General features: G+C 37.2%; 4 protein-coding genes across 5 annotated transcripts; all 4 read left to right on the top strand.

Annotated features, from left to right (window-relative positions):
• The first annotated feature begins 1,999 nt into the window (after positions 1–1,999).
• Positions 2,000–12,081, top strand: LOC306860547 (la-related protein 4-like). Its single transcript, XM_079402288.1, has 16 exons — positions 2,000–2,215; positions 4,541–4,667; positions 5,816–5,959; positions 6,119–6,206; positions 6,327–6,463; positions 6,545–6,648; positions 6,732–6,842; positions 6,924–6,977; positions 7,063–7,278; positions 7,376–7,479; positions 9,001–9,210; positions 9,570–9,621; positions 9,714–9,872; positions 9,954–10,078; positions 10,158–10,353; positions 11,604–12,081. Exons 1-16 carry the CDS (start codon positions 2,102–2,104, stop codon positions 11,991–11,993), a joined length of 2,331 nt encoding a protein of 776 aa, XP_079258414.1. The 5' UTR covers positions 2,000–2,101; the 3' UTR covers positions 11,994–12,081.
• Positions 12,082–15,925: 3,844 nt separating this feature from the next.
• LOC306860569 (ankyrin repeat and SOCS box protein 8-like) lies at positions 15,926–20,314 on the top strand. Its single transcript, XM_079402321.1, has 4 exons — positions 15,926–16,079; positions 17,121–17,305; positions 17,380–17,484; positions 18,577–20,314. Exons 2-4 carry the CDS (start codon positions 17,177–17,179, stop codon positions 19,210–19,212), a joined length of 870 nt encoding a protein of 289 aa, XP_079258447.1. The 5' UTR covers positions 15,926–16,079; positions 17,121–17,176; the 3' UTR covers positions 19,213–20,314.
• A 1,463-nt stretch (positions 20,315–21,777) lies between these two features.
• On the top strand, positions 21,778–54,533 carry LOC306860553 (cyclic AMP-dependent transcription factor ATF-7-like; the record flags this gene model as incomplete). 2 transcript variants are annotated; one of them, XM_079402298.1, is made up of 12 exons in its annotated part: positions 21,778–21,831; positions 31,359–31,430; positions 39,699–39,795; positions 40,715–40,845; positions 41,054–41,218; positions 46,494–46,651; positions 46,928–47,021; positions 47,958–48,077; positions 48,816–48,965; positions 49,747–49,935; positions 51,033–51,138; positions 51,212–54,533. In XM_079402298.1, the coding sequence occupies 11 exons, from the start codon at positions 31,383–31,385 to the stop codon at positions 51,445–51,447; spliced, it is 1,494 nt and encodes a 497-aa protein (XP_079258424.1). In that variant the 3' UTR covers positions 51,448–54,533. The 2 variants fall into 2 exon arrangements, with proteins under 2 accessions (XP_079258424.1, XP_079258423.1); XM_079402297.1 differs by lacking the exon at positions 21,778–21,831 and having other exon boundaries at positions 31,335–31,430.
• Positions 54,534–58,672: 4,139 nt separating this feature from the next.
• Positions 58,673–111,108, top strand: LOC306860542 (disco-interacting protein 2 homolog B-A-like). Its single transcript, XM_079402279.1, has 38 exons — positions 58,673–58,952; positions 91,966–92,037; positions 93,429–93,566; positions 95,730–95,855; positions 96,302–96,541; positions 96,837–96,974; positions 97,990–98,109; positions 98,484–98,681; positions 98,844–98,935; positions 99,024–99,134; positions 99,220–99,343; positions 99,451–99,560; positions 99,640–99,742; positions 100,419–100,483; positions 100,593–100,686; positions 100,838–100,957; positions 101,044–101,158; positions 101,245–101,384; positions 101,825–101,961; positions 102,060–102,140; positions 102,262–102,389; positions 102,481–102,595; positions 102,780–102,981; positions 103,326–103,438; positions 104,479–104,559; positions 104,643–104,766; positions 105,174–105,295; positions 105,376–105,487; positions 105,573–105,682; positions 105,790–105,920; positions 106,091–106,259; positions 107,237–107,407; positions 107,490–107,551; positions 107,638–107,695; positions 107,788–107,862; positions 108,005–108,179; positions 109,108–109,231; positions 109,375–111,108. Exons 1-38 carry the CDS (start codon positions 58,868–58,870, stop codon positions 109,625–109,627), a joined length of 4,734 nt encoding a protein of 1,577 aa, XP_079258405.1. The 5' UTR covers positions 58,673–58,867; the 3' UTR covers positions 109,628–111,108.
• Positions 111,109–127,009: the final 15,901 nt, after the last annotated feature.

Genomic DNA, 127,009 nt, shown 5'->3' with positions numbered 1-127,009 from the left:
CCATTATAAGATTTATAACAAAGTCAAGTCACTTATTGATTTTTTATCTGTTGGTGTTTGATAGAATCCATGATGTCATGTGTCTAAACAAGATGTCCAGGACCTCCAGCATAAATATAGGCCCACAACATCATAAATACAGCAGTATATTTCATTGTACACATGGGGTACTTTTAATCCCTGTGTTCACCAAAACCATCTTGAGTGTTTGCTGCTAAAAAGCTAATTTTTTTATTTCATCTGACCATAGAAGCCAGTCCCATATGAAGTTCCAGTCGTGTCTGATAACTGAATATGCTGGAGTTTGTTTTTGGATGAGCTAGGATCATTTTTCTTGAAACCCTCCCAAACAACATGTGGTGATGTAGGTGTTGTTTGACCATTTAAAAAAATATATAAATAATTTCTGTTAAACAGGAAGCCATGGCTGGATCATTTCGTGTTCATAATCACCCTGGAGTGCTCAAAATTATGAATATGAATGGGAATATACTCCAGAGATATTTTACTCATAAGAATTTCTTGGGGTGCCAATAATTGTGTCCAGCGTGTATTAGAGAGAAACATTTATTTCGTAATGAGATTTCCCCCCATTTTAAATTCTTATTATCCAATGAAAGGTTAGATTTTTGTGAATTTTTTTTAAATAAAAGATCAAAAGGATTAACGATGCAGATTAATTTTCACAGCATTCTTTGATCATAATTACCAAGGGTGCCGATATTTTTAGCCATGACTGTAGCTGAACATGGACGCACGTGCGGTTGCCGTGCTGTATAAAGCCTGCGTTCGTTGATTTAAGACATAATAACACATAATACACTCTTTTTCGCCACCTGCTGGCGTATTTATGTAATATGAAGAAATGGTCACTGAACGAATCATTTTGGTGAACAAACTGAAAATCAACGAATCTCTTGAAAGAATCAAAATTTCCATCACTAATTAATATCCTCTGCGTCTCGTTCGGGCTCAAATTGATAAGCAATATCCACCTTTGTCTTCAACGCTTAGACTTCCGTTTCATAAGCCGTAATAGATAATTAACGAGAATAACAACGTGCAGTAAACGGTAAAACTGTTTGCACTACAAACCAATGTGTTCATAATTAAGATAATACATTAAAATAATATCGTAAGACACACAAATTGTCAATATCAAGCAGCAAAACAAACTGTTTTGTACAGCTAAAAATAGCTGGATGCGATGAGACCGGAAGCTAGACCCTTAGAATTTACAAATGCACCCATTTTTATTATTTTATTTTATTAATGCCAAGGTACCAAAAGAAAAAAATCAACATTATGTACAAAGAGGTGACATTAAATAATTTTTTTAATAAAAGATCAAAAGGATTAACAATGCAGATTAATTTAAAATGATTAATAATATTTGTGTTCCACAGAAGAAAGTAATGAGTTTATTGCCAAGTATGTTTAGACACACACACACACACACACACACACACACACAGAGAGAGAGAGAAGAGAACAGAAGAAGAAGAGCAAGCATAGAAGGAGTACATTTAAATATTTATTAGGATAAAGACTTTTATTTTGGCAGGCAGTTTGTTGTCAGCCATTGCTCAAACCGGAAGCTCAGCAGATCAACTTCAGAGGGTATCAAGAGGTCGCTAAGGAGTGTGGGACGGTGGCGGACTGTGTTAATGTCTGCCTACTCTTTGGTAAGGTGCGTGTCCCCTGTGTCCGCTTCGGTCGCACGTTTAGGAATGCACCCTATGGCACTGGTGCTTGTGTAAATCGCGAGGAAGGTGCATTAGGGACGAATTCGCTATTTTCGGCGCTTGCGCTGTCATTTTCACCCGTTAGTTGACAAACGTCGGAGCCTGCGCCGTATTTATCGATGCATTGATAGCTAGCCAGCTAGTTAGCAGGAGAACTAGCCATTCGGTGGCTAGCCAGCCAGCTCGCATTCTGAGCTTTCGTTACCGAGCGCCCAATAAGTTCAGGTTCTTCAACCGCACCGCCTACTGTGCGCATAACGTTACTGGTGTATTAGCTAACCACTCAATCAGCAAAAAGGGTGACTCGAGGGGGGCAGGGAGAGAACGACGGAGGCGCGGTGAGCCAGGAGCGGCCGATGAGTTCAGACCAGGGCGGAGAGCCGCAGCTGCAGGAGGAGGCTGAGCCGGGACCCAAACCCCGTGGGGAGGACGAGATCACACCCGGGACCGGGGGGGACTCAGGCGTCATGGTGAGTCGGGGCCTCTTCACCCCTCCCCAACAGGACGATCGGTCTCTGGCCGTTGCCCTTCTTAAAAATAGGGTCATAGGAAGTATGATCGCTTGCTATATAAGGCCATCGGTCGGTTCACACACAGCTCGCAAGCTCTGACATCACCTAAATTGCAAGCTGGCCATGTTGTCGAAGACGCTTCTGGTTGGCAATTGACAGGATGATTCATTAATCTTAGTTGGCCCGCTTGCAAAAGCCATTTCTAATCTGCGGCTGAACTTTGCAGCATGTTTTTGTGGTTTTAAGATTGCTTTCTCTCACACAGTCGATAGCTCACCCCAAGAATGTAATTTCCTCAAGATCATGTCGTTCAAAACACTTATGAACAGAAACGAGGGGAGTCCCTATTGACTTCCACTGGAAAACGATGCATTAAAAATGAATGGAGACTGAGGCTGTCAGTCTGACGTCCTACCTGATATCTCCTTTTGAGTTATAAAATACCTAGTTTTCTGAGATGGACACATAAAAATGTTACAATTTTTATCACATAGACATTTACAGTGTCTTTATATAGAGTTATATTACAGTGTTTTATATATAGAGAGCTGTGGATATGCAAAATAATGCAAATCAAAATTATATTTAAAATGTTTATTTGTTGTTAAACCTGTACGAATCTCCTGTGAAGCTGATATGGTAATAAACACAAATACAACCAACCTTTTTTGTACTGAATAAAGAAAACTTGACAAGACATGACAAAATGTACAATTTTGGGAGAACTGGCCCTTTAAGGCTGTCGAACATGACAAGAGTGAACCGGCTAAATTAGCCCATATGCTAGCGAAGATACACACATTAGTATTTTGCTTGTTTGTAATATATTAATTCATACTTTGGCCTAGAGATACTGATTTTAAACGGCAAATTCAGCAGCAAACCCCGCTGTAATTAGCCAGCATTCATTCAGCGGCCTGCTTTCATAAGCTTACTCACGCAGTCAAATGACACACGTGAGCTCCAGTGAAGCTAAAATCGAATAAACACATGAACTCCAAATAATGTTTATTACGCCGACTTTAGATGTTGATATGGTTTTCTGAGTAATAATTAGCAAATATTTGTTTCAGCTTGTCTAGCTGTAAGCTGACGTTCTTCTCTTTTAATATATCAAACATTTCCTGCACTGTATCTGGGCAGGACCCGTAGCAGCCGAGCAGAGAGTGAATGACAATATGTCTGCTTTCGGCTTAAATCTTCAGGCTGATATCTTCTAGAAACACATTATCCTAGAGGGTATTTTAGTGTTGTTTGTGTTACAGGCTCAAAGCTTAACAGCTGTTTTTGATAGTTTATGTGGAGGATGAGGGTTAGGAAGCAGGTGGCTGTTCCCATTGGCGCCCCCGTGGCCATGTGAAATGAGCAGGTACAATTTGTTTTCAAAATATTAAACATGTAATAAATGTACACATGGCGGATCTGGAGCTGAATCACTCTACCTCACTCACATATGCTGTTCCAGACCTGAAACTACATGCTTTGTACTATTTAAAAAAAAACATTTGGTTGGTGGACAAGAAACGTGCTAAAATGGCCAGTTTTTCTGAAATGTTGCTCAAAATGAATTATTTATTGAACTGTTGTATAAAAGCGAAATCACACTTGCCATAGTGCTGTTGCAGGAACTTCTGTCATGAAAAAAGATTGAACCTCTGCTATAGAGACGGCTGCTATCTTCAATGAGAGGCCTTGTGACCAATAATAAAATGGTAGTTTTGGCTGTTCATGTGTTGTAAACATGAGCCCATGTGACTCTGCTCACCTCGTGCTGCCTTTGTGTGTTCGTATTACTGAGAATTTATTTAGTTCATTCTCTCACCAATGCATTCTGTTTTAACACATTTTTGTTTAATTTCTTATAAGTTAATCACTCTTGATTAGTTGCAAACAAAAAATCCTAGCACAGTATTCATATCTGTGAGAAACAACCCATTTTCTGTATTACACTGTTAATGTTTTCAAATTAGGCTAATTATCATTAACTGAAGTACTATCTTTCATGTCTGGTTAAGCACTTAGCTTTCTCCGTGGGCATTTTGGGTTGCTTTTGTGGGGAGGTGAAGTGGGCTCATCTGTCATTGCTCTCTGTGTCAATCAAGACATGTAAACAAACCTTGGTGTCCTGGGAACGACACAGGAAGGGTTTTGTATGTCATGCCTATAAAGAGAGACCAAAAAAAAAAAATGAGAATGAGGAATGTCAAGATAACCATGCTTATACTATAAAATGCCTTTTGAAGACTTAAGGTTTATTGAACTAATTTACTTCTATTGTTCCAGGTCACTGCTAAAGGAGCTGGTCTGAACCCTAATGCCAAGGTGTGGCAGGAGATCCCTGCATCACAAACTGAAGCTCCTGTGGATGGCACTGTGGCCTCCCCCTGGTCCCAGAACAATACGGCTGAAGGTAAAGGAAATTGCCATGCATTCTAAATCTCAATTCCATGCAACTGATTTGTTAGTGTTTTTCTAGAATGCATATACCCTACTGTTCACACATTTGGGTGGATAAGATATTTTGTAAACATTTTAAAGTCCCTTGTGCTCGCCAAAGCTATGTTTATGTAATGAAAAATACATTAAAACAGTTGAAATATTACAATTTAAAACGCATGTTTTCTATTTTAAAATGTAATTTATTTATGATACAGCTGAATTTTCAGCTTCCATTACTCCAGTCTTCAGTGTCACATGGTCCTTCAGAAATCCTTGTAATATGCTGATTTGGTGTTCAAGAAACATTAAGTTTTATGAAAATTGTTGAAATAGAACATTTTTTAACATTATAAATGTCTTTAGTGTCAGTTGACCAATCTAATGCATCCTTGCTAAGTAAAAGTATTATAGTACTATAGTATTATAGTAATTTATTTTTTTAAATCTGACTGAACCAAAACTTTACCAGTAGGTGCAAAGCATTTGTTTTGATGGTCTATGTACATGTGCAGACGGCTGTTGCATTATGTCTCACTTTTTCCCCAATGTTGTGCCATACACACAGCCAGTTTAGACACTGTCAAGTCAAAGGTAACTTAAAAAAAAATGCATCTAGCTGATTTTGAACACATGTATAATCAGTATCCTATGGAAAAGCCTCCTAAGAAATGCATTGGGTTATATTTACACTGATCCTCCTTAAAGGGATAGTTCACCCAAAAATTAAAATTGTCATTAGTTACTCACTGCCATTCCAAACACTCAAGGCCTTCGTTCATCTTCGGAAGACAGATCAAGAGATCTTTTATGAAATGCGAGAGCTTTCTGACCCTCCATATACAGCGAGGGTCCGACCATGTTTAAGGCCCAGAAATGTACCAAGAACATTGACAAAATAGTCTGTGACATCAGTGGTTCAACCGTAAATTTATGAAGCTACGAGAATACATTTTGTGTGCAAAAAAAACAAAAGTAATGATTTTATTCAACAATTCCTCTCCCCCGAGTCACCCTCTGCCTCCAATATGGAGAGCACCACGACACGCATAAAATACAAAAAAATCTAATTTAATGCATTTATGATTTGTTTATCTGTTACTTGTTTCTTTGTTCACATAGATAACTCTGTAGGTAAACAATACACGTCTGACTTCTCCACTCCTGAGGACAACAGCACCACTGATACTGTAGTAGGTGTGGTGAACGGTATGGACCCCCCTGACCAAAGCTTCCCGGTTTCTGAGCACACTACAGCAACTAATGGTATGTGATGTTCATAATTTTGAAATATGATCTGGTTCATGTGTACATGTTAATAAGATAAATCTCCTAAATCCATTACTGCTAACTGTTGTTGGTCTTTGCAATCAGCAGGCATTTGCCACACACTTACCTTTGTTTATGCACTTTGTTTACGCGCAGTGGAGTCCAAGCTCCCCGAGGAGCAGCCTGTCTCTGAAGAGGCTTTGCGTGAGTCTCTCAAAAAAGAATTGGAGTTCTGTTTCTCAAGGTAAGTGCAGCCGTGTAATACGATGTAAGCTTTCAATTTAATGCAACTAAGTAAACAGCACTTTACGGCCATTCTCCTCCTGTCAGCCACGTTTACTGATGCTCCTCTTTCATCCCACAGGGAGAACTTATCTAAGGATCTTTACTTAATATCTCAAATGGACAGTGACCAGTTTGTCCCTATTTGGACTATTGCCAGCATGGAAGGAATCAAGGTCCTCACAACTGACACAGACCTCATCCTGGATGTCCTCCGATGTACGTGCCTGCATTTTACATCTATGATCCAGTTTTTTTTATTCACAGTACAAAAATTAATATTACTCTGACCGCCTACAGCATCTCCGATGGTCCAAGTTGATGAAAAAGGGGAAAAGGTGCGGCCAAATCACAAGAGATGCATCATCATTCTGCGAGAAGTCCCTGAAACAACACCTGTTGAGGTGAGAAATATTATCAAGAAGTAGAAGCTGCGGCTATCTTAGGATACTCTTATATTTATGTGCGTGTTTGTTGTTCTCATCAGGAAGTGGAAGCCTTGTTTAAGAATGAAAACTGTCCCAAGGTAATAAGTGTGGAGTTTGCACACAACAACAACTGGTACATTACATTCCAATCGGATACAGACGCTCAACAGGTATGAATTTCTGTTGTTTATTAGAGAATAAACAAATTTCTAACCCTTGGATTTTAAACTAATTGGGTTTCCTCCATTCAGGCATATAAATATTTAAGGGAAGAAGTGAAGACATTTCAGGGAAAACCAATCATGGTAAGTTCTTTACAAAAATGTGCAGCGTTAAATTAGTTTCTACGTGTCAGATGGGTTCTTACCTTTTTGCGTTTCCTGTTCTCAGGCCAGAATAAAAGCCATCAACACGTTCTTTGCGAAGAATGGTTACCGCAGCCTGGACTGCAGTGTGTATCCTCAGCAATCTCACACTCAGCAGTCTCAGTACAGCTCCCCTCTCTTCATGCAGCCTGTTTACAGCCCCCAGCAGCATTACCCACTCTACGGCATAGTACCTCCTACCTGGACGCCGTCTCCGACTCCATACTTTGAGACACCCCTCGTAAGTCTTTCTAGTTTGACTAGGGATGCACCTGACAATCATTTTTGTTGTAATGAATTTTTTATTTCATAATTTTAACTGATGCTGTTTTCCACAGGCACCTTTTCCCAACAGTGGTTTTGTCAATGGATTTAGCTCACCTGGACACTACAAAACTGGCTCAACTTCTCTCAACCTTAGCCGTCCCTTTAGCAGGAACCGGTAGGTCAAGTTGGGCTCTTAATTATACCACCAGTTTATTTTGAATTGATTAATTGTATAGTTCTAACCTCACCATAGAGTGCAACAGGGTTCTGGCAGTAAATTAATTTTCTCTGTAAGGGAATTGATGGTAACTTATCAACTGTTGAAAGACAGCATTACTGTGAGCTGTGAAGTTATAATCAGTTGTATATGCTTTTGTTGAAGCTATCAGCCTGCATAATTTGATCTTTCTTTGATTTTAAATAATTGTTTAGCAGTGGAATTCCTGGTGGAAAAACTACATTACCCATGATTCTGCAAAAACACCAATCCACCAATCGTAGAATCGAAAGAACACTCTAGGGCCCACCCACTCTCATGAAGCACTGTGAATGATGTGATAGTCTCCCTACACTCTCAAACTACTTGTATTAAATCAAAAATTAAATCAGTTTTAATGTCATTCACAATGTTTCTTGGGATTGTAGTTCTTTGCCTCCTTAAAGCTGTTATTTACAGTTTTGTACCTTTGTCTGTTAGAACTCTTTAAGAAAGACTTAAATACTTTTGAGAACACTTTCAGAACCAAGGCTGTTGAAAAATGGTGTGGGCGCTGTTGTACTCTATTATAAAGGATGAAATCTGCATTCCCATTTTTGTATTTGATACAAGAAGTTAGAAAGTTTCATTCATGTACAAGCTTCTTTTGTGTAGCGCAAGAATGTAGGCAGTTGCAGTAGATCACTTGGATATTTTTTACTGTTCCCACAGTGTTCCACTCTATTCAAGAAAGAATGTAATAAATGCCTTCAGGTACAGCTTCAAAAACTTCAAATATCAACAATCATCAATCCATTCTTACTATCCTCTTCAGACAGCTAAAATACCAGCTCTGGTGTTTAGCTCTCTAGCTCAAAATTCTGGTTTACTAACAAATGAGTGGGGGAGGGAGAAAATAATTACTGCAATAATTATCACTTTAATATTTCGGTTAACTAATTATTTTGTGTCTTTATTATATTGGCAGTCAAATCATTACACTAACAGCTTTTTATGTTGAATGATCTTCTGTAGCAGTGGTTAAACATTTCTGTATGTTTTATTCATTTAAAGAAACATTTAGATTAAGGGCTGTCAGAATTAATGTGAAATAAAATTTTAGTGCCCACAATTTTGCCTTGAATTGCAAAAAATTTGTTAATCTATAAAAAAAAATATTTTACTCAATTTACAGCCCTAATTTAAATGCCTGAAGTGAGTTTACGGCAGACAATAAACCAGAATATATATATATATTACATTTGTATACATGTCAGTGTAAGCTCACTAGCAGGAAATTACTGGTTTTAATGCCAGAAAATGCCTGTTTGTCTCCATTTTTATTTTGGAGCAATTGCATGCTGCCAGTTACTTGAAGTTACTACATCATCTACATCCATACTTGTACAATTATTAGCAAAAAAAACTAAGTATGAATGGACAGAAGGCACTGTTACTTAAAGCAAATCTCATGTTTTTCTGTTTCTGCTTTTTGAGTAGGAACCATGTGAAGCCTCAGACGAGGGCTAATGATGGTCTGTCTTCCACTGTGTCTCCGGTGGTTCTTGTGGATGGGCTGTCTGGCCTGCACAATCCCCAGCCTCCCTCCAGCGCCGGGCCTGTGCTGTCATCCACTGAGCTCAACTCATCCTTTCCACACCTAGTTTCCAATGATCCAACTGATGATGGCACCATGGCGGGACGTGGAAGGTTTGTCAGGTTTTCCTTTCTTAATACTGAATGTAATTTCTTGTAACAATGTAAATGTCTTTACTGTCACTTTTGATCAATTTAAAAGGTTCTTGCTGAATAAAAGTATTAATTTCTTTTTTTTTTTTTAAGTACTGACCCCAAACTTTTAAATGGTAGTGTATAAATGATCAAAATAGTCATTAGTTGCTGCCCTCTTTTCCGGGTCCCATGTGCCTTACAAAATGTAATCCTTTTATTTTAGTTTAGCCTTGTGAACTAGTACAATTATGGAGTGTTTCACCTCTTTAGAATATCGTTTTAATTCAATTTCAGTCAGATTGCACATTTTGTAAATTTGTATTAATCTTTTGTTTCAGGAGAACGACATACAGAGGCACTCGAAGGCGGCGAGAGGATGATCGCACAACAGTAATGCATTTCTTTTTTTTGTGTTGCTGGTTATAGTTGAACCTCTTATTTATGCCTTCTGAATTGTTTTTTTGTCTTGTTTGTTTCCACAGAGACCAGTTCCTCTGTCTCAAGTGAAGGTACCGCCCCCCAAGTTTGACCTGGCTGCCTCCAACTTCCCTCCACTGCCTGGCTGCTCTGCCAGTCCGCAGGGGGAGCCTGTGCTGGAGAACCGCCTTTCTGATGTTGTACGGGGACTGAATAGGGAAAAGGTATGTTAAAATACAATAAGTTTTAACACCAATCTGATTGTTTTTGTTTTGCTCATTACTTGTTGTTTCATTTCTCTCCAGCAGCAAGATTCGAACAAAGAGTCCGTTGCGAGTCCTGCAGTCCCAGCCTCAGAGGAGACCGTCTTCAGGCCCACCCAGCCTGTAGCCAAGATGACTGCTCACGTCCCTGATCCCGTGACCTCCAGGTAAATGATTGTTACAAATGACTGGCATTCTGAATCTTGGTTTTATTAGTGTCTGAGTTTTGCTACTTGTGTTTTGTAGCTCCAACCACCTGGAGAAGAAACCAGAGAAGGTGGAGCCTCCGGTTTATAAAGAGACGTCTGTTACCTCTGCCCCTGTCGCAGCCGTGCCACCCACCCCTGCCCCAACAGCACCTGGTTCAAAGCCTCAGGCCAGCTCAGCCACACCTGCATCCACCCCCCAATCTAACACTGCCCCCTCCAGTACTCCTGCGCTGGTGAGTTATTGCTTCTCTCAGGCTGACGGTTATATTCAGAAGGTCCAAGTAGTCTGTGATGTGAGTGTCTCTGGTCTTCCTGAAGAACTATAGACTCTGTGTTCAATGGGATGTAGGTTCAAGGCCCCATTTTTTTCTCATTTTCTCTCTTCGCTTGTCCATTATTTCTAGTATGTCCTACAAACGAAACAGTCCTATTCTAGATTTAAGATTTTTTGTTTGGTTGTTTTTTGACCTGGATGATTAATGTTCCCTTACTCCCTGCCCTTACTTGCAAATTTCTTACACTTATTTTTTGTATGTACATTGTACAAAATATGAATATATTCCATCATATTATAGTAAGTTTTATTGGACATTTCTTTTTTTTATTTTTTTATTTAATTTTTTGTAATATGTAAATATTGCAGCTTACCACCATGTAACTTATTTGTTTTTGAAACCTGGTTACAACATATAATAGTATCTATTTATTTTATTTATTTACAGGGATGTCATTTTTTTTCTCTTCCTTTTTTTTATACATATTTCTATATTTTCTTACCTGTGAAGTATGACCCATGTGAATTGTTAAAATCTGAATTCTTTATCACAAAGCGCTGGGTAACATGTTTTTACAGTTGAAATATTTGCCTTTTTAACTAATCAAAACTATTATCAATATTTGTTTTATATTTTTTACAGAAGTGATTTATGATCACCAAGACTGCATATATATTTTTTTTTTTATATTTTAGTTTTTTATTTCAATATATTTTAAGATATAAGTGTATTAATCTATGAAATAAAACCTGGCAAAAAAACAAAAACCTTAAAATAAATATTTTCTGTGGTAACCGCTATGGTTGAATGTTTGAAATCAAAGAAATTAAGACAGTTCTAAATATTAGTATTGTAATTTTACTGTTGTTGGGTAAAATAAATTACCATTATCATTAATAAAACCCTTTTTTTATTTTACAATACAATATTATTTTGCAATAGTAATGTCTTTAAATTTTTTCTTAGCTGATCACTTGCCATTTATTTATTTACATATGGTTTGCATGGGTTAATATATTAACACCCTCCATCTAACTCAAGCCTAAAACCAACAGAGTCAATTAAGTCTCCCAGACATTTCCATATACCACAGCTATTTAAAGCTCTGCAACCTATCTTTGAATATGTAGTTGAGATGCGTCTTCCAGTACTTAAAAGCTTGTGCAAATTGAGAAAGCTTTTTCTAATTTGTCCCCTCTTCTCCTCAGGAACCTCGCAAGCTCAGTTACGCTGAAGTATGTCAACGACCACCTAAGGATCCCCCTCCTCCAGCATCCACTTCCAGCCCCAACAATGCAAGCACGCAGCCTCTGAGAGAGCTGCGTGTCAACAAGGCGGAGGAGCAGCAGCCCTCCAGCCCTGCAAACAAGCAGGAGCGGCCTCAGGAAATGGGGGGAAACTGCAAGGCCAGGGAGGGCCGACCGGCCCGTGACTCCCAGGGCTTTTCTCGCAGCAACGGACCCCCCAGAACCAGTGCAGGGGGGTTCAAGCTACGGGAGCAGCAGAGACGCCCTCCTTTCGGCCATCGCGGTTCCCCCCAGGGAGGTTCCAGACACACTGGAAAAGAGCAGAACATCCCCCCCATATCGCCAAAGTAAAGACTCTAAACAGAAATCCTTAATGTATGAATATTTACACACGCATATATATATAAGATATATATGTAAATATATATATAAAAAAAAAAAAAAAAAAAAATATATATATATATATATATATATATATATATATATATATATATATATATATATATATATATATATATATATATATATATATATATATATATATATAAGAGATGAAATATGATATAAAATTTCAAATGGTATTCACCTCTCCTGCCTGGAGCACTTCCAGAGGAAAAGTCTCATGAAGTGACAATGCACAGACTGGGGTATCCAGGCAAAACGGGCATCAGTAATTGGAAGCAGTTGTTGCTTGCTGAAGGACGCCATCGAATAGGAAACACACAAAAAAAAACACATTTTATGCTTCTAACTTGACAATGTCCCTTCAGAACGTCTATCCATGTGAGTTTTTTTTATTTTTTATTTTTTTTTCTCTTCTTGAAAGGAGGGTGGCCTCTCTTAACTTGGGAGAGGGGAAAATGGGTGGTCTGATGGCCCTGATGGGTGTCTGCAAAGAGGATATGCACTAAGAAAAGGAACATGCATAAATGATGTCATGTACCTATACAAAGATATCACTTTGACATGCAATGATTCATCTTTTTCTTTTCTTTTGTTTTCGGTTGCTTCATTCGCAGTCACGGGACACTGGGCGCTCGACCCCCCCCGGGGTGGTTTGAGGGATGTGGTTTGCTTTAGAGTCGATTCATCTGGGATTTAGATCCCGTGTAGAATATGTCACGCGTGCTTGAATGAATAATTTTGCAAGTATCTTTAGGTCCGACAGTGCGATTTGGTCTGGAGTTTTGCGTTAGTTTGCGTGACATACTGTAGCTCGTGATTAATTCTGGAACGGGCGTTCGGATTTACTTACGATCAACTTTGGAGCCTTGTTAATGATTCAAATATATAGCCTACTGTCACTTCATGAAGTCAAAGCCTGCCAATTATGATGCTGTTATGTCACTGATTTGCTGATGGGTGATTCATTTCTTTTTAATTTTATGTGTGATTTGTCATTGTTTTTGTAGCTAGTTTGAGTAACCAACAGCCTGTGAATGATAACTCTAACAGTCAGGTACATAGGCACTCATGAACTTTGTGTCATCTCAGATTTGTCCTTTTTGTTTTTGTGCATTCTCCTTCCTGGACTGCTCAAATGTCTGCTCAAATATCCTGATAATCAGTCAGGCTCTTGACTATGTTTACAACAAGGTGGTGGTAGATTGAAATAATGCAAGGCAGAGTCAGAATCATGTTCGTTATGTGGATTGGTTCTTATATTCATAATCAATACATTCAGAGTTGGTTGATTGTATGGAGCAGTTGGTCATCATGATATGATATAGGTCAAGCTGGTCTGAAGTTTAGTTTCTATCCATTACTGTTGAAATGATAAAATATGGTTTCCACTGTTATATCAAAATTAAGGCACATTCAGCTCATCTTTTTGTTTCAGTAGAAGTCCTGAATTTTTCAGCTTTTGGTCATTTGGAAACCAAAGTCAACAGTGCTGGTCTCTTTCAAAGTAATTTTTATGATGATTTATGTGCAAATCTAATGCCCAGAGTGGGTTATCTGGCTCAGGGTGACGTTTCATCTCATTCCTGTTATTTACAGCACCAATACTTTTTTGAACTTTTTTTTTTTTTGAGCATTTTTACGAATTTCCAATTCGGCAAAGCTTAAAAGGCATGCTCATTTCATGCAGTTTTATTGTTTGAAGGAGATTAGATTGAAAGGAGAATTGAATGTTAAATGCTCGGTATCCCCTGAATGTGTCCTCCATGAATTGTAATACAAACCCCTTATTTAAACTAATACATTTCTTCCTCCCAAAATTGAGCATTGTTGGATAAAGGGCAATATCTGTGCAAAATCCTCTCGTTATGATTGCTGCAAAGTTTCATATAGCTTTGCCATGGTAATGTGAATGTCGTCATTGCTATGCCAATGCCAGCGTGTTTTTTTTTGTTTTTGTTTTGATAGGGTGGCATGTTTGGGTAATTAGAAATTGACAGTTGCTTTGGTAGATGGTACCTGATAGTGACTGTGGGGAACATGAATAGCAGGGATGCATTCACTACAAAAAAAGTTGCTGTGGTGAATTGGTGCTGTTATTTGAACGTTTAATCAGGAGGATACAGTATTGCTGTTCAATTCATTGTAAAGTATTGCTTTTAAAAAAAATGTTTTTAATTTATTTTAATTCTGCTGTCCATACCCATGCAACCCCCTGTCCCTTGTAAGTTTGTTATCATGACTATGTAAAAGACATTGGGAGAAAATCACAGATTTAACACATTTGAATTTTTTTTTTTTTTTTTTGAGATTTCAGCAGAGAAAATACTTGATGCATTTACTAGAGGCTTAGTAATGCGGTAAATAACAAATCACTGGGGCTTTTTTCCTTGTTTTCATTAATGAATATGAGCAGCTAGTGGTTTAGGATAATGAAATGCACTAACTTGTTAAAAAAAAATCTTATTGTTATGTAATGTGAAATTATACTAGGAGCATAAGGTATTGATGTTGACAGGCTTGCAGAAATCTACAGAAAATAGCAAATGTCTCTTTAATTTTTGGGTTATTACTATTAATTGATTTAGGGGTTGGTGTGGCAAAGGGAAGAATTATATAACAATGGATTGAAGTGAGACACTAAATTCTAGCTGTCTGCATAAAATGTCACAAAGAAAATAAATTATTTTGTTTTGGCCTTACCCTCGACTGGTTAAGTTGCTGTATTTTTTTCTAATTTGTTGTCAAACTGTTTTGTGTTGCCTTTGTCTGATTAAGAAGAAATTTATTTGAAGTCAAAACAAAAACATTTATGGACCATTAATCATTTATTTTACCTAGGAAGGGACGTTTAGTTAGTACTGTTAAATTCAAATTCAACTTATTTCAAATGTAGTAAATTAAAGAGTAAGTTTGTAGTGTTTTCCTGACGTTTACTGATGTACACTACTATTCAAAATGTTTGTTAGGATTCTTCTTAGGATTTTTTGAAAGTCTCTTATGCTCACCAAGGCTGCATTTATTTTATTAAAAGTACAGTAATATTGCTGCTTATTACAAGTTAAAATAACTGTTTTCCATTTTAATATATTGTAAAATGCAATTTATTTCTGTGATGGCGAAGCTGTCACGCCAGTCCTCTGTCTCATGATCCTTTATAAAATCATTCTAATTTGCTGTTTAAGAAGCATTTTTCTTATCAATGTTAAAAACAGTTATGCTGCTTAATATTTTTGTGGAAACCATTTTTTTTTTTTTTTTTTCAGGATTTTTAGAATAAAAAGTTCAATTAGCATTTATTTGAAATGTAAGTCTGGCACATTTGATGCATCCTTGCTGAATAAAAATACTGTTTTTTTTTTTTTATATTTAATGACCCCAGTGAATTTGTAATGGAAGTGTTTATGTAAGGCATATTGTACATCTGTTATCGGACACAAAAATGTGTATATAATATAATTACAAAATCATACAAGTATAATAATTCTCAAACTAATTTATCTGCTATTCAGAAGGGTAAATTCTTAATAAGAACATGGCTCTAAGGCAAATGTCAAATAAAGTTCACTGTCTCAAAAACCGTTAAAAATACAACTTGCAGTAGTAACTCGTCACAGTAAACTGTGAATTTATAACGCTGTATCATTTGATGTTTCTTTAAAAAATTGTACTGTAACAGGAAAACAATCACTAGTGTGAGGGTAACGTTACTGAGCGTCATTCACTCAGGGGCCCCTCAGCACCGGGCCCTTCGTGTCTATATTTGGCAGGAACAGCACGGTATGTGAAGAATGGCCTCATAACTATAATTTTAGCCGCATTTCCACGCTACAAATGTGTTTCTCCAATGAAAACAAAAACTGTTTGTCACTTCCTCTCGTGACGTCACAGTGTTTGTGTTGAGCAGATTAGCTACAAACCTGCAGCTGTTTTCATTTCCTGCAGGCACCGTTTGAACACCTAATCGTCTTCGATTACATACTCTGCGTTTTGCTTTTGTTTTACTCGAGCACTTGCGTCTAAGAAGATCCAGAGGTAAGAAGATCTGTAATTTCACCTCCTGGGTGTCGAAACTAGCTCCAAACGGCTAGTTCACTCCGGTAGGACACATACCGAGAGGAGTAATAAACATAAACAGAACCCTGCCTTTTTCAAAAAAACATTTCATTTAGATGGAGCCAGACATATTTGTCGAATGGTACTATAAAGCTGTCATGTTTTCGACTTTATTTGCTTGTTAATGCTTGTGTTTCTTCGCTAGCTGATCTGTCACACGACCTTATGTTGACAGCATGACAACAAGACCAGACGAGCAGAAACAGCCCCTTTGCTTTATTTCTTTATAAGACAGGTCGAGTGTGTCAGGCACCTGCTACACAAAGAATAACTATATTTTGTTAGTATAAAGTCTACAGCTTGATATATAACCCACTAGAGTATTACCTAGACCTAGATGGAAGAGCGAAATTTGTCAAATTAAATATTAATGAATGAAGACATGTTTCGAAAAGATACATTATTAACCCTCATTACCATATGGACAAATAAATTATAAAAATTAATGTATGAAAAAAAGATTTTGGAAATAAAGACGTGAAAAATTAAATAAAAGCAAAAATCTATAAACGACACAAGTAAAACTATTGTAAAACATTACATTTTATGTACTTTATTTGTTTTATATTCATTTATAGGCAAATTGATGTAAAAAATAAATGACAAATTGATGAAAAATGTATTTATAATTTATTGTTTGTTTTAATATTTTTAATATTTGCCAGGTTATAAAATATAATAAAGAAACTATTATATTACATAAATATATATTTGTATTATTATTTAAACATTTATAATTTGTTTAATATGTATTTATTGGCATTTATTCTATTTATTTTGATGATTGTTTGATTATTATTATTAAATAAATTGTAAATGTGGTGGTAAGCATATCCCCTATTAACATAAACCAGTAAAGCGTTTGAATGATTGTATGAATCCTAATGTAAAAATATTACTTGTTCTGTCAACTTTATTCTCTTGTTAATCAATTTTGTCTTATTTTTCTCGCTTTCACAGCCATCTCATTTTGGTGCGGTGTCACCCGGTCTGGGTGAAATGTCCTTTAGTTCCACATGAGCTCTACTATGTGGTACATCATGCAGAGTATTCAGAGCAAATACTCATTGTCGGAAAGGCTCATTCGAACCATAGCTGCCATTCGCTCCTTCCCACATGATAATGTGGAAGATCTTATACGCAGGGTGAGTTGTGTTACCAAAGCTTCAGAAAGCGTTTCATATATTGCGTTCTGACTGAAAATATGCTGCTTTCACAGGGAGCAGATGTGAACCGGATGCATGGCACGCTGAAGCCCCTGCACTGTGCCTGTATGGTGGCTGATGCTGATTGTGTGGAGCTTTTGCTGGAGAAAGGTGCCGAGGTACAGCGTAACAAGAATCATTCTTTATGAGTTTGCAAACTAAAGTCAGTTCCCTAAATTCAGTGTTTTGACAGTTTAAATTAAAGCGTGCAATTTTGGTGCCACTAGTGGTGGAGAAATGACACATTTTATTGTTAGGTTGTTAATGGGTCTGTGACAAGTAAGTGATTAAAGGTCTTTTTACAGTCTATGATTAAAACGCATGTCAAGTTATGTTTTACATTTTGAATACTTCTGATATAAGAATACACATCTTAATCTTTATTTTACAAAAAGTTATGTAATATATTTTTCAAGGTAAAAGTTCATTTAAAGTATTGTTGTATGTTTTGGGGGAGTTGTGGGGGAGCACCACATGATATTTTTAAACCCTAAACTAACCTTGACTTAAAAAATATAGGCTATTATTGACTTTATATAAGTATCTGCAAGGGTCCTCTATGACATAATTTCCTTTTTTGTTTTTTTCCCGTATAAGTTTGCTTGTTGATTTGGCAGACAAAATTTTAATTTGTCTAAATAATTAAAATAAAAATGTAATATTAATGAGAAATGAAAAAGTTTTATTAAAAAATATGTACATTACCATTTCAAACTTTCAGCAAGGATGCATTAAATTTACATTAATAATGTTGCAAAAGAAATGCTGTTGATGTAAACTTTCTATTCATCTAAGAATCCTGAAAAACATTTAGCATGTTTTTCACAAAAATATTAAGCCCATCTGTTTTCAACACTGATAATAAGAAATGTTTTTGAACACCACATTTTCTGAAGGATCATGTGACACTGAAGTAATGGCTGTTGAAAATTTACATTTTGCCATCACAGAAATAAATTACATTTAAATATCTGTTCAAATAGAAAACAATTGTTTTAAATTGTAATAATTCTAATATTTAAATAGCAAAATTTAAATATTTAAGTACTGTCTTTACTGTATTTTTGATCAAATAATATATATATATATAATATAATTTATTTATTTTTTTCGTGTGGGTTTTTCTTCATTATAGTAGTAGGAAAGATGCTTCAACCCAACAGTTTTTACTTAATTTTTTACGATGTTAACCAACTATCTCTCTCACTCAGGTAAACGCCTTGGATGGCTACAACCGCACTGCCCTGCATTACGCAGCGGAGAAGGACGAGGGTTGTGTGGAGCTGCTTCTAGAATACGGGGCCCAGCCGAATGCTCTGGACGGCAACAAGGATACCCCACTGCACTGGGCCGCCTTCAAAGATAACCCTGAGTGTGTACGGGCCCTGTTAGAGAGCGGCGCATGCCCGAATGTCCGCGATTACAATAACGACACACCCCTCAGTTGGGCGGCCATGAAGGGCAACCTGGAGAGCGTCCGTGTGCTGTTGGAGTACGGCGCTCAAGTCCACGTCACCAACCTAAAGGGCCAGACGCCCATCTCGCGGCTGGTGGCGCTGCTGGCTCGGGGCCTGGGCACAGAACAGGAGGAAGAGTGCCTGGAGCTGCTTTGCCGCGCTGCGGGGAGGTTTGAAATCCGCAGGGCCGACGGCTCTTTACCACGTGAGCTCAGTAAAGATCCTCATTTACTGGCTCGACTCACTAGCCTCGTAGCCCAGCCGCCCTCGTTGAGAGCCTTGGCGCGCTGCACCGTTCGTAACAGCCTGGGAGTTCAGTTCCTCCCATCTGCGGTGAAACAGCTCCTGCTACCAGAGTCAGTGAAAGAATATGTGCTCCTCAGAGACTGAGCGAGAAGACTGTGCTTAATGTCAGACGTGGAGGAGGTAGATGTCTTCTGTGTACGTGAACGTGATTGTAATCAGACTGCAATCTGAAGTGTCTGTCCATATACAGTGGGTGAAGAAGTGAGGAAGTTTTATGTTTCTTTTGTTGCTATTATGCCATCAAACAAACTCAGACTTGGGTTGCAGTGCGATTGTCTGCTTTGGTGCGGATAAATGTTGATCTGGTAGGAGAGAGATGTCGAAAATGCACTTATGAACCTATAATGTTAAAATATCAGTAGATAATAATGTGTGAAACACTCTAAAATTGCAAAAACAAGAAATAATTAAAAAATATTATTTACCAGTAAATCTTATCTACACACAAACAACACTTAAACAGCACTCATAAGTTATAATTATATATTAAATGTATTTCTTTCTATTTGAAGTTAAAGTTTTTATTTATGCAGTAATCGTTTTTTAAAGACAACTAAAACCTTTACATTTTAAAGTCAAATAAATATTAACATGTTTGTTTAATCATTTTATGAGGCCAGTCATCAAAAATTATCCTGGAAATATGGGTGCATTTTTTCAAAAATATAGTAAATTTGCCTCAAAGTAACCTTGTTTTACATTTGTTTACTGTTCTGAAACAGAACGATGTAAGAACACTTCATTGGATTTCAAAACAATATCTATTTCTGTTCATCTGTCACATTCATAATCATGAATATTTCTCTTGAAAACTACCTGGTTTAGAGTCTTGGATTGTATTACTTATTTTGGTGCTGATGATTGCAGAAAATGAGCTGTATTTAAGTTTGAGATGAAAACATAGCAAACCTTAACAAGAATATTCTGTGTCAGTAATGGGAATGTTCATTTTTTTTAGCTTCACAGTGTCTTCTAAGCATGATCTTTCCAAACACTGGCAGACTATGAATGGGATGTCTTAAATGAATTCATGTCAACACTAGTGTCACATCTTGTGAACCCCCTCTGATTTTGTGCAGCTCTGTTTTCATTTCTCTGTTGTTATATTGCTTGATTAAGAAGAATGTAGTGCTCACATCTAGTTTTATGCATGCAGAATAACCAGTAAAAGCCTCCATGCATTGTTCAAGTGTTTTACTGCAGTTTTTTCTTCAAAACAAGTGAAATGTGAACGTGATGATGAACACATCATTTGCCTTCTCAATGACATGAATCTTTAGATGAGCTCTCTGTGTATAATTTTAACCAGTAGAGGGTGCTGGAATACCACAGGATATAAAACAGTCAGCTAAAGCTTGTAAAATAATCAAAATCATGTTCTAATTTTTCATGACAGAAAAAGACTGTCAAATATCAGATCTTCAGGAAAAGGTAAAACCTATATTTACTTATAATAGCTAAATAAACAGAAGTCATGGATCCATTGCTTACTATTTTATATTAATTAGCAAATATGTATTAATGTTTTCTGTAAGTTATACTAAGACTTTAAAAACGCTCTCCATCAAAGCCCTGGTTTGGTTTTCTTAAGAAATTTAATAGCAAGAAAAAAGCATACTTTGTGTACATTTTGCTTTTTTAACTTAAGTGAGTTTGTGTTTTGCATCATGCTTTATTTAAACTCCTAAGCACAGGATGTCCTCTTTAAGAGAATGTAAATCGGTCAGGAAGGAAACTACAGTAGGACTGAATAAAGGCCCTCTGCAGCTCACCTTCCTCTGCTTTCAAAGCCGTCACCTTCAGTTTACAAGTTTTCATCTTCATCGTGGCTTTAGTTAATGCACAGAAAAATCAGTATGATACACTCAATAGCAGAATGAATCACTGACCACTTGTGAAGAGAGTTAGTAAGGCTGGGATGGGAACAAAATATTGTTCATGACAATCTAAGGGTATGGATAATTAAAAATATTGCTTCCTTTTTTTTTGACATTTTGTAATACAAGGAATGAGGAAACACTATTATAAGTGCACAGAAATTGACTGTACAATCAATTTTAATAAGATTTTTTAAACTATTTTCCAACTTTCTTCACTAACACTGGGAGTAACAGAAACCAATATATTAAATGAATTAAACATGATACATTCTGTGATTCCTGAAGTTTCAAAAACTATATGTCCTTCAATATAAATAGTTACTGAGAGGGTACAAATGAAATATTTCGGTTTACAGCTTTATATATTTTTAATACATTTTTGTATTTTAATTTACATTACAATTTGATTGTTTTAATATATTAATATTAATGATCTTGAGAACCACTATTCTAAAAGAAGACAGTGTAGCACCCTACAAAGATTGTATTATTTATTATTATTTAGGAGGATTTAAAAAAAGATTAAAAAGTCTAATAATCTATTTTAGAGTGATTTACATTCACATTCATAGCAACATTCAAAGTTTGTGCCAGAATGTTATACCCTAATAACATGATTATAGTCAGTAAATAAACAAGCTATATAGTTTCTTGATCACCTTCACAGAAAAAAACAAGCATCAACAACGTGATCGTAAACGTCCCATCCCAGGTGAGCGCTGAGGGATTGGGGTTGTGTGACGCTAAAATCTCGCGAGACTTCACAGGGAGGGGCGTGTCAGATTCCAAGAGAGGAGAGAGAGATAGAGAGAGGGGCGCTGTGGTAAGTTTGTAAACATTCTTCTTTTGTCAAAAATGTGGAATCGATGATTGTCTTGATTTGAAACAACGCCCAGTTGTTATTTATATCCGTTAACAAGGTTTGTCTGTGATCAAGAGTAAGTTTTATGTGGAGACTGAGCGGCTGTCAGTGGGTTACAGCGGACACCTCAGCTCGATCAGAGCTCTTGACAAGCGAGAGAAGAAAATCTTAGGAACCCAAAAGTGCCCCTAGCGTCATTTATTATCTTGTATATGTGTATACCATATTACTACATACTATAGCGGTTTAGTTTTCTTTCAATATATACGTTTTTTGCTTATATAAAATTACAAATTTGATGCCACGGTCAGTTTGTTTGCTTCAAAGTACTGTTTGCATACTTTTGTTTCTAGCGGGGGGAGTATGAGCGGCCTGTACGTTCTAAGTACGTGAATTCCATTTTTGAGTGGGATTTCCGTGCGCCAATGAGACGCAGCTAATAATCGTGATTGACGTTTATTGTAGCCAAACAGCAATTCGATATTTTTGATTGACGCGCCTGTGACCAATCACAACAAGGGTAGGGCGGGCACATGCGGGAAAAGGCTGGCTTTAAAGTTGGCATGTTCGGAAGACATCAAGCTAGCATAGATTTGCTAAATAGTTAGCTACGTTAATTTTCGGCGAAGGCACTAGAAATGAACGTTATTTTTTTATGTATTGCAGCAATCCAACATAGAAGGTAGACATTGCACATTATAGTGTCATAAAACTTTGTATAAAACAAAACAAGGCAACAGTGCCTTGAGTTTTTAGGACATTTCCATAAAAGTTCTATTTTTGTTGTTTACAGAGACAGTCATGATTTGAAGTACGATAAATTACTTTTCATATTTTACTTTTTACTTTTTTTCCAACTAAAATCTTTTCTAAAAGCTTTGCAGTAATTACTGTTAGTTTAAAAGGTAGATGTTTTTTGGGTTTTTTTTTTTTTGAATGTCATGAATAAATAAAAAGAGGGTCAACCCCACACAAATGTGAGAATTATAAATCACAAAATTGCTGGCAATTTAAACAAACTAAATTAGTTTTTCTTGATTGTTAGCTGTATGAACATGTGACCCTGGACCACAAAACCAGTCTTAAGTGTAAATATTTCGAAATTTAGATTTATTTATCTAAATAATTATTATATAAATAAGCTTCATTGATGTATGGTTTGTTATGATATGACAATATTTGGCCGAGATACAGCTATTATACAGATATTATTTGAAAATCTGGAATCTGAGGGTGCAAAAAAATCTAAATATTGAGAAAATCGCCTTTAAAGTTGTCCAAATGAAGTTCTTAGCAATGCATATTACAAATCAAAAATTAAGTTTTGATATATTTACGGTTAGAAATTTACTAAATATCTTCATGGAACATGATCTTTACTTAAAATCCTAATGATTTTTGGCATAAAAGAAAAATCGATAATTTTGACCCATGCAATGAATTTTTGGCTATTGTTACAATTATACCCCGGCGACTTAAGACTGGTTTTGTGGTCCAGGGTCACATATTATATAAAACAAGCACCTGCTGTTGATCAGTTTGCTATTCCATGAAATTGTTGTGGGTATTTGTCTCCAGATAAGATAAAGACATCTTTGCTCATAATGCATCCAGTGTGAAAAGATGCCTCCTAAAACAGCTGAAAATAATCAACTTGATTTCTTCTGAGCGTGTGAATGTCCCATCTTAGACCTGTAAACACCATCTGTATGTCTGAGGACCTGCAATTGTAGATATAGGTCATCTTCACTTGGCACTTGTTGAATTCCAATTATGTTACTCTTTGGAATGACTGTACGTCTCCATATAATACATCATCCTCTCAGTAGATGTATTTGCTTGTGCACTAGTGAGCGTTTTTGCAGCTGTTACAGTAATTGCCTCATAGCGGCTTGGTTAATAAGAGCTCAGAGCCTTACTTGTTACTTTCACCTCTGCTATAAGGCATGTGCAGCGGTTTACAATGTGTTAAGTGAAGACGTTTTACAGGAAGGAACTTCATATGCCAGTTTGACGTCTTTCATATGATGAAATCGGCACTGTTTGTGACTACCAGGTCATTTGTTGAACCACACTAACCATTAAAAGTCAGAACTGTGAATGAAGGATTATGTTATGATTATGTAAGTTGTCCTGGCAACAGTTGTATACAGGATAATATAATTGACTGCAGATAGGCAATGATAGTTGCCCGGATGCATCAATAGAATAATAGAGCAGACCAAATAACACTGTTTCAAATATCCAGCAGACTGTTCAAATCAAACAGACAATAAGGATAAACTTCCAGCCGTGCTTGAGTTGATTCTGGGCATCTGTGCTCTTCTAAAGTTATGTAATATTTGGCCTGCTCTAAAAGGTGTGCCAGGCTCATGAAGTACTGTGAGAGAGCTCGCAAAAATTGAGGGAGATACTGCATAGTAGAAATAATGAATGGACAATGTGGGTGGCTGGAAACAGTTTTCATCCGGTTTTTGGCAAGCACACCAGGGTTGATGGATAGCGCTGATTTAGGAATCATTAAAATATGATATTCACATGCCATCATGGTGCTGTAATGTTTAGAGAAACAGTAGAATATGCCAAAATTGAATTGGTATGTCCATTATAACGTAATTAGCCACTCTTTCAGAACATTGCCATACTGACAGCAATATATCTTGATATTTTGTCCAGCCTTTTAATATAATCTTGATGTTTATTTGCTCTGAAATTGCATAAAATGTTTTTGCAGTCAAATCATAGGAACCGTCATTTTGACCAGATGCTGTGGTTTAACACAAGAAGTAAAATATGGTGAATATACAATCTAGATAATAAAAATGGTAAGATGTTTTACATCAAAGGAACACATTTATTTTAATTGTTCAAAAGTTTGGGGTCTGCAAAAATTCTTTAATGTTTTTGAAAGAATGTTCTACATATACTGTATTTGATCAAAAATACAGTGAAATCTGTAATACTGTAAATATTACAGTTAAAAATAACATTTTAAATAAATTAAAAAATGTAACTTATTCCTGTGATGGCAAAGCTTAATCTTCAGCAGCTGTTACTCCAGTCTTCAGTGTCACATGACCCTTTAGAAATCATTTTAATATGCTGATTTGCTGCTTAAGAAACTTATTATTGTCAATGTTGAAAATTGTTGTTGTGCTGCTTAATATTTTTGTGGTATATTTAGATTCTTTAACTAGAAAGTTCAAAAGAACAGCATTTATTTGAAATAGAAATCTTGGTAATATTTTAGAATAGGGAACACTTATTCACCATTAACTATGACTTTTCCCTCCTAACCTGCTGTTTATTAATAGTTAGTAAGGTAGTTGTTAAGTTTAGGTATTGGGTAGGATTAGGGATGTAGAATAAGGCGTTAATATGTAATAAATGGCTAATATTCTAGTAATATGCATGCTAATAAGCAACTAGTTAAGAGACCCTAAAATAAAGTGTTACCGAAATCTTTTGTAACATCATAAATGTTTTTACTGTCACTTTTAACAAGTTCAGTGTGTCCTTGCTGAATAAAAGTATTAATTCTTTCTTTAATTTCTTTCAAGTTCTGAGCCCAAACTTTTGAACAGCAGTGTTTGCACAGCTATACATTAATAAACAGTAATATTTACCTACATATGTTTTTACTACAGTATTTCGTAGGGGCTGAAACAAAGGTTTTTCAGTAATAAGCAAATAAGTCCATTTGAATCAGTGTCGTATAATATATTGCCAGCAACATAATTGCAAATATATCATGGACGTTTGATATATTTCTGTAGACAGGAGAGAAGACGCACTGTTGCCATTTATGTCCAACATTGTTGCAGCAGCAGTATGATCTGATCTGAGGAGGATTATGTGTTTACAGAGGGGGACTTGGGGTCGACATTGTTCCTAGCAGAATACAGGCCCTGGGGACTGCATTGGGCTACATTGTGTATTTCCTCACCATGGATTTAGCACCGGGCACACTGCAGTCATGGATCTAAAGTTTCATTTGTTCCATTTTCCAAAGCTCAAGTTCACTAAGGTTACATAAATCCAAATAAACCATAAAACACACACCCGCACCCTAGATCCCCCATCCCTGAAACCATCTGCGGGACCCTTGGCCTTTACCTGCGAGTTACCGAACACCCTCCAAAAGCTTTCGTTCAATTCTCTGCTCCCTGCCCCCCTTTTCCGTCGCTCCCTTTTTGTGGGGTCTCCCTTACTCTCTGGCAGCTCACTCTCCAGATTCCTCATTCTTGGCTCCAGCTGAAGCTATTAATACAGTTTGTTTTGTCAGTTTCCTAGCAGACAGCATCAAACAGTGCACGCCTGAGGCAGATTATAGCCGGACCTTGCTACACCGTCCACCTGCTGAGTAGGAGAAATCCAAGTTAACAGCAGGATGCTGTTTGTCCCCGTGTCGGACCACTAAGGCCCAATTGATCCTGAGGAACTGGGCTGTGAATTTATAAAAATGCATTCCACAGAGTTCCCTCAGTCGTGGAAAAAAATCTGGAAATGTGAATTTGAAAAGTCAGGGAAATTAAGGACATTTTAAAATGTCTTGGAAATTTCTATAGTCAACAATATAATTCTCTAAAATGTTTCACAGTTTAAAATTTTTTTTTTATATATACAGTCTGTTAAATAATAATTAAAAAAAAACATTTAAATGAATTTTTATGACTGCTAATAATGTTAGCTCCTGTATCATTTGCTGTGATTCCTTGTTTGTAATTTTTAATAAAAGCAGCATCCTCTTTATGATTCGATGCAAATATAAATGTAAATGTGAAAGTCATGGAAATCAATTGGTCTGAAGGTGTGGGAACCCTGAATGTATTGCATTTTTAAAAACTCAAGCAGTGCGTTGCTAGTACTGCGAGCTGTCTTCCTGTTTAAATGGTTGATGATAGACAAACCCAGCTGTTCAGTTTATCTTCAGTAGTGCTATCAAAGATGGTGGATGTTGTCAGAGCCGTGGCTTCGCAACAAGCACTCATGCAGAGATATGCGGTTCTCATGTTGGAGACTCTAGTTGAGTCTGAATTTGGTTGAAATTTTTTTTTTTTTTATGAATTTTTACTAAAAGACTGAAACCAAAATTAAAGTTTTTATTTATTTGTAACCAAAAATAAGTTTTGGTAATTGAATTTGGTAAACTGGGTAATTAAACTCGGTATGCTGTTCAAGGTTTCATGTTCTCAAGTGATAAACAACACAGATTATTGGAGAATGTTTCAGCCTTTCTACTTCAAAATGTCATTTTTCTTTCACTATTTAATTTACAGTTTCTTTTGTAGTTTTTTTTTGTGAAATTTACTAGCAATTTCTGGTCTTACACCAGTTTATTCTTTATTTTTTCTTTTGGCATTTTGCCTTTATTTAGATAGGTCAGTGTAATTAAAGGAAGTGAATTGCGAGAGAGAGGGAGGCAGGATCTGGGAAAGGTCTATGAGCTGGGATTTGAACTCGGGGCGCCTGTAGCGCAACGTCGATGTATTGGCACCGACACACCTGTTTTTTGTTTTTTTTTGTGATATTGTAGTAATGTTCTTTGGCAACAAGTCACCTCTCCTTATTTCAGCTGAACAAATGTTACATATGCTAATATAGCATCCTTTTTGCTCACTGTGAAGTGTGTCCACCCTGCTACTTTGTTTATCTACAGTATATTGAGTATACAAAATAATCTGGCTGACATGAAACATGTAATTCGAAAAATACTCATCAAAGATCACTGTCTTGATAAATGGTTTTGGCCCTCCATAACTATTTTGGGCAAAACCGAAAGTTCTGAAACAGTTTCTGAAATTTTGTTGCATACAGATTTATTTATTTATTTTGATCTTTTTAGGTGCACTTTAGTTTGTTATAATGCAAGCATTTTGAGATGTTAAGAGAATGTCGTTTCATTAATAATAGGTTTTTTTCTTTAATTGAGCATTTGTTGGAAATAATTAAAGTACAAACATGCTTAAACAGACTTCAATTACAAATGCTTCCCATGCTTTTATATTGCAAACATAATCTTAATCTTAACAGGAAGTGGTCTTCGATTACTCCAGAATGTCTTTGTGAATAATCCATAAAGGCTCTATTTTTGTTTTGGATGGTCAATTGTTGCACACATTGACGCAGGTGGTCCGATCTCTATTCGGCTGATTTATTGTGCAATGGTAAACTTCAGACTCCTCCATGAGTGCGCTCTCTTAGTTTGAGGCTTACTGAGACACGGACACTTCACCAAGGGTATAACGAATGGGTGCTTCTCATTTGTATATGGTCTCTTTGTGCGTTTCTCTGACCAAACTGTCTGTGTGTATTGCAACCAGACCGAAAGCTCTGACACCAAGCTGTTGGCTCACTTGTAGAGCGTGTGAGGTCTGCAAGGAATCAAGCTGCTTAGCTTGTACTCCACTTTGATCTCAGCTGTAATGGGAAGGGCCTTTTGGGGCAAACAAGATGCAGTTATTTTCTTTATGGAAAACAGAGCAAGGGTCTTGGCAGAGGCTGCTGATTTCAGCTTATAACTGCACGTCTCTCCACACAAGACACTTGAACGCAATTGAAATAAGGATATATACAGCATTCTGGTTTGTTCTTTTGTGCTCTGTATACCTGTATTTTAAAGCAATGTGTAATTTAAAGGGATAGTTCACCCAAAAATGAAAATTTGTCCATTAATTACTCACCCTCGTGTCGTTCCAAACCCGTAAGACCATTCATCTTCGGAACACAAATTAATCACAATTTTTAATGAAATCTGAGAGCTCTCTGACCCTCCATAGACATCAATGCAATACCACGTTCAAGGCCCAGAAAGGTAGTAAGGACATCGTTAACTAGTGGCATCGGTGGTTTAACCTTAATTTTATGAAACTACGAGAATACTTTTTGTGCTCAAAGTAAACAAAAATAATGACTTTATTCAGCAATTTCTTCAGTCAGTCTTCGATGCACGTTCACAAGAGTTCCACGACTTAATTTGTGTTCTGAAGATGAACGAAGGTCTTACAGGTTTGAAACGACATGAGGGGAAGTAATTAACAAAATAACATTTTTGGATGAATTACCCCTTTAATTAAGTAATTTTTTGTGAAGGCCTCCTAAACAGCATGTCGAGTGCAAGATGGGTAAACCGAATCCAGCTTTAACACACATTGTTGTTCAGACAACCCACCAAATAATTGTTTTTTAAAATGATCCTAACGCTTTTTTGTGCATTTCTATTCTATTGGCACTTTGAGAGCAGTTGCTTTTGTTTGCTGTAACTTTACAGCACTAATGTTACATAAGTTAGCAGCACCTCAGCCTGCAGACCTGCCAATCTAAATGGCTTTTTACATTTTTTACAGACGACATATGCAAGCTTTATCCATTTAAGTCCCTGTTGTTATAGTCAAGGAAGATGTTTAGTTCATTCTTCACCTTTTGTTTGCGGTGGTGGTTGTGTAACTCACCAGACGTCATTCTGAGCTGGTGGGGCATGTTGAAAGTTTAATGAAACTTCCCTCCATTTAAATTTAATGAACGTGTTACTTTTTCCAAAATTCCCAGCCTCTCTATGCGTGGAGCACTGGGTTTAAAGGAGTGAGAGTGTAGATTGAGAACTGCTGTGAAGACAGATGACAAATTCGGTCAGCCCAGTCAAATTTGCTGAAGGCCACCACAACTAAATATAAAACGCGTATATAATGGATACTAAACACAAGTGTGTAGTACATGAACACATTTCAAAATAGAGCTATGCAAGAAATTGATTATTACAGAATACTTGTGATTTTTCTGTCAGTATAAAACTATGCACCATTATGATCTTTAATGCCCATTATTTGACCAATACGTCCTGAGGACCAATCTTTTCTAAGAAAGATATGTTGAAACCTTTATATAAATGATGACTTGATTCAGCGATTCATTTACTTCACTTAAAGCGATATATCACCCAAAAATGAAAATTCTGTCATTAATTACACGCCCTCATGTCGTTCCAAACCCCAAGACCTTCGTTCATCTCCAGAACACAAATTAAAATATTTTCAGAAATTGTCAGAAAGCGCTCAGATTTTATAAAAAATATTTTAACTTATGTTCTGAAGATGAACTAAGGTCCTACGGATTTGGAACGATATGAGGGTAATGAATGACAGAATTAAAATTTTTGGGTGAACTATCTCTTTAAAAAGGTTTTAAATGCCTCCTTGTTGCATTTTTTTACTAAATATACGGCTATGCATTGGCAAATATGCATATTATACATATGCATTGCTGTTCATTGCTATGTATTGTTATGTTGGTGCATTTAAATTTAAATTATTACATATCATTCTTTTATTGTGTTTATTTAGTGAAAAACAGGTCTTAATTATCAACCAGATTTTGTGTTTTCTTTTTTACTAATTAAAGCAAAACACTTTTGACAGATCTTTTCTTCCATATTGTGACATACAACTGAGTGAATTATTGAAAAAGAAATTTAAAAGAATTTAGGTAAAATAAAATATCCAATTTTTTTTATATAAGTTTATATACGTCACCAGAGAGAAATTTGTTTTCACCAGAAGGTCCAGTTATGACATTTTAATTAAACATGAAGAAGAATTAAGCAAAGAAAGTAGGCTAGATTTTCATTTCGTGCCAACTTTCCCATAAGTCCCATAATCACGGACAACTGGAAAAGTCATTAAAAAATAATTGGTCCAAATTATGGACAACCCTGTATGTAAGTTTTAGCTGCCCAGCCCTTTTCTGAACATCTCATGGATCCATCAGAGTCCAGGGAATCATTCAAGAAAGAGGGAGTGTCTACAACAAGCCAATACACACGCATCTCATTCCCCTGGATCAGAGCGGCTCATTCCAGACATGTCTCTCCAGAATTACCCTTATTGCACTGTCCGTTCCTCATTTCCAATACTTGCACTCATTACACCCTCTTGAATTAGATGAAGGCAATCAATCGTTCTTATCTCTGAGGGAAATCGGTTCCTGGTGTGTGGCAAAAAGGTACCAGTACAACCTCTTGATGTCAGCGTAGATGTCTTGAGTTCCTGTGAAAAGTGATGAGCGTCTGGGAGTGTGGGTTGCTGATATTTAAGCCTGAGAATCGGGTGGAGGAGTTCAGAGAATGACTGCAGACAAAGGTGTAGAGTGGCACTAGAGTCTTCGCTACAGAAGAGCTTTGTGGAGATGGTGTCAAGAGGACTACAATGAAAAGTAGAGGAGGGGCTAAAAAGACTTTGCTTTGAGCAAATCCCGAACTCTGCGTGTCATTGGCCTGCCAGATGCCCCCAGTGTAAAGGAAGTATCACCAGGGAAGCTTGTAGTCGCTACACTAACATGCATGTGCTCGGTTCTTCGTTATTTTTAAACACCCGTCGCTTCCTGCGCTGAGCGAGGATCTAGGCAGAATCATCCCTGGGATTGGCTGAAGAACTTTTCCTGGCTTGAATCTCTAGAAAAACCCTTCAGTAATGTTCTCGTCTTCTCTTCCACAGTTATATTGCAACGCTTTTGCAAAGATGGGGGACGACAAGCCTTTTGTGTGCGGTGCTCCTGGCTGTGGGCAGGTAAGTTCGCTTTCACTTTGTCATGGGTTTCAGGTGTGAGTGTGCTTTTCTGGTTCATAGGGCATTCTCTGGTTATTGAAGAGTCGTCCTCTTAGCTGCACGGTAACCAGACGTCTGCCCGGCGTGTGTGTGGAGGGAGGTGCGCCAGCTGCACCGCTCTGAAAACATGTTGTTTTTGTCACACTGCAGCCCAGAGCCACACTGATGAAGCTGATAGCGCGCTTGTGAAACTGCGCTAACGTCTCTTGCACTGTCTGACTCACTCACAAACTTGGCCAATGAGTAATCCCAGCGCAGTTATTGTCTACACTTGTCTGGTTTGAGTCAAAGTCCATGCAGACGCTATGATGAGGTTATTGATGCATATCGATGCACTTATGATGAACTTGCAGACAAAGTAGGTTGAGAGTGAGTGCACTGCAAAACAATGATTTAATCTCTTTTTTTCTTCCAGTAAAAATATCACTAAAACAAAAAAGTACCTAACAAGCAAAATTGCATAATGTAATAAAACTGTTTACAGATAATTTGTTACAAATTAAATTTGTAAATAAAAAAACACCCAATAAAAATGTTAAATAGTAAAAAAAAAGTAGTAATAAATACAATTTTAATTGATGGAATTCTTTTTTTATTTTGCTATATATATATATATATATATATATATATATATATATATATATATATATATATATATATATATATATATATATATATATATATATAAAATTTTGCTTCTCAAGTAAATTGATTTTGGTTTAAGGATCATAGTACCAGAAAATAATTTTTTTCCAGTGTAAGAACTGAAAAACAGTGTGGCCTTTGGAGGTATGTGCTGCTTTGAGGGCATTGAAAACTGAAAGAGGAAGTGATCGAGACCCATCCTACTCAGTGAGACAGTGATGTTCGTTCTGTGGTTTTGATCTGAATGTTCTCCTCCACAGTTACGTAGAAAACAGTGTGAGAAAAGTAGCATGGACCAGAATGAGGCAATTTAACAGTTAGACTGCCTCTCTAATACTGAAAGCAACAATGATCATTTAACCGTACCGTTAGCGGCATAATCTTGAGAATTGAGAGGAACAACATGAACTTGATGAATAATTTATGTTAGTTAGTTGTTTGCAGATGTTTCTTTCTCAGACGCCACAGGGACCATGACTGTTTAATACTTCTTGCTTTGACCTAGCCAGACTTTGTGCAGGAGAAATCGTTTTTTCTTACGTAAAAAGGTTCCTTAGATTACTATTGGTAATACTTAGAATATAGGCCTAGGATTTGAATATTATAGTAGACATAATTTTTCAGCTTGTACTGGTTTTTGAAGAGAGACATAATATTTATTTTTCATTTTATATCCGTTTTTAGTCTTGTGATGGCAACATGAATTTATTTTCAGCATCATTAGTCTAGATTTGCTGTTTTCAGGCACGCAGATGGCACTAGGGACGGTGCGGACATGACCCCCCCAGAGTCATAGTGACCCGATCCGTCCCCCTCACTGTCTCTACGAAAGGCGACATCGGTAAACAGAGGATTAATCAGGGTTTCCGCTATGTACATTAGCCTAAGTAGTGCTAATGTACTTAAACGTGCACTGAGCGATTTTTGAAAAACCCAAAACACTCGTGTAGCCAATCAGCAGTAAGGGGGTGTGTCTTGTACTTATAGAGAGAAGTAAGTCGTGACGTATTGTCAAGTATGGTGACCCATACTCGAAATTGGTGCTCTGCGTTTAACCCATCCAAGTGCACACACACAGCAGTGAGTAGTGAACAAATGCACACACACACACACACACACCGTGAACACACACCCGGAGCAGTGGGCAGCCATGCTGCAGCGCCCGGGGAGCAGTTGGGGGTTCGGTGCCTTGCTCAAGGGCACCTCAGTCGTGGTATTGAGGGTGGAGAGAGCGCTGGACATTCACTCCCCCCACCTACAATCCCTGCCGGCCGGGGACTCGAACCCGCAACCTTTCGATTACGAGTCCGACTCCCTAACCATTAGGCCATGACTTTCCCCGAGAAGAGATCGACTATAGATTGAGAGAGATGGCAGATAAAAAAAAGAGAAAAATATCAGAGAAACAAAACATTAAAAAGAAGGGATCTTGGTCCCCCCCAGTTAAAAGATCCCATCTGCCCCCCTGGCTGTTTAAGAAACATTTCTTATTATTATCAATTTTAAAAACTATTTTTGTGGAAACATTCAGAATTTTTTTATTAATAGAAGTTCAAAAGATCATAGAAATCTTTGTTACAATGTGAAGTCTTTGCAGTCACTTTTTATCAATTTAATGCATCTTTGCTGAATAAATGTATTAATTTCTTCATCTTACTGACCCCAAACTGTTGAACAGTAGTGTGCGTTGAAGCATCCAGGTTTATAAGTTGAATATCTTAGTTAATAAGTGGTAATGACGTATCATGTAGTGAGGTAAAAAATAAGGCTCCTCTAAGACCACTCAGCTACTGTAAACCAAAACTAAAGGCCACATAAGCAGGGAATAAAAGGATAATAGTGGAACTAGAGATCAGGTTGTGCACATCTGTCAGGCTCTGTGTAGCTGGATGAGGGGAGTGAGGGTTTACTCTAGTGGAGGTATTGTTCTTTTGTTGACTAGCAAACGCTGTTTGCGTCATACTGAAGTCCATAGGGGTTTAAGATTGTTTTGCTTCTTCCCAGTGAACCAGATTTTCACGTGACTCCTCTGTTTTGTCAACCTATTACTGAAAAATTACACGCTGGAGGAAACTGAGATTTAATATCAATGCTAGTGCTTGTTTAAAGCTATGTTCAATGTAAACGAATCCTTTTTAATGCACTCTGATTAAAATGTGTAATATTTTAGTTAGTGCTTGCTAGTCAGTTTGTGGTCTAGTTTTTACAAAAGGAAATCCAGGACATACACTCAAATATTTGGGTTCAATTAGTTTTTCTTTTTGAAAGAAATTAATACTTTATTCAGTAAGAAAGCATTCAATTGATCAAAAGTGACTGTAAATACATAATATTACAAAAGATTTCTATTTCAAATAAATGCTGTACTTTTGGACTTTTTTTTATATTAAGCAGCACAACTGTTTTCAGGATTGATAATAATAAGAGATCTTTCTTGAGCATCAAATCAGAATATTAGGATCATGTGACACTGAAGATTGGAATAATGGCTGAAAATGCAGCTTTGCCATCACAGGAATAAATGACATTTTAACATTTTGAAATCTTAAACAGTTGTTTAAATTGTAATAATATTTTATAATATTACTTTTGCATTTTTTTTAAAGATTTTAGTTTTTGCCTTTTTTTTTTTTTATTAGGATTCAAATCTACGGTATACCAATAGATATTAGCGATTGGAATGAGCAAACTAAGACTGTTTATAATTAACAGTTTCTACAGTATATTTAGGCTGTTTTTTAAAGTTTTTGCTAGATATGGTATAGAAAAAAAACAGGAAATAATGGAAAGAAGATCAGTAAAAGAAGTGAGCTGGGCTCAAACTTTCTTTCTGCCCGCATGAGCACTGCAGCTCAACATGTAGGAGCATGTGTTCTAACCTTAGGCCAACAAAAACTCAGATTTTATGCATAGATGGCCATGTCCTGCTGGGAGAACTTGGTCAGAGTATTTATACTTTGGTATTTGACAAATAATTTGCATTGCTTTGTGCATTGCTTGGCGTTTTTTAAGCTATACCTACGTTTCCCTTTTATGCTTACGTGAATTAATGAGAAATGCATATTGATCTTAGTACGGTCAGTTTAATACTAGACTGTGCTGCTATATAACATTCATTCTGAATCTTGATTACTAGATAAGTTCTATTTGTTGCATTTCCCAGTGTCGCATTCTCCTTTCTGAGAGGAAAGTACAAACTTAAGATACAGCTGCAAAAGCGGAAGTATAAAAAGTCTACTCCATGCACATAAGGCACTCTAGCTGTGCCACTTGTTTGTTGGTGTTAAGTGAGTTGCTCTGTTTGCTTCAGTCATTCTGTTGTCCTTGTGTTGTCATTGTGTGTTGTCCTTGCCAGAGTAACTCATTTAAGTCGAGGGAGATGAAGCTACGGGCCATGCAGTTGTTGTATTGATGATGCTGGCACATCTAAAAATACGCCTCTGACACTTGACTGTTTTCCACTTTGCGCTGTCACGGCTGAACTGTAACTGTGACACGGAGCCAGAAATAGTCTGAAGAAGACTGTGAAGCCCAGAGAACACGGCTTGAGTCATGAAATCCACTCAGAAAGAGGAAAAGCTAATCCTAGAGGCTCCACGTCCGCTCAAGCTGTTTTGGAAGAGACCGCAAGGATCCAGTAGTTGAGGCGCTTCTTCAAACAACTGTTATTTTCCGCAAAACCTTCCATTACAAAAACAAGAAAACTGAACTGGATGACGCTTGACCAGTGTCGTCTGATTCCAAATGAGCCAGTTCTTTTTAATGTATTCAACAAACACAGCATTTACCAGTGTAGTCCAATACCTGAACAAATTACTCTTTTGAATTGGTTCTTTTTAGTGAATCAAAAACACGCATCGCAACCGATGTCATCTGAATCCCAAGCAAATAGATATTTTGAGTATTTTTTTTTTTTTTAGTGAATCAAAAACGTAACAACATTTAAACAACAACTTGTTTGATTCCATTGTTTTTAGTGAATCAGAAACATACGGCACAAACTGTAGTTCTGATTCCTGAGCAAATACAGTCATGGCCAAAAATATCGGCACCCTTGGTAAATATGATCAAAGAAGGCTGTGAAAATTAATCTGCATTGTTAATCCTTTTGATCTTTTATTTAACATAATTCACAAAAATCTAACCTTTCATTGAATACTAAGAATTTAAAATGCGGGGAAATATCATTATGAAATAAATGTTTTTCTCTAATACACATTGGCCAAAATTAATGGCACCCTTTTATTCAATACATTTTGAAACCTCCATTTGCCAGTTTAACAGCTCTAAATGTTCTCTCATAATGCCTGATGAGGTTAGAGAACACCTGAGAAGAGATCAGAGACCATTCCTTCATCCAGAATCTCTCCAGATCCTTTAGATTCACAGCTCCATGACAGTGCTTCTTCTCTTCAGTTCACCTCAATCATTTTCTATAGAGTTCAGGTCAGAGGACTGGAATGGTCAGAGCAGAAGTTTGGTTTTGTGCCCAGCGACCCATTTTTGTGTTGTTTTTGAGGTTTGTGTTTGGATTATTGTACGGTTGGAAGATCCAAAAATGGCCCATTATAAGATTTCTGACAGAGCCAGTCACTTATTGATTTTTTTTTATCTGTTGGTATTTGATAGAATCCATGATGCCATGTGTCTAAACAAGATGTCCAGGACCTCCAGCAGAAATATAGGCCCACAACATCAAAAATACAGCAGTATATTTCATTCTACACATGGGGTACTTTTTACCCCTGTGTTCACCAAACCCATCTTGAGTGTTTGCTGCTAAAAAGCTCATTTTTTTTTGTTTAATCTGACCATAGAAGCCAGTCCCATTTGAAGTTCCAGTCGTGTCTGATAACTGAATATGCTGGAGTTTGTTTTTGGATGGGTGAGGAAAATCTTTCTTGAAACCCTCCCAAACAACATGCGGTGAACATGCTGTTTGACCATTTTTAAAAAAAATGATTTTCTGACCCCGAGACTCAACTATTTTCTGCAATTCTCCAGCTGTGGTCCTTGGAGAGTCTTTAGCCACTCAAATTCTCCTCCTCACCGTGCATTAGGACGATATAGACACACGTCCTCTTCCAGGCGGTTTCGTAACATTTTATGTTAAATTGGAAATTCTTAATTATTGCCCTGATGGTGGAAATGGGAATTTTCACTGCTCTAGCTCTTTTCTTAAAGCACTTCACTATTTTGTGAAGCTCAATAATCTTTTGCTGCACATCAGAAATATATTCTTTGGTTTTTCTCATTGTGATGAATGATTAAGGGAATTTGGGCTTTGTTTTCCCTCCCATTTATATTTCTGTGAAACAGGAAGCCATGGCTGGATAATTTCATGTTCATAATCACCCTAGAGTGCTCAAAATTGTAAAGTAAAGTCAAGTCACCTTTATTTATATAGCGCTTTTAACGATGTAAATTGTGTCAAAGCAACTGCACAATATCAAAAAAGGAAAATAGTGTGTCAATAATGTAAAATGAAAAGATTAAAAAAAGATTTTCAGTTAAAGGCATTTCATTATTGAATTCAGTGATGTCATCATCCAGCTCAGTTCAGTTTAAATAGTGTCTTTGCAATCAGGTCGACGATATCGCTGGAGATGAAGTGTCCCCAACTAAACAAGCCAGAGGCGACAGCGGCAAGGAACCAAAACTCCATCGGTGACAGAATGGAGAAAAAACCTTGGGAGAAACCAGGTTCAGTCGGGGGGCCAGTTCTCTGGCCAAACGAACCAGCAGTTCAATTCCAACTGCAGCAAAGTCAGATTTTAAGGGCTCAACTGGTTCTTAACCAGTTGAGCCCTTGAATATGAATGGGAATATACTTCAGAGATAATTTGCTCATAAGAATTTCTAGGGGTACCAATAATTGTGTCCAACGTGTATTTGAGAAAAACATTTATTTCATAATGATATTTCCCCCCATTTTAAATTCTTATTATCCAGTGAAAAGTTAGATTTTTGTGAATTTTTTTTAAATAAAAGATCAAAAGGATTAACAATGCAGATTAATTTTCACAACCTTCTTTGATCATATTTACCAAGGGTGCCGATATTTTTGGCCATGACTGTAACTATTTTGAGTCAAACTTTTTAATGAATCCAAACTATGCATCATAACCAGTATTGTCCAAATCAGTCGGTTCTTTAGTGAATCACAAACATACAGTGTAAACAGTGTAGTCCTGAGCAAATAACTTCTGAATGAATTACTCTTTTTAACTCCTCCTTTTTAGTGAATCAAACACATACAGTACAGTGGTGCCAATGCAGTCTGATTCCCAAGTGAATGAAACATAGCTTACATCACATCCAAAGTAGTTTGATTCCTGAACGATTGTCTCTTATGAGCTGTTTTTTTGGTTTGTTTTTGGCGCGAATCAAACAAAACAGCTCATCCAAAGCAGACTGATTCCTGGACAAATGACTCTTATGATCTGTTTTTTAGTGAATCAAAAATAAAGAGTTTACGTCTTGTTGTTCATATTATATTATTAATATTATTCATTTAACATGTAGTTAAAACAGACAATATGACAATGCTGCTTCTAAGGAGACTGTGAAAAGTCTTTAAATAATCTGTAAATACCTTTTTGAAGAATTGTATATTTATATAGCAAAGTTCTCTCATCATTTGGCAGTGGAGTTGCTTTTGTTGTTTTTTTCAGATTTTTATGTTGTGAAAGATTCAGTAAAGGAACTGAAATCATAGCAATGAAACAGAAAAGGAGGTTCTATAGATATATAACATTTTTTTATTAGATTACATTTCCTGCTTAGAACACCCATTTCATTTTTATCTGTCAGATCATAGGGGCATTTTATGCATCATATTACAAAAAAAAGCATCTTTAATACTGTTTTCTTAAATATCCATGATTCACTGGCTATGTATCTGCAGCGTACAGTTTTACCACTTTAACAGCCGTTTTGTTTCAAAGGTAAATATAAAAGCATGTTGGAGAATGCATGATTGCCTGTCATAAATGCTATTGAATACATCTGTGTAGTTTTCTCTGCCCATGAGCTGCTGTGTCTTGCATGCATAACATCATGGCTCGGCCACTGGGTCAAAGCGCTAAACCACAAAACTCCATCTTAGCAGTAGTCCTTTTGTCATTTGCACAATGTATTTTTGAATTGCATGAAAGCTGGTAGAACTTTTTTTTAGTATTTGACAAATGTGGAAGTTCAATACTTACTGTGTAATGCTGTAGCTGCACTTCTGAACAGAAGTGTAAAGAAATGGAAGTGTTGTAAGCCTTGAGGCTGTATAAGGGCACAAAGGTCAGCTGTGAAAAAGAAAGCCGTCTCAACTGTACGTCTTTGACACTGACACTGTATAGTTACATCCTATACCTCAGAGACTTTGAGCTGAGCACGGGTTTTGGTGAAAAATGATCATTATTAAGTCCTCTCTGGCCTACAATATCTGTTTCGAAAGACAAATCTTGTCAAAACCGCTCCCTCTTCTTCCTTTGGAAATGTGTCTCTGCCCTGAGGTCTTGAAATGCTCCTTTCTCTTTTTCTGGTCAGTTTTGTCTCGTAATCCATCTGTTTGTCTGTGTCGCTTTGTAGAGGTTTACTAATGAGGACCACCTGGCTGTCCATAAACACAAACATGAAATGACGCTGAAGTTTGGACCCGCCAGAACTGACTCAGTCATCATTGCAGGTACTTTGCACGCAGAAAGTGTGAATGCACAGTGCACAGTTATCAAACATATTATTTTTATATATATAATTATATATACACATGTCGGTCTATGTATGAGTGTGTGTGTATATATTATAATATAATTGTATCCTATAATATTAATGTATTAATTAAAAAAATATTATTTATAAATTACATTATCCCTTACATAATATATATATATATATATATATATATATATATATATATTTATATTTACATATAACTAATAGCATAATTAATTGTGCTATAAATGATTGTTAATTTTTTTTATTAAATTATAACATATATAATTTACATTTTTATTATTTTTAATATTAAAAATGTAAAACGTTAGGGTTAAATATGTGTGTTTTAATGACGTAATTATTATGCAACTTGATTTATTATTAAATTATAGAAATATTGAATGCCTTTTTATACATATATAAAAAAAATACTGTAGTGATTTATTAATTTGTCTTTGGTAGATGCATGTTTCTACCATCCATCCCATATTTATGTGCATGTTTTTTGTCACTTCTTTTGTGGTTAATGGTAACCTGGAATGCTAGTTTTAATGGCACTGACAAAGCAAATAGTACAGAGATTTAACAATGTAATTCGATATCATTACTTTATAGCTGTGGAGTGAAGCTAAGTCCCTACTTAAACTAGTAATCTTAAGGGGGAAAATTCACAACGTGCTGTTTTTTTTGTCACATTAAACCCTTGGGAAAAAACACAAATGTAATAACAGCCTTGAACTCTCCCAGATTAATCATGTCAAATCTCAAGCAGATTTGGTTAGTACTGGTACGTACAACCGTTTAGCTGCATGGCAGAGTTTATATTGTCCTTGAGGCCGTCTTGCATAAGGAAACAATGAGATCTCTCTTTTTCTCGCTCTGTACTCCAGACCAGACGCCGACTCCCACTCGTTTCCTGAAAAACTGTGAAGAGGTGGGCCTGTTCAATGAGCTGGCCAGCTCGTTCGAGCAGGAGTTCCCTAAGGCCCAGGAAGATGAGGACAAGAGGGTCAAGAACCTGGTGAGCTATGGGACTAGGTGGAGGGATTCAGTCAAACAGTCAGACGTGCTCCAAACATGAGGAGCTTGGGCTGCCTGCTGCCAAAAACTCAGATTTATGGACTGCAGAGTTCCATATCAGTTCTCATGTGTAACACCATCTCGTCTCGCTCTCTCCTTCTCTGTATGTCGCGTTCTTCGTCTGTCTTTCTTTTTTTTTTCCCATGCAGTTGCCTGCTCCTAATTCAGGAGCACTTGACATGAGTTTGCAGACGCCTTCAGACATTAAGGTGAAGGAGGAGGACCTCGTGGAGGTGGACTCTTCTCCGCCTGCCAGCCCTGACTCCATCTCCAGCATGTCAGACAGCAGCAAAGAGCCCGTAAGCAGAGGAAAGGTACATGCTTTATGCAAACCAGACTGCTAGAGCAAAACCAAAAGCACAAAATCTAAAAATCTGAAACCACACTGGAAATCTGCAATTCAAAACCTGATTTAAACCTAGAAGGTTAGGATTTTGAAACATGTAAAATGAAGATTTAAGATTCTGATGCTGATCATGTGTATTTTTGTGCAGACAGATATTCTTTCACTGAAGCACACGATACTCTTTAGATCTTTCTCAAATCATGGAGAATATGATAATCAGGTTTTACACAAACTTGTAGAGTTCATGCAGTTTGAGTTTTGCAAAAGGAGGACAAATCGAATACTAAGACATTATGAAATTCATATAAACTTTTACATTGAACTTTTCACTTGTATTGAAAAAACAAGTTAAAATAATTAATTTCATTTAATAATTAAATGAGAATTATTTAAAATTATTATTTTTAACAATGTATTTAATTAAGTTCAAGTTTATTTGTATAATGCTTTTTACTATACAAATCGTTGCAAAGCAGCGCTACAGGAAATTAAGTTTCCACAATATATTTATATATTGCAGAACCTTAATATGTTTAACTTATGGCAAAATTTGGTAATTCTGTTTGTTGTCTGAGCATTGGCATCCTCTGAGGTTCTCTGAGGGGTTGGCATTATCTTTTCTCAGGTGTTTGGTCATCTCAGATCATTTAAGGGTTGGATCCAGACTGAAGCTTCTGTAATTCCTAGTTACCACGGGATGTTAATCCCTAAACAGAGAAACAAATAGAGACATAATTAGCGTAGCTGCTGTTCCATCTAAGCAAAAATAATTTCTTCAACCCAAGCTAAAGAATAATAATAATAATGTACATTTGATCAGATATAACTGCAGTACAAGATTATAAGATGCATTATGTGAATGCTTGGCTAAAGAGATGTGTCTTTAATCTAGATTTAAACAGAGAGAGTGTGTCTGAACCCCGAACGTTATCAGGAAGGCTATTCCAGAGTTTGGGAGCCAAATGTGAAAAAGCTCTACCTCCTTTAGTAGAGTACAGGAGCTCAGTATCGGTGCATCCCTACTAGGTACTACCAAAAGTCCAGAGTTTTGCGACCTTAGGGAGCAGGTTGGATTGTAGCGTGGTAGAAGATGAGTTAGGTACGCAGGAGCTAAACCATTTAGGGCCTTATAGGCAAGTAATAATATTTTGTAAATGATACGGAACTTAATAGGTAGCCAGTGCAGAGACTGTAAAATTGGGGTAATATGATCATATTTTCTTGACCTGGTAAGAACTCTAGCCGCTGCATTTTGGACTATCTGTAGCTTGTTTATTGAAGATGCAGGACAACCACCTAGCAGTGCATTACAATAGTCCAGTCTAGAGGTCATGAATGCATGAACTAGCTTTTCTGCATCAGAAACAGGTAGCATGTTTTGAAGCTTGGCAATGTTTCTAAGATGGTTAAATGCTGTTTTTGTAACATGGGAAATATGATTTCAAAGGACAAGTTGCTGTCTAATATAACACCCAGATTTTTTACTTTAGAGGACGTGACGTGTAATCCAAGAGATTCTGTGTACTGTTTTTTGGTCCAATAAGTAATATCTCTGTCTTATCTGAATTTAATACGAGGAAATTATTTTTGCAAGTAGGAACACAATTGAGCAGACACAACTTTTTCTAAAATTTTAGACATAAACGGAAGATTTGAAATGGGTCTGTAATTTGCCAGTTCATTAGAATCTAGTTGTGGTTTCTTAATAAGAGGCTTAATATCCGCCAGCTTGAATGGTTTTGGGACGCGACCTAAAGATAACGATGAGTTAATAATATTGAGAAGCGGTTCTTCTGCTACAGGTAACAACTCTTTCAGTAGTTTAGTGGGTACAGGATCTAATAAACATGTTGTTGGTTTAGATGCACTGACAAGTTTATTTAGCTCTTCCTGTCCTATAGTTGTAAAGCACTGCAGTTTTTCTTTGGGTGCGATAAATGAAGCTGAAATACTAGACGCAGTAGAATCTACATTTGTTATTGTATTTCTGATGTTATCTATTTTATCAGTAAAGAAATTCATAAAGTCATTACTATTAAACTGTGAGGGAATATTTAGATCGGGTGCCATGTGTTTATTTGTTAATCTAGCCACTGTGCTAAATAAGAACCTTGGATTGTTTTGGTTATTATCTATGAGTTTGCGGCTATGCTCTGCCCTGGCAGCTTTTAGAGCCTGTCTATAGCTGGACATACTGTTTTTCCACACAATTCTAAAAACTTCCAAGTTAGTTTTTCTCTATTTGCGCTCAAGATTACGAGTTTCTTTCTTGAGAGAATGGGTATAACTGTTGTACCATGGCGCAGTGCGTTTTTCTCTAACGTTTTAGGCAACAGCTTCTAATGTATTAGAGATTTATGGGTACACAGAACAGTTGAGATAAATCAGGCAGGTTATTTGTGAATCTGTCTTTGGTGGCTGGAACAATAGTTCTGCCCGGACTATAACGCGGAGCCATATAACTAATATCAGTAATACGCAGCATGCGTGATACTAGCTTGATGATCAGTAACATACTTGAAGATGATCAGTAACATCATCACTTTGAGGTACGATATCTATATCGGTAAGATCAATTCCATGCGATATAATTAAATCTAGCGTATGATTAAAACGATGAGTGGGCCCGGTGACGTTTTGCTTGACTCCAAAAGAGTTTATTAGGTCAGTAAACGCAAGTCCTAACGCATCATTTGTATTATCAACGTGAATGTTAAAATCTCAGACAATTAGCACTTTATCAACATTGACCAATAGATCTGAGAGGAAATCTGCAAATTCTTTTAGGAAATCTGTATATGGCCCTGGCGGTCTATACACAGTAGCCAGAGCAAGAGATAGGAGAGATTTCTTTTGCATATCTAACAGTGTAACATTAAGCAGAAGTATTTTGTTAAACCTCCTGTATCCTGTTTTCTGAGTAACATTGAGAATATCACTATATATTGTTGCAACACCGCTGCCACGACCAGTCTGACGGGGCTCATGTTTATAACAGTAGCTTGGTGGAGTAGACTCATTTAGACCAAAATATTAATTTGGTTTAAGCCAGGTTTCAGTCAGGCAGAGTACATCAAAATTATTATCTGTGATCATTTCATTTACAATAACTGCTTTGGGTGCGAGTGATCTAATGTTTAGGAGCCCAAGCTTTAAAAATTGTTTTTGTTCATTTATTTTGTGTTTTTCTGGTTTAATCACGATCAGATTTTTTCTAGATCCTGCATTAAATTTATATTTTGACCTGGCTATTCGGGGAACAGACACAGTCTGTATAGATTGGACAGTGCAAGTACTTCTATCTTTTAAGTGGGTAGAACAAAAGTCATCATAGTAGTTATTTGAGAATTGGCTTACTAGTCAGATGGAGCGTAGCATCCTGGAGATGTTGTCCGACAGGAGTTCCGCTCCGACTCTGCTGGGGTGCAGGCCATCAGCACGGAAAAGCCTAGGACGCTCCCAGAAAATATTCCAATTATTAACAAAGAGCAGTTTCTGTTCTTTACACCATGACAATAACCATTCGTTTAAAGCAGTGAAGTCTACTGAACCTTTCGTTTCCTCGTCGATACGTGGGAAGCGGTCCTGACACGATGATCGTCGTCGCGGGCGATGTGCTGTGTACCGTCTCGATCAGGCTCCTGAAGTCCCTCTTCAGTGTCTCCGTCTGCTGCAGCTTGGTGTCGTTAACCCCCGCGTGCAGCATGACAGCACCGATGCTCTCGTCGCCCTTCAGGATCGCGGGTATCTGCACAGAAACATTGAGAACACGAGCACCGGGGAAACAGTGAGTGTGTACTTTACCTTCAGCTAACGTAGCACGGACGTGCCGGGACGATGGAGTCTCCGACGATCACAGCGTCGCGTTTCGTCTCGCGGAGTGGAGCGAAGCGGTTCCGGGTGGAGATCTCGAAGACCGGAGGGGGAGAGGTCGTCGCCCGGGGCCTGGCTCGCGTCTTTCGCTGCTGGTGCACCCAGGGTCCGTGGCGCCCCGGCGCCGGAGTGAAGGACATCTGGGAAGATCGCGTCCTGGGTGCATAGGGTCTGTGCAGAGAAACACATGGAGTAGAGGTGGTGGGAGTGTTAGCAGCGTGCTGTATACCAGCTCTCCGCTCTCTGAGCTGGGCCTGCTTCTCCACCAGCTCGAATGTGTCCTCATCTGCAATCAAAGGTAGACACAAATCCGCCATTTAAGCAAGTAACAGTGAAACAATGGTAATGTGTGTGAAAAGAGTATTAGCAATCTAAGTGAGATTAGCGGCAGCCAAGCTGCCGATGCTAACGGGCTATAAGCTAATAGCAGACTCGAGAAATCAAAATAAAACTAGTGATAAGGCACTCTTGATTGGTTTTGTTTTAGAATGCTATAGGGGATATATTCACACGTTATAGAAATTAAAATGATAGTGTATGAAATTGTTTTTAAGATAGAAAATAGACGATAAAGAATCAACTTGATGGAGCTCAAACTCAAAACACGCAGTTAATTATGCAAATAATTTAAGGAAAGGAAAGAAGGGAAGGAAAGGAAATTAAAGGAAAGAAGGAAAGGAAAGGGAAGGACATGACGTGACGTGACATGTGGCAAAGTATGGTGGTGACCCATACTCAGAATTTGTGCGCTGCATTTCACCCATCGAAGTGCACACACACAGCAGTGAGTAGTGAACACACACACCGTGAGCACACACCAGGAGCAGTGGGCAGCCATTTTTGTTGCGGCGCACGGGGAGCAGTTGGGGGTTCGGTGCCTTGCTTAAGGGTCTCACCTCAGTCGTGGTATTGAAGGTGGAAGAGAGCGCTGATCATTCACTCCCCCCACCTACTATCCCTCCCGGACCTGAGACTCGAACCCGCGACCTTTGGGTTACAAGACCGACTTTCTAAACATTAGGCCACGACAGCCACCCATTAATTAAAATTTTGTATTATTTAATTAAAATACAAAAAATATGAGAAAATACTAAATTTAAGTATTTTCACTAGTGGTCTGAGACTTTTTGTAGAATAATTAGAATATAAAATAGTTTGTAGTAATGTATGCTAGCACACATTTGGCATTCACGTGGCCACTGTAGAGACCATAATTGTACATTTCACTAAACTATGTATTTACCAGTAACTGAACGGATGTGTTGTATTACTAAACAAACAGTCATGACTGGATGAAATTTCTTTTGAAAGCATACAGTGTTGCTTTTTGAATTATTTTGTACTTAGCTGGCTGATTATCTTTCTTACAGGATTCTCCTCCAAAGCCTGCCTTCAGTTCGGCTCCCACCCCTGCCATAGTGCGTCCTGGCTCCCTCCCGCTGTACCTGGGTTATGACGGCCTGCAGCCCACCATGCCCTCCCCTACCTCTGTCATCACACACACCCCACCATCCAACCGCACACTGGGGTAAGAGCACAACCACAGCCTATCAATGAGGAGCCAGTGCTTTTGGCGTCAGCCTGTTCTGTGCGACTCATTTCTATATGACTCACTGTGCTGCTATAAGTTGGTTTGGTATTAATTCTTAGGAAACTGTGGGCAGCTGGCTCATTTATGCTGTGCTTGACGTTCCATGAATGTTTGGTCACATAGTGAACAGGAAGAGAGCAGAACTTCAGTCTGTGCATTGCTTTCTGCTCTAGCTGCTTGTGAAAACTGGGCATTTCTCTTCTTCTGTTTTAGATCTCCCACAGTGCCGTACCCAATGATGATGCTTTCCAATGGTCAAACAGTTCCTGTCCTTCCAGGTCCTATGCAGATGCCTTCTGTAATATCTGTAAGTTTGAAGTGTATTTCTGAGTATTGGAATAAAAATATGTGGAGTATAAAGAGATGGCCCACTCAAAGGAAAAGGAATGGGAGAGATGGTGACACTCGCCTTTTTGCTTACTGTAAAACTGATTTTCATAATATGGTCTGCAAGATCTGTGGAAAATTCATTGTAATTAAAACTGAAACGATTAAAAGATTTTTTTACTTAATTAAAGCTGAAATAAAGTAAAATATAAGTATTACGTGGAAAAAAGCTTGTTGCCTTGAAACTGAAATAAAATAAGTTTTAGTTAAAGTACTAAACAGAATATAACATTAAATAGAACTAACAAAATGACAAAGCACACTACAAATTTACTAAAACTTAAAACTAAAATTTAAATGAAAACTGGGCATTTTAAAATAAATCCAACATTTATTAATAACTACTATAATTGTATGTAAATAATACTAAAATAACACTTCACAGTTCACAGTAACTAATAATTATTTAGTTTTTTTAAAAAAATACTGATATTTTCTAGATAATATTTAAATTTATTTTGACTTTGACAGTTACAATAGTATTAATTATTGAATTTTTATTTAAAAATAAAAATTAAATCAGTCTTAAAATATATAGCTGCCTTTATAATTTGAGAAGCAAACTTTGTTGATTTAAAATATATTATTGAAATGTAATCCAGTTGTAGATTTCAGTCTTCCTGTACCTATTACTTAGAAAATAGATTCTCGTGACTTACCTTGAAGGGACTTTTGCTGTGATTCAATTTAAGACAAAGTTTGTAATATTTTTCCAATGTTTAAGTACCCCCTTGTTTCAGCACAGTGTCACTTGTAGCTCAAAAATGACTCGCTTCTCTTTTAAAATGTGAGCTGTCATTTCTGATCTTTCATAATTTGTCTCATAATATGTTTTGCATTTGGCCTTGTGGTGTAGCTGGCGAGGCCCCTGTGTATGGTGCCCAACATTCCAGGAATTCCCGGCCCTCCACTAGGGGGCAGCAGCAGCGGCTCGTCTTCACCCTCTGGTTATAACCCCCACAATGAGGCAAAGATGGTGAGGGCAAATCTATTTTCTTCCTAATCCAGCCTGTGGATCATTTTGCAAAATGCTCGGATGCCTTGCCTTGCCTAGAGTTCCCATGTTGAAAGTCTTTATCCAGCACATCACATTGGTGATAGTTTTCACAACAAACAAACACAGGCTGTTGGAACAAAGCAGCTCTGTCATTAACAATTTGTATTTCAAATATACTTGTTATACAAGGATATGCAAAAAATAATTATTTTCATAATTAGGCTAGTTAGTGGGTGGTTTGACGACTAGTGGCGCCGTGTAATTTGGCTCATTTGATTCTAAAATTAAAACTGAAATATAAAAATATAAGCCAATTCAAATTATTAATAAATACTATAGTAGTAAATAAATATTAAATTAACACTAGAAAAAGTTTGGAGTAACAACGCAACAAATTTTGTGTTTTCTTTATTAAAGAACACTACGTTTCTTGGTTTCTTGAGAGATGTTTGGTTAAGATTTGGAAGGAAGAAAAAAAATCTAGATGACCATCCTAAACTATAGAAATAAAATGCAGAAGTTCACACAGTTATTTCCTTTCTGTCACATGATTTCTCTCCTCAGTGCTTGATGAGTTGTGGTTCACAGTTTTATGAAATGCCCATTCCACATGAAAGAGAAATAAAATTGAATGTTGCGGCTGTAACAGCTGCCTTATAATTAGACAGAATGCCATCTTGTGCCATATTACCATGATGTTTTTGTTGTTGTCCTTAGAGGTTGAAAGCAGCATTATCTCAGCAGATGCCCTCAGCTCAGGGTTGTTTTGGTATGGCAATGGGGTCCAGTGCGATGGTCCCTCAGAGAGTGGAGCAAAGCCAGCTGCTGGTCCAGCATCCAGACGCCCCATCCCCTGCTCAGCCACAGGTATGGTGTATCTTCACACTCTAATTGTCGAGTGTAAACTTTATATATACATCAGATGCCTTTGTGTTTGTCAAGTGTTACGCCCCGTCTAGGGGTAGAGCACAACATGGAAAGAAAACGAGTGTGAACAGTCAACTTCTTTTGAGTTTTTATTTGGGAGTTCACTTTCAGGAGCCGACAGTGCCAAAATAATTAACAAAACATTCTAAATATTAGACCCCCTAAATTCCCTACCAAAATAAAGAAACAAAAATACAATTCTCTAACCTAACTGCCTAATCCAAAACAAAAATCCAAACGTTACAAAAACAAAAGATGGCGTCTGACTCCTTACTTTCCCAATCATCAGCTATTTACAGTATTTACAATAAATATTTACAGAGAGACATCAAGTTCAAAGGGATAATTCAAGATCAGAATAACACAACAGGCAAGGGTCAGGAGTAGTGTTATACAACCAACTAATATCCAAACAATCTCGCTCACAAACAATATCTCTAGGCATACAAACAGAGTCAACCAGCGACAGCATAGTTTACAAAATGGCCTCCCCCCCCTTCCAAAGGAAATGCTGTCATCCTGTTTAAAAGGGAGAGAAGACCAATCAGAGGACGACATCAATGAGTCTGCAGGAACCAATCAGCAGCAACCTGGGCAGACACACACAAACCAACAGACCAAAACAAAGCAAAACCATAGGGTCGTAACACAAGGAGCAATCTTTCACTTTGCTGTGGCATTACGCAGTAAACATCTGTTTACTCTGCCGTGCTGTGTTCAGGTGTCACCCGCTCAGCCCACCGGAGGTCGCAGGCGGAGGACGACTGATGATGACCCTGATGAGAGGAGGCAGCGCTTCCTGGAGCGGAACCGGGCAGCAGCTTCTCGTTGCAGACAGAAACGCAAGATATGGGTCTGCTCTCTGGAGAAGAAGGCCGAAGAACTCACCTCCATGAACGTCTCGCTGTCGGTTAGTGTGTGTTTAAAATATTTTCCGACTTTTGTTTATCTAAAATGTGAATGAGCACTGTTATATTGCTTATTGCAATTTGAGAAATGTGTGATGTGGTTCCTCTGTGTCCTTCCAAATTTTGTAAATTATGTAAATGTAGATTTCTGAATGCAATGCACGGAAAACTCTGATTTTATGCATAATGTGTGGGATTCCGTATCCCATGAATCACTGCATTTGTCCATAACTTCTATCTAAAAAGTCAAGATTGAACCGAAAGCAATATCATCTGTGATGTTTTGTTACTTTTGGCAAAAGTTAAGATAGATTTTGTTTGCACAAAATTGCACCAAAAAAAAATATTTCATAGATAACTGGATGTTGCTCACCAAGATGTAAAAATGTAATGTTATGAGATTATGTGACAAATTTGTAGCAAACCATGGTCTGAAACGTATAACTTTTCACACCATTTCACATACTGGTTTTTAAAATATTTTTATATATTTTTTAATATCTTTACATATACTGCAGTATTGCTAGTATCTTATTCCAAACATAACCTGAGACTAGATTTTTTATTTATTTTATTTCATTACATTACCGTTATTGACATTATTTCAAATTGATTTTTATCATTGATACTATTAATAATAATAATTTTATTTATTGGAAAAATAGAACATTTTTATAATATATTATTTATGTATTGTTTATTTCATTTTGTTTTATCTTTTGTTATTGTTCATTATTTTATTATTATTGGCCTTATTTTTGTAAAATAAAATTGTGTGTGTGTATATATATATATATATATATATATATATATATATATATATATATATATATATATATATATATATATATATATATATATATATATATATATATATATATATATATATATATATATATATTATTATTTATTTATTTTGTCATGTTTCTTATTATTGTTTTTTTCTTCATTCGTTTTGTCATGTACATTGATGGTTTGGCATTGTACTTTGAAATTGAGTGGATTCAAATGTGTTTGCAAGTGCTTTGTTATCAGCTAGTTTGTGTCCAAGAGTGATGTTCACACTTTTTTTGCTTTCCTGTGTTTTTCTGTGTACAAGAACGAGGTGTCTCATCTGCGAAACGAAGTTGCTCATCTGAAGCAGTTACTGTTAGCCCATAAAGACTGTCCCGTCACCAACCTCCAAAAGAAAGCTGTCTACTTGGGTGAGTGGAGCTCACGTTGAGGTCTTTCACCTGCATCTGCAGGACCTAACCTTCATTTATTGATGTCTCTCAGGAGAGGAGCACATGAAAGAGACGTCTGAGCCCACGGGCTCCCCGGCACCAGTCATTCAGCACAGCTCTCTGGCCCCCAGTCCCTCGTCCACGGTAGGCCCCAATGGCCTGAACTCCCGTGCTGCGGCCGAGGCGGTGGCCATGTCAGTGCTGGCAGGGATGGGCAGCCACCGAGGGGAGAGCGGCGGGCCGTCGCACGTCATCATGGCCACACAGTCCCACCCATCCAGCAGATGATGAGAGCAGGTAAAAGTCTGCCTGAGACTCTCCGTATCCCGGGAGAGGGGGGCAGATCTGCTAGAGGAGAACGCTGGTTCCCTCTCACGCCATCACACTCTGGCCTGGAACTCAGCTACATTCTGGGAATGAAACTGGGACTATGTACACATATATAGAGAGAGACAGAAGGAGATTGTCGTTCACTATGCCATAGACTACGGGGGCTGGACTCCAAACCATGCTCTCATTTGCATCCTCTGTAACTCCTGCTCCTTCCTTCAACTTCCTCCTGCTCCTCCACTGGCTATCGGACTGCAAAGCACTTCCTGTCATTAAACGTATCCCCACAGACACACGCTGCAATAAAGACATTGTTTGAACCGTGACTGTGCACTTGGTGTATGTCACACATGCAATTGCGACGATGCAATACTTTATATATTCTTATATATATGTATTAGTAAGTGTGTGTGTTTGAGAGAAACATGATGCTTTAATGTTCTGTAGGATCTTCTACCTTGCTATTTTAGAGCAGGTTTTTAGTTTTCAGGGAGGCCACCCCCCTCATCTGACCCTCGCTCATCTTACCTCATTTTTAACCTGTTATATACGTTTGTAATCGACGTGTGCATGTGTGCTTCTCGTGTGGGTGTATAGTGATGTACAATGGAAAATAGCAGTTTGTGATGGACTGATACACTAAGACTGCCTTGTTAGCATGCAAACTTTTTGCTATAGATAAACTGTATTGTATTGGCACATTGCGTGCAGTTTGGGCTATGGAACCTCGTTGTTTGGTCCTATTGTTGTTTTCTTGTGTACCACAAACTCAGAAACAGAAAACAGCATACTGTCCGAGGTCAATCAGGACCCTTGTCTTGAGAAATCGATATATTTACAGTTTTAAATTTGCCATTTCCTTTCCCTGTGATCACAATGTTTTAAATGCAGCTTTAGATTGATTTAAGTTTGCCATTATGAGTTAAGTCTCCTAAAGTAGTCTGAGACTTTTTTTTTTTTGTCCTGTCTTTTTCTTTTTTTTATTAGTTATTGTCTACACCTGCTACTGTGTTCTTTATGGAATCCCATTTCTGCTACATCAGAGAGAAAAAAAATGCTTTGGTAATTAATTGCTGTATTAGATAAAACGTCAGTATACTAAGTCATTATGAGATAAAACATCAAAAGTATGACATGATAATTATGAGATTAAACAGTAGACAATAGAGCATAAAGGTCATGATAATGGCATAAAAATCATAACAGAGAAAATTGTGCCATAAAAATTTAAATTATGAAAAAAGTAAAAAAGGTTTGAAGTATGAAGTATGTCATAACAATTCATAAAAGTAAAAATTGACCAAAAACAAAAAAAATGGATAGTCATAATTATGTCATAAATCGGAACTTATGAAAAGTCAAAAATGAAAAAAAGTCATAATTATGACTTTTCTTCATAATTTTGACTTTTCTCATAATGATGACTTAGTATGTTATGATTTTGACTTGTCTCATTATGTCTTAGTATCTAATAATTTTGACTATATATATATCATAATTATAATTTACCAAAATATTTTTTTTTTGTATGTGCCAGAAATTGGCTTTCATTGTGTTCAATTTACAGAAATACAGCTCTAGTGCCTCTGTACCCTCCTTTTCATGACTACCCGACTGTTAAAGTTGATATCGCGATGCTTTGTAACACTATTTGTTTCTCTGGTTGCTTTTCAACTCATTAACATGCACAATCCCTTATAAACAATTAGTAGAGATGAGGATTCTGCCTTATTAATCACACGAGTGCCTCTTTTTAGGTGAACCTTACTCCGTGTCGCTGAGCCGACTGGTCACCTACCATATTCAGGCATCTGTACCATCAGACCTGGGGTAATGAATTAACAGTAATGCCTTTAATAACCAGAGAGCACTGCCCTTAATTTTAAGCATATTCTATACTGCCACCTGGATGTAATAGGGTGCTATTACATGTAACTAGAAAGGCAGCAGGGAACAAAGAGTGTCCAATTCTACTGTTGTTTGAATGCTTTTATCTGTACTAAGATGTTTATCCAAACACATGGTCTTTTTACGCAATATCAGACACTTTAAAAAAACGAAACAAGGCAGCATATAAACGAGGGACTAAAATGTACTGTTCTTGCTCAATGTATGTAACTTGAACGTTCTTTCATTTTCTGTCGTTATTTGCAGTGTGTAATGCTGCATTAACACAATGTTAGTCCAAAATGTATATAGGCCTGTCAGAATGCACTAAAAGACATTTTGGGTTCATTTTTCCAGTTTGGTGTCTCAGAGATTGTCAGCTACTCTTTTCAATAGCATATCAAGGTTACCACTTTACCGATATCTCACAAATGACTCCTGGTTTAAGTGTTGACCCTGGCTTTTCTGTTGTATTATCTGCTGGCACTGTAGTCATTCAGCCAAACCCATATAGAGGATTGTTGATCTGAAATGAACAGAATGGAGAATTGTTAGCTTCACTGGCACTTTTTCTAATATTTCATTTTTTTAATTGTAAGCTGCCAGGACAATAGAAATTACCTATTATAATAAATCTTTTTGTGTGTGTGTGTGTGTTGTAAGACTGAAAAGTATAAATTCTTTTATAGACTTTCTTTTCTCGATCTATTTTTGTTCTTCTAACACTTTGTACTCAAATATTTTTAGGTATTTTTATTTGAATAGATTTAGTTTGATTCTCCCCTTTTACTGATAATCACTTTAAAGTTGTACTAGATTTCTGATGGACTTAATGATCCATAATTCCAACATGATGCACAATTAATTTATTATGGAATTAGTTCATGCAAGGCAAATTCAATGCAGTTTCCCTGAGATAGATTGAACAAAACAAAAGTCATTTTGAATATAATGATCTTAGGCTGAAGAAATAAAAGAGGATATTGTAGAAAAAAGTTGATTTAAATGTATGTCTTTTATGGGAAAAAACCTCACTCCAAGTTGGACTGATTGTTTTTGAAATTGTCCTTGTAATGTACATGTGTACTATATATTATTTACTACTTTTCATGCATGTTGAAGTGAAATACTCTGAACACAGTGCTGCAGTTTTGATTAAACAAAAAAACAAAAGTGTTTCTAGTCTTATTTAGGCACCATTAAAGACTGTACATACTTCAAATGTAATTATATAATTTTGTTTTGAAATAATATGATAATAATTGGTTGATTCTTGTAAACTTTGATTTGGAAATGTATTGGTTCACTAAACTAAACTCGTGAAAACTTTTCATAGAGGACAGGGTTTTTTGTTATACCAAATGTTTGGAAGTGTGACTTGTATGTTAACAGTAATATATATGATTTCAAAATTTTAATGGAAAAAATATTTTTTATATTCAATGCACCAAACATGGTCTTATTTTATCAAATGTACATAAAACATGATTTAAATATCAGTAATATAAAAGTAGCAGTAATATACATAGTTAATATGCATAAAACAAATAAGTAAATACATAACTATATTCAAATTTAAAATAGATATATTAACATGATGTATTAACAAGTAATGTTTCTTGTACCAAACACTATAATAGTCTTATAGCAATAATGTACATATATAAGGATAATATTTAATTTACAACAATGTTTAATTTAAAAATAAATACATATATAACATACATATACATAACAAACAATTTCTTGTTATGATAGTAAATCTGTATTTAACCTCAGAATGATCCCAAAGTAAAAGGAGGTGCTAAAGTGGCTATGCTTTAAAATTAAATTATTATAATCTTAAATCAAGTAATGAAGGATTTTGAAAGTCTGACTAATCAGTGTTGAGTACTATTGTTACCCTGCCTGGTTTAAATGTTTCAGAATGATTAACAGTTGAAAACATTCGTTAGAAATTTAGAAAAGTAATCAAATGTATGTAAAGTTACATTAATAAAGTAATTGGAATAGTTACACACTACTTATTGCATTTTAAGTAGGGTAACTTGCAATCTGGAACCTATTACATTTCCAAAGTAACCTTCCCAACACTGTATATATATATATATATATATATGCCCGTAGCCAGCCTAGTAGAAGGTTTTTTCAGTTCCCACCCAGTTTGGTATTTAGTTTTTAGGTTCAAATGCTTCATTTTGGTGACATCTCATGCACCAGTTTGTGTTGGATTAGCATGTCTGCTGGTGTCTTAATGAGCACAATATTTGATGAAAAATATTTGATGTTGTCAAACTGCTTACCAAGATCATGTACCACCTTCTTCAGTATATATACACAAATACTTATTAAAGCAATAAGTTAATTAATTAAGAGCTGCGTGACATTATTAATGCAATAAATGCACAGATCCATTATATTGTCACGCATCTAATATTGTTTGTTTATGATGAGGGGCGTTTCTAGGATTTGAAAACATCTGGGGCTGCAGCCAAAACATCAGGGGTTAATGGACGTGGTTGGGAGCTCAAACGATATCATGCTCATGTAATCATGTATCCCTCCTTGTTTGCTCGCTCCTCCGTCCTCCATCCTATGCCCTGGAAACCAATCGAGCTCAGCCATCTTGTAGGACATCTCTCTAATTGCACCGCGAGGAGGCGAGGATCAAGGAGTGAGGAGGCTTTCTGAGGAGTCATGAGCGAGGATGAACAGGTGTATCCTTTGCAGAAGTGTTTTATCGACTAAACGTGACGCACGTATAAATTCTCCTCCCCCTTCACATCTGTCACAATAATTGACATTTATCTTTTACCTTTGCAGTTTAAATAAACCACACGTCATATATTTCAACAGGGCATCTTGCTTTATTCATATTTATTATGAGTGCCTTAAATAACAAACTTTAACAACATAAGGGCAGATCCCTTTAGCGCAGCTGAAGACACTTTTAAGTGATGCTTGAGTGGTCAAGAATATTCCAGTGTTCATCCTTTGATTCCTCTGTCCTCATTTCCTTTCCTAAGAGGAGTGGAGCTAAGACATGAGGAAAGGAAGCAAGGAAAGGAAACGAGGATGCACAAATAAGAATTGAGAAGCACAGTGTGCCAATTGTACAAACATAAAAAGTCAATGACAATCTAAACAGGGTCTAGAACCACTCCTGGTCAGAGTGTACTGTGTTCTTCTTTGACCCATGCTACACCCCATGTGTACCCCATTATGGGCCCCTGTCAACATCTGGGCCCTATGCAGTCTGTCCTCAAAACACAAATATCAACAAATATAAAGGAAGGAATTTTATTTAACTATTTAGGCCTACATGGTATCTGCAGAATTTTTAAAATCAAATTTAAAAGTGAAAAGTGAAAGTGATGTGATATATGGCCAAGTATAGTGACCCATACTCGGAATTCATGCTCTGCATTTAACCATCCAAAGTGCACACACACAGCAGTGAACACACACACACCGTGAACACACACCAGGAGCAGTGGGCAGCCATTTATGCTGCGGCGCCCGGGGCTTTTTGTAACCTTTTTATTTAAGATCTGTAGAAATTAAATTTCTATGTTATGAGCGGGATTGAGCAATGTCTAGTAACATGTTAAACCGATATCATGATTTACAGCTCAGATACAGGTTTTGACAAAAAAAAAAAAGTTTTATAAAATGATAAACATCACATTTCAGACTTTTTTTTATTTGTTTTTTTTATTTACAGCTCTGTGTGTTTGCTGTGTAAAATCATGGGTGGATTTTCTTATTGATATGAATAAAAACAGCAAACAGGCTTATTGCAAATGCACATTCATTCTCTGTCAATAGGTCTCTGGCATCTTTTTGATGGCAAAAATACAGCAGTTTCCCCGGTGATGGCTGCACACAAAGAGGCGTGGTGTTCATAAATGCTACTTTATCAGGCATTAAATTAAAATGGCATCAAAACTTTTCTAAAGTCGGTCAGTTCCCTTGAATGTAGGGCTGGACAATATGACCAAAAACATTTCACAATAAAATGTTTCATATCAGTCGATATCAATAATTATCATGATAAATTTCAAACCTTTATTTCTTTCCAGTTTAAAGGTAGATTTTTGCTCATAAATTAAAGTTGTAGAAGCCAGATTTTAATTGTGGTTTTAAACGACTATGCTGAAAACAACAAACGCTTCATGTCTTTGAATTCTTGACACTTTTCCAGTTATTTTTCCTCGACAAAATAAATATCTTAATTGAAAAATGAATTTCCTAGTTTCTGCATGCTCTAATGCAGGGGTCACCACACTTGGTCCTGGAGCGCCGGTGTCCTGCAGAGTTTAAATACACCTGAACTGGCTAATCAAGGTCTTGCTAGGTATACTAGAAATTTCCTGGCAGATGGTGTTGAGGCTAGTTGGAACTAATACTAGTTGGAATTAATATTACACTGTAAAAAAAAAAGAAAAGTTGAGCTAAGGCAACCAGCTTCAGCAGATTTTTTGAGTAAGTTGGCTCAACTTTTTTTTTTTTTTTTTACAGTGTAGTAATATAAATTTTTTGCCTCTTAAAAATGCACATTTGACAGTAGCTTGAGGATGCAGGATTAAATCTGTTAGGATGCAGATGTAAATTCATGTTCATTATCAAAAAAAAAACCAAAAAAACTAATTTTTATATGGTGAAGTTTAATTATTCTGACTGTTTGAGTTATTAAAATTAACCCTTGGTCTTCCATATAGCATACATAATGATAACCAGTAAAACACAGGTCTATAGCACCTCAATACCATGGTATAAAAATGAACTTGGCCTACATGGTTCTGTATTTGTATGAAGAACAGTGGTCTAACAGCCTTAGTATAAATGCACAAACTAGTTTAATTACAAAATACTGTAATTATATTCCATTACTCCTTTAATACATGTCTACATTAAAAATATACCAATACAATTCGATATATCCCTCATTTCTGCTGCTGCAATACCAGTTATTGTTACAGTAAAGTAGGTAGGTATTTAATACTTTTTATGGCTTTAAATGTCGTTGTTATTTAAAAACAAAAAAAACTAACATAAATTCTGGACCCTTGGCAGTATGGGGTGGGTCGTTTTTTTTTTTAAATAAACAAGTGTTCTTTTATATATATATGGTCAAAAAAGATTCCCGACTCCTCGTCTATCAGATACATAACATAGCATAGTGCATAACATCATAGTACAAGCTGTCGCTAGAGGGCGCGTGCGTGTCGTCTCGAGGTGTGTGTGTGTGTGTGTGTGTGCGCGTGTGTGTGCGTGTTTGGGGGGGTCAGTGATCACACACAGGAGGTAAACGCGATCACGTGACCGCACAGTGCCGTTGGTGAGTTCTCACAGCATGGCGGAAGGAGTAGTTGTCCGGATGGATTGTTACTCACCTTTTAATTCATGTCTTCTGTCTTGACGGGAGGATTTTTGGCTATCGAAACGCATTTCTTCACACTTAAAACAACTTCAGCGTATTCTCACGACGATGGCAGACCGCGGTGTGGATTTGGCTGTTTTACCGACAGAGGTTAGAGAGCAGTTGGCGGAGTTGGAGCTCGAGCTGTCTGAAGGTAAGCGATGGAGTTATCGCCTCAACCTTAATAATGTTTATAATATTAACCTCATATTTAAATCCCACAGTCTTATGGCGCTATAACAGACACACATGTAAGCTCAAACAGACGGCTGTCTACTGTTTTGTGCTAATGTTTGAATGTCCTCTGTTTCCATTCAGAGAATTTAATTTCAAACAGGCTGTGTCTCAAAAACTAGTGAGCTGCCTACCTAGAGAGAAAGTCTGGATGCCCAAAATGCAGTTTCTAACGTTCTGAACGCGCCTGTGATGCCCAGACATGCTGTCTAGGTAGGCAGCTCAGTAGGTTTCGAAACACAGCCGGAGTGTGTCGGCAGAAATTATGATTTTCCTTTCTCAAATGTGCTTTTAAACTCGTGTGAATGAAAGAACCGAACGTGAATGAGAAATAGAATAGCAACGCTGCTGCATCCGGCCGTTAATTTCATCCCAAGAGACTGAGACTATTGTTTGTTTAGTGATCTAACGTTAGACCTCAAAGAAAAGAGAGCCCTTGACAGTTCTGCTGGACACAATACCGTATTACAGAGACACATTGAGTGCATATGGGTTTATGTATGTTACCATCTTTGTTGTTCTCAAAGCCCTTTGTTTTCAGATTTGAGTCGTTGTTAAAGGGGCACCACTTTTTCTGTCAGTGTGTCTGGGCTTTAATGCGAAACTCAATGGTAGCGCTGGTCTGTTTGTGCTGTGCTCGAGTCTTGTTTGCACACAGACATCCACCAAACACACCTTTTCTGTAGACATTTCCTCTCTCCCTTTAGTCATTATTATAAAATTATGATTATCCAATTTGATATTACCATTGTTTGATTCTTTTAAACTGTATTTTCAGCCCTTACAGACTCTGTCAGCTTAGAGAATCCTTACTCCTTAGTGTATTGTTTATCAGTCACTACTTTAGTTTATTCAAGTAGTTTTATATATAGTTTATAAATAGTTCTGTGTATCTCTATTGTCTCCTACAGTACCTTTCACCCAGACTTCTGGTTGATATTGACACTTGACTGTACAGTTTTGCAGTGAATTTGATGGAAGACCTAATTAATTTTTGTATATTGTAAAGAATGTATACACAGCCATTCAAAGGTTTGGGGTCTTAAAGATTTTTGTAATGTTTTCTGCAAGAAATTTCTTATGCTCACCTAAGACATTGGACGCGTAACACAGTAAAAACAGAAATGTTTCAATATTTTTTCATACAGTCTTTAATATATATTTTGATACATTTTTAAATGTAATTTATTCCTGTCATGGCAAAGCTGAATTTTAAGAAGCCATTACTCCAGGCTTTAGTGTCACATGATCCTAGAGAAATAATATGCTGGCTTGGTGCTCATAAAACTTTTTCCAGGATGCTTTGATGAATATGAAGTTTAGAAGAATAGCATTACAAACACTTAACTGTCTTTTTTGATTAGTTTAATGCATCCTTGCTGAATAACATAATTACTTTATTAAAAAAATCTTACCGACTCTAACTATTGGAATGGTATTATGCTTTAATTTTTGTTAATATTTATAAGACCATGCATAGAACCATACTGAGTCCTTCAGTATCATAAAGAGACTTTTTGCAGCACTAAATGTTTAATTGTGTGATATGATATTATTATATTATAGTGTTTTTGTGTGATAGAGCCGCCATCCTGTCTATTCACAAGGTTTAGAAGTTCATTCAATGTTCATGACATCACAGCGATGGTGTTTCATCAAGCATCTTCTCACTGCCGTGTCATCTGTCTGTGAAAGGCAGTGCCACTGTACTCATTCACTCTATCAGAGAGCACTATGTGGGGGAGATGTGTTGGTTTTTAGCTTTATAAAAGTGTTACACAACTGGAAGCATTTAGTGTGTGGGCCACACTCTCAAACAGCTTGTTAATGTGTGCAGCTCCAGGCTGCTTATCAAGAAAACCGGCCCTAGAAGCTGTAACAAGAGTAACAACTTTTTATGACTGTATGATGATATACTATAAATTATGACCATATAATTGCTGATGACTGTTGAGCCACATATTTTTTGTCATTCAGCCACAGTATAAAATGTTTGCTGAGTGCAAAAGAACGTAATGGAATAGTTTACCCAAATGTTGGAGCAAGAAAGTCATACGGCTTTGCAGTGACATGAGGGTGAGTAAATCATGACAGAATGTTCATTTTTGGGTGAACTGTGTTTTAAACTGTTTTGCATGTGAACTAGAGGTCTGCGACTTTTGAGTGTGTGTGAAAACATGAAAGCTTGTGCAACTGTGTGTTTAGTGGAGGGTATTTAGTGCCCTTGGGGCAGGTGAGTAATCTGGTGTGTTTGGTCAATTGGAGGGCGGTTTCAGGCTCCCTCACCCCCTCCTCCTACAGGAGCAGCTGCCAGTCTCGCCTGTCGCCTCCCCGGATAGTCACCTCCCGACTAGCGTGTCGCACTCCTGTCCCTGCTTCTCCCCTGCTTGCGCCATCTCTCTCTCTCTCTCTCTCGCGCTAACACTTGGGCTGAGTAGTTCCTGCAGATATGACTCAAATGAATCACTGCTCACTGACCAATCAAAATACACCTAAATTCAACACAAGCATATTAATCATCTTAATCAGACTAACAAGCTGTATTTGGATGTTTTGCTATATATCAAAATTTTAGATACCAGTGAAATTTCACAGTTCTTGATATCCCACAGAAGAAACTAATACTAGAAACCAAGTAATAATACCAAAGGCCCTTTAAGGCAAGTCATGTCACTCAGCGGCCATCTTTGAAACGCTTCTCGGGCATGCAAGTGCAGCTCCTATCTCTTTGAATGGGGAAACATCAAATTCTTCAAAACTGTTCACCAAGCATACGATTAAATTTCATATTTTAAATCACCAATGACATCTGACAACAACTGTATCATAAATGTTGTTTATTTTGCTCAAATAGTGTTAAAAAAGCTTATTTCTCAGGCTAGACCATCCAGTGCACATGCACAGTCCTAAGCTAATGTCCTAAGTCCTAATGTCTCAGAATGCTTATTGTTTCTATAGCAACCGGGACTTCTAACGGCAGCTGCAGTGACACGCTGACTTTACCGATTAGCGATTGGCTCTTTTGCTCAGAAGGCGGGTCTTCGTTCGACAGAGAGCCCATATTGAGCGTTGCATTTTTCCCCATTCAAAACTATACGAGTGACACGTCTTGGGTATTCTATAGTCTTTGATAATACTAGGTTAACTAAAGACCTGGATGTTAAGTTTCAGCTTCTACGAGGGAAGGCTAGAAAAGAACGACCTTTATCAACATACTGCACTCACTTAAAGTTAATCTTTAAAAATGCTAATAATTTAATAACACTGTTTAATGTTATGCTAAAGTGATAGTTCACCCAAAAATGAAAATGCTGCCATTAATTACTCACCCTAATGTCGTTCCAAACCCGTAAGCAAATTAATATATTTTTGATGAAATCTGAGAGCTTTCTGACCCTGCAAAGACAGCAATGCAACTATAACGTTCAAGGCCCAGAAAGGTAATAAGGACATCAATAAAATAATCTATATGACATCAGTGGTTCAACCCTAATTTTATGAAGTGTCATGGCAATGTTATGAAAATGCGTCGAAGACTGACATAAGAGAGAAGAAATTGTTAAATAAAGTTATTTTTGTTTTCTTTGTGCACAAAAAGTATTCTCGTAGCTTCATAAAATTAGGGTTGAACCAATGATGTCACATGGACTACTTTAGTGATGTCCTTACTACCTTTCTGGGCCTTGCGTTGCTGTCTATGCAGGGTCAGAAAGCTCTCAGATTTCATCAAAAATATCTTCATTTGTGTTTCCGAAGATGAACGAGGGTGAGTGATTAATGACCCGAAGACTTGTAACCCGAAGTTCGAGTCTCAGGTCCGGCAGGGATTGTAGGTGGGGGAGTGAATAACCAACCCTCTCTCCACCCTCAGTACCACGACTGAGGTGAGACCCTTGAGCAAGGCACTGAACCCCCAACTGCTCCCCGGGCGCCGCAGCATTGGCTGCCCACTGCTCCGGGTGTATGTTCACTGCTGTGTGTGCACTTGGATGGGTTAAATGCAGAGCACTAATTCCGAGTATGGGTCACCATACTTGGCCACACACAACTTCCCTTTCACTAAGCATCTTATTAGAAACATTTGTACACTAATAAGTAGCTATAAATGTTTATATCTATTAATTCAAAGAATTTGGCCTATTTTGGCCAGACACCCAAATGGAAATCTGCACCAGTGATCATTATAATGATTTTAAAAAAATCATGAATGTCTGGAAAACTTCTGGAAATGCGCTGGTCTGAATCGGTATAAACCCTGGTTTCTGAATTGCTGTGTAAAAGGTGTTTGTGCTGTTGCCATCTCTTGCGTCTGTCCTTTCATTTTGGATCTGTGCGGAGTTTCCACAAGGGCACATATTGACCTTGGAGGGTTGAGATATTTCCCATTACCATGCTCCGTTGGGGCTTTTTACAGTGAAAAGACTCTGTCCAAATTATCTCCTACATAATGACCTAATTCTGCAGGGTTGTAGTGATCATAGTAACAATAAGCACCATTGAACTGTTCTGGACTGTGGTGGTTTTGATCTGAACTGGCATGTGAAGCTTTCAACTGAAACCTTTGTGTCCCAAATGACCAACTCTGAGAGAGGAGACATGGGCTCAGTCTGCAAGCTTCCGTGTGTGTGTGCGCACACATCCACCCTATGGCCTCCTTACCAAATGAGGCATCCCATCAACAATTGTGATAAATCTAAACTCTTCTAAACAAAAATAACACCTTGATAATCTCTATATTCAAGTGAGCCCCTAATTATAATTCTTCTGTCCAGTAGTGCTTGTACACCATATAATAAAACCAATGCTGTCATCCCGTGAGTCATATAAAGGTGTTGCAGGAAGTCGAGTGCAGCCTGAATCTGCTCTTGAATGTGTGCCACTCTTTCTCTTACTTGCTTAACGTGCAGTTGAACTCAAACAATAAAAAATAATTCAAGCTCCTGGTGACGTTGGTCAGAAGATCCTTAACTCTCTAATCTCTTCTAAATAGTTTATTTTTCTTAAGAACAAAGGAAAATTAGCCTGATACACAACCCAGCATCTTCTAAATATCATGGATGGCTCCTATGGTGTGCCAGCTTACTTAAATCACTCTTGTTTCTTTGAGGGTGAGTTCTTTTAAAATCCTGGATTGTTAGTGGCCTCTGTGGACAGCTGTGATGTAGAGCTAATGTGTGTATTCTGTTAGTATTGATTGTTGTTATGAAGAGGGTTGAGTTCAGGCTGACTTCAGTATGGAGACTCAGTACTTTACTGCCGCCATACTGATGGAGGGGATATGTTATTGCCAGTTGCTTCCTATCTAGGACACAGAGTGACCGAACATGGACTGAACCCTGTTCATTTGTGCTCTGAGTCATTCTCTCTGTTTCTATTTCTCGGTTAAACTGTCCTCTGAGCTCTGACCATTAAGGGAAGCCACAGATATCTATTTTTGCCATATAGTTGCTTTCCTTTTTCGTCTGTTGTTTTGAGTATTCCATCAAATTGCTCAAAGCAAGACAAATAAACAATAATAAAATATTAGACGTATGTATTATAATATATAATATAGCCTATAAGTTATTTTAAATATACAATTTGAATGAGTCATAAGTTTTTCTACTGCCTTTAATGTGTGCTTTTAATTTATTGTATTTTAATATAAAAATGATCTTTACTCACTACTGACAATTCTATTTTTTTCGTTACTGTAATCAGAATTTGTGGGAAAAATAAGCTTAAAAAATATAAGCAAAAAATAAGCTTTCCTGAAAATGATGTCAATGCAAAAAATCTTGCTGCGCTAAAAATAGGCATCATTTTGTACGCAAAATGTTTTTTTAATTTTTTTATTGACTTTGGGATGGAATATGACTTTTCTTTGTGTGATTCGCTCTGAAATGTGCTGACATGCAGCATCATGTAAGCTCTTCATTTAAAACATTAAGACATCATTTTCTGTAATGCTGCTTTGAAACAACATGGGTTGCGAAGTGCTATGCAAATAAAACTGACTTGACTTGACAATATGGTCAGTTGACTATAGGCAGTTTTTGTGTGGCTGAGACTATTTGCGTGCAGATGTACCCTGACCACATGAGTACATCATCACAGTTCCTCTTTTCTGTAAATGACCTTTTGTTACACATTTTATGGAGGAAAGGTTTGGCACATACTTGTTGGATAAACAAATGAAGTTTCTTAAGTTTAAACACACTTAAAATTACATGAGTTTCATTTAATTATAAATATCGAACCAAGTGACATTTATCTGATAGAAACTATAAAACAGTAATACAGATGTTTAAATGAAGACAGAGTTGGATGCATTTGTTAACAGATGTCATTTGGTTTGAATTTTCATATCTAATGCAAACATTGAGACATTTTTAAGTGTGGCTTAAGTGTCTAAAAGTGTTCAAGTCCCTTTTTGGGTCACCATATGTGACCAAGTGCGCATCTCGTCAGTAAAGCCGGTTCCATGATTAGCGCTAAATCTCCATCACCTGCTTTCAGATGGAGCAGCATTTAATACACAGAGCCGTAGTTCACTGACAAGCTAGGCAATTTCGCATTCGTAATAGAATGCGATTCATCAGCGATTATGAATGCGATATTGCCAAGTTTGTCAGTGAACTACGGCTCTGTGTATTAAATGCCACTCCATTTGAAAGCAGGTGATGGAGATTTAGCGCTAATCACGGAACCGGCTTTACTGACAAGATGCGCATGATAATCGCATGCGATTAATTGCACAGCCCTACCAAGTGCGACCAAGGTTTGCATGCTTGTCAAGCTTAACCTCCAATCAGTCCTCAGGAGGGACCTCACAGGAATCAAGCACAAAGTGCTTTCTTTGTGGGCGCATCGTATTTATACCGAGTGCTAAGCTTAGACAGATGGGGCATGATCAGATGTCCAGGCTTCACACAGATTCCCTTTCCCTCAAACAAAAGCCCAGAGCCTCTTCTCCTGGTACTGGGCCCACTGGGTCTGCTCCCTCAGCGTGGGTTGTATAAGGAACCGGTCCAGGCTGCCCTTTGGCTGTGAATAGTTAATGTCGCATCGCTGTGGTCTTATGGGGTGCTGAGCCTGAATGATTAACATGCCTTCATTAAATACCATGAGACTTTGCTTGAACCTCCCTTTACGGGCACTATGTGAACCAGGGTGTGTATGGGGGAAGTGCCATCATGCTGCTACATGAGTGAAAGTTAGTGTTTTGGTATAACGGAGCTATGCGCTGCCAAGGGAACACTCATAACTCGCAACACAATGCACCATCCATGAACAGGATGTGGTCTGATCTCCTTTATAAAGGTGATATCTCAAAACATTTCTAGGGCCTATGAAATCAGTTTTATTTTTTCTCAAATTCCGTTTTTTTTTTTCTCAATTCAGTTTTTTTCCTTTAATTTTTCTGGATTCCATTTTTTTTCCATTAAAATTTTTCTGGACTACTTTTTAATGGTCAAATTAAATTTTATGAATCAAAAAGCATGTCTAATTAATTAAAATCATGAAACTTTTTCATGAAAACAATCATGAAACAATTTAACATACATTTATTAAAAGTGTAACAAAAATGACATGTTTAGGGCCGTATAAAATGTTTTATTTTTTTTCTCTCAAGATTTTGAAGCCCAAAAAAGTGGGTAGGGCTGCACGATATTGGAAAAAATATATATTCGATACATATTGCGATATTGGGGAAAAAAAATAAATCACCAGTTGACTTGAACAGCTCTATTTGGAAAAAAATAAATACATTATAGGTGAATAAATCAGCATAGAAAATAAGCAAATTACAAACATAGAAAAATATAATAGAAAAATTATACAAATGAATTAAACATTGCTTTTCTTCAGGTAAGTCTAACAGTATTCAGGCACAGAAATTGAATAGGCCTAATCAAATGTAAAATAACACTGCATAGTCTTCACTGTATAAATTAAATCTAATAAATCTGTGTTAAAGCTACAAAAGAGGAACATTAAACTGCTGTGAACCAAATTACTATCCATTTCCTCATTTGTTTACCTGTACCTAAGCCATAAGCAACTGTGTTTACAAGGGTACTTGCAGAGACATGCATTTTGACAGTTTCACACTTATGTCTCATTTCATACACAAATAGACGTGGAAGTGAGTGGAATTCAGTCTTCACGTGCATCTGCGTGGCTCTAACCATGTCTACACCGCGACGCAACAAACTACAGTAAAACTCATGATCGGTGATGCTGTCTACTAGAGCTGCACAATTAATCGAATTTCTAATCACGATTATGATTATGGATGCCACGATTACATAATCGTTCAAAGCCGTGATTACAAAAATAAATAAACAATTAAAAATGCCCACTTGCATTATTCTGTGTGCTTAAGAGGTGTTTGCAGTACGAGGTTTAACAAACTCAAACACACTGGATAAAAGACATTTAGTCTAACTGATAGTCGTTGTCACACTGTTGTGCATGATAGATATGTTAAACGCCAAACGTGTCAAAAGCGGAACAAAATAGCGGCACTGGTTTGTACTGCGCGCCGCACTGACCTTTTATCCGCTGGCCTCAAAAGAAAACAGCGCAGCGCGAGCTTAGAGCATATGCATTTATTACAGAGACCAGTTCCGATCACGCACTAAACAACGATGTGAAATCCAGTAAGAAGCACTCGAGTTCAGCGCAGAGTTCTCCAGAAAAAAATCACGTCTCTTTAATTTAAACTAGTTTAAAGCCAAATAAATCGGAGCTGCTGTTCTCATCAACACTGATGCAGAAACGATCCAGTTAGAAGATGTTTCAGTCCACAAATCACCCACATTTACCATAGTTTTACTGTAGTAACACTAATGATAACAATGGTACGGTGGCAGAAAAGTAGGATATTCATATTGAGTATTATTAGATTATTAATATAGGCTACTAAATATATTAAAGGAGTAATGGAATATAATTATAGTATTTTGTTAATTATTCTATCAGTTGATGCGGATTTGTATTTGACTGAATGTCTTTAGGCTACTGTTCTTCAATGCAAACACCATAGAAACCATATAGTTAGGCTACTTTTTTACCATGGTAATGAGGTGCTGTACTTTTGGTTATGTTTAAAAGATGAGGCCGTTACAGTTTTTACAGTGGTATTGTCAAATGTACATCTGCATCCCAACTCAAGCTCCTGCTACTCTGAACTCAAGCTCCTGTTCTAATGTGCATTTCTAAGAGACAAAACTTGTAATATTACATGTTCAGTGCTACCAAATCAGGTGCTGGTGCCACTGCTCTCGAATGTTAGTCTGGAGCCCTGCTAATATAAATTGTACTGTAAAATGTTACTGTAATTTGAAATTAGTTTAATTTGTAATTTAATTGTAAATTAAATTGTTAATTTGTCTGTTTAATTGTAAATGAAATGTATAGCTTTAGTAAACAATTTTTTTCTTTTAGTTTTAGTATAACATTATTATACCATGTATAATTTTATCTCTTTTTTTTTTGTTTAAAGAAGAAACCAAACCGATGTATAGTTGTCATTTGAGGCTCAATGCTATAGAAAAGCATTAAAAGTTCAGGTAGAGTGTTTTCAGCCTTTATTTATATATATATATATATATATATATATATATATATATATATATATATATATATATATATATATATATATAAAAATATGTAATGCAGCTTCAAATAATGGCATAAATCTGTTCAAAAATAATCGTTATTAATAATCGCAATTACAATCTGAAGGGAATAATCGACAATTATGATTTTTATCATAATCGTGTAGCCCTACTGTCTACAGACTAGGGTTGGGCCGACAGACGATGCCATCGTCCATCGCCGATGGCTGATAGACATCACGATGTAGAGCCGGCATCGTGATTCTACTTTTGAGATTCACGATCGCACATACTCTGTCTATACTATGGCGCGGCAGTACTTACCACACATTTTACGAGATCAGATGTTTGTCAGTTGTGCTCGGGATCTGCAAATCATTCGCGTCTCAAGCTGGTTGCACACTGAATGAGAAGCTCAGCGTCGCGTCGTGCCACGTCTTTACATTGTTTTGAATTGTTGCTAGGCGCCGCGAACAGACGCCGAAAGGCACCGCCGGTGTGCGTACGCTCATAGAAAATGTTTGAATTTTAAAGATGTGGCGCAACACTGCTCTTCTCGTCCAGTGTGCGACCAGCTTCAGTCATCTCTCCTTACTTTGTCTGTTTATGTGGTAAGTGAAATTTTATGTACTGTAACAGGCAACCGTTGACAATCGTTATTTGTTTTCCCTACCGTTCTAAATACAGATTTATGCTTCGGGCACACCCCCTAATCGATGCGTTTGTGTGAGAATAATATCCATATTTATAACTTCATAAACCATAATCTCTTGCTTTCACTAGCTGTCATACGTGTATTCCCTAGTAGTGTTGTCAAAAATATCGATATTTCAATAAATATCGATACTGAAATATCTGAACGGTACCAATATTAATTTCCCGAAGTATCGATACACCGATACTAGCCGAGCTGTCACTTTCACTTCTCTCCAAAGGCGCGTGGACAAGCACCACACGTGACCGCACTCGTCTCCTTCGCTCTGGTTAAATAGCAAAAGTGAAGTGAATAGAAAGATGACTGCTCTGGTTGTTAAAAAACACAGCAGGAGCGCTATCTGTAGGGATCTATGATCTCCGCGATGGAGAGAACGCGCACGGAATCCAGTCATAAAAACGGAATTTACAGTTTAACGCGGAATGTCACGGAATTTGTCAAAGTTTGGATGAATTAATCAAAAGTAGGTAATTACACTTAAATCAAATCGCGATATGGACTAGTATCTGTAAATATTAAGCTGCAAAAGTGGATTTAAATATGAATCCTGCATGTTCTGCGCGTCTCTGTGTGAATGTGCTGCACGTGCGGTTTTGTTTACTAATGTGGCGCTCGCGGTGATTTGCAGCGTCTGCCGTCTCAATGAGGACATAAATACATCAACAATATCTCCAGAACTGATCTGAAAGGCAGTTTACGAGCATTTTACCACTTAATTTGAGTAAAATTAGCGTCATATCATACACACACAGAACTTTAAAAGTATTCACGGCAACCCGTCAAAATAAAAGTTCGGTTTAACTTAGCCTAAGACCGTGTGCCAGAAATAGGCTATATTACTATTATTTAGTAGAATGTACATAATACTACTACTTACTACTACTGTTAATTTTATTTAAAGAAATAATCACAAAATATTTTTATTTTAATAGTAAATCCCCTTCATTTGCCAAAAATGTAAATGTTTAATTTTCATTAATTCAAATATAAATTAATTAAAATTGTTTTATGCCTTCATCTGATATCCAGTAAAATTTAAATACACAACACAGAATTTCTGAGGGGGAAAACACATTTCATAAGACTACTGTAAGAATAAATAAAAATTGTTTGTATGCATTCAAATAATAGACATGCTAAAACACAGAATTTGGTAACAATAAAACATAAGGTGAGAAAAAAATAAAACATTTCATACAGCCCTAAACGTGTCATTTTTGTTACACTTTTAATAAATTAAATGTTAAATTGTATAATTTTCATTATTTTAATGAATTAGACATGCTTTTAGATTAATAGCATTTAATTTGACCATTAAAAAAAAAAGAGTCCAGAAAAATTAAAACGGAAAAAAACGGAATCCAGAAAAATTAAAATGGAAAAAGTTGAATGTAGAAAAAAATTAAACGGAATTTGGGGAAAAATAAAACGGATTTCATAGGGCCCTATATCTGGAAATATTTTGGTTATGAAGCAAATGAGAATATCAACAAATAGAACTTTGGATTTTAATTAGTACATGTATTAGTAAACGTTAGTTTCAATTAACATTTAACTAAGATTAATAAAAGATTAATAAATAAATCAACAAATGCAGTACCTCAAGACATTTTTTTGTTCATGTAAAATATACCGCATGTTCTCGACTTGTTACATTTATCTTTAAATTAAAAAAATTACCCCCTTAATATTGTGGCAGTTTTTTTCTCCGTGGTATCGAAAATGGTATCGAATATCGATATTCCAGTATCGTGACAACACTATTCCCTAGAGAGTGGCGTTCCAGCGGAGAACAGAGAACGTAAGGACATAGGCGTAAGCTTAGAAAACAAAAAAAAATTATATATTTTTTTTGCCTAGGTGAGCATAAGAAACCTCCTTTAAAATCTTACTGACCACAAACTTTTGAATCAGAATCAGAATGAGCTTTATTGGCCAAGTAGGTTTACACATACGAGGAATTTGTTTTAGTGACAGAAGCTCCACAGTGCAACAGGGAGACAGCAACAGGACAGGACACAGATAATAAAGAATAAAACATCCAATAGGCAATGTAGAAAACAGCAAAAACACAATATATGATATAGACAATTGTGTGTACAGGTCTGATATGTGCAAATTTGAAATGAAAAAATGTGATAAATAAAAAAGTAAGCAAGTGTGGTGAATAAATAATAGAGTTGTGTGTTCCACGTTTTATTGTCAAGTGTTCATGAGATTGATTGCCTGAGGGAAGAAACTGTTCCTGTGCCTGGTCGTTCTGGTTTTCAGAGCTCTGTAGCGTCGACCAGATGGTAACAGTTCAAAGAGGGAGTGTGCTTGATGTGAGGGGTTCAGAGTGATTTTACCAGCCCTTTTGCTCACTCTGGATAAGTACAGTTCTTGGAGAGTGGGGAGGGTTGTACCAATGATTCACTCAGCAGTCCGGACTACCCTCCGTAGTCTTCTGAGGTCAGATTTGGAAGCTGAGCTGAACCAGACAGTTATTGAAGTGCAGAGGACAGATTCAATGATGGCAGAGTAGAATTGTTTCAGCAGCTCCTGTGGCAGGTTGAACTTCCTCAGCTGGCGAAGGAAGTACAACCTCTGCTGGGCCTTTTTCACAATAGAGTCAATGTGATTGTCCCACTTCAGGTCCTGAGAGATGATGATGCCCAGGAATCTGAATGACTCCACTGTTGTTACAGTGCTGTTCATGATGGTGAGTGGGGGGAGTGCAGGGGGGTTTCTCCTGAAGTCCACGATCATCTCCACAGTTTTGAGTGTGTTAAGCTCCAGGTTGTTAAGACTGCTCCATACAGCCAGCTCCTTAACCTCCTGTCTGTAACCAGACTTGTCACCATCCTGAATGAGGCCGATCAGTGTGGTGTCGTCTGCAAACTTCAGGAGCTTGACAGAGGGGTCTTTAGATGTGCAGTCGTTGGTGTAGAGGGAGAAGAGCAGTGGGGAGAGAGCGTAGCCCTGAGGAGCTCCAGTGCTGATGATGGTTCGAGTGTTGGATGTGTATTTACCAAGCTTTACTAACTGCTGTCTTGTCTGTCAGGAAGCTGGTGATCCACTGACAGACGGAGGTGGGGACGGAGAGCTGAGACCAGTTTATTTTGAAGGGTGCCCGTGATGATGGTGTTAAAAGCGGAGCTGAAGTCCACAAACAGGATCCTCGCATAAGTCCCTGGTCTGTCCAGATGCTGCAGGACGAAGTGCAGTCCCATATTGACAGCATCATCCACAGACCTGTTTGCTCTGTAGGCAAACTGCAGGGGGTTCAGTAAGGGTCCAGTGATGTCTTTCAAATGATTTGATGGCCACAGACGTTAGAGCCACAGGTCTGTAGTCATTAAGTCCAGTAATTTTGTGTTTCTTTGGGACGGGGATGATGGTGGAGTGTTTGAAACATGAGGGGACTTTGCACAGCTCCAGTGATCTGTTGAAGATCTGTGTGAAGATGGGGGCCAGCTGATCAGCACAGGTTTTTAGGCAGGCTTGTGACACACCGTCTAGACCTGGTGCTTTACTTCTTTTGTTCTTTCTGAAGACCTGGCACACATCATCTTCACTGATTTGAATTGTAGGTGTGGGAGAGAGGGGGGAACAGAATTCCACAGAGTTTACTCCAAACATCAGTGTGAAAATGTCTGTCTGGGCCTGCATATTATCGCACACTTTTACACATTATCTCCTATTCAGTTTCCATCATGGCTCGCCCTGATGAGCAACACCGTGAATGACGCCGGTGCACAGAGGTTAACCACTCAAAACAAAGCTCATTTACATATAGGAGTCATAACAACTGTCTTTTTTCTTAGATTCAAAGAAAAGATGGAAAATGGTCATGTAAAACTAAATTACAACTGCACGGTGAAAGAAACCTTGACTAATGATATAATTGAACAATATAAAAAATGGCTTCTTTTGGTGTTAGAAAGCAGTAATGTGGAAGACCCAAGTCTATATTTAGCAAGTTATTCGCTGATGCTGACCAAAATGTACATTTTGGGTTAGTTAAATCCTGACAAAGTTGTTTACAGAACATCTTGCAGTTGTTAGAGGGAAAAATCTGAACATTTACAGACAAATGACTTTAGAAGTCAAGAGCTTTCTCCAGTCCTCAATCTGCTGCTGTTTCCAAACCTCAGCCTTGTTTACAGCTTTTATTCAAAGCACCCGGGACACTCCTGTTTTTGTATGCATCCATCCTGCGCTTCCCTCCAGGGAAAAGCGTTTCACACACATTCAGACTGTGAGAACCTGTTTTCCCTGCATTTGTACTGTTGGGTTTGCTTGATTTTGCTCTGCACTCTTCTCAGAGTAAAAGCACCTTGAATGAGATCTTACATTTCAGGAAAGGGGGATTGTACCCTCACAGTTCAGACAAGCACCGGATTAACATCAAGAGTTTTGAGCTCTTGATGCTTGACATGTGAGCTGCAGTGGTTGTTTTGCTGGCGTTGCTCAACAACACTATTGTCCTGAAGGCCCGAAGTTGGTGTGAACTGACTGGCAAGTGCTGACAGATCCCTCCTGAACTCCCATGTCACGTTCACTGACATCAGGTTTCAGTCAGAGCTTCTTTACAACAGTTTGTTTGAATTCAGATCTGTCTGACTATCGTGATATAGGTGAAGGGTTGAAACTTTGTGTGTTGTTTCTCTCAGATGCGTGTATGACTTTCACGAGTCACTTGTGGGAGTTATTGCGTAATATGTTGTAAAATAAAACACAGTATAGTTTAAGTTGTTTAGTTGGTTGACCAAATGTGCCGCCAAGATGCCAGGGCTGTTTTCCTTACATTTTAGTAAAAAATTAAGTCTGTTTGCTTTTCAAGCACAACTAATTAACATTAATTTTACACACAAATATTTGAAGCCATTATTCATTGAGACGTTTGGTTGATGCCTTTTCAGAGATTTGGCCCAGTGGGTTTGGTTATATGATGACGTTAAGCTCAAAATGACTAATTATTGGCTGACTGAGTCACAAAACTTGCGTTCTCTCTGAGTGTTGTGTTTCTTGTCTACTCGGGCCCATGTTGTTGTGAACTGAATTTAACCCATGAGTAATGAAAAACAGATTTAAGGAACGGTCTACTCAGATAAAATAACCTCTTTTATGTTTTAACAAAAGTTCAGCTCTAATTCTCTCTCCCATATCTTCCTTCCTCCCCTCGTTTCCTTGCTCTGTCTGTTCTCAGTGTGTCATTGTGCTGTAGTCGGGCCTGCTGAATCAGATTATGAGCACTCAATTGATGGTGGAGGGTGTCGCCACTGTTAAGCATTTTAACAGGAGCTCTACACGGTCTAATTTTAAATCCAAGTGTGACATCATGAGCCACAGAAGGGCTCGCAAGACGTTGTCACTTCTCAAGAAAGCAAAAAACTTGGGCTATATACATTCAGACCTCTAGTATGTAATCAGATTGAAGCAATTCCTGGTTGATAAGCTGGTGCGTGTTTTTTATTTTTCTCTTTCGATATGCTGCTGCACTTGGAAATACAATACAAGTATCACATTACAGTAGTAAAATGGGTTGTGAATCTGACTTGACGTGACATTTTTAGTTGGGACAGTTAGGACAAATTTAAATTAATACAACGTATATGTTTATGTAACATATAGGTGTCCACTACCTAACTCTGACTCAAAGCCAGTCTCTTTAGAGAAGTTTACATAGAGGTGTGGTTGCACAGATCCCTGAACTCTGTCAGCAGTTGAGATGTCTTGGCACTTTGCCGTGTCATAAAGCTGTCAAACATCAAGGTTTTTCTTCAAGTGATCTACAATTTGTTGTAAACATCTTTAAATCTGGTGACAGAAATCTATTCCTAAAAAAAAGGTGGGCTGACCTGCCAATCACTTGTTTTCATTTGCTCTCCCTCATTTCCTGGAATATAATTCCCATAGATATATCCCAGCCTTTCTTACGGCTCATCTAGTAGTTTGCTTGTCAAATGACTCATCTGCTTGTCTATAGGTTCCACCTAAAAGTGAGAGAGGGTCAAGTGGGTGTGATGTGATGAAGTGGCAAGAAATGAATGAGGATCTAGCATGTGCTTCTTTCGCAATGAAACTCTCCCTTCCTCCTGCTCTTTTCCTGGCGAACACACCCTGTTGTTGGGGACTTGTTCCATGTTTCCAACGTGTTGGATGGAGACCAGGGGATGGAGACCAGCTCAACCAATCCCATGCCGCCTTATGATACACTCTGATCAGCCAACTTTTGCATTTATCGGTGTGTATTTACAGCAGTCTGAATAAACATATCCTGAAAGCAGGGCTTTCCCCCTCCTGGTCATGTTTAATCAGCTATTTTCTTACAGGGCCAGCCTCGATGATGTCACAGTTTTCCGTGTAAACAGTTTGGAGTGAGTAATGCTCACTCTCTTGGGAAACTGTTAGTTTGAAGCCGAAAATTCAGTCTTATCCACTACAGTAAGAGATATGGGGGAAAGGGAGTCGGATTGCCAGTTACATCTGGCTGTGAGAAGTCATCTTATAAGAGCACATACTTCTGTGCTTCCTCATGTTTATGTGGTTTTGAAGACTGGATGGTTTCTTGAGGAGAGTGGCTTGAGAAATAGCTTTAATATGGCATAGCCGTGTTTGAGAAAGTTAAATTATTATTTTTTTCTTTCATAATATTGGCTGTTTACAGATTGCACACCAGTTAAACATTGAACCCAACTATGTACTCTAGACCATACTCGGCACTGCACTTCAACGAGTTTTTGTTTATTATTATCTTATGCATACTTACGCCTTAAAAATACTATAAGTTAGGGGTTTTCAACCTTCACAGACTCGGGGACAATAAGTAAAGTTTCTCAGTGACATTTTATAATGACAAGGAGTGTACAATATATTGGGACCAATATAATTCTGTGATAGGGCTTAATTGCGGCTAATATTTAACCCTTTAAGAGCATTATTTCTTGAAGAATAATTCAATTCTCATCTCTTCTACTTTTTTTTTTTCAAAATCAGACTTACATTTCATTATTTTTAGAGCATGATCTTGAGCTTGCATATATAGCATTTGTTTTCATGTTTTGGGCCTTCAATTTTGGTAATGCAAAACATGGTTAAAAAAATTGGATTTCTAATTTAGCAGTTTATTAGCTGATAATGAGAAATCGTCTGAGCATAGAAGAGGAACGCGCCCATTGCTAGCTCATGCTGTTTGTTTTGTGTGTTTGTGTGAGGTGGTTTTATCCACAGCACTGGTTGACTTTAACTGGCCTGTGTTGAATGTGTTGCCTAACTGTAGTTCTGTGCCCGTTTGCATGACATTTAAGACGGGATTTCCCCTTACCTAAGGGAATGACTTAAGGGTGTTGCATACAATCCCTTAAACCATTCCTTTAGTTAAGGGAAACCGTTAAGTATTTCACGACAGCGACCCAGGACCCAAAAAAATCTACTGTTGCCATGGACACGCTAATTGTTAATGCAGATAGCGGTGTAAGTTTTCACAGAAACATAACATTTTCAGGGACTAATGTGAATAAATCTATATTTAAATGCAAAGAGACAAGATTTTTATTTTCATTTTATTCGTATCCAAAACAAGGCGATGTGAACATTGTGAAGCGCTAAACACTCCTATGCAGTATATGTTTCATTCATAAACTCATTATATGTGACTCATTATGAAGCATTATGATGGAATACAGCAGCGATCGCTGCTGCAGCTAAGCTGAATAAAAAGCCATTTCCAGGTAATATGTAGGAAAATACAGGATTGAAATATTGTAGAATATAAATGTTCTCACGTGTGACACACTCACATTTGATCTGTTATGTGCTGTATGTAATTCGATCAACGTAAATAAATGCCTAAATTAAAATCTGTTTAACACATAAAGCGGCCGATCGTGTCTTGTTGAAGACTTTTGGATTGAATCTGCTCGCTGTGTAACACTTAAGGTAACATTTTCCATACCTTATGTTATACTTAGGAAAATTACAGTTAAGGGGCTTTATGCAACACTTAATGGGCTTTAAGGGATACTTGAGAGAAATTCTAAGGGTTTATGACGTTTCACCTAGAGAAACCCTTAAGTGACATTTAAGGGATATTTGATGCAATGCACTTAAGTGTAAGGGAAACTTAAGGGTGATCTTAAGGGAAAATTACACTTAAGGTGCTTTATGCAACCGGGCACTGACCCACTGGATGGGTTTGTCTCTGAATCTGTAGTCAGATATCAGTGAATAAAATTTAACTCTTCATTTCTGTGTGTATTTTGTTAGTGTGTGTGTTGTGCTGAGACTTCTGTGAGTGTATGTGAGATCAGGTTTAGCTGCAGGGCAGAGGAGTGTTCTGGATTTATGGATGTACTTGTAGACAACTTAGATGCAGAGTCACATCTTTTCACACACTGCCTTTGCTAGAGGTCTTACAGGGTCACAGAGGTCACTGAAGCCTTACTATGACCCTTGCCTGACCTTGACACTTTAAATTACTCCAGTCAAGCCTGGATGAACCGGACACATCAGCTCCGTTTCAGCTTCAACCTAGTGAGCTGCCTCACTGCCTATGTAGGCAACTGCCTCCTAAAGGTCAGATCCATAAGTCACTGATTTGATACTCTCTAGTTAAATAGCACTCATAATGCAAAGCGCACTGGGCACTGCAAATTGATTTTAGTTTAATCAGGAAGTTGATGCATCAAGGCATAAGCTATACATGGAAGAATGAAAGACACATTTAAAAAATATTTCATTTTTAATTTATGCTTTTTGGTAATTATTTATTAATGTTTTACATGCATTTTTGTACTGAGCTTGTTGCAGTGCATTCTGGTATTGCGTTTTCAGTAAGGGATGCTGCCTGAGAATTTGGCAAAAACAAGGTTTCTTAGGAGGCAGCACAATTAAGTTACCTATTTTTTGGAACAACCTTACTGCTGGACCTGTGATGCCTAAACTGCCTCTGTAGACACCTTATTATGTTATGAGATGGAGCCGTCAACAAAATTTCCATTACAGCTTCTGTATGAATCATCCATCACACATGGTGATCATATGAATGTAGCATTGTTTATGCGTTTCCGTTTTGTTGTCAGTGTAATGTACTATGACTGTTGTGAAAGTGTTTTGGGGAACTGATGTGGGGCAGAGTACATTTGGCAGAAGTTAGAGCACTATAGAGGTTTCATGGGTGGGTCCAGTCTGGTCTCTTATGAATGCTGCGGTTTGGGGAACGGGCTGATGTTTTTGTCATAGAGACCAAGGGAATTTATGGAAGAGAGAATCATGTTGACCCTCGGCTGTTTAGCTCTAGTTCAGGCTTGTCCGTTTCTCTCACGGCCCTACAACAGAGCTGGCTCCCCAGGGTCCATGTTCATCTGCATCCGAGAGACTGTAACCCTCACATGCACGAACAAGTACACACACACACGTTCTTAAAGTCTCCCAAAGCCACACCCTTGCTTGGCCTGTTCATTAGTCGCTCTGGGGAAGCTTACCGAGGTGTAGTGTCCTGATTTAGCCGGTTAAATGAGGCCGGAGCCCCGTAGGAACGTATCTGCAATAGTCTGAAACACGGACACATGTACTTATTAACTAAATGTGCTGCAATGCAGTCGATGTATAGCACGATAGATGGATAGATAGAAGTAGTTATAGATAGAAGTGATTATAGATGCACATACTAGATGGAAATGGTTATAGATGGAAGTGGTTATATACAGACAGAAGTTAGAAGTGGTGATAGATACACTAGATAGAAGTGATTATAGATAGAAGTGAAATTATTATAAATAGATAAAAGCAATAGAAGTGATTGTAGATAAATTGTTTTAGATAGATGTGAATATATAGAGAAAAGTGATAGTTTTTCCAGTTATTTAGTTGTTGCATATTTTATTTTTATTTAATTTAACAAATGTTTTTCAGTGATAACACTTTGTTTTCAGGGACCAAGATTTGCAAAATATTGGCATCTTACAGTTTAAATTCTGTGGTTTTACTTTTTGTACCTGTATACCACTCAATCTTAGTCTTGGAAGTTGTTGCACATTGAAAGAGTTCAAAACGAATGATTTGCGGTTGCTTTGTAGTGAACGCCCATGTAGTGGTTTTGTATCCTGTGTTTGATTTAAAGTGGATGTTCCTCCATCTATGACGTGTTCATTTTTATCAGAGAGTGAATCATACCATTCACACAGTCGCATATTATTGTTTTAGTACATTCAGTGGAAAAGGCTCCCTCAATTCTTAGTTTATTTAGAGGTTTAGTGGCTAAATTCACACATTGTTTAAATAGCTAGCATTCCCCTGGTGCTAACGCAGGCTTGTTGGGTTGTTTCATTGTTACTGGGACTGCAGAGCTTTTATTGAGCCGTTGATAGCCGATGAGCTGCCTCAGTGTGTAAATATTGAAAGCAGGAACACATCTGTGAGCACTTAAGTGATGGAGAGTGTCAGCCTGCTGAATACTAGTGACACGACTCTTTAAACAGTGCGCTTTACAAACCAGCGGATCTCAAAGGTCAGTGTGATTATTGATTTGTTTGGTGCTCAAACTATAACTAATCTCACTTGTTCGACTGAAGACCAACCTGCTGAAGGATGTGTGTCTTCCTGTTTCTTTAAATTGTAGTACAGGAATGATCGTCACTCTCATCCTCTACTGAAGTTTAATCAGCCTGATAGTCTTAATAATCACATAGCCTAATTATCATTAGAGCTAATGGTCTCTTATTATGTTAAACAACAAGCTGCAGTTCAGACAATCAGCTTTTACTTTCCGACCCTGATTGTAATTATAAAGTGACGGTATCAGGATGTAGCTCTGTAGTGTAGCATTATTGGCTCTGCTGTACTGAATTCTTTTAGAAGGATTAAATACAGATTACAGGGAATTCCTGACTCTTTGCCTGTTTGACTTTATTCTCAGCTCTTCTAGTACAGAGCCAAGCTCATTAATTATAATCATAACTAATTATAGTATTATTATTATTTAATATTTACAATTATAGAAAATTATATAAAAAATTATATAAAAAAAAAAAAAAAAAAAAAAATATATATATATATATATATATATATATATATATATATATATATATATATATATATATATATATATATATATATATATATATATATATATATATATATATATATATATATATTTTAAATGATTAAACACAACAAATCTAATAGCATTAAATAGAAGAGCAGTTTTTTTTTTTTTTTTTTGGTTTATTTAGATGGGAACGGTACAAAAATCATGATTCCAGCCAAGAAGCAGCTGAAAAATTTGCATTGTACATATATATAGAGATGCTAATTTGCATCTTGAGCCTCTAGATAGACTTTCCTTAACCTATTTTTGGGTCGCTCCCAACCCTGGCAACATATAATTAGAAAAACAAATATGTCATGTTTGGCTTTGTCATGTTTTGTGTCATGTTTTGCTTTAATTTCAATTCTTCTTCTTTTAGATAAAATAATGATCAGTATATAGCATATAATTATCAGTATATAGTAAATAATCATAGTGTATAGATTTAAAATATAATAATAATATTAATAGTAATTAGAATTTTAAATGTAAATGTTAAGTGTTATTGAGCTAAAAATAAACACAAAAAATCTATAAATGAAAGAGCGACAAAGTGTCCATTAAAGTTGTATATAGAAGAGTAGTTATTTTGTCTTTTAAATGTAATTTATTCCTTGCATTTAGGTGGCTTTAATTCTTATATTAAAAATTGTAAGCAGTTGAACATCTCAGCCAAAAGAACGGGCCTCAATCATGCTAGAACCGCCGTAGGCTGTTAGTCACCTAATTTTATTCTTTGTAATGTGTTTGTCTCCTAAAAATACTGTCTTTAGTGCCAAACATTTAGATTTAAAAGAGACTATGACTGTGTATTCAAAACTAGTGAGCCACCTATATAGACAGCAAACAAACCAATGAGGGCAAAAAAACGCTGTCTAGGTTAGAAGCTCCCTTGGTATTGGATACACTTGGTGTGACATTCCTCTCTCTTGGGAACTAATCAGTTGGCATGGCTTGACAGAGGTTTTCTTTATTTTCTTGTCGGCATCCAATCTGTTTTTCCATCAGTGCTCTATGTTGCTCACAAGGAGCTTCTCACCACGGAAGCTACGACTGTCGCCCATACATGAAGAACTGGAAATCACCCACTACAGTCAGCACCTTGTTTTGGTTGTCTGCTTCATGTGATCACAGATTGCAGTGTTCAGTTTCATAACGCTATACATTTGGGTGAGATATACGGTATGGCCCTGCTAGATCCTGCTTTTTAGTTGATTCAGATCATCTCTTTGAACTGCAGACACACAAACAGAATTAGGATTGATTGATTCCCAGCACCTCCACACTCATTTTACCTTAAGTGCTATAGACTCCTCGATATCCACACTGTTGAGTATAGTGGTTTGAAATGAGACGCAGTAGGCGGGTTGTTTGCATGTGGCGTGAGAGTGGTGGTAACCATGGTTGTGAAAGCTGACAGGAAGTGATATCAGCACCAGACACCCTGTCTTGCACCTGCATAAAAACTCCCCATTGTATTTAACAGAGCAAATGGCCACCATATAACGCTGGCGGGCAAAAAATAAGCAGAACTTTACCTGTCTGCAGTGGTTGTAATATGATGTCACACTCTGCACACTCGTTCTTTCAGGTTGCAAACTATTTAAATTTATTCATATTTAAAATATTGAAATAATTTAAATTGATCATGTAAATCTGCAATCTACTCCACTTTACTGAAACGCTGCTCCTAATGTGTTATACTTTTTTTCTTTAAATTGAGCTAAGGGTTCACAACATGACGTATGGATCTTCTATTGGTCACACGTCCTAACGTGATACAAATTTGCAGGGCAGAGTTCAACAGACTTGAACTTTGGGATGCAGTGAAATTTGTGTGAGCGTTAAGTCCCAAAGTTGTATTTGACCAAGAGTGTTAGTGTGCACCGCTAGATCAGAGTTAAATAATTGGGAAAATGGTGGAAGCTGGCAACCTATTTGCTTTCAAAACTCCCTCATATGGACTTGCATATGTACACTGACAAATAAAAACCTTGATAGTTGTGTAAATTTGAAAATGAAGCAACGTGGGTCTATCGCTGAACCCCGCACCATATGGATGAAATATGGATTTAAAGTGTGCCGAGTATGTGTGCACGTGGGTGTTCACATGTCCCTGTGTAATTCCACACATTCCATCTGGCTAATCGGGCCCTTTTAAGTCTGTTAATATCTTCACCAGCTCATCACATTGTCTTAATAACAGCTGATTCTTTTGGACTGACCCCTGCACCCTGTGACATGCATCAGCAGCTAAATTTGCCCCAATTGTGGTCGAAGTCAGATATGCAGGAAATATGCATTCCTGCCTTCAGGACACTTCTTCTTCCTCTTCTATTGTAATGCACTGTGTTTTTATGAGGAACACTGAATGGCTGTTAAGCAGCTTTTGTGAGGGTGTTTATAAAGAGTCCTCTTAAATCAGTTGGACTGTATACAGAGCCTTGATAAGTGTTCTCAGTGTAGGGAACAGTCGTTTAGGGTTTCATTAATTGTGAAGACCTGTTTGCTTCAGTGAATCAGTTTTCAGAGTCAGATCACAGATTTGTTTAGTCATCACTGAGAAGTATTGCCAAACATCCCTGTGCAGCTAAAATACTTAAAACTTGCTGTCTAATGATATTTTCAATTATGTTATGTAGATTGCCTCAAGTATGTTTATGGTTCCTATATGTAGCTCTCCTGACAGTTAAACTACTCAAGTTCTTCCTTTAAGGGTGTTCACACTGACAGCAATTAAATCACTGGAGGTTGTCGATTTCTAATCTTTCTAATTGATCAGCTGTGTCCTGTTGCATTAATTCTTCAGATATTAAAAGCAGGGAATGTGTTGTATCATTTATATCCATTACTTCTGTATTCTGAATCTTGCATTCGATGATGACACACACAAACCAGGATGAAGACGAGGGAGCTGACTTTGAGAGAAAAGCAAGCCATTTGGATGCTAAAAGAAAAGAGGAAGTCAGTTAGAGCTCTAGCAAAAACAAAGGGCATGGAGAAATCAAGAGTTTGGAAACCACCAGCGACACCAGCAACCAACAACGACCTGATCGGCTGAGAAAACAACAGTAGTTGATGACAGACAAACCATAAAAGCTGTGAAAATGAACCCTAAAAGACGTATCTGTAAAATCACCAACAACTTCCAGAAAGCTGGGGTGATGCTCTGACAATCTACTGTCCTCAGGAGACTTTGACACAGAATTACAGATGCTACACAACAAGATACAAACCTCTGACCAGCACCAAAAATAGAAAGGCAAGATTAGAGTTTGCAAAAAAGCACAAAGGTGAGCCAGAAGAGTTTTGGAACTGTGTTTATGGACCGATGAGACAAAGATGAACCTTTATCTAAGTGATGGGAAAGCAAAAATGTGGAGAAAAAAAGGGAACTGCAATGATCCCAAGCATACAGCCTCATCTGTAAAGCATGGTGGAGGTGGTGTCGTGGCATGCATGGCTGCCTCTGGAACAGGCCCTCTCAACTTTTCTGATGACTTAATGTATGATGACAGTAGCAGAATGAATTTGGAAGGGCACAAAACCATCTTGCCTACCAATATTCAAGAAAATGCCACCAGATTGATTGGGAAGTGCTTCATATTGCATCAGGACAATGACCCAAAACACCCTGCCAGTTCAGTCAAGGAATTTATAAGGGCAAAGAAATGGAAAGTCTTAGATTGCCCAAGTCAATCTCCTGATTTAAATCCGATTGAACATGAATTTCACCAGCTGGAGAGGAGAGTAAAGGCAGAAACTCCCCAAAACAAGCAACAATTGGAATTGGCTGCATTAAAGGCTGGGAAAAGCATTTCAAAGGATAAGACCAAGAGTCTGGTGATGTCTATGGGTCACAGACTCACTGCTGTGATTGTGCGCAAGGGATCTGCAATTAAATAATAGCTTTTAATCTTTTATATCTGCCTTATGTTAAACTGTCCCAATACTTATGCTCACATCAATGAGTGGGATGAACTCTAAAAGTGCTGTTTTTTTAATTTGGTAAAACATGTTGAAACGGCTAATAATAAAATGTGACATTCTGTAGTTTTGTCTCATATTCATCCTTTAATCATATTTGCAAATGTCTCGACTCCACAGCCAACAGAGAAATTTTGTCTTTACTGTTCCAATACTTATGGAGGGCACTGTATATATATAACACAGCGCAGATGCTACAGAACACGGTTAGCTGACTAGCTGTATAAGATTGTGTGCTACGCTAATATATAACTTCACAGGCATGGCTTGTACTTTTACATCCATAATATTATAAATTTACAGTTTATTGCTGGTCTGTTGTTTTACAGTGCTGTAATTTTTAAAGATTTAATATTATTTTAAGGTGAGCTTAAAGGGTACACTAATATGAAAATCACAGCTTCAGTGTGACATCAATAAGAAAAAGTATAATTTCATAGATATTGTTAATAATAGTTGTTCATTTTAAAATATGTATGAACTTAGTACATGACCTAGACTATTTATGTTGCAAAATTTTTTATAAATTTTAATAAATATTACTTGAAATTTATAAAAAATTGTTGCTGCTCCAATTAAGCTCAGTGTGCTCTCTTTAAGCTCTTCCACATTGAACGTCTATATAAATAAACATAAACAGACTTTACATATAAACTGTTGGTTGTCACTTTAAGTTAATCGATTTTCTATGGATTCAGTCAACTCAAATCTGCAAACTGGCTCTGATCTTTGGCAACTAGCATCAACTTTTCCAGACTGTAAATCTGTGGAAAATCGGGGCAAAAATCATGTAGTGTATTCCAGCCTTAAGAGACCAAGTTGACATCCATTTAAAAAGAGGTTTCATAATGAGGCTAGTTTCTGTGTTCATCCCCATGAATTCAATGTTTTATTGGTTTGTTTTATTTGATTTTTGAACGTGGACTAGTCTAGATGTTGCAATGTGCTTAAATGACACTTCATTATGAATAACTGATGGACTGAATGACTTGTTGTTTGATTCTGATTGAGTGTTCTGTTTTTATTTTGTGATTTTGTACCTTCAAAAAAAATATTTTACAATTATTCTTTAAAACTTTTCCTTAAAATAAACAAGATTTTTTAATAAAACATGATGTGAGCTTAATGGGAACAGGAGTGTGCTTAAAGGGTACAAAAATGTACCCATTAAGCACAGCCAGACTTTTTGAATTTAATGATGTATATCTTTATTGAAATGCTTTTGTCATTTAAAATAAAATTAAATATTTTTGTGTGAGAGATTAATATTTTATTTTAACAACTTTTTGTACTGAAACCAATATCTTGTACACTAAAAATGTCTCAATGTAGATTTTGGTGAGCTTAATAGGTACGTTTACCCTATACGTTTAATTTCATGATAAGTGTGCGATTAATCGCGATTAATCACACAAAAAGGGTGTGATTTTAACATTTTTAATCTATTGGCAGTAGGGCTGGGTATCGATTCAGATGTCCCGATTCGATTTCGATTTGCTAGCTCTCTGTTCGATTCTCGATGATTTTTTTTTTTATTACATTCAGTGAATATAGTTTTAATACAAAAGCTATTGATATTTCTAAAAAATGAACAGTAAACATCAGTTTACAAATGGTGAATTAATAAAAACGAATTTAAGAACCACAGGCCTGTATTTTAAACCTTTTTTTTTATTTTTTATTGTAGAGTCCTTTCTTAAACAATCATAGGGCCCTATAAAATGTTCTTAATTTGTCTGGTAATCAGATGAAGGCATAAAACAATAATTTAATTTATCCTAATCAAATGAAAATTAAACCCTTTTATTTTTTGGCAAACAAAGTAGGGATGCATCGATCCGATACTCCGGATCTGTATCGGCTCCGATACGGTCATTTTCTGCGGATCGGGTATCGGTCAGACGAGACTGATCCAAATCCGATATTGTGCGTATACTATTGTGTTATTGTTGAGCCCCACGAAAGGCGCAAAAACATTATAAAGCACCATAAAGTGTTCGTGAACTATATTTCAAGTGTTCTGAAGCTGTTCCATAGTTTAATCTGAGGTATAGATGAATATTTTAATCTTTAAATTCAAGTTCAGGTAAACTCTTCTCTCCGCCGCGGCTGTCTGTCATCCTCCATTCAGCGTTCAAACTGCATTGTCGCGTTCGGTTTCTACAGTCAAACTCTCTTCAAGAGTGCACAGTTACTGAGGTTTAAAACTGTTAAAAGAAAAAGCTTAATAAACTTACGCACAGATTTAATACACTACGTATCAATATCTCTTCCCTTCGTACTTTGAACGTTTCTATGCAGACTCAGAGGGCTGCACGCTGTGACTCCGTGTCGCTTCAAGCGCATCATTCTGCGCACGGGATGCGCTTTCTGCTGCTCTATATTGTAGCTTTACATATTATAATACTTTTGCTACATTTCACTGCTGGTTATACACTGTATAATTGTGTATGTGACAAATAAAAAATCTTGAATCTTGAATCTCAATGAAAGATTATTAACAGTCTTTCTTGTTCTGTCCTATCTATCATATATTGCTGCCTTCAGTACTGTGCTATAGATTTAAAAGAAATGTCTTTTAATTTTATAGTAGTCTATATATATATATATATATATATATATATATATATATATGTATATGTATATATGTATATATATGTGTATGTGTATATATGTGTATATGTATATATGTATATGTATTTGCTTGTTTTTTTCATGAATGTATTTTACAACAATTTAAAGAGCAATGTGTATAATTTCACCAGATTTATTCCTGCACTTATTCACTTTTAATTGTAAATAAAAATGTTTCACTAGGTTTTATACAATTATTGTGCACCCATGATTTTTCTAGAGTATCTTTTGCTGTATTATAAACCAAGTTTATAATAGTATTTTTTATAATAGTATATATAATATATATATTTTTTCATTTATTTTTCATTAAAATGATGTTATCTATATGTAGTAGATTGTGTTTAACACACGAAAGAGTAACACACACAGAAACACAGAAGTATAGAAATTCTACATCGATTTAAAAAAAACTGCGCTGGTATCGGATTGGATCGGTATCGGCAGATACTCAGAATTTTCAGGATCGGATCGGTTCTGAAAAAATGGTATCGTTGCATCCCTAAAACAAAGTGCTGCACAACAGATGTTTACTGTTAAAATTAAAAAGAAAACAAATGGGATTATTCCTTAGAATAAAGATTTATTAATATTTATTATTAGTAGTAGCATTGAGTCTTATGTTCTGACACAGTTTCTTAACGTTAAACTAAACTTTTATTTATGTATATAAAATGTATTTTTGTATATATGTGTGTGAATTTTATTCACATATCTTTATTTTTCGTTATTTGTGTGTTGTTGTCCCTGTGTACTGGAAGCTTCTGTCACCGAAAACAAATTCCTTGTATGTGCAATCACTTGCCAATAAAGCTCTTTCTGATTCTGATTTTGAAAAGTAACATACTGAATTAAATGTTACATTTTGAAGTGGAAATACTAAAATGGTATTTTCTTATAAAATGTACTGCAATAATTTTTGTAGTTTGGACTGACTTGACCCCTCACCTAGCTTTGTTTATTAGGCGGTCAATGAGTTAAACAAGGACATCACCTCAGCAACTGTTTAAACGTTGCGGAATGAGAGCCGATAGCTGATGGGAATTATGTTTAGCATGGGCTAGATTATGAAAAATCATCAGGCAAGTTATTTATATTCCTGTCTTTCTCGGGGCCTTTGCCTCATTTTAGAGACTGCAAAAGCCTGAAGCCTAGCAACCCTCAGAAAAAACACAGCGCTCCTGTGGTGGGGTATTCAGCACCCTCTTAGTCGGGTTCTTTGTTTTTGCCCTCACTTTCTTGTGAGTGTGTTCTCATTGAACTTCCTCCCTTGTGCTCATGGGTTTTTCCAGTCACCCTGGGGCCCAATGGAGCAGGAAGCCCCACAAGCTTATCATTTCCTCTGGCTCTGCCTGAGCCGCATGTATGGTAAACACACTCACACACACAGATCCTGACAAGCTTGTAGGGTGAATCCAAGCGTTGACATACTGACACAGATAACAGCGTGGATGTTAAACAGGTATTTGTAGAAACACGCACATCGGGGCCGCTCATGGTGTGCTTGTGTGTCCGTTCAGTGTGAAGTCTGTGTTTTGAGTCCTGAAGGGAACTGGCTAGCTATCCCATTTGGCCACCATTGCCTTTCTGCTAGCCAGTTGGCCCCAGTCATCATCCAATCAGCACATTCCTCCCCATGAATACACTGGGACAACTTTTGGCAGGCCACGCTGGGTGGGGTAATGTTCATATCCTGTGCGCTGACCCTTACACATACACACACACACTTGTATGAGACATCACAGCCGTCACAATAGACCAAAGTTTCTTTTCTCTCGAGTTTGTCTGTCAGCCAATCAGTTACAGTCAGGCATGATTCCTCAGTGCTTAAATAGACAGGTATGTGTAGACGAACAGATGAATGAAAGTGAGAAAGGGAGGGAAAGAATTGCTCTTTAGAGGAGAGCGAGTGGGCACAAAGCTCCCTCAGTGCTGGAGTGGCACTGCCAGTTTGTGTGGACCTGTTGTTGTGCGAACACAGACCCTGCTCTGTGTGTGTGTGTGTGTGTGACCCAGCTGCCCTCCCAGCATTACATCAGTCTCCCACATCACCCACACACACAATGAGACTCCAGTCAGCCATCCCTCCATATGCCCAGCACGCTGCCCGCATGCAAAAAGCAGCTTTACGCTCTCACACACACGTGTGTGTGTGTAGTGTTTTTAGCTGAGCTCTTTATTAGTGTGGTTTGAGACAAGCATCTCTATTACTGTTGCTGATACTTATGCTTAGGAATTTGATCAAATCCCTAAACTTTTGGCATCCTGTGCTCTATGCGTTTTGAACACTCACCATTATGCTGATCCAAACCCTTTCAATCTCTTTGTGGAAGGTTTTTTTTTTTTTTAAATGTTGTTTTGGACAACATATGCTTTCGTTGTATGGACAAATGTCAAATGATCATGTTTTAGTTCCACTGGAGTAAAAGTTGTATAGGTTTATAATAACATGAGGGTGAGGAAATGATTGAGAGAATTTATTTTGGGTGAACTGTTCCTTTGAATTGAAGGAAGAATTCAAGCCATATCTTGAATATCATAGTCTTGATAGGCCAGTAAGCAGGATTCAGAACACACTGCTAGCTCCATAGTAATGCCCATGTAACTACCTAGAACACCTGGCTTTTCTGCTATGTTGTTGACCTTATTAACAACATAGCAGCAACATAGTAATGCCCTGTCCACTACCTATAACACCATAGCAATTCTCAAAAAACTCTCCAGAACACCTTATTAAAGGGATAGCTCACCTAAACATAAAAATTCTGTTAATTACTCGCCCTGGTTTTCGTTCCAAACCCGTAAGACCTTCGTTCATCTTCGGAACACAAATTAAGATATTTTTGATGAAATTGGATAGTTATCTGACTCTGCATAGACAGCAACACAGCTGACATGTTCAAGGCCCAGATAGGTAGTAAAGACATGTTAAAATATTCCATGTGACATCAGTAGTTCATCTTTAATTTTATGAAGCTGCGACAATACATTTTGTGCGCAAAAATAATATTTAAAATGTTTGTAAAATGTTTGAATAAGGAATATTGTGTGTGAGTTGTCGCATACTGAGCAGAGGGGGCAGGAAAGGGCTGTTGTGTTTCTAGGCCACATTCTTAAGCAGAGAGAGAGTAACCAGGCATGAAGTCTGCGCTCAATGTGGCCCGTCCCTTCTCATACAACCACAGAAAGAGCCATCTCTCGCTCTCTCTCTCTCTTTCTCTCTCTCTCTCTCTCTCTCTCTCTTTTCTCTGCTTGCTTTTTTTCTCCCCTCTCATGGCTGAACTGGCCCACTTGGCCCCTCTGACCTACCTCCTTTTCACTTCCTTTGTCTGCGAAGTTCATGCTGACATGTTGCATGTTGATTTTTCAGCATAAACACCATCGTATGTAATCTTATCACCTGAAGCTGACAGCTGTCTCCTAGGCGGACCAGATCTGGTTTAGAAAATTACCGGGAGCCTGGTCGTATCCTCTGGAAAAACGACAGTCGTCAGCAGATCTGTCACTCCTGGTTTTGTTTAGCCCTGATTTGGCTGTGTAACATGCTTTGCCTCAAACTCGCCACAGGCCACGAGGTGTGAATCTCATCCAGCTGTGTGCCACTGGAGTTTAGAAGCTACTTGTTTGCCACAGCTTAGAGGAGACGCGTGTGTGTGAGTGAATATGGGTGAGAAGGGTGCTTTGTGTAAGTTTGAGGTGCTCTCAGATTGGACTTCGATGGTAATAAGCCAAAAATTACTTCAAGAGAAATTAGAAAATGAACAGAATCAAGGTAGATTCATGTGATGGTGACTCACATGGCTGTCCTTCTGTTTTTTTTTTTGCTTGTTCTATTTGTTTTTCCTTCATTTTACGGAACCGTTAGCCCACAAATGAACATTCTGTCATTATTTACTCACTCCTGTGTTGTTTTAAACCTTATGACTGGGACACACAAGGAGAAATGTTGAAAATGTACTGGCCACTGTTTACCTTTACAATGAAAGTGAATGGGGATCTGGGCTGCCAAGCTTCAAAAGAATTCAAAAGCACCACAGACATTTTAGAAAAGCAGTCAAAATGATTATACTTTATCTGAGGAACAGACTGAAAGTCATGCAATCCATATCCATTCAACCTTCAGGTCGTTGCTTGATCAATAATGAAGCAATTGGTTTGAATATATGTATAAGTGCAAATGAGATATGAAGGGAAGATAGGCCTAAGTGAATGTTGATTTTTGTTATTTAACTTCAGAAGAATTAAAATAGTCTCATGCAGTGTTATGGTTAATTAGACCTGTTACATTTTTTGTTAATTGAAATAAAGCAAAAATAAAATATATATTTAAAAAATGTAAATTTAATGGAATGGAATGTTTTGTTGACAAATAACAAAACAATGTCTAAAACTGAAATAACAAAGCAAAGTAGATTTATAAGCACACAAAATTATAAAACTTGAAGTATAGCCTATAAATGAAATGTACAAATCAACGCTAATTCAAAATCTTAATAAATACTATAATGGTAAAATATCAAGAAATAAATGAAAACAACTGAAAATATAAATTTTTTTATTAATTAAAAAAATTAAAATTAAATAAACAATTGAGCAATAATTAAATCTTGCTTCTATGGTGCTATTTTGCCATTTTGGAGCTTGACAGCTCCAGTCCCCTTGACAGGCTCTTTCTTTAGCATTTCTCCTTCTGTGTTCCACAGAAGAAAATCATTAAGATACGAGTTTACCATAAGTATGAGCAATAGTTGTGATGCTTTGCTTTTGCAGTAACCGCTAATTGTGAAATACATTGCAAGAAACTTGTTGTCTGTGTTGTCTGTTCACCAGTCGTCACAAAGCCAGAAAGCTCAGCTCATGTTTGTAGACGTGTGGCCCCATCACATCTCAAACAAAATATATTTGTCTTTTGTTCCTACAGGTGACATCACACAGAAGGGCTATGAAAAGAAACAAGCTAAAATTCTCGCACCGTTTGTACCACAGACCCAAAGTAAGTCTCGCTACATAGACTTCCTGTCTGCTAATTTTCCTTCTCTCTGTTTCTTCGTTTGCATGCCACATAATGCCATCGTCACACTGGTTGAGTCGTCAAATATAATGTAGAAGTATGACATCTGTGACATTGCATTAATTATGTTGCACTGTTTTAACCCAGTTCCATAAATATGTGTCTGAGATTTGTTTTTATTTTTTCTGTATTGTTTGCAAATGCATGGCTCCATGCTGCACCCTAATGGTGATCTGTAGAACTTCACTTGCTGAAGGCATTAATCTCTTCATTAAGGGACTGCACTTTAAAAATAAAATGAACACTTGAAATAGTATCGTGGCCAAAGCAGCCATTAGTAAACCACCATCTTATCTGGAAGCATTGAGTAATTTGATTATTTTCCGATCACGCCATCACACTTCTCAGGGTCTTTCTGGCCTGTTAATGTCCACACACACAAACACACACACATACATATAAGCTTCCTGTAAGCAGCAGCCCACTGGCAAGCATGAAAGAGGAACCGAAATGGGTGTTCACTATATTGGTGGGTTTTGACAGTTCAGTGACGTCATATTTGACGTCCTTGTTCTATTACACAAATCATTACATACTAGATTGCAGGGACAAGTTGTTTACACAATATAGGTTTGACCTTCAAATATCTCATTCGCTATATGTAGCCATATTTGTTGTGTAGATAAGTTTTCATTCGAAACACCCCGTAATATCAAATGTGCCAGTGTGTCTTCAAAGGTGCCATTTTACCACTTTGAAGTTAAAGTTCACCCCCTGCTGTCCACTTCTGCCCTGTCTGTGTCTAATTTCCATCCTTCATACTGTATATTAGGGCTGTCAAATTGGCTGAAAAACTAAATTCGAATTTTGTACTAAAATATTATTTGAATATAAGTATATTAATTATATCGAATTATATTATAATTTAAAAGGCATAATTTCTGTTAGGGTGGGAAAAAAGCTTTTGGCTTCTCTCCTGAGGCCACAAGAAGGTGCATCGAGCAAAATATTACCGTACTAGTGCATGTTTCTTCAAAGCATGTTTCTTTTTCCGCTATATTTTGAATGAGCAGCGCTGCATCTAGTGGGTTCAACTGGATAGACTAAAAAAAGCATGAAAATGCAACGACACCTACATCATCGCATCTTGTGTGCCACATATAAGGCTCCCTGACACACATTTAAAATTCGAATGTAGCGTTTTTGCATTCGAATGTGGATTTTTATTTTAAAATCAACGAATATTCGAAATTCAATTTTTTTTTGACAGCCCTACTGTATATATAACATAAATGTTATACCAAACATGTTTACAGCTTACTGTCATTATTTACTCACCTCACCATTATTTACTTACTCTGTGATCTTTATAGATGTGGATGTGAGCATCCAGCTAACCCCGGGCCTTTCTTCAGCCCCTACCTCTATCCCTAATGCCGTCCCCGTTGCTGCCCCACGGCAACACCGAGCTCACCGCAGCGGGGGAACACGAGATGACCGCTACCGGTCAGGTAAGCAAAATGAGTTTGCCAGTACACTACTGTTCAAAAATGTGGGTTTAGTAAAAATTTTGAAAGTGTTTTTGAAAGAAGTCTTAATATATTCTAAAATGCAATATATTTTTGGTGATTGCTGAATTTTCAGCAGCCATTACTCCAGTCTTAAAGGGATAGTTCACCCAAAAATTTTATTAATTACTCACCCTCATGTTGTTCCAAACCCATAAGATCTTTGTTGATCTTTGAAAAACAAAGTAAGATATTTTTGATGAAATCCGAGAGCTTTCTGACCCTTCATAGACGCTTCCAAGGGAACTAACACGTTCAAGTCCCAGAAAGGTAGTAAGGACATTGTTAAAATAGTCCAAGTTACATTTATAAAGCTACAATAATAAGTTTTGTGTGCAGAGAAAACAAAAATAACTACTTGATTCAATAATTTCTTCTCTAATGAGGATATCTTACGGGTTGGAAATTACATTAGGGTGAGTTATTAATAACAAAATTTAACAGCTATTTACGTTTCTACTAGGGTTGTAACGATATACCGGTATGACGGTCTATCGCGGTTTGAACGTACAGGATTATCATACCGTAAACATTTCATATATATATATATATAAAATAATCTCACCCGCGCATATGCAATTTATTTCGGCTGCTTCACTCTGCTTAAATGACAGAGACAGAGATTGTATCTAATCTCCATCCCCCGCCGAAAAAAAGTTTAAATTTGCATTATGGGAATATTTTGGATATTTAAAAAAGACACAAAAAAAACTGAAACGTGGGGTTGTCCTTGAGGACGAATCCAATTTGCAAAAAATGTGGACGCAAAGCGGCTGCAAAAGCAGGCAATACATCCAATATGTTCGCTCATATTTGTGGACATCATCCCTCCGTGCAGATAAAGGTATGTCGCATTTATAACAAGTTATAAGGCCGTATAATTTCCGTGATGCAGAGGGAATGCCGGTGCAGTCGTGAACATGGGATTTACAGAATAACATTAACGAGGTTGTCACTTAAAACACGCAATCTGCTGGATGGATAAATCAAAAGTAGATATGAGTGGTGCCGTTTTATCTACTACATACTGAAGTATGCATGCATGACACTAACCGTGTTTTCAGCGTCTATATAAACATGAACATCAGCAGATCTGCTCTGAGAGAAAACCATCTTTATTTGAGAGAAACCATTGTCAAATACACTAAACTCAAAGGTCTGCTACAACCCGTCAAAATAAAAGTTCAATTTAACTTGAAGTCCTGACAGAAATAAATGAGCATTGTACAATGTACTTACAACAATAATAATATTCTTTATAATAATTAATTTATTTAAACATTATTTTTAAGGAATATCATGTTTGTCCATGTTTTAACTTAGAATACCTCTGTTCTGCAGCACTTTGCCAAAAATAAAAGTTGTTATTTTCATTTGATAACATTTTAAAACATTAATTAAAATGTTAAAGTGTGATATAGATATACATAAGGTTTACGGCTTTATTTTGTAATAGTTTTTTTGTTTTTGTCTTTTTTCCTCAGAAGGGAGGCTTACTTTCATTAAAATGATTTCAAGTTTGTTGCAATAAAGGATTTGTTCACTCAAATAACTTGTTGTTATTCTTTTAAGATTCATTGTTACTGATAAGAATTATCGTTTAATATATACCGTGAAACCGTGATATTTTCTGAGACGATTATCATACCATTACAACCCTAGTTTCTACCATTACATTGAGGCTGACCCAAGGAAGCCCATTTCACATTTGTACAAAGCAAAATATCTATAATATTTGGAAGATGGAGGATTTTTGAAAAGTTAGCAATGGAGAAAGTTTCTTTTGTCTCCTTATTGTTTAGTTGCAGCATCAACCAGAAGGTACTAGCCAGCCAAACCTCAAGTCGTTTTTTAAACCAGGCCCAAATAAACGTACATTGTGTTACTGAATGCCTCTGTGTAGCTCTCTAATGTATTTGTCACCACGAAGAGACATTTCTTTGTCTATACATGAGTCAGTTTAGTAACTACAGTCACTGTTTGGTGACATTGCTGGATGTCTCATCTGCCTCCTGCCATGTGGCATTGTGTAACTGTTTTTCTCTCCGTTTGCCTTTCTGTACTGTTTGTTCTGTCTTCTCATTGTTCTTTGCGTCCGTGTGATAGATATACACACAGAGGCTGTGCAGGCAGCTCTGGCCAGGCATAAAGAGGAGAAGATGGCCCTTCCCATGCCCACTAAGCGTCGTTCAGCCTTCGTCCAATCTCCTGCGGAAAACTGCACTCCTCCCGGTGGGTCCCACTTCACCCACAAGCCTTCTGCTGCTCCTTCTGTCCAGATCTCACTGACCAGCAGGGTCTTAGAAAACACAGGCACATCCGAACCTTTTGGGCACACCCTGGCCATATATATAATATATATATATATATATATGTATATATATATAATAAATATATGTGTATATATATATATGTATATATGTGTGTTTATATTTTTATATATATGTGTGTTTATATTTTTATATATATATATATATATATATATATATATATATATATATATATATATATATATATTAGTAAATTTGATACATGTGATTTAATTTAAGTAACCACAATTTCACTGCAAATACACTCTTAAGACAATATATGTCTGCCTTTTGTCTTATCTGCATTTAGGTTTTTTTTCTGTGCAGAAATAGCTTCTTTGAACTGTTGTTGTACACGTGTCACCACAGATACATCGTCTGCGTCAGAGGACGAGGGCTCCCTGCGGAGGCGTCAGGCCGCAATCAGTGCAATGCTGGCTCAGAATCTACAGAGTCCAGAGTACTGGATCAACCGCTCTGTCCAGGGCTCCTCCACCTCCTCCTCCGCTTCCTCCACCCTCTCTCATGGAGATGGCAAAACTCACAACCACAACCACAGCCAGGGGCAGACCAGCGTGCTCGCTGATGTGCTGGCACACACCCGCATAGGTACTGCAGGATAATGAGTCACACATACACACATGTTCAGGTGCTGAATCATAGACAACCACTAATACACACACAAAAGAGTTTCAGTTTTATAGTTGTCTCGCACTTACATTTTACACTTATTTGACTTCTAATAACCTGGTCAAGGCAAAACAAAGCAGTAGCAAATCATAATTTCCAAATCAGTCAGCATTAATACGACTAATCAAACCTGTTTGTTCAGTCGTGTTTCATATTGAGCATGTGAACGGGTTCACCGGATGAATCACTGTACTGTCATGTGTCTTCACTGCAGAGAGCAGCAGCGTTCCGCCTGACGTCACGTCCACAGTGCCTCAGGACAGGAACTCCAGAGTGGATCTGCCACCCAACATCGTAGTGAGGGGCATGAGTCGCGGCCAGAGCCGCACCAGCATGATGGACACTGCCGATGGTATGGCCAACATCACATATCTATTTTCTGAGTTGAATTCCAAAGTTGTAATATTTTATTCAAAGCAAAATATATTAAAATATTAAGATTTTGTTTAAAGATTTTTTTACATCCTATGGAGTATTGCTAATAATGTACTTCTATTAGTGTGGGTTTTTGTTTTATTTTTGGTGTATTTATTACTCAATAGCAGTTTTTTTCTACAACATTTAATATATTAACAATTGGTAGATAACTAGATACTGTTATTAGAAACTTGTATATTGATATAATTAATTAATTTTTGAGTTTAGAAATGTCTATATATAATAAATAAGGTGTAATTAATTAATAGAAAATATATAACTAATTTATAGAAAATATGTTTGCATTTTACATCTTAAATTTATGTGGGTTTTAGAAATTAAATTTAGATTAGCATTTTTTCTTTACATATTAATTATAATTGGTTTGCTTTTTTACATGTATGAATCATTCCAGTTATGCTCAGCTCTAAAATATTTGGTTGCAAGAAAACCTATTTTCAAAATCCCTATCCAGTACACAAGCGACTGACAAAAACAATGTAAATTCATTGATTTGAATGGCTTTTTTCACTTCCTGTTAAATATAAATGTAATGTCTGTTTCATCACTAGTGTTCATTAGCACTATTCGCTTCCTGAATGAGCAACTCACACAGTTTCCTGTCAGTGCCTTTTTTTTAGAGAGATTGTAAATTAACATGATTGCTATGTGTTTCTGTTAACATTTGAATGTTTATTGCTTCCTCCTTGTTCGTGATGCCATCTGACTATAGGAAAAGGTAGGGGTGGAGGGTTTTTTAGTGCAGTGCAGTGACACCCAGTGGTTTTGTCCTCCCAACTTGGTCCTGTATGATTCTTTGGTGTTCCAGCTCGCTTGTTGTGACAAACCTCCTGATTGAATCATCTGTATTTGCTTTGACTCTGATGTGTCCTTGACCAGCTCACATTCCAGTAATATAAACAGGTGAATGAGAATATTTCTGTCAACAGGTGTTCCAGCACACAGTCGTGTCTCCACCAAAATACAGCAGCTGCTCAACACGTTAAAGAGACCCAAGCGGCCTCCGCTCAGCGAGTTCTTCCAGGATGACTCTGAAGAGATTGTTGAAAGTATGAAGCTATTTTTAGTGCCATACTACATTTATTTGGATATTTTCATAATAAATGGAAAATGCTTTTAATTTGCTTCTAAATTCTTTTATAATTTAATCCAACATATTTTGTTACAAACTAAATCAGATTATAATTTTTACAAGTTTTGTAGAACCTGATCATGTTCTCCAGCATGATTTAAGAATGATCCAAAGAGCTACTTGAGCCTCAGTGGAAGCAAGAAAATCTGACCATCTTAACAAAGAGTCACTTGATCAGAGTCACAAATTTACCTGATTTAATAGTGACCTAGAAGTAGTCCCAGATTTTCAGTGTGTCCTCAGATCTTTGGACCCTACTGTAACTATATTCTTTGTCTTCTCTACTTGCAGTTCCCCAGCCAGATCCCAACACACCCAGGCCAGAGGGGCGACAGATCATTCCAGTAAAGGGGGAGCCACTAGGGGTGGTCAGTAACTGGCCTCCAGCTCTGCAGGCGGCACTGGCACGTTGGGGAGCCACACAGGCCAAGAGTCCAGCCCTTACTGCCCTGGACATCACCGGCAAACCACTCTACACCCTTACTTATGGTAAGATGTTTGGATTGGCACAAGTAGTTTTGAAGTGTTTTAATGGAATAGTTCACCAAAAATGAGAGCTGTCATTATTTACTCATCCTCATGTCATTCAAAGCCCATATGCTACTATAGTTATTATTTGTCTGAGCTTGTGTCACCCTTTGATCGCTGCAGGTAAACTATGGAGTCGCAGTCTGAAGTTGGCGTACACGCTGTTAAACAAACTTGGCACCAAAAACGAACCAGTTCTGAAACCTGGAGATAGGGTAAGATTTCAACACAGTACTTGGTACACTGCAATCATATACTGCTCTCAGCTCAAGGCGGTCTTATTCTCCATATTTCTCCCTTTAGGTGGCATTAGTTTATCCCAACAGTGACCCTGGGATGTTCTGGGTGGCCTTTTATGGGTGCCTTCTCGCTGAGGTCATTCCTGTCCCGATAGAGGTGCCTTTATCTCGGAAGGTATGAGAGAAGATTAAGCATGAACAACTCTTCAAACATGATATTGGCTAGATGAAGTGTTCACAGTTGTTTGTCTGATTTTTAGGATGCAGGAAGTCAGCAGATAGGCTTCTTATTGGGCAGCTGTGGTGTGGGTCTCGCTCTCACTAGTGAGGTGTGTCTAAAAGGACTTCCCAAGACCCAGAATGGAGAAATAATGCAATTTAAAGGTTAGCTCCCTGTTGCTTTTTCTCATTTCATCACCTCGCTTCATCAAATTCATCATTAAGTTTTCTTTTGAAGCTGTAGAATGGAAGTCTAACCTGTTTTCTTACAGGGTGGCCTCAGCTCAAATGGGTGGTCACTGATACCAAGTATCTCACCAGACCCTCCAAAGACTGGCAGCCGCACATTCCTACTGCAAACACTGACACTGCTTACATAGAGGTGAGTGCAACGCACGTGTGTGTTTAGATGAGTAAGAATCCTTTCAATCTGTCTAATTGTGTGATGTGTGTGTTTTCAGTACAAGGCCTCTAAGGAGGGTACAGTGATGGGAGTGGCTGTGTCGAAGATCTCCATGCTGACACACTGTCAGGCTTTAACGCAGGCCTGTAATTACTGTGAAGGTGAGTGCTACAATACTGCTGTACAACAAATGCACTAAAACCTGATATTTCAGTAGCACAACGCTGAGCGACTCTTGGCTCTAGAGTTAAGCAGTAAGATAAATTAATTTATAGCCAGTGCTTAGTCATAGATTATTTCATTAGATTTATACTAATTAGATTTTTTTTTTTTCTGAAATGCAATTTGAAGTGGAGATTGCTTGTTTTCTGTCTTTTTTTTTTTTCAATTAATTCTTCATCAAAATGTTATCTAGACCTTCTGAAAAATTGTTGAATCTTGACCTATTGATTGGCTTATCTTAATTTATCACACTTTATTTATTTTTACACTTTTAGGTCTAAAATGGTTTAATATTTGTCATTTAGTGTTATTTTAGTATAGTATTTATTGCGATTTTGAATTAGGTTTTATTTTAATTTTAGTTTAAATCTAAGTTTTTCTTATGTGCTAGTTTAAGTGCTTAAACTTAAACTGATTTGTTTCAGATAGTGGCCAAGGCAACTAATTTCTAATTTTAAGTTTTTTATCTAATACTTATATTTTATTTTATATCGAAAACAATTCTTAAGTTTTAGTTTATAATAACAACATATAATATAATATTACTAAACATTATGCTATTATAGTAATGTACTTTTTTCAAAGAGAATTGTATTTTCCTGTTCCCTTTCTTAGGAGAAACACTGGTTAATGTCCTGGATTTCAAGAAAGACTCAGGCCTTTGGCATGGAGTTCTAGCAGTGAGTCTGATTACTCTGAATGTTTACGTTTTGTGAGTTCTTTTCAGTTTTCCAAACTTCCCGCATGACTGCCGGTATTGAACCTCCATGTGTTTGTGTTTTCTTACAGAGTGTCATGAACAGGATCCACACTATTAGTGTGCCATACTCTGTCATGAAGGCTTGTCCGCTGTCCTGGGTGCAGAGAGTTCATGTTCACAAAGGTAAAGACATCCTCAACATCTATGAATATAATTGTTTCGTCAGTCTGGCTGATGGTTAGTCATCTAGAAAGAAATCATGGCACATTATCAAAATATAAGCAGTTCTGTGCTACAATATCTAAATGTCTTTCATGTCTATGTGTGCACACAGCTCGTGTGGCCTTGGTGAAGTGTAGAGATCTGCACTGGGCTATGATGGCTCACAGAGATCAGAAAGACACCAATCTGTCTTCCCTGCGCATGCTGATAGTAGCTGATGGAGCCAATCCTTGTGAGTAATCAAGCTGTGAGAAATAGCTTGAAGTGGCTGTATTTCTGTATTTCAGGGCAAATAAATGATCCATATTTCTGTCTTAGGGTCTGTCTCTTCATGTGATGCATTCCTGAACGTGTTTCAGTCTCATGGGTTGAAACCTGAGATGATCTGTCCATGTGCTTCCTCCCCTGAGGCCATGACGGTGGCTATCCGCAGGTACCTGGATGTATCAAGAGCTATACACATCCTCATTATACACTTAATTGCCATAGATATGCTTTAAAGTCACTTTATTCATTTAGGCCTGGTGCTCAGGGCACTCCGCTCCCTGCCAGGGCCATTCTGTCAATGGCAGGACTCAGTCACGGGGTGATTCGGGTCAACACAGAGGATAAGAACTCTGCCCTTACCGTGCAAGATGTAGGACATGTCATGCCTGGAGGTAAGACTGCAACCATTTAAAGATTTCACTGTAGATTATGTAAGCATGACGTGAACTGTTGCCAAGTTTGAAACCACCTGCCACCTTGGAAACTACTAATGGGTATTGGCAACAAATTTAGCATGCAATACATCAGAAAAAACTGTATCCGTAAAAGTCTTTTTAGTAGCATGCACAAAATGCAATGTTTATGAACACAGTCCAAACCACATTCATGCATCATTTGAAATTTGTATGAATGCTCACTGTCACTGCAATGCTGTGGGAAAAATATATATTATTTGATTATTTTTTTAATAAATATAAATTATTGTATAGTCTAAAATGTTTTTTAAATGTCTAATTCAGTTAATTTAATAATGTTGGATTTAAATATTTTAAGATTTCAGTAAATTCGTTACATTTAGAGAGCATTTCTGTTTTTTCTTTCTGAACCACAGCTCTGATGTGTACTGTGAAGCCCGATGGGCCGCCCATGCTTTGTAAGACCGATGAAATCGGAGAGATAGTTTTGAACTCGCGTGCCGGAGGCACCATGTACTACGGCCTGCCCGGGGTGACCAAGAACACTTTTGAGGTATGGATAAAATGCATAGGAAGAAATATTTCTACTATCAATACACAGAATAAACACATTCACTCAAAACAATGTCTCTCTGACCTTATTGTCTGCAGGTGATTCCTGTAAACTCAGGTGGTACCCCTATTGGAGACGTTCCCTTCACACGCACTGGACTGTTGGGCTTTGTGGGTCCAGTAAGTAATAGTATAATAGACTTTGTTGCATTTTTAAAGCATCTCTGCTTATATATACTGTATATAGACTACCTTTCTGACCATTTGGGTCTTTTATTGAAAAACTGTTCTCTGCTCTCAGGGAAGTTTGGTGTTTGTGGTTGGAAAGATAGAGGGTCTGCTTTCAGTCAGTGGGCGCAGACACAATGCAGACGACTTGGTGGCCACAGCGCTGGCGGTGGAGCCAGTCAAAACTGTCTACCGAGGGAGGTACGAATGACGCAAAACTCATTCAGACTGAAAGTGTGTAGACTAATGCCATAGTGCGATGTGGTTCTGAGACTGTGTCTCGTGTACGCAGGATTGCTGTGTTCTCCGTCACTGTTTTCTATGATGAGCGAATAGTGATTGTGGCAGAGCAGAGGCCTGATGCCAATGAAGAGGACAGTTTCCAGTGGATGAGTAGAGTCCTACAGGTAATACACAAGTTACCCTCAATGACCTCGCTAAAATCTATTTAATTTAGTCTAAAGTAGGTCATTGAGATGAGTGGACCTGAGCTGACAGGCTAAATGTAATGAGGCAGATAACAATGAAAAATTTACTTGTTTCACAGTAATAGGTTTCATGACTGTCTGCTTTCTGCTTGCTTTCCCACAGGCGATAGACAGTATCCACCAGGTGGGCTTATACTGTTTGGCCCTGGTCCCTGCTAACACGTTACCCAAAACTCATCTGGGTGGTATTCATGTGTCTGAGACCAAGCAGCACTTTCTGGAGGGATCTCTACACCCTTGCAATATTCTGATGTGCCCTCATACATGTGTGACCAACCTTCCAAAACCCAGGCAAAAGCAACCAGGTACTCTTGATCTGCATCTAAATCAAAACCTAAAGAATTGTCTCACTTTTTTTGTTACTGTGATGAGGGGAATAACCTTTTAAGCATCAAATTAACTGAGAAATTTTAAAAGAACATTTGGATTTTAAAATGGTTTCATATATTTTAGCCTGCACTTATGTTTACAGATTGTTCTTTTATATTTATTTTCCTTTTCTTTTTTATTTATTAGTTTATTTTTTTAATATTTACTTTATTTTTTTCATTTTTTTAAATTTAACAAACTTAGTCTTTATTATTCATCTGTAAAGCACTTTAAATTACCATTGTGTGAAATGTGTTATAAAAATATACTTTCTTCACAGTGGGAGTCGGTCCCGCCTCCATTATGGTGGGCAACCTGGTGGCAGGAAAGAGGATCGCACAGGCTAGTGGGAGAGATCTTGGCCTCATTGATGACCAAGAGCAATCCAGAAAGGTTAGCCAAAGATTTCAGGACCACTGCTTGTTCAGTAAACTTACTGTTGATATCCTTGCGAGATCCTAGGATATGATGATAGGCAATTTGAATAATGCCTCTTTTCTCTATAATAAAGTAATAAAATCTATAATTGTATCATGATACACAACTTTAACTCTATTATAATTATTTTGCAACATCAAGCCTCCAGTTTCTGAGTACCTCCAGACACTACTGGGATTCTACTTTTCGATCTGGTTTAAATGATAGTGTTATTAACTCAACACCAATAGAATTTAAAGAGAACTGGGGATGAAGAGTGTTTGTCTCGTCTCCTCTAAGCTTGTGCTCTGGTCTGTGTTTTTCTCTCGTGCTCGGGGCTGTAGCTCTGTGTGTGGCCCACTAACATGGTAAGCCTGAATGCCAGTAACGCTCTGCTATTTGTGTGCGCTGAGCTTCAATTCCCCTTTGCAACCAGCCATAACTACAGCAACCTCATGGCCTTAGAGATGAAAAACATGCATAAAGATAGATTTTTATTAAAGAAATTTTGGTTTTACTTCAACAAAAAAGCAAAATGGAGAATTGACCTTATTAACGTAATATCTCAGGATTGTGACTTCGTTTCTTGTAACTACGACTTTGTATTTTTCTTAATTTATCTTTATATCTTACAAAGTGGCTTTCTACTTTCTAGTTTTAAATTTGGTCTCACAAGTACCTCTTTATTTTTTTTTCTACTCTGAGACGAAAACATTGTTTTGGAAACAGAAGGAATACACTTGCTCTTTTGCTACATGATGTGGTTATTATTGCTGCTACCTGCATGAGTCCTGCTACGGGTGTTTAAATATACAAACTATGTGAACTATCATCCCCCCCAGATGTATATTATAAACCTTAAATCCTTTTTTGTTTGCTGGCTTAGTAATGCTGTTTGCTGAAATAATGCTACGAGTTGATTTGTGTCTCCTGTTATCATGTTCAAGGTTAAGATTTCTGTTATTGATGTCTTTGTATGGATAATAAGTTGAGACCTGTCCTCTTCTGTCCTACAGCATCAGTTCCTGTCTGAAGCCCTGCAATGGAGAGCACAGACTGATCCTGATCATGTCCTCTATATGCTGCTGAATGCAAAGGTGACACGCATACAACCCCCATAAAAAACTGATCATTTAGTCAAACTATTTTGTACTGAGACTCTTCTTGCTTTGGCCTTCAGGGTGTAGCAGTGAGCACAGCCACGTGTTCTCAACTGCACAAGCGAGCAGAAAAGATCACTGCAGCTTTGCTGGAAAGAGGAGGAATTAACACTGGAGACAATGTAGTACTGCTTTATCCTCCCGGTAATGATGTCCGTCTCAGCTTTCATAGTACATGTTAGGGTGTGGTCACTTCAATTAAATTCTTTTTTAAATTCTGCGAGCAAACACTGATACATTGTTTGCCTACGAAAATTCACCAAACATTTGTAAATGTGACCACAGCTCCGTGAATATATAGCTAGAATTTAACACATTATTGCACAGACTTTTAATATGCAGTTATTTTGCAACTTTCAAGTGTGTGTGTTTTTTTAAGATGATTTAAATATGGTAACTTTAGTTACTGGTAGACACACAGAAAACCTTTTGGTTTTATCTACCAGTCATTAAAATCACCAGGTGCATTTCTCAGCACCCAAACATCCAGAAATAACAGCATGAATCATCACATGGAATGGTATCAAGAAATCTGTTTTTCTTTTCTACAGGCATAGACTTAATTGCCTCCTTTTATGGCTGTCTGTATGCTGGCTGCATTCCGGTCACCGTCAGGCCTCCTCATCCACAGAACCTTGCCGCCACTCTCCCCACAGTCCGAATGATCATAGATGTGAGTCTATTTTGCACATGGCATCCATTTATGTTTTATGAAGTGTAGCATGTTAATCTGACAAATGTTGTCTGTTTTAGGTGAGCAAAGCAGCCTGCATCCTCACAACTCAGACCCTGATGAAGATTTTGCGGTCTAAAGAAGCAGCAGCCAGTGTGAATGTGAAGACTTGGCCGAATATCATAGACACAGGTACAGAAATTAATATATTCACATAGCTTTTATGACAATTGTTGAAAGATCAGTATCTCTGACTTGACTGATTTTGTGTGTGCAGATGATCTTCCCAGGAAACGGCCTTCACACATCTATAAACCCCCCACTGCAGAAATGTTGGCCTACCTGGACTTCAGTGTGTCCACCACAGGCATGCTGACTGGAGTTAAGGCAAGACTTGTCTATCCATTCAGTTGTTCATTTTGCTTGGCAAGAACAGGTATGTAGGATCTTTGACCTGTTATGTGCAAAACATCTTGTTTATTTGTTTCTTTCAGATATCTCACTCAGCGGTCAATGCTCTGTGTCGGTCCATCAAACTGCAGTGTGAGCTGTACTCGTCCAGACAAATTGCCATCTGCATGGACCCCTACTGTGGCCTGGGCTTTGTGCTATGGTGTATGTCTAGGTAAGTCACACGGTCAAACCTTTTAGTCTATGACCTAACCAGGCGTAACACAATAAATCACATTTTATGTTCATGTGAGGTTAAACTGAGACTGCACCTGGTTAGGACACAATGCCATGCATGGAATTTCTAGAATAGCCACTGTAATTTGTATCTGTGTGTGTGTCTAGTGTTTATTCAGGTCACCAGTCAATCCTGATCCCTCCCATGGAGTTGGAGACGTCTCTGCCCCTATGGCTGAGCACACTCAGTCAGTATAAGATCAGAGACACCTTCTGTTCATATTCGGTCATGGAGCTCTGCACCAAGGGCCTTGGCACACAGACTGAAGCTCTGAAGGTGAGTCAACAGGTTGTAGATTCACTACAGTTCAAAATATTGGGGTTGGTATGATTTGTTTTTGAACAAAGTCTCTTATGCTCATCAAAGCTGCATTTGTTTGATCAGAAATACAGTAAAAACTTAAATATTATTACAAGTTAAAATAACTTTTTACCATTTTATTTTAAAATGTTTTATTTCTGTAATGACAGCTGATTTTTTTTTTTCTTGCTGAATGTATTTCTTAAATTGTACTGACCCCACAATTTGGTTGAAAACGGTAGTGTACAGTCCCACACTGTCACATAAAAGTTATTATTCATCTACACGTCATTCTGAACCTGTATGACTCCAGTGAAACACAAAAGAAAAATGATCGAAGAATATCCTGGCCACTCTTTACAGCTCTACAATGAAAAAAAAGCATAAAAGTGATCCATTCAACTTGTGTACTATATTCCAAGTCTTCTGAAACCATACAATAGGTTCAAATTAGAACAGACTGTATATGAAGAGACTCATCTCTGGTTGGCATGTAGAAGCAATGTTCGTTTTGTAAACAATGTTATTTTTGGTGATTCGATCCATACAGTTCACAAAACCAGTGAATGATTCATTCACCAAAATGACTGATCCAGTTCCTGTTTCATCTCACTGCCAAGGTCAGATCATCTTTTAAATAACATACATTTTGATCAGTTTCTCACACAAAGCTATCGTATGGCTTCAGAAGAGCTGAAATACACACAAGCCAAATGCACCACTTTTCAATCTCCATGTACTGCAAAACAGAACAACCAGCACATTATTAAAAATCCTTATTTTGTATTCCTCTTAAGTTGGAAGAAGTCATACAGGTTTGGAATAACATGAGGTTGAGTAAATAACAGAATGTTTGGGTTACTATTCCTGTAATACTGAGTTTCAGAAAGGGATGTTCAAGATAAACATGGTGTGGAAGTGTCTATAAAAGCTGATGAGAGATGTATGTGCAGGCGCGCGGCGTGAACCTCTCGTGTGTAAGGAGCTGTATCGTCATAGCCGAAGAGAGGCCTCGTTTGCCACTCACACAGTCATTCTCCAAGCTCTTCAAAGACCTGGGCCTGTCTCCACGTGCAGTGAGCACAGCTTTCAGCGCCAGAGTCAACCTGGCCATCTGTCTACAGGTTGGGGCAAAAAATATATTGCATCAACAGTGTTATGATGCAAGAGCAGAGCCTTATTTTGATTCCTGTCTCCTTCCATCAGGGAACTGCTGGTCCAGACCCGTCCACTGTTTATGTAGACATGAAGTCTCTCCGGCATGACAGGTATGTGTGAGATGAGCCTGGTGGTGACATGAAGACAGTCTGCTACATGCATGCAGTGTGACATTGTCCTTCTTTCTCTGTCGCAGAGTGAGGCTGGTGGAGAGAGGAACTCCTCAAAGTCTGCCGCTGATGGAGTCTGGGACTGTAAGGCCATCCTAGTTCTATCCTACTTTATCTTGCACTGTTATTAGAAGACATATCAGTCATTGCGTATTTTTTTCTCTGCCTCGCCTTAGATTCTTCCTGGAGTGAGAGTAATCGTTGTGAACCCAGAGACGAGAGGACCATTAGGAGACTCTCATCTAGGCGAGGTGACCAAACACAATTTCATTAGAGCAATAACACAAAAATAACTTGTTTCAGTGATGTATATCTGTCCACGTCCCCTCCATATACTCAGCAGGGTCTGTTTGATGGCTAACATCTTCATCGCTTTTTTGCCTTGTTTTCCAGATCTGGGTGAGCAGTCCCCATAATGCCAGCGGTTATTATACCATCTATGGTGAGGAGAGCCTGCAGGCAGACCACTTCAACACACGGCTGAGTTTTGGAGACACTGAAACTCTCTGGGCCAGAACTGGATATCTGGGATTTGTCAGGAGGACAGAGCTACTGGATGCAAGAGGAGGTCTGTACTGTATTACAGATTGATGATTATTGTGAAAGTATTATTGAAAAATGGATTGTTCAGACTCTGAATTTGGAATTGATAAACCATATTCACAGCCTTTACTTGACCTGCCAACATTTTACTGGCTCCAGCACAACAAACTATAAATTTGTATCATTAAAATTGTCTCATTATTAACATATAATTTTATTTTTATAATCTATTAATTTTTAAAAAAAAATGTTTTATTATATTTACATTCAAAAGTTTTTTTTATGCTTTTATTCAGCAAGGGTGCATGAATTAATCAAAAGTTACAGTAAAAGCTTTTACGCTGTCACAAAAGATTTTCTTTTGAACTTCCTTTTCATAAATGAATCCACAAAAATATGAAGCAGCAACTGTTTTCTACATTGATAATAATAAATATTTCTTGAGCACCAAATTACAATGATTTCTGAAGGATCATGTGGTATTGAAGTAATTGCTGAAAATTCTGATTTGCTATGAATTATTTAAAATACATTTATTTTAAATGATTAAAATAAAAATAAACTATTTTTAAAATATCTAAAAATAGAAAAGTTATTTTTAAAGTGTAATAATATTTCATAATAAGACAGCTTTTTTTTTAAAGATCAAATTAAAGCAGCCTTCAAAAACATTATAAAAAATTACTGACCCTAAACTTTGTAGAACAGTAGCATATTTTTTTTTTTTTACATATATAAATAAAATTAATTCCATCAAATGTTCAGTTTTCCTAACAAAAAAATGCAATAACAGATGGATTTATATTTTTTTTTTAATTATACAGGACAATATTCACAACACAATGTTTAAGTTGGCAAGGGTTAAAAATGCACACATGTTCAGACAATGTAACATACAGTACTGCTCCAATAGCGCGAGACTCCTTTTTCTTCTCCTTTATCTTCCACATCAGATCGCCACGATGCTCTGTTTGTGGTGGGTTCACTCGATGAAACACTGGAGTTGCGAGGTTTGCGTTATCATCCCATTGACATTGAGACCTCTGTGTCTCGGGCGCACCGCAGCATCGCTGAGAGGTGAGAACCTCCAGAACACTGACACGCCTGTCTGAACATATACGTTTCTGATTACCACGCTAAACAAGTTTTGTTGTTACAATACGTTATCCTTGTGTTTTTAAGTTCATGTCTTTGATTGGATCATATGCTTTATCTTACAGCGCCGTCTTTACGTGGACCAACCTTCTGGTGGTTGTAGTAGAGCTCAGTGGATCTGAGCAGGAAGCTCTCGATTTGGTTCCCCTGGTCACTAATGTAGTTCTGAAAGAGCATCACCTCATAGTTGGTGTGGTGGTCATCGTGGACCCCGGCGTCATCCCTATCAACTCGCGGGGCGAGAAGCAACGCATGCATCTGCGCGACTCCTTCCTGGCCGACCAGCTGGATCCCATCTACGTGGCGTACAACATGTGAGCATGGACTAACGTGTGTAAAGCTGAACATGGCACCCAAAGAACCACTCACAACAAGCCGTTCCTCTGTGCCGTCAGCATGCGACATGGAGGACGAAGCGTACTAGTCCTCTTTCTGCCCCTGCGCTGAGCCTTGTACATATTTTTATGTTCTTTTTAATGTGATTGTGGCCTGTTCGACCATGGCGGTCACCCGGCTCAAGCCATCCAACCTTCTCTGGACATCCATCCAGGAGGGTGGTGCTCTTCTTTTAGAACATATCGCTGCCCTTTAAAACAGGTGAAACCACATCTTCGCCAGTCGCATTGACTTCGATGTCCAACTTCTGGTGCCACTTCCGATTTGCCTCTTCCATAGAGCAGCGCTTGTGCTCTTGCAGTTAGACCCGAGAGACTAACACACAGCTTTTCTGCGCACTTTATCTCCTCTCGTGGCCAGAGGAGTGTCCTTTAGTTTTCATTCTGGAAGTGCTAACTTAGTTAACTTCGGATCAACCGTATCACCAGCAAAACAAACATATCTTGTTTTATTCAAAACTGCTAGTCATTTTAACGGTTTTAAAATAAATGCGCCGCATTTTATTATTGCGTGAACAGGTTTTTTTTTACTCACATTGCCATCTGTAACTGTAAGAACTGGAGTGAGTAGGGGTTTGTGACATTGTTCTCACTCAAAGCACAGCAAATTTAACAATACATTCGTAACTTGACATCTATATGCATTAAACATATATTGAGGGTGACATAAACGTTTGGAGTTGAAGATAGTTCCATGCCTTTTTTAAATGTGTGTTTCTGTCTTTATTTTGATTTGAGGTGACTGGAAAGGTGAAGAGATGGAAGGTGTTTGTATGTAGACTATATATTGTAGTGTCTCACTGGTGTTACTGTATAAACAAATGGACACTGTTATCTGGTCCTCCAAAAAACTTGACTGATCTTTCATACTTGATGGCAGTTCTTAGCAGCAGCGACTCAAGGCCATGCTGTGGAAACATTCAAAATCTTTTTACACATTACAACCGTCACACAAAATGGTTTCTCATAAGCCCGGTTCACACTGACACGCTAGGGTCGCCGAGTGGCAGACAGTGAACCACCCTTCAATGTTTTTTCAGTGTTTTGGATGTGTGTGTGTGTGTGTGTGAGCGTGCTAGAAAGCAAAAAGAGTGTTTTAACCGACATTGAAAAAGAGAATGTGAGCTAAGAGAGGAAATATCTTTTATATCTTAATAAAATTACAGTAACATTTATTAGCACCTAACATGTTAATTTCAAAATGGCCTTAGATATCAAATTTTTCTTCCTTCCTGCAGATTGTTTACATGTGAATTTCTGTGCAGCTCTTTTCTTTAACAATGCACATTCTCATAACTGTTCTTTTTGTATTTTTAATTCAGTTCTTAATTGTCAAAATGTTGAGTGTGTTGGTGCAAAATTTATAAAGTTTTATGTTAATTAAATTTATTGTTGTCATCACTGAATCTTTTACTGTCTTTATTACAGTAACTTTATGTAAGTAATGTGCAAATAACAAGCCTAAGAAGATCTAGCGCTCTTCCACATTGAGTATCGAATTCTGTCAGGAAGTGGCAGTCTAGTTCATTTCTATTTAACCTGTGCTGTGCTGAAAAGTCTTTATCCACAATCTGTTTTAAGTTAATTGAAAGAAAATAAATCCATAAAAAGAATGAATCCAAGATTTAGTTATAATATAGGATCAGTAATGAGGGTTAGCAAAACTACATCAGTGCAAATACTGAAGGTTTTTAGGTTCTAAAATGGCATTATGAAGCACATGCGTGTCATTCAAAGCAAGCTGTAGGTATAAATACAGGGACATATTAAGAAATTATATTTATGTCCTCAAATAATCCACACACTTTTTCAGGAAAACCCACTCTTATTTACATGACATTTCATGAATCCAGGAATCATCAAATAAAATCATCAGGATACAAGCTTCAGGCTAAATTCAGATTTGTCCACCAGAGGTCACCATATCCTTTGATTCTTACTCATCGCTTTAGTTCTTCTGTCAATACAATCATGACTCAAGCACACTCTACTGGATATTTGAATTAGGCCTACTGTGTATACAGAATATCATTATGTATTTGCAAAAACAGATTTAATCTGAGGTGATATTCATTTCACGCCCAATCCAATAATAGAGGCTGTAGACTTTCAAATAAACATTTGGTCACTTAGGTTTTCCACAAGAAGTGGCCTTCATGCGAATTCCAATCAAAAAGTAGCGCTCCTCAATTTTGATATAGCAGCGTAGCGGTCCAAGATTTGTTTGCATGTTATGGCATAAAAATACATGCACAATATATTATTATAAATAAATTATATATACAAATAATATAACAAATATTAATATTTCAGTTTTGTTAACGTTTTAGAAAGAAATAGTGAAATATTCATATACTTTAAAACCAGTTTTCTATTTTAATATATTTTAAAATGTAATTTAATCTTGTGATGGCAAAGCTGAATTTTCAGTGTTCAGTGTCACATGATCCTTCAGAAATCATGCTGATTTGGTGCTCAAGAAACATTCGGATTAATATCAAACAGTAAATAGAACAACATTTATTTGAAATGGTCATTGAATACATGTAACAAAAGATTTCTGTCACTTTCTTGTTTATTTTTTTTAAAAACAACTTAATGACACCAAACATTTGAATGTAAAAATATGTGCAATTAAATCATTAAACAATCATCTGAAAATCTCTTATGTCGATTGATAATATGGTAGCTACTCCCAGATACTATACTATTCAATGTAGAAGCAGTTAAATGTCTGTAACTACTTTCTGAAAGTTCATTAAGTTAAAGCACTAAAAGAGTTTTAAAACATCTGTCAACACCAACACAAAGCATGTCTGCTGCCACACTCTGGCTTATTGCACAAGGACCGTGACATTAAATCCACTTCGGCCTCTTGCAGTACGCCAATATCATCTGATAAATGTAAAAATATCAAATATAATACAAACGTCTTCAGTCAGCTGCAGTGTCAACACCACCAGGCTGTGATGTGACACGATTCATATCTATGTCTTGATCAGGCACACTGATGGGTTGACAAAGTCATTATACTTAAAAGGGGTCGTCATTTCTAAAAGAGCAATATTGTACCGCAAAGTGACTGATCTAGCAGATTGGTAAAAACACACAGTTAAATTACCAGATTCGCTGAAAGTAGTACACTGATCTACTGTTTATAAAGTTAAACTCACGCTCTTCGGGCGAAGTACCGATCGGGTCAAAATAAAAAAAATTACCCCCACCCCATAGCACCCATAACAATAAGAATTTTCATGCTGGGACTTTTTAATTAATTTAAGGAACAGGGTGGGTGACTGCCAAATAACGGCCAAATGTTGAATTCTATGACAAGTCATTAAGTTTTGTGAACCGCTGTAGCTCAGTGCCGTCAACCGGAACCGAAAACATTTTTTTCATAACGGGATTGTTTAAAACAACAACAACAACAAACAAAAAACAAAAACAAACGTTGCCTGTTTATAGCAGTATATGAGCCATTTCTTTTAACTGAATCACAAACATACAAGTCCGATTCTCGAATGATATATAAGACATAAGATCTTTTTTTACTGAACTGTATGAATCCCTCATTAATTAATTTGACTCACTTACTTTGCCTTAAACGATAATGATATGACATCATTTAAAGCTGCCGTAATTTATTTTTATTTTATTTTTTAATTATCCAAAATATTTTTTTGGGCAAGTACCTAACCAGCTAGTGTTCAAAACTATCTTCTTACCTTTGCCCGATTCACAACGGTAAGCTTGAAATAGGTTTCCGAAAGCTTGTTAGTCTTTGCGCCATTGCGTCACATCTGGGAGTCCCAGTTACAGGTACATCTAAAAAAAATATATATATTTTTTTTTTCTTTTAATTTTTTCTGGTAACTTATTTCAAAAAGTGAAACTTTCATATATTTTAGATTCATTACATGTAAAGTAAAACATTTCAAAAGTTTTTTTTTGTTTTAATTTTGATGATTAGCTTACAGCTCATGAAAGTCAAAAATCCAGTATCTCAAAATATTAGAATATTTACATGTGAGTTTCAATTAATGACCATCCATATAGTATAAATTCCGGGTATCTCTTGTTCTTTGAAACCACAATAATGTGGAAGCCTGCTGACTTGGCAATGATCCAGAAGACGAACATTGACGCCCTCCACAAAGAGGGTAAGTCACAGAGGGTCATTACTGAAAGGGGTGGCTGTTCACAGAGTGCTGTATCAAAGCATATATTAAATGCAAAGTTGACTGGAAGGAAGAATTTGGGTAGGAAAAGGTGCACAAGCAACAGAGATGACCGCAAGCTTGAGAATACTGTCAAGCAAAGCTGATTCAAACACTTGGGAGAGGAGTGGACTGAAGCTGGAGTCAGTGCATCAAGAGTCACCACGCTCAGACGTCTTCAGGAAAAGTGCTACCAAGCCACTTCTGAAACAGAGACAACACCAGAAGCGTCTTACCTGGGCTGTGGAGAAAAGAACTGGACTGTTGCTCAGTGGTCCAAAGTCCTCTTTTCAGATGAAAGTAAGTTTTGCATTTCATTTGGAAATCAAGGTCCCAGAGTCTGGAGGAAGAGTGGAGAGGCACAGAACCCTTGTTGCTTGAAGTCCAGTGTGAAGTTTCCACAGTCAGTGATGATTTGGGCTCCCATGTCATCTACTGGTGTTGGTCCACTGTGTTTTCTGAAGTCCACAGTCAACACAGCCATCTACCAGGAAATTTTAGAGCACTTCATGCTTCCTTCTGCTGACAAGCTTTATGGAGACGCTGATTTCATTTTCCAGCAGGACTTGGCATCTGTCCACACTGCCAAAGGTACCAAAAGCTGGTTCAGTGACCATGGTGTTACTGTGCTTGATTGGCCAGCAAACTCACCTGACCTGAACCCCACAGAGAATCTTATTATTATAGAGAATCTATGGGGTATTGTCAAGAGGTATTTTAGCTTTAAAGCAAGGGTGATAGGCAAAGTGACAATAAAAATAGAGAGCAGATAGATTTGCAACCTAAATTTGCAACCTTTTGAACCTAAATTTTAAAATAATAAGTCGAATTAGGGATAGTAAACTTCTTTTTCCAAAAGCACAAACATAAAATAAGATTTGAAAAGTTACAAAATGTGATCATTTTATATTCAGTTTGTGAAAATGAGAATATCAAATACAATTAGAAAAATATAGCTGCAAGCAGCAATTACGGGGCCAAGCACTCCAGCGGCAAAATGAGGACCTAAGCATAGCATGGAGTATCAGACCAAATTCAACAATGAGTACTAAAAGCAATTTTAGGATGATTTTAATTGAAATGGCTGAAAAATCATAAATACAACCTCTGGTAATATGATTAAATGGCTGATAACTTTTTACCACCAGGTGGCGCTGCAATCATATCATTTTGGTGTGTTCCGTGTGAGGTGACAATGGCACACACAAAGTCTGTTGTCATTATGTTAAAGCTTTGCAGAGATTCATAGTCTCAGTCATTTTGGCACCATGCCTAAAATTTGTAGTGGCGCTGTTCGAAAACTGTTTTGTCTATCGACACGAAATCCATAACTTTTTGTCAGCATGGTCTGAAGATGATCTGACTCAATTTTGGTGAAAATTTGACAAACTGTTGAGGAGGAGTTCGAAAAAGTAGGGTTTCTACATAGATCAAAATGGAAGACAGGAAGTTTTGCTGACTATGGCAACATTGGTATCACTGTTCTTAGCATGACCCAAGGAAGCTATTGATACCAGTCTCATCACAATAGGCAAAATTCACAGAAAGTTATTAACATTTACTAGAAATTTCATTATAACTTTTGACCACTAGGTGGCACTGTTTCAAATCGTTTTGAGTACTTTCAGGTTATGGTCTCGATGGTACATACAAAGATTCGTAATGGTACACCAATGCATTCGTAAAATATAGCATTTTATATAATAATACTCTACAATAGTCAATGACAATTTCATGTTTTGTTCAATTATAGCGCCACCAACAGACAAAATCCCACCAATTTTTTACGTGTCCTTATAGAGTGTGCCCATACATATGTGTGTCAAATTTGGTGAAAATATCTCATTTAAATCTCATCGAGTTATAGACATGTTTGTAAATGAGTTGACTGCTGACTTTGTTTGCATTTATGTGCCACTGACTATCATAATTTTGGCAATTGGGCATTAGCGTATAGCCAGCACATTATGTTTACGAATTTCCTACGGTGGTTTCGTGTCGATCGGAGTAACGGTTTCTAAGATATTGGCAAATGTTTTTTAAGCGCTCCTTCAAGGCATCATGCTGATAACCCACACCAAGATTCGTAACGATACGTCAATGCATTTTACTACAAAATTCTAAATGGCCGACACACAAAATGGCTGACATGGGAAAATTGGATATGGTTCTACTCGGCATGATGCACCAAATCTAAAGAGACCGGTTTTGTGATTTTTGTCCAAACCATTCACAAGTTATAAGCAAAACTATGCATTTTTCATATCTCCTGACCACTAGGTGGCACAGCGCTGAAACACTACAGGTAGCCTCAGGTCATGCTTGTTATAACACACACCAAGTTTGGTCTCAATACGCCAAACTCCTGCGGAGATATAGCCTTAGATCCATTTTTTGCGTGCTTTTCTGTGAATTTGTTAGTGTGTTGTTCGAGAACGCTTGGACGAATTGAATTCCATAACTTTTTGCCAGAATAGGCCTATTTCACAATATGGCGGCCGAGAACGGAAGTAGGGAAGCGGTACTTCCGGTCGCGCCGCTGCCCGTTACGATCGTTTCATTCATTCATTCATTCATTCATTCATTCATTGCCATAATGGAGTGCGAACTCGTTTTCTCAGTTATTAATCAGTTTACCAACACTAAGAATTGCAGATGTTGTCCGTTTTGTTGATAGATTGCAGGAAGATGTGAGGCGATCAAAACTGGACAAAGGTTATAAATTTTTTTATGAACAATTTGTTTTTGATTACCAAGGTATGTATTATGTTAGACAGCCATGGTAGCTCATTTCCGAATTATCAATGTTTTTTTTATGAATTAATTGGTTTATTATTAATAATAAAAAACGTCCTGTTAATAACTGTTTGTGTGTTTGGACACTTCAGTCTCAAACATTATTTTAGGGAAAGTAGTAATTAGGGGCAGGTGCTATAGATCGTTAAGAAAGCGTGAGGAACCACATCGGCTTGAGGTAAATACATTCAGGATTGAGCTAATAATTGTTTATATTGTTTATAATGCATTAAGTGTCTCACTATCAATAGATCAAATCTAGCAGTAACAGCACCACCTGCAGTTAGGATTAAGCTTACATAGAATGTGATACTGTATATAGTACTGCATACACTCTCACACACACATTATACACAAAAAGTGTTATACTGAGCAAAGTGTACACCCTAAAAATGTGTTAAATATATGAAATACAAGTCTTTCACTTTTTTTAGATCACACTTGAAACCAGCACACCACCTCAACTGACTGCATATACATGCTCGTGTGCTGCTGGAAGACGTTTGTGCAACCATCTGGTTGCACTACTCTACCAGACAGCACATTTTAGTGCGCTAGGCACCAAGAATGTTCCAGCTGCCCTTGCATCCACAAGCAAGCAGCAGGCCTGGCATAGGCCCCGCACCCAGGTAAAATGAATAAGAAAACTACTGATCATTCAAACTGTTTTTATTTGACAACAGATAACAATAAATAAAGCAGTAATAAGTCAGCATTAATAAATAAATATTATATATACATACATGTATACATTTTAAGTGCATAATGTGCAAATCAGACTACAATCCGAAACACTTGCTGGCCGGATCATTAAAGGTGCGCCCCAGACCAAAGCAATGCGTAGAGGAGTTGAACTTGAGCCAGAGGTTCTTCGCCGCTATGCTGAGACTTTCAGTGTTAATGTACTTCCGTGCGGTCTCATCATCCACCCTGAAGCTCCACACCTTGGTGCTAGTCCAGATGGCAAGGTGGTTGACCCAAATGAAGACCCTCCCTATGGCCTGGTAGAAGTAAAGTGCCCTGATGTGAAAGACATAAGAGCAGCATCACACACTGAGTTTGTTGGGGGCCAAGCCAAACTAAGGAAATCACACACCTACCGCTGGCAAGTCCAGGGTCAGCTGATGGTCACTGGCTTAGCTTGGTGTGATCTGGTGACAAATACCAGGGGTGACATCACTGTGGAGAGAGTATGGAGAGATGATGATCTTATCAAAGAAATCAAGGCTAAAGCTGATGAATTCTACTTTGGCACATACATTCACGTTTTGCTAGGGAGAAAATAGGCAGGAAGTGCTGCCTAACCAATGATGTTTCTATTATTCACCGTTATATAGTTATTTAGTTTGCAAGAAAAAATTTTTTGTCATTCATAGTTCATTTAAGGTTTAACAGCAGTAGACTTTAGGATTTTTTAATAACATTCAATTTAGAGTAAGATTTATGATAAAGATTGAAGAACATTGAAAATATGTTGTTGAAACTTACTTTTCCCAAGCTGGAAAGATGAGTCAATGACAGTCCAGCTCAATGTGTTAAAAACTGAAATATTCTGTTGCAAGAGAGTTAGGTTAAAGGAGAGTTAGTTTGTGTTAAAATTGAATGAAATCATTTTGTTTAAAAAAAAAAAAATCTTAATTTCCAACATGCAGCAAAAAATGATTGACCTTTTTCTATTTCAAATGACAAACAATGTAACTTAAAATCCTGTCTGAAATGGGTAACAAAACATCCAACTTACCAGAGGATAGACCACAGTGTCACAAAGTAGGCTAGGTTAGGAGAACCTGCTTCTGTTATATGAAACAAAGATAATGTCTGTTATAAAAATGTGTGTAGGTGATCTATTAATGCTACTTAATACTTGGCCATAATAAATAAGACTGACAAAAATACAAGATAAACACAAAATGAAAATGAGAGAAATTACTTACCCTTGCTAGGGATGAGGTTGACTTAAGACTCTTAAGATACATTTTTTTTCACTGTTGATGAGATCAGAAAAGTTACTACAGTTACACATTTTATATTTATTTTGTTTAAAGTACACAAGTACATTAAGGTACTAAACTGCTGAAATTATGTAGTGAAGAGTCTGTACCTGATCTTGTGATGATCGATGTTACTGGCTGGTGAGCAGGAGGAGGTGATGGCTGATGTTACTGGCTGGTGAGCAGGAGGAGGTGATGGGCTGATGTTACTGGCTGGTGTTATGATGTCAGAAAGTTGTGAGAAGAGAAGACACAGGACACCTGATTTGGCTGCAATGAGCGAAAGACACACACCATCTATCCAGCAAAGCTCGAGAGATGGTAAGGCTTGACACCAGTTCCTCCAACTCCTTTATTTTTTCCAATGCCTCATCAAGAGCACCTAATTAAAATGAAACAACATATATATTTTTAATATTATGTCATGACAATTCATTATCAGAGTACATTTGTGATAAAAAAACAACATCTCTATCTGGTAATTAACCATTACAGGTTTATGCAATTATATTTAATTTAATACGTTTAACATCACTGTAAATTCTTTATTCACCCCAGTATTCTCACATGCCGTTATTATAGAGAACCAATGAGCTAATCCATAGAGAGCAGTATAAACAGGGGCTGACAGTGCTAACAGTGCTAAATAACATTCCTTTAAAAAAAGTAAAATGTTTCAGATTTAGAAAAATACTATATACTGTATGTATTATATGTATGTGCTTATAAGCACAATTCTAAATTTTTCTATAAATACTCTCTTTGAATATGATGATAAGAAATTATCTTAAATCATCCATAAATGTTAAAAATTCAAATTGTGTGAAAGGAAAAATATTGTTGTTAGGTAAAATGTAAGTGTTCATGGTTGTCTTCTCAAAGAGGAAGGAGATAACTGATTATATAAACCCACATACTTTTAACAGTTTAACTGCCAGAAAGATTAAAACAATTAGAGCTACTCTCTGATATATGAACTCTTTTCACAGACTGTGATGACACATTTCCACAGTTTTTAACATGGTAAATTTAGCAAAGATTTATTTTTAATTTTTTTTAAATTATTGTATAATTTATAACACTATACTTTGTGCTATATTACCTTACTATATTACAGAAAACTAATTAATGCTGATTTTTCTAATACAATGACTGAGAGAGTTACACCAATTTGACATTTCTCTCTTCTGACCAACATAATCAGTCTCTCAGTATTTTTTATTTTTTTACCTTTTTTGGAAAGTTATAGAAACATGCTTTTGCTTTTGGAGCAAATGGGAACACACACACACAAAATTTGTGTTCATCATAAAAGTTTATCCAACAATAACGATGATGCTGAGATTTTGCATTTTGGACTAGTGTTTTTGGACAATTAAATACTAACCGTCTAACACTGAGCTGCCCCAACCAGAGATGTAGCACAAACTGAAGCTTGGTTGTTTCTCATCCATTTCATTTTCCATTATGCACAGAGGCTGCACATGTTTTGTGAAATATAAAGGGTGATACAGATGCAAAAGTGCCACATCGTTGTCATAATTCAATCGGCTGAAATTCTCATGCAGGATCACTTGCTGGACTGAACGATACTGGACACCCTTTCCATGCATGGATCTAGAATTCACTCCAGCCACTATTCGTAATTTATAGGTGTTACTATAAAAGAAAGATGTAAGGGACAAATTTACATACAAAATGCATGCAAAAGATCTGCAATAAAAACTATTATTTTGGAAAGCATAAATAGTTTTAGGCATTTTCTTGGTAAATAAAAAGGTTTGATGTAAGTAGTTTGCATCCAATGCTAATCTAAAAAGAAATAAGGGTATAATTAACTGAACCACTACTGCAAGTATATAATTTTAGTTCAACTACCAGCCCTTGTTTATTTAACTAAATGTGCATCTGTAAATGATTCTTATGCTCAGTTGAAATATATCACCTGTTTGCTTTAACACACAACATTGCTTAAAGTTATAATAGTAAGATGTATATCTGCGCACAAATCATGCATGGTTTGAGGGAGGAGAAGAATAAAGTGTCTCACCTATTTCTGAAGCAGTGGGATGCGGTGACTACCCACCGATGGCTGATGACGGATCCACCACAGATATGCATTGACATCCGCTGTATGCTCACTTGCCAAGGCCATGCACCCTCCAATGCAGAAAGGCCTCCTGAAATACGAATTTGCTTTTGAGGATCCAGCAAAGGTCGATTTCCACAACCTTAAAAGAGCATTTAGTCAGTTGCACTCATTTATATGCATTTTTGATACACATAAGATATTTAAAAGGTCTAATGATGTTTTAAGATGGTCCTCTCACAATGCATGTAAATGTTAGTGGGAAGACACAGATCCCTATTTTGAATAATGATAAAATTGTAAAATTGTTCAAAGTAGAGTAAAATTCAATCTGCTGTTACACTAAATAAAACATTTAAGAAATATACATATTTTATTCCATATGATTTTTGTTTTCCCACAACTGCCTGACAGTAAATACATTACATTATGATACCTTATTAATAGCTTTTTTTTCTTTTGGACTTTTTGATATAGTTTACCACTGATAACAGTTGTCTAAAGGAATAATTTATAATTTTTTACTAGAATTGTTTTTGAAATTTTTGAATTTTTGAAACCTCACAAAAGGCATGTAATTTGTTTTATTGGGATTAAATGGGTTAATAATAATAATAATAATATTGTTAAAATGAAACTACCTGTAATCCCAGACGATAACGAGCTAATGAAGACTAACTGTAGGGCTGTTATAAATATTTTAAATGTGAAAGCAATAAGAGGGAGATTTCCTACAAAGCAGATAGAAACAATCGAATCTCCTTGGAACTGATTATTATGTAATCCGAAAAGATTCTGAAAGTGACGTAACATCGTTCTATAATGTTTTAAAAGACCCGGACAGGGAAGAACGTGCAAATCAACACATTTCAAATGCTTTGTTTATGCAGACAACAGCTTATCGCACAATGCATTTTTACAATTGCTATGACATAAAGTAGCCTACTGTAAAGGACACTAGAAACAAACAAATCCACTGAGATACATTTCATGCGAGTTTGTCCCTTATGATAATACACCAAGCCAACAACCTGTTTGTTATTTTATAGCGTTTTAAAGATATAACTCTAAGTCAAACACAATGAAGGCTGCGTGATTGTTGCTTCAGACATTTTAGGCAACATAACAACAAAATCGTCATCCCCGAACATTCCCGAAACATCTCATTCTCGAAGAAGGCTCTTTAACTGAAATTCCAATAAACTAAAATGAACTCTCATATTGTGTAACTGGTGCTACCTATTGGCCGACACTCCCTTACATATTGCTGGGAGTCATCAATTATGCAGGGTAACGGTGCACACTGAAGGAAGGTATAGCAGCAACAATATGGCGACATCCGCAATTTCTTCCGAATTTATTCGACATCTGCAGTCCAGTGAGGATTTTTTGGATACCCGCTAACGTAATCTTAGTAAGTATTGTGTTTAAATATCGCAATCGCGATGCGTTTATTCCCAGCAGTGGAAGTCGTTGCACTGCCAATGAATGTCGCAGAGACGCCGCACGCTGAGGGGGTTTACTGTTAGACCAAATGCACATTCGCTGTTAATATTCACTGTAATGACTAATGTAGTTCACTTTTTTGAACCTATTTTGATTAGGCCCTTTCATTTCACCCTCTCAAATGACAGTATTAAGCTGTCATAATATGAGTTAAACACATTCTTGCAAGGCAATATGTGGTGTTATTTGTATTTGCATGATCAATGACACGATCCGGAGCCTGTAGCTTTGCACCCTCATCTGAATAAAGGTCTTGCATTTATCAAATGTCAAGCTGAGCAAATGAGCAAAAATGCACATGTGGACAGGTTTGAAGTGATCCGTTGTAATTAAGACGTTCAAAAGGCTATACATGCTTGGCTGCTTATTGATTGTAGGGTGGACGCAGGTTGCACGGGTGTGGTATGCTACATTTTCTTGTTTATGTTCCTCGCGAGCAGAAACCTTGCACAACGTTTTTGAGATATCTCGCTGTTCTCTAATAGCGATAGACGTTTTGCTCAGAAATGCGGTTTTATGACTAAAACGATGTTGGCTGCGTGAGTATAAAAGGGTAAATACGATGAGAGAGCGAAAAAAAAAAAACACTGCAGTATTCTCCGTTTTTCCTCCGCGGCTTCGGCCCGCTTTCGTGAAGGCGTCGGGCTGTTAAGAAACGTACGTTTTCAGACAAAATTGCTTTCTGACCCCGAGGAAAATGTGACAACGTTTTGGAAAACGCAAAGATGTTGTTCGTGAAACCGTTGTGCTGATGAGGATTTCGTGACCAAACATTGATGAAATCAAGGTAGGACCACTGCGCATTCAGTCACATAACCATACTTGACGATGCTCTTGAAATAAGGTAGAGGTTTGTTTTAAGGAATTGTAATTTATGTCCGAATATACAACATTTATTTACATGTATTTTGCATTTGAAGACGTTAGTGTGTCGTTTTTACAGTTCTGTGGCGCAAAGAAGCTCGAAAAGCACATGGATGAAAATGAATTCATAATTTTATTCATAATGCTTCCCAAATTAACCTATGTCCTCTCATCTGTAAATAACCTGGACCATGTAGCTCACCTGACATCTTCTGTGTCCCCGTGCAGCCCAGCATAGTCCCTTCGGTTATTTCGAGATATTTAGGCCCACCCAACAGAAGCCCACCTCGTTCATTTGATACAAATTCCCTTTTTAATAACCCCCTGAGAAACCATATGCTTCCATATACCTAAGCTTATGGAAGGTGCACTGTATGGTGTAGTGGTATGCCATAAGATTTCTTAACTGTCTTCAGTAATACTACCTTACTACTGTTTAACCAATTTGAATGTTATTGTTCACTAATTGCAAAATGTCATTACAGCTAATAAAATCCTGTGAGGGCAACTATTTTTGTGTGTGTTTCATAATAGAGAATTTGTTAATCCATTTTAATGAAACGTATTTAAGTAACAAGGTGTATTTTTTATTAACTAACAGTTAACTAACCTGACAACACTATTAACGCATATGGCAAAATAATAATCCTTTAACCATAAATGCATAATTTGTTCATATTGCATTGCATGGTGGAAATTCTCAAAACCTTAAATCAGCTGAATTTTCTAGAATGTAAAAGTGTATTCAGACAACTCTGTTAGGCTTGGTGGGTCAAAATGTGCAGAAATATTTTTGCTCTTGCATTTATTTATTTATTTTATTTTATTTGTAAATGTAGATTTAAAGTAATTCTAATTTCCTCCTGTATACGATTAAGAAAAACCCTTATAAGTGCCTTTTTACAGTGTGGTGCTGATTGGACAGCTCCCGTAAGGCAAGATCCTCTTTGCTTCTGTTGTTTTACTAATAAGATATTCAAAAAAGTGACAAATACAAAGTGTGTTTGGATTTTAGTACGATCATTTCTTTTGTTTACCTGTTTCATTGCAAAGGGAAAAAAACAACTCAAACCAACCTAAACTGGTTTAGAGGTCTTTGCTGGTTTAAGCTGGTCTCCTAGTCCTGACCAAGTAAGAGCCCGAAACCCCTTTAAGACCTGCCAAGAGACCTGCTAAGACTGACAAACCAGCTTAGGCTGTTTTAAGATGTTTTTTCCAGCAGGTATTGAAGTGATATCAGATTCTTCATACTCATGGGACTTCTGCCACTAATGGTGTCTGTTATGTGCCAACGTTTGTCGCATTCCTTGATATTTTGTTCATGTTTCTTATTTGCTTGATGGAAAATGGTATATTTACTTCAAAGGCAAGATGAAAATGCAAATGCCATTTCTGAAACAAAACTGGAATTGGATGGAGAGAAAAGCTAAAAGTCTGCTAAGTAGCTGTGTAATTTCAGGATATGGCTTGGTTAAGTGTCTGGCCCATAAGTACACACAAGCTTTTAGATGATGTGGTTCACCAGGCCTCCCTTCACCCACCCCATTTCCTATTCTGCAGCCTTAGGGACATAACTCATGTCCCAAGTCGGCCTCTCAGTGGAGGTTTTGTTCATGAGGAAGACAGATTCAAATCTGCTTTTGCTGTCGTGAGGTATCTTCTAATCCAGTCTTCATCCTTTCAGCTCCCAGCACCCTTTCATCTAAAATAGAAACATCCATCATAATGACCCAAAAGAACCATACCATGAGAAGTTACACAAGCACAAATCAGGAAAAAAAAGTCCAATGAATCACTTATCTCAAAGGCAATTAATTTTATTGCAAGTGTAATCCAAAGACAAACATTAAATATCACCTTTATCTGCTCTTAATGGAGGGTGCTTTTCATTTTTCATGAAGTGGATGACTCATCTAATGCCAGTCTCTCTTTAACATGCTCTCAATTTAGCAACAGATTGTTTTGATGTGTAAGGTAATATTTTTAGATGCAAGGCTTAGCATTTTACTTTCCTGTGTTTAACATATCAGTTTGTGTGAGCGGATGATGTAACAAGGTAGTATTGTTCAGTAAGACTTTATCTTTTTACAAGCCAGAATTAAATCTAAATGACATTTTTTTCTTTTTTTTTAAATTGTGACAAGGTTGCGTGGGCTTTGTTGGCTTAGCTTTTAAGTATTGATAATGTGATACAAGATAGTAGTAGCTGGTAAAAATAGTAACCTAATTGATGACTAATGATCATATGTATGATGAATGAATAGTTATTGTAATGTTGTAGATTAGAAAATCTTGCTTCATATTTAGATCTGAGTTATTTTTAAGTGGACACAATGTACATTTACAGTTTTTCTATATGAGCTCATTTATAGATTTCATTCAAAACTTCTTGCTTGATTTTCTGCTGAAAATGACTTCTGTCTGGTGACATATACTGGATTATTCCAATCATTTACCGTAATCAGCTTAAATAATTTTCTTGCAGTCAACTGATCTGTCACTACTTCTATTTCAGCTCAATTTTAAGTCCTGAAATTTTAGATTTCTCCACTTGCCAACCTTCATTAAAGATCAGCAAAGTATATACAAATATTGATAATAGTATTAGTAATAAATATTATCACCCCAAATGTTACAGTTTTACATTGAGTTTTGTAATAATAATAATGTAATAATAATTCAGGTTGACTTAAGAAGAGGTTGATATCACACATCACCGTTTTCGTGTCCAAGTGCTCTGTTAAATCCCAAAAGCAAACAACAAACAGTGCTAATATATACTCACAGTGTGCTGTCATACTACTACCTAAAAATTATGATCCTAACCTTTATCTCAATACTGAAATCTCAGTTGGCCACACAGTGATTCATCTTTAATGAATCATTAAAATATTGGTGTACGGGACACTGTGAGCCCAGAGACTGCAGTCAAAGTCCCTTTCAGGGAAAGTCTGTTCACTCGGCGGCCATATTTACAGAGCCTCTGGGAAGCTATTTCAGGAGTCCAAAACCTACTCCTACCTACTTGAATGGGGAAAGCCTGTAATCTCAAAAATCTGAAAAACTGCTTGCTACACTCAAATCATCAATAAAATCTGACATAAACTGTAGTGTTAAAAAAAGCTTTCAATCTGAACCTGCAGTGCAAATGTTCAAGGACTTTACCAATTGGTTCTTGTATTTAGAAGACTGGTCTTATTGCACCATTGTGCGTGTTGCAATTTCTCCCATTCATAAGTAAAGTGAGTGCATTGTCTTTGTATCTAAAGTCTTTGCTTTAGTGTACACTGTGAGTTTTTGTAAGCTTAGGGTAAAGGGATAGTTCTGCCAAAATATTTTGTATATTTGTCATTTTGTATATTTTTCATTCAGTGGAAATCAATGGGGACCAGCAACTTTTTGGTTACCCACATTCTTTAAGATAGTGGAGGCTTGGACCCAGAAACAGTATTTATTACATCACATCTTAACCAGCAGATTAGATATGATTCAGTTTCTGCCAATGCTTATATCTTGCAGATATCTTATGCTACATGCAGATAAATGTAGAGTTCAGGAATGTAATATAATATTGATATGAGCTCAGACAACATACTATCACAACACCAAGGTCATGAGTTTGATTCCCAGGGAATGCATGAACTGATATGGAATGTATGAAAGTATATGCAAAATGCTTAAATGAACGTTTTGAATGCAAAATTAGAAAAGACTTTCTTGATCTGGTGAACTCTAATCTCATTGGCTGACCTTTGGCAGTAAGACTGCACGGGGTTTGTGTCAGTTGCTTTACTTCAACTTCAACTTTATTTATAAAGCACTTTCAAGACCACAAAGTGCTG

The sequence above is a fragment of the Barbus barbus genome (assembly GCF_936440315.1).
Source record: "Barbus barbus genome assembly, chromosome: 41".
NCBI lineage: Eukaryota > Metazoa > Chordata > Actinopteri > Cypriniformes > Cyprinidae > Barbus > Barbus barbus.
The sequence above is the reverse complement of the archived record's forward strand: the minus strand, read 5'-3'. Positions and strand labels throughout refer to the sequence as shown.

Bases quoted from the DNA above. Each gene is read 5' to 3' on its own strand.
- LOC306860547 (XM_079402288.1), top strand. From the start codon at position 2,102: ATGAGTTCAGACCAGGGCGGAGAGCCGCAGCTGCAGGAGGAGGCTGAG. The intron at 7,279-7,375 runs GTAAGTCTTTCT...TGTTTTCCACAG, and splicing joins CATACTTTGAGACACCCCTC to GCACCTTTTCCCAACAGTGG. The intron at 9,622-9,713 runs GTAATGCATTTC...TTGTTTCCACAG, and splicing joins GAGAGGATGATCGCACAACA to AGACCAGTTCCTCTGTCTCA.
- LOC306860569 (XM_079402321.1), top strand. From the start codon at position 17,177: ATGAGCTCTACTATGTGGTACATCATGCAGAGTATTCAGAGCAAATAC. The intron at 17,306-17,379 runs GTGAGTTGTGTT...CTGCTTTCACAG, and splicing joins TGGAAGATCTTATACGCAGG to GGAGCAGATGTGAACCGGAT. The intron at 17,485-18,576 runs GTACAGCGTAAC...TCTCTCACTCAG, and splicing joins TGCTGGAGAAAGGTGCCGAG to GTAAACGCCTTGGATGGCTA.
- LOC306860542 (XM_079402279.1), top strand. From the start codon at position 58,868: ATGGCAGACCGCGGTGTGGATTTGGCTGTTTTACCGACAGAGGTTAGA. The intron at 99,743-100,418 runs GTGAGTGCTACA...TCCCTTTCTTAG, and splicing joins GGCCTGTAATTACTGTGAAG to GAGAAACACTGGTTAATGTC. The intron at 102,141-102,261 runs GTAAGTAATAGT...CTCTGCTCTCAG, and splicing joins TGTTGGGCTTTGTGGGTCCA to GGAAGTTTGGTGTTTGTGGT.